The sequence below is a fragment of the Tasmannia lanceolata genome, unplaced genomic scaffold, assembly GCF_043159265.1.
Source record: "Tasmannia lanceolata isolate RefF3 unplaced genomic scaffold, GAP_Taslan_0.1 ptg000003l, whole genome shotgun sequence".
In the NCBI taxonomy this organism is placed as follows: domain Eukaryota; kingdom Viridiplantae; phylum Streptophyta; class Magnoliopsida; order Canellales; family Winteraceae; genus Tasmannia; species Tasmannia lanceolata.
Genome location: NW_027518680.1, coordinates 53984393 through 54128571, shown reverse-complemented (window position 1 = coordinate 54128571; position 144179 = coordinate 53984393). Strand labels below are relative to the sequence as shown.

Here is a 144179-nt window from a genome sequence, read left to right as displayed (position 1 = left end):
GGCTCAAATCTATGACGTCATTTTGAGAAAGTCTTCTGTCACTTCTTCATCAGCTCCATAGGATGTCTGATGTCCATCTCTCTTGAATTTTGCTCTTTGACCCGATGTCTCAAACAAATGGAGTCTTGCCTTGCACCATACCCTGGCATTCACCCGGTTTATCCTTATAGGATCAACCAAGACTACTACGAACCCCTCTAAATAGGTTTATCAATTCTTCGCGCTCCTTAGGCGATAAAGTTTTGCTAATCCATCTTTCCTGGGTTTCAGATTTCAATACCACTATCAATAGCTTCGATTTCCTCTTTGAGTGGCTATGCTAGACGCTTTTCCTCTCATTTGACAATTTTTCAGATTTTGAGGGGAATTTCGTCTGCATTCTCATTCGAGAAAGGTGTCTTCAGTTATTTAAACGTTAAATCCAAGGGTGAATCAAAGAATATCAAAGATACGAAATCAACAACTTTATTGAACTCAAAAATGTAAGCACATCAGTAACTCTTTGACGCGCCTCAATGGGCTCTACATCAGACTTAACAGCAGACTGGACATTGACTCGACAAGAAGACTGACAAACACTATATATTCTGAATTATTGATGATACGACTGGACTTACCAAATTTGACACAAGAGTTGGTATATAGTCAACAAAAGACAAACTTTGAAAACTGGACACTTCTTCATGAGCAAGAGAGTGGCACTGAAAGTTCTTGGGCAATACACCCTCCTCCATGATAAAGGTATCTACTGAGCTCGATCCTGAAGTATGAATCTCGAAAAGGGTAACCCTACAAGCCCAGGGTTAAGTGGGACAATAAAATGCTATGTTGGCAATATAGGGAAGCAATAAACTGCCTTGATCAAATGTATTTGAAAGTAGTTAGTCTTTTGGAGGAATGGTCTTTTGTTGAACACAGACTCTTGACTTGGAAGGGCACACACTAGATCAACAGTTATGAGATAAGAATTCTGAACAAATAGAAATAAGAACAATCTTGAGCATATCTGTTGGTACCTCAAGTCAAAATATCAAAAATGATGACATGATTTAAGTAAATTGGGTCTCAAAGAAATCCTCAATCAACTCCTTTAAATTTTCTTCGGGTATGACTTCTCTTCCTTCGGGTATGAAAGAGTCAAGAACGATAAACACCCTTAATCTAAATAGGTTTTGAAACCAGTATTAATCATGCACTCATGGGATAGATGGGCAAGACATAACCAATCCATTAATGATCACGGTATGATACAAGAGTACGAAGTGAAGGACGGGAAAACATAAATCAAATGGACAATCAATGGCTCATATGATAGACCATGGCCATAAGAATGACAAAAGTAGGGTCAAGGACCGGATCTAAAATCTGAATGAAAGATGAACACGCAAATAATTTTTATATACAAAGAATCTCTATAAAAAGGTAAATCCTAACCAATGGATATACAGGTGGAATGTAACCAATGGATTTACAAGTGGAATGTAACCAATGGATCAAAAGATAAACCACGGCCACGAAAGTGACAGAGAAAGAGCCACAGGCTAGGTCTAAATCTAAAAATATCGAGCGATATAGTTGATTTGAATTAGATAAGGAACCCTCATTAAATACGAAAGCCCTAAACTAATAATCAATATAAATAGGTACATATACATATATACACCCTAACCAGGGGCACCCGCCCTAAATATAATCCCGCAGAGTCAAGACACTTGACTCAAGACAGACATGTGAGTACACTAGGACTGCGTTATAGCCACATAAGGTGAGCTACAATAATCTATGGATAGGACATGGCTCCTAAATCTAGGCTCCAACATGTGTAAGTAACGCATGTTCGTCCTTATATGAATACAATATATATATATAAGCAGATGCAGATCCTAATTGGGTTTCACTTAGTCAGCCATGTACATATTATATATGTAAAATGAAAATAGAGCTCCGGACTCAATATATCGGGTACTATGCTTATGATCCATACTTAACATGTATAACAACACAAGTACGCCTAGTGTTATACATAGTATGCTTCATTGCTCATCGACTGCTGTAAACACAAGTACGCCTAGTGTTTACGGCTGCAGCACCGACGCATAGCTTGGTAATAGATACAACAATCCCAGCAGGGTAATGACATCCGATCTGGCATGCACTGTATCTATCCCATGGAGCCAATAATAATAAAAATCAAATAAGAGAAAAATAAAAAACAAAATGATGTATGTTGTGCAGTGTGTGAATCCCTTGTTTTAAACACCTATTTGGTGCCCCTGGATTCTAATCGATTAAATTCCCATTTATAATGATTTTAGCCCAAAATTCTTCAAAGTTAGTAACAAATGGCATTTTAACAGAGTTAGGCAATGTTCCAAGAAATCCCCAGCAGAGTCGCCAGCCTGTAGACCTCGATTCGAGAGAGAGGTGGGGGACGAGCCCCCAGTGGCCTGTTAGGATCATCCACGTGTGAAGGAGAGCTCTACCAAGGAACTCTCGAAACGGATGCCACCGTCATAGCATAGCACGAGTGGCGATATAAAAGGGATACCTCTCGATCCGGGAACAAGTCCGGATTCGAAACGTACCTAAACAAACTCAGAGTCGCCATCCATGGTATACGGCCATGGATCCTCAAACAAAATATGCTCTGTATACCATGGATAACCCGAGATATGTATGGGTCCGGACGAAACAGACCTGGAATAGCCTAAAAAGGGCCAACAAGCTGCTGTTGCAGAAATGACAGTTGTTTCAGAAAAACTGAAGCTTGCAAGTCGTTTTTGACATATTAAAAAGCATCTATGGAAAACTTTGCTCAATAAGACAGTTTTAAGGGATATTATAACGAACACTTTTCCAGTTGACAATTCCGATCAGAAGCAGCCCAAAAATTATTCGACACGATAATTTCTAAAAAAACTGAACAAAAACAGCATTATGGACTGAAAATTTTAAACGGGCATTACTCTCTCGTCTTTTGGCCAAATTTGGGCCGCCATATGTCGAACTGACCGGCTCGACGAGATGTACAAAATTGATATATTTGCTTTTGAAAGTTTTGAGTATTTAAGGTCGAAAAAGGGAAAATTCAGAACTGGACAGTGTAAGGATCACCATACCTAGGAGAATACACACATACACTCTCACACACACACGCACACACACACACACACACACACACACACACACACACACACACACACACACACATATATACGCATAGACACACTTACTAATGTGAACCAAATACCACATATTATCGTAGCAAACCGCTCCCAATCACACCATCTTATTTTTCCTTTTATTAACACTACAATCTGCCATGCTGAATACAATTCGAATTTAAAAGTCAATTCAATGCGGATTCAACACAAAATCAAAGACCGATTTCGCACGCCCTATTATATTCTGAGATCTATAGACCCTCACATCAGAACTATAGATCATACAACGAGCAGATCAGGTTTGCAATTCAGTACTAACAGCCCTACCCCATGCGAGATACACCGGTCCACTCAAAACTTCATCTTGTTTTTCCAAATATTGAAAGTAAGGGACCAATGACAATGGGAAATAAACAAAATAAAGGACTACAAGTCCGCGACATGGCATTAAAATAATTAATGCCTTCTGAGGTGAAACAGGGGCTGAAATGAGGGGTAATAACAGGGGCTATTATGGGGTGAAACAAGGGTTGAAATGAGGGTAATAACAGGGGCTGTTATGGGGTGAAACAGGGACAGAATCATGCCTCAAACAAGGGCAGAAATGTGCTTAAAAATGGGGGCTGATTAGAAAGCTGAACTACTAAAACAAGGAGCATATTCATGGGCTGAAATGCTAAAACAGGGAGCATATTCATGGGCTGAAATGCAAGTTGCAGGGCTGACTTATGGGGTGACCCTGTGCTAAAATGGGGTTGATGCATGGACTAGAATTTGTACCAAAGCAAAGCTGAAACATGGGCTGAATCTTGCTTGAAACAAAGGCTGCAACATGGACAAAATATGGGCAGAACCTTGTGCAGAAAAATGAGATAAATCTGTGCCAAAACAGGGCAGAACTGAGACCAAAACATGGGCTGAATTGTGCTAAAAACAGGGCTGATTCGTGGGCTGACTTCGTTACACCAAGGTGGGGGCTGTACATGTTAAAACAAAGTGGGGGCTTCTCATATAAAAAAGAAGATGGCTGCAAGAATATTGCCATGGAATCCGGTTCAGCCTTTGTGCAATCCAAATGAAAGAGCTGTACAATAAGATGAATCGGGACCGGAGTATATATACAGCCCTACAAGGACAGCCACTATATGCTTTTAAACACATAAGAATCACGGCTGCAAAGAGTAGAAAACTGCAGGACAACAGCTGGAATGGAATCAAGCTTGAAAATCTAAAACCTCCCTCCATGGAATTCTAATGCGCATCGCATGAAACATTTCGGCTTTTGTTAAAAACAGAAATTGGAGTCTAGAAAAATTTATAGCACAAGACCATTCAGACTAGCAATCCTATGCACGCAAGATTAGGCGTCTGAAACATAGGAGAATTGAAGGAGCAAAGTTTAATGATCATTACCTGAATTAGTTAAAACTAACGTTTTGAAACTTGAAAGAAGCTAATGACCTGAACTCCCTGACCTTCAACATCAACATTTCTAAGTATGCTGTTGCATTAGCATTTTTTTTTTTATATATAATAAACTATCAATTATTGCTATAGCTTTCTATGACAAATCATAGTTGTACCTCTATTTTCTCTTCACAGGTCATACAAAGAAGACATTTAATTCACAATTAGCTTGTACTCTATGAGATAATCGCAAAAAAAGCTGAAGCCTATTGACGAATGCCTCAGTTTCACTATCATTGGCTTAAAAAAATGACATTAACCTTACTAGGTGCTAATGCTTATAAAATGTAAAATAAGTGAACACCAGGCCATTAAAAGTTGATAAAATAATTGAATCTTCATTATATAATTTGTACAGAACATCTATGAACCAGAGGCCATTATCAAATCATGGATTGGATCGCAAAATTTCATTTTCACAATAAGCAATATTTCAATCATCATTAAAATGATTTGCAACAACAGGCTATAAAGATCGACAAAAATCTCCTCAAAACTCAAACATAGATCGATCAAGAAAACTAAATAGCATACAGATTTCTCCCTAAAAAAAGAAAAATTACCTGATGAAGAAATTTACCGAAGCTGCTGATGAAAAACTCAGAAATTGAAGAACACAATAAAAAAATTCAGCACTCTTTTGCTTTATTTTGAAATCAGCAGTACAAATTTCCACCAGTTCTTCTTTCGAACAATCAAATCGAATATGAGATTTTAGAGAGAAAAAATAACACAACAGGCTCTGATTTAATAAGAATCCATGGCTATAAGGTCTGATCTAGGATTTAGGCTTAGGAAGGTGAGATTTTAACTCAGGTTAGTTTTTTTTAGAAAGAAACTAAGGTTTGCTAAGGTGATTCGAGGTAATGAGGATTGGATCCAAGGTAAAGCTTGATAATAGAAGTTGTGGGAAGACAAAAAGAACAAAGGAAGAAGCAAATAATAGCCGGCAGGAGTTCCTATTCGCCGGAGAAGATGAATCAACCGGAAAATGATTGGAGAAGAGCGCAAAAGGTTAGGGTTTTAATGGGGGAAATTCTCTCCCAAGAACACAAGGAACCCTAGATCTGGAAATGAGCAAGGATCCCCAAAATGAAGCTCTCATCTGTTATTTATAGAAATTTTAGTTAATTAATTACCCCCATAAGTTTGCGAGACAACCCCCTTTTATGTTATTTCATTTGGTTTAGGTTGAGTTTGGGTGGCCCAAGTAAAATTTTTAATGAGATAAAAAAGAAGAAGATAAATTCGTGCTTCTCTAATTACCCAGGGACACCCTCCTGCAGAAAATTACCCACGCTTTATTCCCACCAGACCACCTCCTGATCATGATAATGCACACCCCTTCTGCAACTCTAAATTCACACAACACTACCTACCCCTCTCGTTTGCTATGCAAACCGTGACGGATTTTTCTGAAATTTTACAGGGACCTAAATGGGACCCTGACCTATGCTAGGACTGATTTTAGGACATCATATTCACCTATTTAAATGATTTTTTAACAAAAGCAAGGGTTTAGGGTTCGGTCAAAATGGGGTGTCTACAGATGCCCCTCTTTGGCAGAGCGTGTTTGTCGCGTGAATGCCAAAGCCGAACAGACAACTCATTTTGATCGACCCGAAAACAAAACAAAGTACTTTTTGGATTTTTCGGTTCAAAGATGTTATCTACAAAAGTAAAACAACAAAAAGACACTACAAGACTCAAAGCAAATAGGAAAGTGATCTCTCACTAACCCTTAAAAAAAAAAAAGTAACCATGACATCTCAAAGAGATAGCCTCTCTCCAATGCTCATGACTCAACTAAACAAACAAACACAAATCACAAACACTCTAAGATTTTTATATCAAGACCTTCTCAAAACAAATATAAAATCCAAACACTCAAAGAATTTTTTCATTATATGCTGCCGCATAAACTAGCTCCATGGAAATCCAAATTTGTATGGTTCTGCATAAACCAGATCCATATGAACCTCCTCTCAGATATACCAAAACAAGCATAAAAACAAACACTCAAAGGGTTTTTTTTTATATGCGATGTTGCATAAACCAACTCTTTATAAATCCAGATTCGTATGGTTCTGCAAAAACCAGATCCATATGTGTGGGACCCGATCCCGCGAGAGGGGTGGGGCGCGTGCCGCCACGCTCTCTCTTGGTCTCTCGTACCCACGCGATTGGCGTGTGCATTTTTATTATTGATTTTAATTCATCTTTTATGTGAACTTGGGATCACTAAGGCAATCCGAATTCCACACAAAAGAGACTGACAGAGTCGCCACCTAGATGTGGGATCTAGGACCCATGATTAACCAGAAATCTAGACTCGCTACCTGGTTACAAGAATGGAAGGTATGGGGATTTATCCACCACATGCACCATTCCTGCCCGATAATCGGTCTTCGATTCCAAAAGCTAACTCTTTTAAATTTATTTTAAATGGCTCATTCAACTCTCTATTAATGTGCTACCTACGGGACATGCATCCTATGATTTAATTTCAATGTGAATCATAAATGTGTATATTGATTTCTTAATTTGTCTGGATTCAATCTAAGTGAAAGTTCTCCTAAAATTCTAATTTCATGCAAAATCCTAAGTGATTTGATTAAGCATTTACAAGAAAATTAATATACAAAACACCACAATTTGTTGTGGTGCCGACTCGCGGTTGGTATGCCATCAGACATCCAAGCTGCCTATGTACCCAAGCCTCACTGCGATCAGAGTCGACGTAGTTCGGTGCACCTAAGCTAAGCTACATATGCCTAACTCAACTAAGACACCGACCTAGACGGATTTGACTGTTTCAACAGTTTTAAGAGGGGTTATTTAATTCAAGTTGAGGATTTTATTATCCTAGGATTTCATCTAAGATGCTATATGATTCTTATCTAAATGCAAGTTGTTCCTTAGACTAATGCAGGTTAGCCTACATCCTAGTTTACTAGGCTTGTCCTAGGGGAAGATTGGGTGACTAGTGTAACTAGACCTATGCCACGGTTGCTATTCATAGCAACCGTCCGTGATGAGGCTGGACTCCTAACTCTAGGACTCCCTAAAACCTAAGACTCCCTAAAACCTAGGACACGACCTGACACCAGTGTTCCTAAATTGGGCTCTAATGGTTCTTACGACGGAAACCGCGATCTAACGGTTCCGAAAGACACAAGACAAATCGATTTAAATTCTTGAGGTTAATGAATTTTAGATTTCAAGGATTTTCAGTTTCTGGACATTCAAGGATTACCAATGGTTCTAGGGTTCACCAATTTCGGCCCAGAATAGCATCCAAGGAAGGGAATCGTGCGCTCTTTCCTTGTGCAATTTAATACTTAGGTTATAGCACCTTATTGCCTGGCATATCTCAGGATTTCCGTGGACAGTAACCTCGGAGCCAACAACGTGCTATAGCTTAAATATTCAAATTGTCAAAGATCGAGTGCGATAGGGATACGATTATGGATGCGCTGGCCATTTTTCCAGGAAAATCTAAAGATCCTAAGATTTCTGTTTCAATGGATTAAGGAGTTAATATGTGACAGAGATTTAAGGTTCTTTAGAGATTTTCAGATGATTTTCAATTAATTTCGGATTTTCAACGAATTTTACCAATTTTAAACATATGAGCGATTTTACAAGTGAAACTGTTGTAAACGAATTCGAAATGAGTTGAAACTTCTATAGCAGTAAGATATGATGCAATGTAGCTTACTGAAAGATTTTTACAGATTTTTACATTAAGCCCATATTTAATTTTGATTTAACAATTAATTGATCAGATTGCAAAAATAACACAGAAACTACTAGAAAAAGAAATCTAAATTCAATGAAATTTCTACAGAAATAATATATGAGTAAATATAACATGCTGTGAGATTTTCAAGAATTTTGAAAACCATTTACTATAAGTTTCAGATTTTTTAATTTTCAGACAAGATTATGAATTAACAATACATCCCATATGAAACAAGATCGAAATCACTTGAAATTTTTACAGCAACTAGAAATATGGAATATAAAACTACTGTAAAAAGTTTGGGAATTTTATCTGTGATCTGATGTCTATAAAAATTCTCCCACAATCTGATAAGTTTCAAAGAAAGCATAAAATAATATACCAAACCAATTCCAAAAATTCTCATAAATTCATGGTAGAATTTATCAGTATTATATTATTTTCTTACAAAATGGCATTAATTTTGGAATTCGTTTAGTATATATTTTAGTTTTCTTCGTCGAAAAGATATTTTTGATGAGTTTTCTATTTTTAAAACACGATTTTCGAGAAAATTACGATTCCGGAAAACGTCCTCCAACCTTGTTCTGATGTGATGAACACAAGAAAATTTTAAAATTCCAAAAAATAGATCATCCTGAGATGGCTATTTTTTCGAATTTCGTAATTACTCAGCCAATATTTTAAATAAAATACCACTCTTCACTCAAATTCGAAAAAACCGTTGATCCAATATCTGATCCGATCCGATAGTTATTTTACTCTATTTAAGTAGAACATCGTATTAAATTTTGGGACAAAACGAATTTGAAACACTCATGCAGATCATGATTTTTAGCTCACACATTTAATATTGAATTAAATTTAATTAAAGGCTAAAACCCATGCAAAAATCCGAAAATATACCAAATAATTCTAAAAAAAACCCGAGAACAGTGTACCTACCTACGGTCGAGGTCCTTGCCGAATCTAAGAGCCGGAGAATCCGAGAAATATCGCCGACGCGTAATCCGCTCCGCTTTCTTCCCTTTCTTTCTTCTTCTTTACTTTTTTTTTTTATCTTGCTTCTCTCACGATGGATGGGGAGAGAGAGGTAGGGATGGGCTGAGAGAGAGAGAGAGAGAGAGAGAGAGAGAGAGAGAGAGAGAGAAATATAGAGATAAACTTTTTTTCTTTATTTTCTGCCGGCTCAAGAGGGTGAGAGAGAGCAGAGAGAGAACCTGAACGAGGCTCTGTTTTTCTGTTGTTGAAAACAGAGAGAGTGTGGAGAGTGGTGTAGAGGAAGAGTAGAAAGAGAGAAAACGTGAGAGGGATGGGGAGAAGGAGAAAGAAACCGAGTGGGAGAGTGGGGGTGAAACTACGATGCTCTGTTTTATCTTTTTTTCTTTTTCTTTTTTATGTGGGCTGTTGAGGGTTGGGGGTAGATGGTGAGAAGAAAGCAAAGGGATGGTGAGGGAGATAAGACAAAAACAGAGTGAGAGGTGGCTGTTGTTTGGGATGATGGGGAGAGAAAATGGAGAGCCTTTAACCAACAGAGAGAATACTCTGTTTTTTCTCTCTTCGGTGGAATAAAAAACCCAAGCTGCTGCTACACCCCCTTCTGAAGAGAATATCGTCTGCCGTGTGGAGAGAAAACTTTTAGAGAAAATTGCAGAGTTGAGAGAGATCTGTGGAACACGGAGATGGATCCGAGAGCCCCCAACCGAGACAGCCGTTCTTCCTCCTTTTCTAAAAAAAACACCCCCTCCTCTCCATTGCTGTCGTTTGAACAAAAACCGAGTGCCAGCTCTCCTCCGGCCCCCCCTTTTTCCTCCCTTTGCTCTGTTATCATCATCAAAGCTTCACCAAAGAAAGAAAGTTTCTCTCTTTTCCTTTCTTTCTTCTTTTTTAGAATCTTCCAGCCGGTCCTCCCTTTTTTTCCTTTGCTGCCCAGAGAGAATTCCCTTGTTATCCTTTTTCTTCCTTTTTTTTGTTAATACTCGAATTCCTTTCCAATTCTTTGACAGCCGTTTGGGAATGTTTCCCATATGAGAAGCAGATTTTCCTTTTTACTTTTTAATAAGTAAAGAATCTTTCTTCACTATGCGTTTCCACTAGCATGATCTAAACTGTCCATTTGATGGGACCACCCGACAATCTTAACCGCTCAAATATTGGGCTGCGATGAATTGATTGACCGTACCTTAACCTCTTCTATAAGATGATCCTAGCTATTCAATTGATGGGCCGCAACAAGAATGGGTTGGGCCCACCAACCATTTTCATGGGAAGATCTAACCCATTCAACCTGGGGGCCAAAATGTAAATCGGTCGCGCTCATTAAATCTATTCCATGGGGTGATCCAAATCGTCCAATTTATTGATCTGTAATAAAAGCAATTTGTATTCCTCAAACCCTTTTCGTAAGATGATCTCAACCGGTCCAAATGGTGGGTTGATCCAAGCCATCCAATTCACGACCTATCAAGTGAGTGACTTGGATCATCATAATGTGGGCCCCATTCCATGCTAGATGTACTCATTTTTTTCTTAAAATTTGATCTTTGAAATCCATAGCGACCTTTATAGATGACTCGAACGCTCTTTTAGCTGGGCCCACTTACTCGATCCAAATTTAATCAAAATGCATCATGCGGCCCCACCAAATGGGTCCACACTCTCTCTGGTTTGGATTCTTCTGAATGACCCCTCTCAACTCTTGGTGGGAATTTGCGAAACATGGCGGAAGTGATTGAAAAGATCGAGAAAGCATAAGGGACTGACAAGGGAATGGAAAATACTGAAAAATACCGATAACAAGAACACTAACTTCTTTGTTGATTAAAGCAGAGCAAAATGGGGTGTCTACAGATGCCCCTCTTTGGTAGAGATGACGTAGTCATCGAATACCAAAACCGAAATGACAGTGCCATTTTGCGTAGCTTTGATCGACAAGGACTCCCTAGACACAATGCAACCTAATATAATGCAAGACCTTAGATGGAACCCTAGAACTTGAACATATATCAAAATCTTTTATTATAAACCACTGGAGGACTCGATTATCGGAGGATTAGAGGCTTTAAGGACTTGAGAACTGGAGAACTGAATAATCAAACAATGGGTGGACCGGAGAATTGGAAGACTAGATGACTTGGAAGTGGAGAATTGAAGATTGGATGAACTGAAGAATTGGAAAATTGGAGAAGTAGAAAATTTAGAGACTGGATATTTACAGAGCTAAAAATTTGGAGAATTGGATGATTAAGAGACTCAATAGTCAGATAACCGGAGAATCAAAGAAGTGAGGAGTTAAGGAGCCAGTTCACTGGGAATTGTAGAACTTGATTACTGGAAAACTGGAGAGTCAAAACTTGATAATGGTGAACTGGGGATTAGATTAGATTGACATTTTGATTGATTCACTTGAGATTGGAATTTGATCACTGGATGTTAGGACTGAAAACTGGAGACTGGAATCTTAATCTAGACATCGGGAACCGGAACTCTAGAACAAAGACATACCGGATACTAGAATTAGAGTACTGAAACACTGGATTTTCGGACACTGGAATTGGATGTTGGAATTGGAGTGCCGAAATACTGGGAACAGGAATACAAGTACTGGAAAATGAAACACTGGGATATTGGTGATAGAGATATTGGACACTAGAACTATGATACTGGAATATTGGATATTGGAACTGGAGACTAGAACTGGCATAGTGACACACTGGAATACTGGAATTGAAACTGGATACAGGATACTGGAACTGGAATACTGGAATTGAAACTGAATACTGGATGTTGAAACTGGAATACTGGAATTGAAACTGAATAATGGACACTGGAACTGGAATACTAGAACACCGGATACTGGAACTGGAATATTGGAATACTGGATATTGGAACTGGAATATTGGAATACTGGAATACTGGATACTGGAATATTGGGATACTGGATACTGGAACTGGAGTACTGGATAATGGAATTGGAACTGGAATACTGGATACTGGAACTGGAAAATCAGGAATTGGTAATTGATGAACTGGTAAACTGGTTTTTTACACAAGTTTATTCGCATTTTGAATTGTTTACTGGAGATGAACAAGAAAGTCTCACAGGGCTTGAAATTTCTTAGATTACGATCTTCTTTACTGGGGATATAAACTGGGACCTCGGAATATTCGGACACTGGTACAGAGGATTCTTCTTTTGACAAGCATTCAAACAAATATTCAACTGACTGGAAGGAGATTCCGATTTTTAATGGTTCATCTTTATGAGAAACCGGCTCAACTACCATTGCATCTAAGGCTCTTCCAAGCTCAAGGTGCCTTCCTGGGGCATGATCTTCTTACGAGAACCGGGCTTTCTGATGTTTATACTCCTGAATTCTCCTGAGCTGATCTTCTTTGAAATGAAGCTGTTTGACTAGATTCTCGAGCTTTTTCAGGTACAATCGAGGGAGCTGACGAGGCTGGGCTCCTTCACCGAGACAGTTGCATCATTTGGACACAAGGACGACGATTGACTCTTTCTAAAGAGAAAACTTAGATAAAAGGCACTACTCAAAGGATTGAGGAGCTCTGAGGGAGTGAACATAGAATGACAAAGATTGACTAACTACACTGACAGACACAGTAATGCTTCTGACTTAGTTAACGCTTTATTTGGTAAGTCTATCCTTTCAAGGAATGTTTTTTTTTTTTTCAATTGGTAAACACTGGACTTTTTCCTTAAAACAGTAATGCCTCAAGGATTTAATTACGACCCCTAAGATTGCTTAGCTTCAATGCCCCCAGTTTTGAGGATGTCACTTGAATTTGCCTGAACTCCAGTTGATCTTTAGTCTTGATACCGGCTCTAGCCTTCTTATAATGATTCTCTTACCGCGACCAAGTCACCTCCTCGGGGTTTTTAACTTGGCGGACCGTGCTAGCCTTAACTTTTGCCTGAACCGTCTTTCTAGGTTTTCGATCCAGCAGGCTATCCCCTTAGCTTTTGCCTAAGCCGCCCTTTCGGGTTTTCAACTTAGCAGGGGAATGATCTTAAATTTTGCCTAGACCGCCCTTTCAGGTTTTCAGTCTAACAGATCTTCAAACTCCGTTCTTTTTTTTTTCTTCATCATCATTTTTTTTATTATTACTTATTGTGTCTCGGGACCTAGATCATTAGTTCTGAACACCAGAAGGACTTTATAGGTAGGACAGGGCTTTTCAAAGAATGGCTTAAGGTTCAACAAAGATTTCGACCGAACTTGAACAGGTTGCCTACATATCCCAAGGTAGGAATCAGGTCGTGTGTAGTTCAGGGCAGATGCCCCTAGTTTGAGGATAAATTGTTTGAAGGTTAATTGATTTTTTTTTCTTTTATTTCTGGAATGATTGACTTCTCTTCTTTTGGAACTTGTCCCTTTTTTTTTCTGAAACGATTGAATTTTATTTTTATTTTTTTTGAATCGACCGAACTCGGTTCAACCGAGTTGCCTACGTACCCCAGTATAGGGATCAGGTCTCGCGTAGTTCGGGGCGAATGCCCCTAGTCTGATGGGTTTTCAAGAAAATTTCATTCAGGCTCGAAGGGTTTGCAAACCGGTATTCTTTTGACGTTGGGTTCTGATTTTGGGATTTATTTGGCCAAAGGAGGCCTTCCGATGTTCAGATTGGGAATCGATATAGGTTACTAGAGTCCCTCTGGTACTGATTTTTTTTTCTTTTTCTTTTTTTTTTCACGGAGTTTGACGGCATTTTCCGGTAAGAGATAATGATTCTTCTTCCTTCTGGATATTGATAAGTAATTTGACCTTGAGGGTGCATACCGGTTTTTGGACATCATTTCATCCTTGAATCGGTGGCCCTTGATATTTTGATGATCGCTCTGAGATGATTGCTCTTGCACTTTTCATATTTGAATTTGATGGCTTTACATTGTCACCGGTGAAACCTGTGACCGGGGCCATTGACTGGAGATATGGAAGTTGTTTCGAATCCATGCCCCTTGTATAGCATGTGATATTCACTTCATTCTTTCTTGAACCTTCTATCTGGGTCTTTCTCCTGGCATTAATGGTAGCGCTTACTGGACCATCTCTTTATCCTCCAAATGAGTTTACCAATTCTTCACACTCTTCAGAGGGCAATGTGTTTCCAACAGACATTTACTGGATCAAAGTTTCAGTGACAATGTTTATCATTTCAATTTCCTCTTTTAGAAGCTGGGCTCGGCACTCCTTCTCTTGTTTGAGCATAGGCTGCAACTCAAGAGGAGTTTCGTCGGCATCTTCTTCCTCATTTGAGGAGGGAGTATTATTCTAATTGGTTATTAAAGTTAGAAGCACACGTTGGAATGTATAGAGAAAGCAAGTTTCATTGAATTGAAAAAAAGACCACATCTGATAAGACTTATCCTGAGCAGACTCAGAATTCACACTCTTGACTCAAAAATAAAAGTAAGAAACGACTCAACTGGACTAGAAATTTATTCAAACTTTTAGAAGACTGCACTTAATAACTGGACTTGACATCATGACTGGACTTAATTAAAATAACAAAAGGACTAAGACTGCTGCAATTGTCTGGCTTTAGAGGCTCGGCGAAAACTGAATCATCATCATAACAAGTGCCTTTTAACTTCTGGTTCTTCTCTATCACTGCAACTGAACCTGAGCTTCTCAAACCCCAAGTGCCTAAACATCATCCAGCGGCGGTACAACCTGGTTTTGTATAGGACTATCAGCAATATTTGGCGCTTGCTGAAATGGTAGCTTGCGCTCATCGATCAACTTCTGGATCACATGCCTCAGAGTTATGCACTAATCAGTACTATGCCCCGATCCTCGATAAAAATCGCAATGCTCTTCCGCTCTCCATGTCCTGGGGAGCGGATTAGGAGGTTCCTTAATGCGAGGCAAGTAGATATCGCCGGATTCCAATCCTTGCTGCAATATGACAGATGGTGGAAACAGGAGAGGGGTGAATTCTCTATTAGGCTTTTGCTGAGCTGCAATCCCTGATTGAGTATATTTGAATACCATAGAGTTCCGTGACGGGTTAGCCATTGATACATTATCAACCTCAGAGATCTTAGCTAGAGTCTGTGTCTTAACTTCTTTTGAATTGGGGTTTCCTCTATTGTAAACTCCTTGTGCCATTGCTTCCTCAATTTGCATACCAGCATTGATGAAGTGTTTAAAATCTGGATAATACTGAAGAGACATGTGATATTGGAGCTGAGAGGATATATTCTTCATAATCATCTGGACTTGCTCCTCTTCTGAGGGACGCTGCATCATTTGGGCCGCTAACCTTCTCCATCTCTTGACGAAAGTTAAGAATGACTCTTTTGAGTCTTGCTTGGTTCTCTCAAGATCCTTCCTAGTGACTTCGGTCCCATCATCATATTTGAACTGCCTGATGAATTGCTCACTGATATCCTTCCATGTCCTGTAACGAGTCTTGTCCAAGACCATGAACCATCTCCTAGCAACCTTGGTTAGGGAAATCAGGAACAATTGAGCCATTTGCTCAGAAGATAAGCCTTGAGGCTGACACATGATGGTGAACATCTGTAAATGGGTGATTGGACAACCCACACCATCATATTTGTCGAAATCTGGCATTTGAAAATTGGCAGGGAGACGGATTTCGGGAAACAGTGTAAGGTCACTTGGATTAAAACCACCCTGGTCCTGAAACTGAATGTCTTGAACTTTCCTGGTAAGAGTCTCTAATTTCTCCATAACAGACTTGTCAACCATGAACTGAGAAGGCCTACTGCGATCCTCGCTGTACTGCTCTTTTTCTAAGTCTTCTTCGGCTTTATCAGGGATATTGATGAACATGGTTGGGCAGGTGCTGCTGAAGTGGCTGCTTGGTGCGTAGGCCCTTTATCCTTGGACAACGATGGTCCCAACTTCTCAGAAAGCTGAGCCTTGATAACTCGGTTCTCTTCTTTGAGTTCTTGAAGCTGCTGGAGAATCAAGGTAAGAGTATCGGTAATAGCAGCAGGTGGAAGGCCATCTTGGTTATCTGCCATTGGTGAGGATGAGAAAGAAGGAGATGCTGGGGTTCTCAGAGAGGGTGGTGGAGAGACAGAATTCCTCTCCAATCGTGAAGAGACCCGAACCCAAGGAGCAATGGGGTTAGCTATGGTGTTTACTGCCTTGTAATATTTGAAAGACATATTTTAAAATCAGAAAGAAGTAGACGATGATGTACGCATAGACCAAGATAATGAGAAAGAAAGATGAACTTTATTGATCAATCATTAAAGCTTGAGTACAGGGTTCATTCTTTCAAAGATGAACGGATAAGATTAAACATGGAACTAAGCATTCTTTCTAGACTTCTTCTTTGGACGACAATCTTGCTCAGCTGACTCTTTTAGAGGTTTGATGATCCTGACATCCCAAGCAGATGAAACGGCTTTGACAATCTTGGGCTTGAGATCCTCAGGCGGATAAAAATGACGAAGGGGAGGTACAATAGATTGCTCCCTTCCATACTGACGCAGGATCCTGGCAGGAACATAAAAGGAGGTCTTTTTGAGACCAAAAAGGCGAACGTAGTTAGCTTCTCCAGTGTTGAAGACAGCTTCTTCGATTCCAGGGAGTTGCCAATAAATCTGATCTTCTTGGCGAGAATTTAACCATTCAACCCCAATCGTTTTTGTGATCGAAAGAAACATCATGACACCATTCACTGAAGGTGTATAATGTATGATCGAAATGGACAGGAGCTGCAATTTTTAGCTTGTGGCACAACCACCCCTGGAGTAATGCAGGACATCCTGAGAAAGAACCAACGGAGGAGCGGACATAAGAGCCTGGACTTGAGCTGGCACGAAGACGAGCCATATCATCCAATCCATTGAAGATTTCTGCAAGCATAGTAGGAATTGGATTGGCGCCACGATCCATTTGATCAACGAGGTCCAGAAGAACAGCTGACGCAAAGTGAGAAGGCTGGACAGTGAGGAACCTAACAAAGGAGCAGAATCTCAAAGCGCGCCGTCGGGCTTTTTGAATATCAACAGCACCAATGTGTCCAATAGGAGGGTAAATGTCAATCAGATGTTGCATGGACACTTCTTGGCCTTTCATGAAAGAGTTCATGGATTCATCTGGATTATTCATTAAGCGAAGAAACAAAGGACGATAATCTGGAACACAGGATGGCTTCACTAGAGGGCCATCCACAGGATATTCCAATAAGGCACACCATTCTTCAAAGGTGGGACACATTTCTTGGTTGCCAAAACGGAAGACATGATGATCGGGATCCCAACATTCTGATGCGGCATAAAGTAATCCCCAATCGAGCTTAATGGTTGCCATATAACCGAAGAGATTTTTCTCTTGCTCGCTTATGGCATAGATGTGAGATTCTCTTAATGTACCACGGATCCAATCAAGAATTGTACGAGTAGACATGGTGCCTGCAAGGCAAGAGAAGGGATAAAGAATGATCAGGATCACATGAACACGAAATTGGGATAAGTTCCTGCCAGTACAAAGAAAGTATGGATACATGATCGAATCACCTGATAGAAGATTGAAAATCGTACGATCAAGAGATGGGATGAGATAGCATAGGATTACTTTCAACGGATAGATCATGAATGACTAATCCTATGAGATATTTGGAAATGATGACATTTATATCCTAACCCCAAAGGGAAAGTTTTTAATCTTCGCACATTTTAACAGTGTTACCTGAAGGCATCAACCTTAATCCTAATCTAGCGGAGTGGAGAGAGGATCTCGACTCATGACTTTGTTTGTGTACTTAAGGACCGATCGTAGCCATTGGAAGATGGACCACGGCCTAATCTAGACACAAATGGGTAGGATGTCCTAAGCTAGGCTCACACACGTGATGTACATGTGTTCATATTCTACATGTATGTGTGGGTTAATCTAGGGGTAAGGCCAAGAGTTCCCTTAGCGCGAACCATGTTCGATATACTGTACCAGTGTCCGGCGTATCAGTACGTGAACAAGAGATCCGTTTACGCACCATAAGGTACTAGGCTAAGGGTGGAATGCTTCTCTAGCACAGAGGCACCAGGTGATGAAATCCCAGTCAACCATGCTAGATAACACTCCCGGTTCCCAAAATAGGACGTGTGTGCATGTGAGATGCAGGGTTTAGATGCAAGTGATGTAAGTGTGTGCAATAAGTTCGCGCAATCTATGATGCCTTTAGGTTTTGTTAGATTAAGTTCAAGTAAAATGTGATGAGAAGATAAAACAAGACAAACTAATCTCACAAGTATAGAGTTTTTATGAGCTAGTTAAATTAAATTCAAATGAATTAGCCTTTTGAAATGTAATGAAGTTAGGTAGTCCCCAGCATAGTCGCTAAACTGTGGGACCCGATCCCGCGAGAGGGGTGGGGCGCGTGCCGCCACGCTCTCTCTTGGTCTCTCGTACCCACGCGATTGGCGTGTGCATTTTTATTATTGATTTTAATTCATCTTTTATGCGAACTTGGGATCACTAAGGCAATCCGAATTCCACACAAAAGAGACTGACAGAGTCGCAACCTAGATGTGGGATCTAGGACCCATGATTAACCAGAAATCTAGACTCGCTACCTGGTTACAAGAATGGAAGGTATGGGGATTTATCCACCACATACACCATTCCTGCCAGATAATCGGTCTTCGATTCCAAAAGCTAACTCTTTTAAATTTATCTTAAATGGCTCATTCAACTCTCTATTAATGTGCTAACTACGGGACATGCATCCTATGCTTTAATTTCAATGTGAATCCTAAATGTGTATCTTGATTTCTTAATTTGTCTGGATTCAATCTAAGTGAAAGTTCTCTTAAAATTCTAATTTCATGAAAAATCCTAAGTGATTTGATTAAGCATTTACAAGAAAATTAATATACAAAACACCACAATTTGTTGTTGTGCCGACTCGCGGTTGGTATGCCATCAGACATCCAAGCTGCCTACGTACCCAAGCCTCACTGGGATCAGAGTCGACGTAGTTCGGTGCACCTAAGCTAAGCTACATATGCCTAACTCAACTAAGACACCGACCTAGACGGATTTGACTGTTTCAACAGTTTTAAGAGGGGTTATTTAATTCAAGTTGAGGATTTTATTATCCTAGGATTTCATCTAAGATGCTATATGATTCTTATCTAAATGCAAGTTGTTCCTTAGACTAATGCAGGTTAGCCTACATCCTAGTTTACTAGGCTTGTCCTAGGGGAAGATTGGGTGACTAGTGTAACTAGACCTATGCCACGGTTGCTATTCATAGCAACCGTCCGTGATGAGGCTGGACTCATGACTCTAGGACTCCCTAAAACCTAAGACTCCCTAAAACCTAGGACACGATCTGACACCAGTGTTCCTAAATTGGGCTCTAATGGTTCTTACGACGGAAACCGCGATCCAACGGTTCCGAAAGACACAAGACAAATCGATTTAAATTCTCGAGGTTAATGAATTTCAGATTTCAAGGATTTTCAGTTTCTGGACATTCAAGGATTACCAATGGTTCTAGGGTTCACCAATTTCGGCCCAGAATAGCATCCAAGGAAGGGAATCGTGCTGTAGACACCCCATTTTGACCAGACCCAAGTTTGCGTTGTCTGTGCGAGTCTCGTCAAATCAGTGAGTTGGGGTCCCAAATTGAACCCTGAAGCAGCTTATGGTCCCACCGAGGTCCCCGTAAAATTTCGATAAAATCCAACTTGATTTGGCAGATAGGACGAGCTGAGAGTGGGTGCGCAGTATAAATCCGAAGGGGGATGAATTATCTGCACTAAGGGGTGCCCATGTGCCATGGGATGGGGCCTACCATGTGCTCAAGGCATTTAGACAAATTTTAATGGGACTCATCATTGCCAATTTGGACATTTGTGCAAGGTATCTTGAATACGTGGTTTCCATCCACTATTGGTGAGTGGTAGATTATTAAAATGGGGGGATGATGATGATGTCTGTAATGGAATGATGATTTTTGGCAAATATGATGAAATTTGGGGGGGACAAGAGGGGGACAAAAAAATTCTCATTTTCTCCCATCATGATGACTCATGATGGGTCTTCTGATCTCTCTCGCGAAGAAAACCAGGGGGAAGAAAAAAAAAAAAAAACGACATTGGGAAGAGGGAGGGAAACCAGTAGAAAAAAACCAAAGGAAAACCAAAAAAAAAAAGAGGGGAAGGGGAGAGGGAAACCCACAGCCACTCTCCCTCTTCCTCCTCCACCACAACAACCTCCACCATTCACCACCACCACTGCCTCCACCACCCAACCTCCATTAAACCACCTCAAACCCATCACCATCCTCTCCACCACCACGGCCAGCCGGAATCCGGCGAGGCCAAACCCATCTCCAGAAAGCCGCCATCACCGGAGCCACCATCTTCCACCAAGCCATCATCCCCAACCCCATTTCTTCTCCTTTCATCCACCATCCTTTGCAGATTTCCCAAAAACCCATTTCAAACCCCATTTTCGCCCAGCCACCACCTTAGCCATCATCTCTGCAACTCCGATCGGCCTTATTTTCTTCCTCTTCCCAAATTCTTCACCATCTCCGGTCAACCCTCCCTTCGGCCAACTCCATCTCTCCCACCTCAAGGCTTCAATAGATCATCGCTGCGCCAAGGAGAAATCTCAGATCTGAAATTTCAGATCTGAGAAGTGAGAGGGAAAAGAGGATTTGCAGAGAAGCACTGAGAGAGAGAGAGAGAGAAAGAGAGGGAATCGGGTTTCTCCTTTCGCCTTCATCTTCTCCGATTGGATTTTCCGATCGGATCCGATCTTTCTCCGATCGGATTTTCCGATCGGATCCGATCCTTTTCCGGCAGCCGCGTCCTCCACCTCTTCCATCTTCTCCGGCGATTCATGCCGGAATCCAGCAACTATATCTCTCTCCGATCATCAAATCCGATCGGATCCGATCCTTTTCCGGCAGCCGCGTCCTCCATCTCTTCCATCTTCTCCGGCGATTCATGCCGGAATCCAGCAACTATATCTCTCTCCGATCATCTACATTTGATCACCTCTGCAGATCCGAGATCCGGCAACTCCTTCTTCTCCAGCCACAACTCCGGGAAGAGAGCTGAGCACTTAGAAATAGGGAGATCCACAGACAGAGAGGTTCGGGTCTCCTTCTCGAAAATCTTGTCGGTGACACTCATCTTCGTCGAGCATTACTTCTGCCATCTCGCAATTCCGATCTTCATTGTCAGCAAGGTAAATCCGCGCCACTCAGGTAAAATCTGTAACATCCCATTGTTATATTCTCTCATGTATTTCAGCTCATGTTTGGTGTGTTAGAATTCACCTTGTCACATTTGCATTGGCAGCTCATATGGATGTGAGATTTAGAATTGGATTTTAATTGTGGATTTGGATTTCTCAGATTTCAGCTCATTTTGAGTACTAGGATTTAGACTCAGATTAAATTTCTAGTTGAATTTATCATGTTTATAGTCTAATATGTGTGGGATCTGATGTTTAAATCTCATTCGGTATAGTAGTTTGGGTTTGGGTCAACATATAGAATGATTTTCCATGCTTGTGTTAACTGACATTAATCCTACCATGTTGAATAGCCCTCACACCCCTTTGATACAAACAGCCCTTGTACTCTTCTTGATATATCAACTCCCTGTTTGGCATTAAAATCAGTTCACATATCAACTTCCCTGTTCGGCACATGTCAGCACTGTTTGATACCAAAATCTGCACAAATCTACCCCTAGTTTACATTTGAATCTGCACAAGTTGTTATGCACTAAAATTTGTATATATTGGAAATATCATTGAATACATTGGAATATATTGAAGATTTAATGCTTGTCTTTTATACTAAGCCTTTGAGTCAGGTTTTGAAGACGGTGATGAATGGATTATTCAGGTGAGACTATCTTGAAACCTTATCATACTTTCTTTTATTTCATTAGGCTACCCAGCGGCTGGTCTGGGCTAATTAATTTTATAAATTGTTTAATTGAAGAAGGAAATCAGATGATTTGCACTATTCGATGTCCTTGACACGAATATCGTCTGATTTCAAGGCGGTTTGTAGAAATATTATACGTGTAGGAAATCAGATGATTACTTTGGCATCATCTGATTTCATTGGAGTCCCCGTATTGGTGGTTGTGGTTGGGCATAGAAGTGTTTGATATTATTTTTTTTTGCTTTATTAGGCTATCCAGCGGCTGGTCTGGACTAATTTATGTTGTTTATCATTTTATGATTGCTATAGGTTGTGTATTTTTTTAATTAAAAATTCTTCTTTGCTTAACACTTGTTTTATTTTTATAAGAATAGAATGGGTTTGCGATTATCTTTTTCTTCTCTCTTTGATAGACTAACACAGTCTTATAGATTTCTGTTAAATTTCTTTAGATACTAGAATCCCCTCTCATCGCGAGGGCGATGAAGGCGCTAGCCCAAGCCCATCCTTAGGGGACTTGCTCAGTCCAAGTAGCATACCCCTCCTTTGTATATAGGAGACTTGCCCAGTCTCATTCTCTTGCTTAACCTCCTCTTTGTGCGCCGGTTGGTTTTGGGAGAACATCCTACTCGGCTTGGCTTCATACCCCTACCCTTATGGGTATTGGGTCGCACATTTGTTGCACCCTAGGGCTAGGTAGCTGTCCGGCCCGGTTGGGTGTTTTACCTTTGCCAAATATGCACAGGGTCTCTTATTCCTTTTTACGTCATTTGTGTCTCGGAGACAAGCCTTGTCTCCTATAGAGAGTTTCCCCTTTATGAGGCTTACCTAGCCTCATGTTAGAATAACCCTTCCTCCTGGCGAGTCTTTGACTCATTTTTACCCCTTTCTTGGTAGTGTTTTTAGTGAGTCTCTGACTCATTTGTGCTCCTTTTTTTAGTGTGTTAGTTAGTAGTTCGCCTTTAGATTTGTTGTCATTCATCCTTGTTTGAGACTAACTCAGTATTATTAGAGCTTTGCTTGCTTGGGATCTTGGATCGTTTTCTCTCTTCTTGGGACGCTATCTTTCTTGTTGTGGTTTGTCTCTTTGAGACGCTAGTTGCTTATTCAGAGTTTCTCCTTTTGCTTTAGGGCTTTGCCCTAGTTTGTGGTTGTTCTTGCGTGTTCCTTTTAAGAGTGAATTCATCTAAAGGTCCCGAGCATTGGAAAAGCTTTAAAATCCAAAAACATGTGAAAACTTTAAAAATATCAAAAACATTTGAAAATATAAAAAACCTTAAAAAATCTGAAGTGTGAGTGTTTCTTTTAGAAGCGTAGTTTAAGAGTTCGTTTCGAACTACGTTGGCTTGATCCTCTTCCACGAGGTACGTAGTGCAGCTTGAGATTCTTATCTCAAGTCCAGCCAAACTTTGTAAATAAATGTTTTAACCCTTTTTCTTCAAAACCTTGTTTTCAACAAGATCTTCCTCTAGAGTTAGGAATTTGTCCTAGATAGAGAGTGTTAGAGTTAGGAGTTTGTCTTTTATTTGTTGTGTGCTTGTTTATGTTGTTTTAGAGTTAGGAGTTTGTCTTTTGTTGTGTGTTTGTGTTAGAGTTAGGAGTTTGTCCTAGCTAGGAGCGCCTCCGTCCGGTCAGTTGGCGATTCACATCGCCGACTGATGACTAGGTCTAGGATGCGTTAGTGATCCCATTGTTTTCCTTAGGACACACAGCCTAGTTACACATAGGTTGTAGGAACCACCTGCATTAGCCTAGGGCTAATCTGCATTTAGTTAGGGCATATAGGGTGTCCTAAAATCCACAATTCACTGGAATTTAAATAATCGTACAATAAACTTTAATAACTAGTCCGGTCTTTTAGATCGAGTCTAGGATAGGGGTCTAGGTGTCTTAGGCATCCTAGCTTAGAATAGGCGCGAAGAACTACGTTGCCTTGATTCTCGTGGAGGCGGGGATACGTAGGCTTCTTTGGATGAATACCAGACCATCCGAGGACTCGGGCTAATAATTTAGAGTCTTAGGATTTGTTGTATTGTTATTATATGTTTTGATGTGTTTTCTTATTTTCATGTACAGATCCTATACCTTTAGCTGTAGCATGCATGTGCTTGTCCACCAGAACTTAGACACCAATTAGGCATGTCACTCATAACCTAGCTATTCTTAGGCGACATATCTTTCATTTCTTTTGTGTGTGCTTCTTATTCATCTCTGAGACATGCATGATTAGCTAGACGTTATCTCGGGGATATCCGTTCCCATTTCGCATGATTTTCTCCCAAAACTCTTCAAAATTAATAATAAATGGCATGAGAGACCAGGTGCTAGCACTTGGGCGAATTGGGGGCGCCTAATCCCTTCCCCATTCGTCATCAGGCACGAACCCTATTTTATATCTCTGGTTATCCGTTGCAACAGAGCACAGCATGGGATCCAGGGCCCACTTCCTTGGATGGCGACTCTTTCTTTGTTCGAGGTGCGTCTCGAATCCGGGCTAGTCCTCGAATCGAGAGGTATCTCCCTTACATCGCCGCTCATGCTGTGAGGGGCACTCTTTCGAGAGTTCCTTGGTGGGGCTCTCCTTCACGTGGACGATCTAGAGAGACTCGCGCGGGGGCACGTCCCCTCACGCCCGTCCCGGATCGGGGTCCACACGTGCGCTCTTTCCTTGTGCAATTTAATACTTAGGTTATAGCACCTTATTGCCTGGCATATCTCAGGATTTCCATGGACAGTAACCTCGGAGCCAACAACGTGCTATAGCTTAAATATTCAAATTGTCAAAGATCGAGTGCGATAGGGATACGATTATGGATGCGCTGGCCATTTTTTCTGTTTCAATGGATTAAGGAGTTAATATGTGACAGAGATTTAAGGTTCTTTAGAGATTTTCAGATGATTTTCAATTAATTTCGGATTTTCAACGAATTTTACCAATTTTAAACATATGAGTGATTTTACAAGTGAAACTGTTGTAAACGAATTCGAAATGAGTTGAAACTTCTATAGCAGCAAGATATGATGAAATGTAGCTTACTGAAAGATTTTTACAGATTTTTACATTAAGCCCATATTTAATTTTGATTTAACAATTAATTGATCAGATTGCAAAAATAACACAGAAACTACTAGAAATAGAAATCTAAATTCAATGAAATTTCTACAGAAATACGATATGAGTAAATATAGCATATTGTGAGATTTTCATGAATTTTGGAAACCATTTACTATAAGTTTCGGATTTGTTAATTTTCAGACAAGATTATGAATTAACAATACATCCCATATGAAACAAGATCTAAATCACTTGAAATTTTTACAGCAACTAGAAATATGGAATATAAAACTACTGTAAAACTTTTGGGAATTTTATCTGTGATCTGATGTCTGTAAAAATTCTCCCACAATCTGATAAGTTTCAAAGAAAGCATAAAATAATATACCAAACCAATTCTAAAAATTCTCATAAATTCATGGTAGAATGTATCAGTATTATATTAATTTCTTACGAAATTGCATTAATTTTGGAATTCGTTTAGTATATATTTTATTTTTCTTCGTCGAAAAGATATTTTTGATGAGTTTTTTATTTTTAAAACACGATTTTCGAGAAAATTACGATTCCGGAAAACGTCCTCTAACCTTGTTCTGATGTGATGAATACAAGAAAATTTACTCGGATGCAATATCTGATCCGATCCGATAGTTATTTTACTCTATTTAAGTAGAACATCGTATTAAATTTTGGGACAAAACGAATTTGAAACACTCATGCAGATCATGATTTTTAGCTCACACATTTAATATTGAATTAAATTTAATTAAAGGCTAAAACCCATGCAAAAATCCGAAAATATACCAAATAATTCTAAAAAAAAAACCCGAGAACAGTGTACCTACCTACGGTCGAGGTCCTTGCCGAATCCAAGAGCCGGAGAATCCGAGAAATATCGCCGACGCGTAATCCGCTCCGCTTTCTTCCCTTTCTTTCTTCTTCTTCTTTACTTTGTTTTTTTTTTATCTTGCTTCTCTCACGATGGATGGGGAGAGAGAGGTAGGGATGGGCTGAGAGAGAGAGAGAGAGAGAGAGAGAGAGAGAGAGAGAGAGAGATATAGAGATAAACTTTTTTTCTTTATTTTCTGCCGGCTCAAGAGGGTGAGAGAGAGCAGAGAGAGAACCTGAACGAGGCTTTGTTTTTCTGTTGAAAACAGAGAGAGTGTGGAGAGTGGTGTAGAGGAAGAGTAGCAAGAGAGAAAACGTGAGAGGGATGGGGAGAAGGAGAAAGAAACCGAGTGGGAGAGTGGGGGTGAAACTACGATGCTCTGTTTTATCTTTTTTTCTTTTCTTTTTTTATTTGGGCTGTTGAGGGTTGGGGGTAGATGGTGAGAAGAAAGCAAAGGGATGGTGAGGGAGATAAGACAAAAACAGAGTGAGAGGTGGCTGTTGTTTGGGATGATGGGGAGAGAAAATGGAGAGCCTTTAACCAACAGAGAGAATACTCTGTTTTTTCTCTCTTCGGTGGAATAAAAAACCCAAGCTGCTGCTACACCCCCTTCTGAAGAGAATATCGTCTGCCGTGTGGAGAGAAAACTTTTAGAGAAAATTGCAGAGTTGAGAGAGATCTGTGGAACACGGAGATGGATCCGAGAGCCCCCAACTGAGACAGCCGTTCTTCCTCCTTTTCTAAAAAAAACACCCCCTCCTCTCCATTGCTGTCGTTTGAACAAAAACCGAGTGCCAGCTCTCCTCCGGCCCCCCCTTTTTCCTCCCTTTTGCTCTGTTATCATCATCAAAGCTTCACCAAAGAAAGAAAGTTTCTCTCTTTTCCTTTCTTTTTTCTTTTTTAGAATCTTCCAGCCGGTCCTCCCTTTTTTTCCTTTGCTGCCCAGAGAGAATTCCCTTGTTATCCTTTTTCTTCCTTTTTTCGTTAATACTCGAATTCCTTTCCAATTCTTTGACAGCCGTTTGGGAATGTTTCCCATACGAGAAGCATATTTTCCTTTTTACTTTTTAATAAGTAAAGAATCTTTCTTCACTATGCGTTTCCACTAGCATGATCTAAACTGTCCATTTGATGGGACCACCCGACAATCTTAACCGCTCAAATATTGGGCTGCGATGAATTGATTGACCGTACCTTAACCTCTTCTATAAGATGATCCTAGCTATTCAATTGATGGGCCGCAACAAGAATGGGTTGGGCCCACCAACCATTTTCATGGGAAGATCTAACCCGTTCAACCTGTGGGCAAAAATGTAAATCGGTCGCGCTCATTAAATCTATTCCATGGGGTGATCCAAATCATCCAATTTATTGATCTGTAATAAAAGCAATTTGTATTCCTCAAACCCTCTTCGTAAGATGATCTCAACCGGTCCAAATGGTGGGTTGATCCGAGCCATCCAATTCACGACCTATCAAGTGAGTGACTTGGATCATCATAATGTGGGCCCCATTCCATGTTAGATGTACTCATTTTTTTCTTAAAATTTGATCTTTGAAATCCATAGCGACCTTTATAGATGACTCGAACGCTCTTTTAGCTGGGCCCACTTACTCGGTCCAAATTTAATCAAAATGCATCATGCGGCCCCACCAAATGGGTCCACACTCTCTCTGGTTTGGATTCTTCTGAATGACCCCTCTCAACGCTTGGCGGGAATATGCGAAACATGGTGGAAGTGATTGAAAAGATCGAGAAAGCATAAGGGACTGACACGGGAATGGAAAACACTGAAAAAGACCGATAACAAGAACACTAACTTCTTTGTTGATTAAAGCAGAGCAAAATGGGGTGTCTACAATATGAACCTTTCACAGATATTACAAAACCAAACATCCGAAGATTTTTTTTAAAAAGTGTGGTGCTGCATAAACGAGCTCCATGCCATTTTTCAAAATAAATGTGGTGCCGCATAAACCAGCTTCATGCAATTTTTCAAAATAAATGTGGTGCCGCATGAACCAGCTTCATGCAATTTTTCAAAATAAATGCGGTGCTGTATAAACCAACTCCATGTAAAAAACCAAATTCGTATGGTTCCGCACAAACCAGATCCATATGAATCTTTCACAAATATGACAAAACCAAACAACCGAAGATTTCTTTTTCAAAAGTGCAGTGCTGCATAAACCAGCTCCATGCAATTTTTCAAAATAAATGCGGTGCTGCATAAACCAACTCCATGTTAAGAATCCAGATTCGTATGGTTCTGCACAAACCAGATCCATATGAACCTTTCACAAATATGACAAAACCAAACAACCGAAGATTTCTTTTTCAAAAGTGCGGTGCTGCATAAACCAGCTCCATGCAATTTTTCAAAATAAATGCGGTGCCACATAAACCAACTCCATGTAAAAAACCAAATTCGTATGGTTCTGCATAAATCAGTTCCATATGAACCCTTCACAGATATACCAAAACAAAACACAAAACCAAACACTCAAAGAATTTTTTTTTTTACTATCAATTAGGTCAAAGACCAGGGTGATAGCTATACAAACCATTGCTAAAAATCCATTTGTTTAGCTACTCAGATAACTCTGACTCCCCTCTTTCAAGATAGCGAATTACCCAAGATTTATATGGTGCCGCATAAACCAGCTACATGTAAATACAGATTCATATGATTCTGCATAAACCAGTTTCATATGAATCTCTTCGCAGATATGCCTGACTTCTAACCAGTTAGGTAGCGACACATTACGGATCATCCTTGATTTATATGGTGCCGCATAAACCAGCTCCATACAAGTACAATACCAAACACTCAAAGAGTTTTATTTTTATTTTTTATCATTGTATGAAAAACTTCACTAAAACAAGTATAAAACTAAACACTCAAAGAGTTTTTATTTTTTTATTTTTTTTGAAATCTAACCAAAACACGTATAAACCAAACACTCAAAGAGTCTTTACCAAAGCAAATACAAACTAAACGCTCAAAGAGTTTTTTTTTTTTTTTTTGAAATTTTACCAAAACACGTATAAACCAAACACTCAAAGAGTCTTTACCAAAGCAAGTACAAATTAAACGCTCAAAGAGTTTTTTTTTTTTTCAAAAACTAAAGAAAAAGACCAAACCACGCAATACGGACTCCAGTAATTTTCTGCTTTATTGAAAACTTCTCAAAAACGATGGAAGGAAAAAAACCAGACTCCGAAGCACAGAACCATCAGTTTCTATCCTTACTAAAAACTCAAAAGATGGAAGAAAAAGCTAACTCCGAAGCACAGAGCTGTCAATTTCTATCCTTATTAAAAACTCAAAAGATGGAAGAAATGGCAAACTCCAAAGTACGGAACTGTCAATTTCTATCCTTATTAAAAAAAATTCAAAATGATGAAAGAAAAGCTAGACTCCGAAGCACGGAGCTATCAATTTCTATCCATATTAAAAACTGTAAAGTGATTGAAAAATTTAACAACTTTGATTGATTTCAACTAATGGATTAGTTATCTCTTGTCGAGAGTAACTAAGAGTGCATGATCTTTGCTGAAAGCAAAACTCAAATAGATTGATGAGATTTTTGGGTAATGACTCTCTTTAACATGTGAGAAGCATTTTGCTGAGGTTTGAAGACTATAGGAGTAGGTTCTAGACTCCGCTGGGAATTGAAGTTTCTGAAACTTTGACTCCAAAATAGACAATTTAATCAAAGAATTCAACTCAAAGAGTGTGTTCAAGCTTCTCTCGTTTCTATTTGGTAAGAATAGATATCCCAATTATCATTGTTTAATATCTTTTAGGACGCAAGTCATAAAAGATGCCCCTAGTATGATGTGCTTCAATGATAAGAGTCTTAAGAAAGCAGAACCAAGGTAAGTAGGAAAATTTAAATTTGCATGGGTTCTTTCTTTGATATAGTGGTAAAACCATCTCCACAAAGGTTGAATGTAAGCATTCTTCCTTTTGCTCAATGTTTCAGGCTTTGATGTCTCTGACAAGTTTGAACAAAATGTGACTTGCCTCTTCCTTGATTCATAAACCAGGATCTATTTTGAATTTTCTTCGCATTTCAGAAGGTATACACCCGCTTTTTCCAGTGCCATACACTATGGACTTTAGAAGAAAATGAATATCAATGAAAAATAGAATTCTAAGGACTCAACAAAGAAGATGCAGATTATTCAAGGGACTTGACTCACTTTCGATTCACCCTTAGATCTGATGTGTTATTTTGTTATGGTAAGGCTAGCCACCCTTAAAATAATTCGAAAACCATGTCAAGAGGCACTAATTTCCTCCATCAGGATTTCCGTCATGGTTATTACCCCATTCGGATTGCTTAGTCTTAATGCCCCTAGTTTAAAAAGGTGTCAAAGTAAGTCCTGTTGACCCTACTCGGATTCCAAGATCCTGCCCTGTGTAGTGATTGTTTCTCCATCTTTTCGATTTCACTCTTCCCAAGAAGTCACAACTATTGTTCTTCCATGTTTTCGGTCTAACAGACCACTTGTCTCAACTCTTGCTTGCACTACTCGCACTCGAATTTTGGAATTCTTCATAACTGAGGAACTCTTCCTTTATCTCATCAGCTCACTATTTATGGAAAATCCCTGCCTCTGACTAGATTGCCTTATTGAGTTTTCAATCTATCAGACCGCTACCCTCACTTTGCATAAGCCAACTCCTTTGGTTGTAGACTTAGCAAGAAAGTGGTTCTCACTTTTCTCTAGGCCGCCCTTTCGAGTTTTCAACCGAGTGGGTCTTCAAACTCGCATTCTTTTCTTTTCTTTCTGTTTTTTTTCATTCGCCTTGAACCTTTGCTTGTTTCACCAGAAGGACTTTCTAGGTGGGCTTGGGTTCAAAAGGGTTAGATATCAAAAGTTCAAACGATTTGGACCGAATCTGGTCTTGCCAGACTACCTACGTACCCCAAAAGTGGAGGATCAGATCCGCGTATTTCGCTTTGGGGTTTATTAAAGAATGGTTTAGCTTTTAGCTTCAAATTTTGTAAGGGAATAATTGACATTTATTCTAAAGGTTGACCGAACCTGAATAAATCAGGCTACCTATGTACCCCTGAAGAGATGGGGATCAGGTCATAACGTAGTTCAAACTCATAAAAAAAATGCCCCTGGTTTATAATGTGGTTAGAAAAAAAATGGTTTGATTTGAATTTTTGGCCCAAAAGGTTTACAAACGAATTTTTAAACTTTAGGATTTTGGCTATAAAGGCTCAAACGTCCAAGGATGACCACCTGGTGTTTTGTCGTAAAAGCTCTTTTGCTTAAGGTTCAAAGACTTTGAATATTTTTATCGAGAAGTCTGGCAGTTTTCTGGCAAGACTTTAACCACGGTGCTCCATTCTCTTCTCGAGATCTTGAATTCATGCTCAAGATTCTTCAACTTTCATTTGTCTCCAAATAGTAAAGACGATTCTCATATGCGATCTATCTCATTGACTCCATCATCTGAGTCTTTGATATTCTAAAAGAATTGTCATATGGACACATTCCCTTCTCTTTGTCTTTCTCTCATATTCTAAACATTAAAAATGTCTTTTTTTCTTGAAATATTCCACCTCAGAATCATAATGAAAATACACAGCCCAATTGTTCTTTTAGGGCTCAAATCTATGACTTCATTTTGAGAAAGTCTTCTGTCACTTCTTCATCAGCTCCATAGGATGTCTGATGTCCATCTCTCTTGAATTTTGCTCTTTGACCCGATGTCTCAAACAAATGGAGTCTTGCTTTGCACCATACCCTGGCATTCACCCGGTTTATCCTTATAGGATCAAGCAAGACTACTACGAACCCCTCTAAATAGGTTTATCAATTCTTCGCGCTCCTTGGGAGATAAAGTTTTACCAATCCATCTTTCCTGGGTTTCGGATTTCAATACCACTATCAATAGCTTCGATTTCCTTTTCGAGTGGCTATGCTAGACGCTCTTCCTCTCATTTGACAATTTTTCAGATTTTGAGGGGAATTTCGTCTGCATTCTCATTCGAGAAAGGTGTCTTCAGTTATTTAAACGTTAAATCCAAGGGTGAATCAAAGAATATCAAAGATACGAAATCAACAACTTTATTGAACTGAAAAATGTAAGTACATCAGTAACTCTTTGACGCGCCTCAATGGGCTCTACATCAGACTTAACAGTAGACTGGACATTGATTCGACAAGAAGACTGACAAACACTATATATTCTGAATTATTGATGACACGACTGAACTTACCAAATTTGACACAAGAGTTGGTATATACTCAACAAAAGACTCTTGACTTGGAAGCGCACACACTAGATCAACAGTCATGAGATAAGAATTCTGAACAAATAGAAATAAGAACAATCTTGAGCATATCTGTTGGTACCTCAAGTCAAAATGTCAAAACTGATGACATAATTTAAGTAAACTGGGTTTTAAAGAAATCCTCAATCAACTCCTTTAAATTTTCTTCGGGTATGACTTCTCTTCTTTCGGGTATGAAAGAGTCAAGAACGATAAACACCCTTAATCTAAATAGGTTTTGAAACCAGCATTAATCATGCACTCATGGGATAGATGGGCAAGATATAGCCAATCCACTAATGATCTCGGTATGATACAAGAGTACGAAGTGAAGGACGGGAAAACATAAATCAAATGGACAATCAATGGCTCATATGATAGACCATGGCCATAAGAATGACAAAAGTAGGGTCAAGGACCGGATCTAAAATCTGAATGAAAGATGAACACGCAAATAATTTTTATGTACAAAGAATCTTTATAAAAAGATAAATCCTAACCAATGGATATACAGGTGGAATGCAACCAATGGATTTACAAGTGGAATGTAACCAATGGATGAAAAGATAAACCACGGCCACGAAAGTGACAGAGAAAGAGCCTCAGGCTAGGTCTAAATCTGAAAATATCGAGCGATATAATTGATTTGAATTAGATAAGGAACCCTCATTAAATACGAAAGCCCTAAACTAATAATCAATATAAATAGGTACATATACATATATACACCCTAACCAGGGGCACCAGCCCTAAATATAATCCCGCAGAGTCAAGACACTTGACTCATGACAGACATGTGAGTACACTAGGACTGCGTTGTAGCCACATAAGGTGAGCTACAATAATCTATGGATAGGACATGGCTCCTAAATCTAGGCTCCAACATGTGTAAGTAACGCATGTTCGTTCTTATATGAATACAATATATATATATATATATATATATATATATATATATATATATATATATATATATATATATAAGCATACGCAGATCCTAATTGGGTTTCACTAAGTCAGCAAATATATTCATGTACATAATATACGTAAAATGAAAATAGAGCTCCGGACTCAATATATCGGGTATTATGCTTATGATCCATACTTAACATGTATAACACAAGTACGCCTAGTGTTATACATAGTATGCTTCATTGCTCATCGACTGTTGTAAACACAAGTACGCATAGTATTTACGGCTGCAGCACCGGCGCATAGCTTGGTAATAGATAAAACAATCCCAGCAGGGTAATGACATCCCATCTGGCATGTACTGTATCTATCCCATGGAGCCAATAATAATAAAAATCAAATAAGAGAAAAATAAAAAACAAAATGATGTATGTTGTGCAGTGTGTGAATCCCTTGTTTTAAACACCTATTTGGTGCCCCTGGATTCTAATCGATTAAATTCCCATTTATAATGATTTTAGCCCAAAATTCTTCAAAGTTAGTAACAAATGGCATTTTAACAGAGTTAGGCAATGTTCCAAGAAATCTCCAGCAGAGTCGCCAGCCTGTGGACCTCGATCAGAGAGAGAGCTAGAGGACGAGCCCCCAACGGTCTCTTAGGATCATCCACGTGTGAAGGAGAGCTCTACCAAAGAACTCTCGAAACGGATGCCACCGTCATAGCATAGCACGAGTGGCGATATAAAAGGGATACCTCTCGATTCGGGAACAAGTCCTGATTCGAAACGTACATAAACAAACTCAGAGTCGCCATCCATGGTATACGGCCATGGTTCCTCAAACAAAATATGCTCTGTATACCATGGATAACCCGAGATATGTATGGGTCCGGACGAAACAGACCTGGAATAGCCTAAAAAGGGCCAACAAGCTGCTGTTGCAGAAATGACAGTTGTTTCAGAAAAACTGAAGCTTGCAAGTCGTTTTTGACATATTAAAAAGCATCTATGAAAAAATTTGCTCAATAAGACAGTATTAAGGGATACTATAACGAACACTTTTTCAGTTGACAGTTTTGAACAATTCCGATCAGAAGCAGCCCAAAAATTATTCGACACGATAATTTCTAAAAAAACTTGAACAAAAACAACATTATGGACTGAAAATTTTAAACGGGCATTACTCTCTCGTCTTTTGGCCAAATTTGGGCCGCCATATGTCGAACTGACCGGCTCGACGAGATCTACAAAATTGATATATTTGCTTTTGAAAGTTTTGAGTATTTAACGTCGAAAAAGGGGAAATTCAGAACTGGACAGTGTAAGGATCACCATACCTAGGAGAATACACACATACACTCTCACACACACACGCACACACACACACACACACACACACACACACACACACACACACACACATGTATACGCATAGACACACTTACTAATGTGAACCAAATACCACATATTATCGGAGCAAACTGCTCCCAATCACACCATCTTATTTTTCCTTTTATTAACACTACAATCTGTCATGCTCAATACAATTCGAATTTAAAAGTCAATTCAATGCGGATTCAACACAAAATCAAAGACCGATTTCGCACGCCCTATTATATTCTGAGATCTATAGACCCTCACATCAAAACTATAGATCATACAACGAGCAGATCAGGTTTGCAATTCAGTACTAACAGCCCTACCCCATGCGAGATACACCGGTCTACTCAAAACTTCATCTTGTTTTTCCAAATATTGAAAGTAAGGGACCAATGACAATGGGAAATAAACAAAATAAAGGACCACAAGTCCGCGACATGGCATTAAAACAATTAATGCCTTCTGGGGTGAAACAGGGGCTGAAATGAGGGTAATAACAGGGGTTGTTATGGGGTGAAACAGGGGCTGAAATGAGGGTAATAACAGGGGCTGTTATGGGGTGAAACAGGGGCTGTTATGGGGTGAAACGGGGACAGAATCGTGCCTCAAACAAGGGCAGAAATCTGCTTAAAAATGGGGGCTGATTAGAGGGCTGAACTACTAAAACAAGGAGCATATTCATGGGCTGAAATGCTAAAACAGGGAGCATATTCATGGGCTGAAATGCAAGTTGCAGGGCTGACTTATGGGGTGACCCTGTGCTAAAATGGGGTTGATGCATGGACTAGAATTTGTACCAAAGCAAAGCTGAAACATGGGCTGAATCTTGCGTGAAACAAAGGCTGCAACATGGACAAAATATGGGCAGAACCTTGTGCAGAACCTTGTGCAGAAAAATGAGATAAATCTGAGCCAAAACAGGGCAGAACTGAGACCAAAGCATGGGCTGAATTGTGTTAAAAACAGGGCTGATTCGTGGGCTGACTTCGTTACACCAAGGTGGGGGCTGTACATGTTAAAACAAAGTGGGGGCTTCTCATATCAAAAAGAAGATGGCTGCAAGAATATTGCCATGTAATCCGGTTCAGCCTTTGTGCAATCCAAATGAAAGAGCTGTACAATAAGATGAATTGGGACCGGAGCATATATACAGCCCTACAAGGACAGCCACTATATGCTTTTAAACACATAAGAATCACGGCTGCAAAGAGTAGAAAACTGCAGGACAGCAGCTGGAATGGAATCAAGCTTGAAAATCTAAAACCTCCCTCCATGGAATTCTAATGCGCATCGCATGAAACATTTGGGCTTTTGTTAAAAACAGAAATTGGAGTCTAGAAAAATTTATAGCACAAGACCATTCAGACTAGCAATCCTATGCACGCAAGATTAGGCGTCTGAAACATAGGAGAATTGAAGGAGCAAAGTTTAATGATCATTACCTGAATTAGTTAAAACTAACGTTTTGAAACTTGAAAGAAGCTACTGACCTGAACTCCCTGACCTTCAACATCAACATTTCTAAGTATGCTGTTGCATTAGCATCTTTTTTTTTATAATAAACTATCAATTATTGCTATAGCTTTCTATGACAAATCATAGTTGTACCTCTATTTTCTCTTCACAGGTCATACAAAGAAGACATTTAATTCACAATTAGCTTGTACTCTATGAGATAATCACAAAAAAAGCTGAAGCCTATTGACGAATGCCTCAAATGCATTTAAAAGTTTCACTATCATTGGCTTAAAAAAAATGACATTAACCTTACTAGGTGCTAATGCTTATAAAATGTAAAATAAGTGAACACCAGGCCATTAAAAGTTGATAAAATAATTGAATCTTCATTATATAATTTGTACAGAACATCTATGAACCAGAGGCCATTATCAAATCATGGATTGGATCGCAAAATTTCATTTTCACAATAAGCAATATTTCAATCATCATTAAAATGATTTGCAACAACAGGCTATAAAGATCGACAAAAATCTCCTCAAAACTCAAACATAGATCGATCAAGAAAACTAAATAGCATATAGATTTCTCCCTAAAAAAAGAAAAATTACCTGATGAAGAAATTTACCGAAGCTGCTGATGAAAAACTCAGAAATTGAAGAACACAATAAAAAAATTCAGCACTCTTTTGCTTTATTTTGAAATCAGCAGTACAAATTTCCACCAGTTCTTCTTTCGAACAATCAAATCGAATATGAGATTTTAGAGAGAAGAAATAACACAACAGGCTCTGATTTAATAAGAATCCATGGCTATAAGGTCTGATCTAGGATTTAGGCTTAGGAAGGTGAGATTTTAACTCAGGTTAGTTTTTTTTAGAAAGAAACTAAGGTTTGCTAAGGTGATTCGAGGTAATGAGGATTGTATCCAAGGTAAAGCTTGATAATAGAAGTTGTGGTAAGACAAAAAGAACAAAGGAAGAAGCAAATAATAGCCGGCAAGAGTTCCTATTCGCCGGAGAAGATGAATCAACCGGAAAATGACCGGAGATGAGCAAGGATCCCCAAAATGAAGCTCTCATCTGTTATTTATAGAAATTTTAGTTAATTAATTACCCCCATAAGTTTGCGAGACAACCCCCTTTTATGTTATTTCATTTGGTTTAGGTTGAGTTTGGGTGGCCCAAGTAAATTTTTTAATGAGATAAAAAAGAAGAAGATAAATTCGTGCTTCTCTAGTTACCCAAGGACACCCTCCTGCAGCAAATTACCCACGCTTTATTCCCACCAGGCCACCTCCTGATCATAATAATGCACACCCCTTCTGCAACTCTAAATTCACACAACACTACCTACCCCTCTCGTTTGATATGCAAACCGTGACGGATTTTTCTGAAATTTTAGAGGGACCTAAATGGGACCCTGACCTATGCTAGGACTGATTTTGGGACATCATATTCACCTATTTAAATGATTTTTTAACAAAAGCAAGAGTTTAGGGTTCGGTCAAAATGGGGTGTCTACAGATGCCCCTCTTTGGCAGAGCATGTTTGTCGCGTGAATACCAAAGCCGAACAGAAAATCTCTACCAAAACCCATGCATAGAGTGGGTCCACCATTTTAAACGTTATGATTTGATGGGGTGGGCACCATTTTACACTTCATGTTTTGGAAGGTGGGGCCCACCATCTCCCCCCAACCCATGATAAGGTGGAGCCCTCAATTTGCAGTTTTGCACCTCATTTTGGCGCAGCAGGTCCACTATTTACACCTTATGTTTTAATGGATGGGACCCACTATTTTACCCCGTGTGTATCGGATGAGCCAAGAATGCTAGTGATTTACTAAATTCCAAACGCCCCAATAGGATCTCTTTTTGCTTTGAAAATTCCAACAATACCCAAGATCTTGTGATGTGCGTGCGGGTAATCTAGTAATTTTCAAAATTTACTATGGCCCACTCCATAGGATGATTGAAACCGTTCATTTGTTGGGCGACAATGTAAATAGCTTGCACCCTGCAAGTCATCTACATAGGATAATCCAACTAAAAAAATGGGTGAATATATCACTTCCCTTCAACAAATAACAACTAAAAAGAACTTATTACACAGCTATAGAGAAAATAAATAAATAAAAGATGCCTTTTGACAAATGACAACAGCCAAAAAAAAAAACATCAATTCAAGGAGGCAAATATTGTTTTATCCATGAGAGAGACTTCAATTTTTTCAAACGTCAACGTAATTGTTAGGGTGAAGATGGAATTATATAATACAATTTCTAAAAAAATTTATACCAAGTATGTAGAGAGTTGACTCAGAGATATTATTGCACCCCTTTTGCAACTACAAATTTCAAAACTAATATCAGACATCCAAACTAGCACAGTTATTTCCCTCCAGTCCATGGAAATCCACTCCCCATCCTTTCCTCTTCTCCTCACTTTCCTCCTCTTCTCGTTTATAGTGACCAAGGTACCAAAGAAGATTAAGACCCAAGACCCAACCCCAAAATTGCCCCCCAGGGCCATGGAATCTACCCATCATTGCTAGCTTACACCACTTGCTAGGCTCACTACCACATCACTCCCTTACGGACTTAGCTAACACGCATGGACACCTTATGCACCTCAAATTTGGCTAGATCTCAGCTGTAGTAATCTCCTCTCCTGAAGTTGCCAAAGAGATCATGAAGACATATGATCTCAACTTCTCAACAAGACCCGATCTCCATGTTACGCAGATCGGATATATATATATATATATATATATATATATATATATATATATATAGAGAGAGAGAGAGAGAGAGAGAGAGAGAGAGAGAGAGAGAGTAAAGAGTTTCTGCGCTCGAGTGCAGGTAAGCTTATATGCGTTCGAATGCAAAAACAGGGGTGGGCCTACATTGTTGGGGGGATCCAAAGCGTTCATTAATTTGGAATTGAAGGCCCTTTCATGGATAGGGTGTTCACCAAAAATCAGCTCCATTGGATCATCTTAGGGTGATGGGCAGATTAGTGGACAAACAATATCTGTCCATTTGTGAGTGAGATGGACAGATACTGTTTGTCTACAAATCTGCCCCCTTTTCACCCCACAAATGGAAGAGTTAGGTTGATCGAATGGAGCTGATTTTTTGTACACACCCCTATACATGATGGGGGACCCCACAAGAATTTGTCGATATTTCCAATTGAATCTTCTTGTTAATGGATGCTCCATCTGAATAAATCACTATTTCTTTCCTCCAAACCGCTAGTCGAAGGTTTGGACCAATCGCTATTCATCACCATCTTGCCCGCTTCCAACTTATGACTGGCTAATATATAAGTGTTGACCTAAGTCCCTTGGGGCTCAGCTCCCGAACCGTACATGCGCTGCCTCGTACAACTCTTCCTAAGAACTTGAAGCTCCTTCCTCGTTCATCTCCGATTCCAATAATTCATCCTGCTCCTCAGGGTCATCCTGAAATGTCTGAGGAGAACAGTGAGGGATCGCATGAAGATCATCGTCCTCGGTGACTCCGGGCCCAAGACCGCGTCGTTTCTGCTTCAGCTAATAGTCTGGTACCTCTTGAGGAAGGAGCTCACTGTGCTGTTGTGCGACGACAACCTGCTGTTAGGCAGCCCTCGCAGAGTTGCGTTAATCATGTTCGTTCGAACCGACTTCGAGGGTTGCCCCCTGCTTATGAAGAGGAGGAGGTGACTTCAGTGCCAGCAGATCAATTCGCAGAGCTTCAGAGACAGATTCAAGAGGTTAGGCAAGAACTCAAAAAGCCATATGCTAATGATATTTTAGACGAATAGGAAAGGGAGTCCTCTTCCCCTTTCACATTGCATATTATGAGGGCTTCGGTTGACCCAACATGGACCTAGCGAGGTTCGGGTATTATGATGGTACCACCGATCCGTTAGAGTTTTTACAAACTTTCAAGAGAATAATGTTGCTTCGTAGTGCATTTGATGGTTTCATGTGTAAGGCATTCGCTTCTTTGCTTAGGAAAAGTGCTAGTGACTGGTATTTGCGCTTAAAGTCTGATTCAATGAGTTCTTTTCATGAGTTCGGTCGACAATTTACTACACTATTTGCCAATAATCGGTATTGCCACGACCCAGCAGATGCACTCCTTGCCCTTCGTTAAGGGAAGAATGAAACTTTGAAAGATTTCATGGTTAGGTTTAATGCTGAGCTATCCCAAATAGTCAAGATTGATGTCAAAATGACGGTATTTGAAAATGCACCTCACCCTCAAACCACCTCGAGATTTTCAGGAGCTTGCGTCTAAAGCTAACAAGCTCATCCGAGCAGAAGATGCTTGCGGCCGGGATCGAAATAAGGACCAAGCAGGTCCTAGTGAAAGAAAAAGAGAAGAGCCCAAATCATCGAGCAGATTCAGGGCCAAAGACAGGTCAGCCAACCGGAATACCGTTCCCGTCTTTGAAAGACTTGGATATACCCCTTTGAAAGTCCCCTTATCTGATGTCCTTTTTGAGATAAGAGATCAAGGTATGTTAATCCCTCCGAAGAAAATGAAGACAGATTCCAAAAAGCATCCGATTGGAAAGTACTGTGATTTCCATTCGGATCATGGTCATGATATAGATGATTGTTACCACCTTAGGTTACAAATTGAAAAGTTGGTCGGGGAAGGCCAATTGAGTCATTACATAAAAAATCCCCTTAAGATTGAACTGTCTCATCCCCGTTCGGAAATACATCACAGTTCCCGAAGCTGGCATCGTTCTTGAAGCATGCATCGTTCATGAAGTCGCCATAACACCTCCAGGCACCATCGATCTCCTCGGAAGAACCGTGAGGATAAACCTCGTCACCATATGCCCGACTCCTGATCAAGTCCGTCGAAGGTCATATAAATCCCTCCTAACTAACCCCAGTTAAGTACCACACATTGTCAATGACTTTTGGCACGTTTTTTTAATTTTTATCAGTAAGCTGGGGTTAGGCAGGACCCCTACCAGAATTCATTGATAAAAACGAAATTTACATAGCTAGGGGAGCTCAAACGCCAACAAAAAGGGAACGCACTCCCAACATGACAAAACCCATAAAAGATACAACAATACCATAGTCCAGAGATGAGCTAAACTATGGGAGCAATGACTAAAGCAAGATGCTTTTCGGGTACGATCCATAGAGGGGCAGCCAACAATATGATTTACATTGGCACTCCCCAATAAAGGGAATTTCAACATTAAAACTTCAACCAAAGAGATTGAAAGATCCAAACCGAGAACCAATCACTCGGCCTCGAATGAGATATTTATCAACATCAGATTACAATTTCTGGTATTCCTTGCCTTCTGCGTCATTTTTCAATATTTCAGAGAGAGGAACTGGAATATTATCGAGAGGGATATCCTCTCCTTTGCACGGGCAGTCCCGTTTCGAGAGATAATCAACTGCAGAGTTGGCTTCTCTCCAGATATGGGATATTTTCCACTGAATGCCATCAAGATAAGCTTTTGCTGTGTCAAATTTAGTGATTGATCGCCAAGGAGTCTGGGATTTCTCGTTGAAAACATCAACGGCAAAGGAGGAATCTGCCTCGATCCATAGATGTCTGATTCCCAGTCTTGATGCAGCAGCTACACCCTCACAGATGGCACGGATCTCTAGTATATAGATTTCTTCCTTTAAAACATTCATAGAGAAGAAGCAAGCTACCTCCCCGAAATGATTTCTGATGAGACCCCCTATTCCGCCTCCTTCGTTGGACAATGAAGCATCCGTGTTAAGTTTGAGTTCCCCCAGGACCGGCAGATTCCATTTACAAATTTTGGCAGAAAGTGGATGTATGTTGTGCTTGTAGTTAAAATTTACTGATATCTGAAATTTCCGTGAATCCGGTGAATCCCAGAAGCTTAAGAATCTCATTTTGTCTTAAATATTACTAAGAATGTCACTCAGGATCATAGATTTATGAGATTTCTTGTCCTCGAAAATTCGCTGGTTTCTTTCTCTCCATAGCCTATGAATTGCAGCAGCAAAAGCTAATTTTACTGCAGTGGAGTTCTGAGATTTTCCTTTCCAGTTGTTTCGGATCCATTCTTCTTCAGCCGACAGGGATCTTTTGATAGCTCTTCTAGTACCACACTGCCAGAGTATCTGACTTCCAGACCCATGCAGAGTAGCCACATCTAAAGAATAAGTGATCTATGGTTTCTTTACCGGAGTGACACAGAACACACTCATCATTAATAATTCTGTTTTGGAACAGGGGGTGATCTCTTGTGAGCAGTTTCAGCTGGATAGCTTTCCAAGCAGTTAGTGCCTGCTTTAGAATGAAACCCGGAAACCATATAGAGTTTTCCCAGCCAACCCTTGAATTCACTTTTCTAACCACGTTCCAAGCACTTTTAACTGAGAAGATACCATCAACTGTTGGCTTCCGAATAAGTCTGTTGTAGTGACTTATGTGAAATAGTGCTTTTAGTAGAATCTCTTTTTCGGTCCTTAGAGAAGGCTTGTTGACGAGAGGATGCCACTCCTCATTTTTGTGAATTTCATCCAGAGTATTGATTGAGGACAGGGAGTATTCTACTGGTTTTGACATTAGATTGTCCATGATCCCATCAGGATGCCAAGGTTGGAACCAAAAATCAATATTATCTTCCTTGCCAACCAGGTAACATATATTTTGTCGAAGGAGATCCCGGGCTTTTAGGATGCTGTGGAAAGCCCATGAAGGACGGCTTGGAAAGCTCATGGACCATATGTTTTCTTTCTTTATATATTTTTCCTTGAGCATGAAGAGCAGAGTTTATGTCTCTGATACTGCAGTGCAGATGCCCAACCCCCCTTCAACTCTAGGCCTGCATATGATCTCCCATCCCACAGTGTAAATTTTCTTCTTGTTCTCACTGCCAGCCCAGATGAAATCCCTGCAGAGCCTTTCTACTTTTGTCCATGGTTAGGGGTGTGCATTATTTGGGTAAAACCGAATAACCGAACCGACCGAACCGAAATTGTAATTTTCGGTTCGGTTTTTTTTATATTCGGTTTCGGTTTCGGTTGTTGGTCGAAAGAAATTTCGGTTTTCGGTTACGGTTTCGGTTAGTTCTAACAAAAATTTCGGTTAACCCGAAAACCGAACTTTGTGTTCGTTTATCACATATTTACCATTTTACATCTTTCTTTTACTTTGGAGTTGGGACAAGTGGACAACCCACAACTATATTTATCTCTTTTTTTTAACTTGGTAGTTGGGACAACCCACAGCACAATCGAGCAATGAATTGATATTTTAATGGGAAAAGACCTGACGTGACATAAAGAAAGGTTATTTTACCTTTTGCTATTCTCAAGAAGGAAAATAACACAAAGAAAGCTGTTCAAATATTAAATGCTCTCTGCAAGTCTGCAACATATCTTAAAAAATATTAAATGCTCTCTGCAAGTTACTACCCTTGTGGGTTGGCGTTCGTATGGCGGTGCTGTTTAATACAGAACGCACGTGACAGAAGAATTTTCAAGACGCTTTTCTATGGATTATATTAGAGCCGTTTGTGGCAAAGAAAGCGTTTTGACTAGTGATATAAACTGTCCGATCAAGTTTGTGGGGCCTGACGGAAAGATCAAGATCATGTTTCTCACTCGCGTCTCATATAAGAGCTTCTCACAGTATCATTCAGTTTCTACTTTCTAGATCTTGTGGTTGAGTTGTAGTTCACCCGGCCACATAAACTTTCCCTCTTCACTGTTTTATCTCTCATTGTCCTCTTCCTTATGAAAACCAGCTAGGGAAGGGTAGAATGGGAGAACGGGCCCGGCTCTGACGAAGGTGCCACTATTCGCACGCCTCCCACCCGAGGATGCCAGAAGTCCTGCCGACGAAGCTTTGGTTTTCCGGTGAGTCCAGACCATCGTCCATGAAGGCAACTCTGGAGAGAAACCACCACAAAGATGACACCCCTATTTCCAGTGAGTTTCTCTAACCTGTATTTCTTACCCAAATCAGTCGTCTACAACCTATTTCCTCCGCATCTACTTCCATTTTAAAATCCAAAATTTTACACTCATATAATTCGGTTATAACCGAACAACCGAATTCATTTTTCGGTTTCGGTACTTCAAGTTCGGTTATCAAATAATTCGGTTCGGTTTCGGTTTTCTTTTTTCAGTAATCGAAATATTTCGGTTCGGTTATTTTCGGTGAATTCGGTTCGGTTTAAACCGAATGAACAGCCCTATCCATGGTACTCTTTGGGATGTTGAAAGATGATGACCAGAAAATTTGGTAAGCTTGTATTACAGACTTCACTAGTTCAACTCTTCCAGCCGCCGATAAAAAGCTTGTATTACAGACTTCACTAGTTCGGCATGTGTCATAACATAAGGTATTGTCTATTTTCATAAAACCGATGTCCGTTTTGCTAAGAAGCCCTCTTACATTTATATAGTTTAAAATATCTAGGGGCCGTGCCCATAGCAACCAAGACTTTTCATTTATTTGATTTCTATTGGGGCATGTTCTGCAACCAATATAAAAATGGTTTCCACCTATTTTGTAGGCGCATGAATGAGAAAAGTAGGAAAATCCTAAAAATCTTGTTCGGGCTCTACGGCCCAGTAGAGTTCGTTTCCATTTTTCACATTTTTGAGAGACCGGATGATGAGATTCTGCAGAGCGACTCCGAGTGAGCTTCTGCAGATTCTCATTAGTCCATTTCTACCAGAACCTTACAGCGAGAATGAGAAGCTATGCCGAACACGCCCTAAAAATTTTGGACTTTCTCATTCCAAACTCACTTTTCTGGAATACATTATCCAACATTTTATTAGATGGCAGCTGCCACATGCTTTCATCATGGATGATGAAAATATTGTTTGAAAAACACTTCTAAAATGGATTTCCATTCTGAGAATAAAGAAGAAATTGAAATGACCTAAGATTTAGCCATTTTCGTAGTTTTTTTTTTTGTGTTTGGTGGAGAATCGGGCTCTGGTGATGAGAGTGAAAATGCTAGCTGTCCTCATATTGTTTTATGAGAGAGAGAGAGACTTTCAATTATCCATTATTCAAATATGAGCTCTTGTTGGGGTGATGCAGGGGTTATATAATACAATTTCTAAACTCTTTTTATACCGCACGCAGGGCACAGCTATATATAGAAACAGTATAGTTGACTTAAAGACTTTATTGCTCCCTGTGGATTCTATCCGCATTCAAAGCAATAGAAACTCTTTGCAACTACATATTTCAAGCCTAATATCATATATCAAAACACACCCATCCCTCCTTTCCGCATCCAATCCATGGAAATCCACTTCCCCTCCTTTCCTCTTCTCTTCACTTTCCTTCTCTTCTTGTTCATGGTGATGAAGGTTGGAAAAAAGTTTAAGACCCAAAACCCAACCCCAAAATTGCCTCCAGGGCCATGGAACCTACCCATCATAGGTAGTTTGCACCACTTGCTAGGCTCACTACCACATCACTCCCTTAGAGATTTAGCCAACAAGTATGGACCCATAATGCACCTCAAATTTGGTCAAATTTCCACTGTAGTAATCTCCTTCCCCGGACACTACAAGAAAAAGGACATTTAGCGACGTTCACGAGCATCGGTAAAACGTCGTAAAAACATCGGTAAACGTAACACCGACGGTTTGTCATAGCGTCGGTAATGCTACCATGACTAAACCCTTTTACCGACGGTTCTAATAAACCATCGCTGTATGATGTTATACCGACGGTTTTAAACGTCGGTAAAAAAGGGGTGAAAGAGCCGGAAAAAAGGACATTCACCGATGGTTTTCAACAGCGTCGGTAAAGATGATATACACCGGCGTTCTCTTTAAACTAGGACTTTCTCTTTAAACTAGGACTTTCTCTTTAAACTATACCGACGTTCATTGGAACCGTCGGTGTAGATGATATACACCGGCGTTCTCGACCGTCGGTAAAAGATGTAGAGGCGTTTTCTTTTTATTATTCACCGACGGTTTTATGACCGCCGGTGATTAGCATTTTTTTTTTGGAAATAAAGCAGCACAGTGAATATGAACCTGTATAAAACATGTACCACCATAAGAAAGTAACATATATATACACATATTGGCATCCAAACGATAGAAAAAAAAGCATCCAAAGTCATCAAACCACCATTTCCATTTAAATTAAACCCAAGAAGGTCCTCCAAACAAAAATCATCAAACCAACTATCTCCATCTCCATCTAAAATCAACCCATATACCAACAACTTCTTCCTCAGTGTGACATCCAACAGTACTAAAAAAAGACTATTTAAAGGACATTAAATGACATTATAATGGCATCCATCGTTTCAAATACAATGACAAGAAACAAAATTATATAACATCTCCAGAGATCTTTTACACGGTTCTATAACATTTTTTAAACAAGCATCAATGTTATGAAACGTACTATAATATTTTGCTCTACAGCATCATAAATCCCGTCTTTCTTGCGGTGAAGATGAATGAACATGTCACCTCGACTTATGCCCATGTTGAGGTCCTACACCATAAAAATGCAATGCACCTGATGAAATCAATGTAGCTAAAGAGGACTTGAATGTATCAACCTCGGTCTTTTCCTCAGGACTTAAGCTCAGTTGACAAAAGGAATGTAACAAAAACAAGAAATAAAAAACCAAAACAATATTATACTGAAATGAACCATAATATAACGCCTTTGATTAACTGAATTCTAGAAACTTTGATAACCTTGATGAAAGCTCTATTGACATTTTGGACCCAGTCAGCATTAGCGTTGGGCCCCCAACGGAACTAGCTGCAGAGAGATCATTGTTGTCTATGGCTTGGCCAATTTGCTGAGCTTCTAAACAAGCTCTTGAAGATATCCTGTGATAGCATCAGAAAGACGAGTTCATCAATGAATGAAATGGACATAGCAGATCAGTTATAGAAGTAATGATACAGACCATTCGACACTAATAAAAAACTGAGAAGTTATCCAGGTCACAGGGGTGTGTTTGCACACAGAGATGTTTGAACTTTCTCCAGAGAATGCTTCTTTTAACACTTAAAATTACATCATATTGAAAACTGATAGGGTAACGAGAATAGTGAAAGCATAAATTCCACATAGCACTCTCTCATGGTCGCATTAAATGATAGCAAGGAAAACTTTGAAGCGAAGAAGAGAGGTAGTTCTTTAATGGATAATATAGAAATGAAAAGAATCTGAGATTCATGATATACTAGCTTTATATAAATCTTTTTAGAAACATTAAGTAAATAGGCAAACCAAAAAGGAATTATTTTCAACATTTTCAACTTGTTTCTCAAATATATAATGTGCGTGCATGTGTGTGTGCGCGCGCGCATGAGAATTGTGGTAATGACCCCTATAATGTGAAGTAGCAAATGCTAAGAGGTGCCAATTGAACTACCCTAAAGCAACTGTAACCTTCAACCAACAATGAGAAAGACAAGGGAGAGAAGAGTCACCTTGCAAAGCCCTCAAAGCACTTGTTGCACACCCTGGATTTGTGAAGTTAACAAAGCAAAGAACAAGCGCATCTCCACCATGCTGCAGAATAGTTAAAAACCATAAATGCAAAAGTAACGGGATACACTTGAAAGAAACAAATAACCTTAGCTTTTGAAAGAAACAAATGACCTTAGCTACCATTCAAAAAAAAAAAAAACAGAGCAAAAGACCTTAGCTGGGCAATAATGGCCAAAAGCTTAAGCTGTTGGAGAAAGGCGTTATTTAACTTTTATAATTTCATGAAGAGTCAGATCAAGCGAGCAAGGATGCTCTTTGACGAAGCTGAGAAGGGTGTGTTGGAGCTCAATTAAGCTAGCAAATGGCCGGCATGGACTAAGACTTAAGTGTCTACTTACTGAATAGATAACATATCTGTCATTCACATAATAAGTAATGGTAAAGCTAATCAGATTGCAAAAGCAAGTAAATATTGGTGTCTTGCTATGTTTGTGCTCGAATATGAAATGGGCATGTTTCACTGTTTCAAAACTCTCTGCTTTAATCATTCAATCGCCAAAGTCTACTCCATTTTACCTTGGTCAGGTGCTTGTCTGAATCCCATTTTGCCATACCAAGTCAATCAAAACTTCTTTGACTCACCCATTCTATGACTACACCAATTATTGACTCCTATTAGTCGATCAAGAACTTAGCTGTATCAAGCCGGGTGGACTAGGATTAGCCTTGGACACATTTTGGAGCAAAGCCTATACTCTGCTTCTATAGGGGGCAAAGCCATCACAGACTGCAACTTTGATAGTTAACTCACTATGCCATGGAGCAAAGACAAAACACAACTTGTGGTTGATCTCCAACCACCAGATCCTTGATATCAAATTTCCTAGCCAACTAAGCATTCAACTTTACTATCATCTTTGTAAGCAACTTCAAAGTCTTGCTTTCATCGACATTCACTGACTAGCATTCACAAAATCAGTTCCCTTCTAATAAAAGCTAAGTTCATGCTCTTCTTTGACATGTGAATGAGCTGTCACATAATCTTGTAGCCAAATTGGAGATCAATTGCTCTCTTTTATGTCGGTCATGATCAGTGTAAGCATTGTTTCAAAACGCGGAGGCAGGTCAAAACGTGGCCAAAGTAAATCCTAGTCGACTCGACACTAGGCGGTTGAGTTATAAATACTACAACTACAAAAAATAGATAACACGAGTTTCAACTATTACTTATTTTGCTTATTATATATATATATTTTAGAATTATAAATATTTATTTGGATTATTTACTAATGTTAATAAATATTAAACATCATTTCCTGATCACACTGCTTCACTGTGTTGGAGTTATGGGATACAAATAAGGCACAAAACAATACGAACCATAAATACAATAAACTGATGTCATACACATTTGTATGTAAGGTGTAGATACAATAGCTAAACAAACTCGCATAACTAGAGCTGCATTTTGACATCATTGTTGGACAAAACTTCCTCATCATGGCAGAGATTTTGGCACAAAGCTCATAATATATTAATCAACTCAGGGCATGTAAACAATAACAAATGCACAAGTAGGCTCTAGAGAATGTCTAGTAACCTTTTCTTAAGAGTTAAGAGAATGTCTAGTAAAATACTATAATTGTGTTATGAACCAGAATTACAATGAATTGATGCACTGTAAAAAGAAATTAATAGACTGATTAACTATAGCTTTGAAGAGGGAAACGATCCAATACCGAAAGATGTCAGATTTCTTCTGAATCGAAGGAACTAGACTGATCTTCTGAACCCTTACCGGACTTGTAAACTTTCACCGGCGTTCCCAATTTGCACCCAATTCTAATGAGCCCAACGGAATGAGATAAATAAAAGATATTCAATGGTTCATTAAATTGAACTAACCCTATTCAATTTTTACTCATAGGGACCTTCAATTTATGATAATATCCCTCTTAATTAACCATAACCATATCATTTTCCTATAAATTGTGGAAATAAATTTTTTTTCCAAACAGGGCCTTATTTTCAAAGGAAAGACAAACAAATCCAAACCAGACAAGAACAGGGAGCATTTCCTCAGCACAAGAAAATTTCGTCAATTGAGATTATAATTCAGTACGAGAACACAAACCCCAAAACTTTCCTTAGTTCATATTCTGTGGCTAAAAAAGCATGGCTACATCTTTTGAAGAACTGAGGTAGGACCATTTCTTAGTGCACTTGGCTAAAATTCCTATTCTAGGATTACATAATTGTGTAACTACTGGTCATGATTATGTACATTGATAGCAATATGCAAAAATTTGTAATCATAATAGGATTTCAAGTGCCATTCAAAAAAGTAAATAATGGGAGCTCAAGTAGAAACTGCTTATGAAGTGCTTCGCAAATAACTCACAGCCGCCAAATAAGATGTGAAGGTAATTTCTTTGCAATAAGGGTTTGCAATTATTTTTAAAAAAAAATTTAAATATATATGAACTCCACAAGTCACCATTCAAAAAAAAATGAACTCCACAAGTTAGAATAATCAATACCAGGAACTCCAATTTAAGATCCATCAGGACCTGCACCCCTGGAGTCATTGCCAGATTCATCTCGCTTTCTATGTCCTGTTTCACTATTCCAGTCACCCCAACACATAACAAGAATAAACAAATAAGCAAGTATCTGTATTCATCAATGCAGACCTGGGTAGGAAGTTGTTGGTTTCGAGCTTGGACTTGCTGAAGAGTCCCTGACATTCCCCCAGCTGTCCCATGTAACACTTGACTGAAATTGAAAAAATGCACTCAATGGCTAGGCAATTATGCATCTAAAATAGTTGAAGACCATTGTAACATCAATCCAACGATAAAAGAAAAAGAACAGTCAAAACGCCTTGCTTTTAAATGTGTCAATACATTGACATGAATAATTTGTACAATTACGGTTTGATCCTAAGCTACACATACGAACTATGGAGGGGATGGAAACGTTTGGTTTCGGTTTCGGAGGGGATGGAAATGGAAACATTTTGGTCGTTTTGTGTCGGTTTCGGTGGAAATTTAAAGACCAATTTTGTTGAGAATTGACTTTACATCTATTTGACCTGTTGAGTCCAACAGTTGCATATAAGGCTCCTGATAAATTAGCAAAATGATGTGCATCTAATCGACTCAGAACGAAGCAGCCGAGTACTTGGATGACTCGGCTTAGTACTCGGTTGACGTGATCATAATTAACTCAAAAGAGTCAATGGAGTTTTGATTGTATTTATAGGCCAAAATACTCACCTGGACAAGACCAGGGTAAAAGGCAGCCAACTCCAGGAAGTCCATGATGATGCAGGGGAGTTTCGAAACAATGAATGAAGCATATGCAGACATCTTTGTTCATATACATACATACAAAATGTATGTATTGGTGTGCCGATTTAGGGCTCTATTTGTGGAAATGCAGGGGATTTAGGATGATTTGAAGTGTGGAATTAGGTTTATAAAAAAGCTTCAAGTTAAAAAATTCAGAAATGCAATTAAAAATCAGAGACAAATAAAAGATTGTTTCAACTAATTCTGGCTGAACTAATTCAAATGCTTATCAAGATAAAAAATTCAGGAACACACATCTCAAAATTCAAGCGAAAACTTAAATTAAATAAAAGAAAGAATAGTGTAAGAGAATAACCTTCCATCCATGTATCGATTGAGTTGTTCTTGCAGATTACAGGGAAAAGCCTCCAGAGCCAACGAAAGGGGCCTGGATCTAATGGCCATTTGCATACAATGATTTTAGAATCCGGATTTTAGGATTCTAATTAGAATTCTATTTACAGGGAAAAGCCTCCAGCTCCAAATCCTTATCTTCACATACAAGAACCTGTTCAGCTTCCCCCAAATTCACAACCATAGAATTCAACACTTTCTCCCAAAATCCTACTCCGATCCTTCCCCACAGCTTGAGGCTCTCCGATCAAGGAGTGGAGGTGGTGATGTTTCCGGAGTAGAGAAGATCTCGCCGGATTTGACGGGGTTGCCAGAGAGTGGCTGGATCTAACGGAGAAGATGAATAACAATGATGATGGTGATAGGAAAATGGGTTTGCAAGGATGGCAGTTTGGAGGATAAGGTGGAATTAGGGTTTTGATGGGTGACCGGACGGTCGAGATGGTGGAGGTGATGGCCCTGGGTTGAGGCCGGAGAGGGTTTTTGTGCACACGGGAGAGAAAAAAATATCGATGGAATGTGTTTTGTGCCCTAATAGAGTTAAAATATCGAGGGTTTTGTATTAAAGAACCACCGACGTTTGATATAAAATGCCGGTGAATATTATATCCAGGGACGTTCTCCCCAACGTCGCTGAATTCCAAGATGCAAAAAATTAATTAACGACGTTTCAATACAAAACGTCAGTAATATATCTACTTTAGTGACGCTCAGTGAACGTCGGTGTATATCTATTTGGGCGGTACAACTTAGTGGCGTGAGAATATCATTTCACCATCGTTTTATTTAGTAAACGTTGGTGTATATACAATATTAGCGACGTTTTTTAAGAACGCCGGTAAGTGAACGTCGGTAATAACCCTTTTTCTTGTAGTGGGACTTGCTAAAGAGATCATGAAGACCCATGATCTCAACTTCTCCACAAGACCTGATCTCCTTGTCGCACAGATCACAACGTACGGATGTAAGGACGTAGTCTTTTGTCCCTACGGTGCTTACTGGAGACAACTCCGAAAGATTTGCATTTTGGAACTATTAAGTGCCAAGCGGGTTCAATCGTATCACATAGTGAGGGAAGAAGAGGTATCAAATCTCATCCGATCCATAGCGTCGGCAAATGAACCGACAATTAACCTAACCAAGATGCTTATGTCATTAACCAACAACATAACATCAAGGGCCACCTTTAGTAGTTACAAGTGTGGGGATCAAGAAAGATTCATATCCGCGCTCAAGGAAGCATTGGAATTCGCAGTGGGATTCAATGTTGCCGATTTGTTTCCGTCGCTAAAATTTTTAGTGTGATTAGCGGAACAAAGTTTAGATTACAGAGGATTTTTCGGAAGTTTGATGGAATCTTGGAGGACATCATCAAACAACACAGAGAGAAGAAGCTGATGAAGAGTGATGAGGAGGAACATGAAGAGGAGGATTTGGTTGATGTTCTTCTAAGACTTCAAGAGCATGGAGACTTTGAATTTCCTCTCACAACCAACAATATAAAAGCAGTCATCTTGGTATGTATGTTTTCTACTTGACTAGGTAGTGATGTTTCATAGGACTGAACCTTGGAAAATTTTGTTGTTTTTGTTCTCTTGGGTTTTTTCCTCCTTTTTTTTCATTTAGAAATTGAAAATGTTGGAGGCAATTGGAAAGAAAGGAAAACATGGAAATTTAAAATAAATATATAAATACATTTAGGGCATAAGCGCTATGAAATGTAAACATAAACTTAAAGAAACAAAGATACATGCAGACATATAAGAGATAAAAAGGAAAAATAAGAAGTAGAGATAAAAACTTAACTCAAGAACCCTGTAAAAGATTGAAAAGAAAATAAATGCAAAAAATAGAAAAAAAGAAAAAAAATAAAGGAAAGAAATTCTCAAAAAAAGATCAGAACCTTTGTTATATATAATAATTTTAATCATTCTATAAAGATTTGTTTGGTTGTTTGAAATTAGCGTATTTATTCCCTTTACAGGACATGTTTGCGGCGGGGACGGAGACTTCATCAACTGTCATAGTATGGGCAATGGCACAGCTAATGAGAAACCCAAGAAAAATGGAGAAAGCACAAGAAGAGTTGAGAAAGGTTCTCAAAGGAAAGGAGAAGATATTATAGAGTGACATTGGTGAATTAACCTACTTAAAACTTGTTATCAAGGAGACTATGAGGTTGTGCCCTCCTCTTCCATTGTTACTTCCTAGAGAATCAATGGAGAAGTGTGAGATCAATGGATATGAGATACCCAAGAAGACAAGGGTTCTTGTCAATTCATGGGCACTATCAAGAGATCCAAGATATTGGGAAAACCCTGAAGTGTTTGAGCCAGAAAGGTTTTCTCGTAATTCTATCGATTTCAAGGGGCAAGACTTCGAATTTATTCCATTTGGGGCAGGAAGGAGAGGTTGCCCTGGTATGTTGTTTGGACTAGCTACCATTGAGTTCGCCCTTTCCAACCTTCTCTACCACTTTGATTGGAAACTTCCACATGGGATGAAGGCAGAGAATTTGGACATGAGAGAGGCCTTCGGCATAACTCTAGCAAGAAGAACTAGCCTAAACTTAGTTGCAACACCTCATTTCCCCATCGTCCATTTAGTTTAGCATGCTTGTTAAGGAGGGATAAAGGAGTTTAATGTGTAATTTTCATGTACTTATGGGTAGTTTAAGTGAATTGAAAGCATGAAATGAAAAAGAATGATTCCAACAAAATTGAAGTTCTTGATAAGGCCTCTCTCATTTCCAATTGAGCTCAGCACGCTTCCCTTTTTTTGTTTGTTGCGTACGTGTCGTCACGATGGAGGACCCGTGCCCATTTTGCTAGGAACCTTCATTTAAAATTAAGAGCCGCTATTCTTGCGAAGCCAATTATGAATTTAATTAATGTTCAAAAGGAAACGAAAGAGATCCCTGGTCTTCTTATATTATATTTAAGGATTTGCTAGGCAATTTTGCAAAAAGCCATTTCACAACTCACTTTTTCAGGAGAGAACAGCCAATTCAGATGAATTAATTAAGAAAAATCTGCTTCTAGGTGTTTGTTCTCTCCTGAAACTTTTTACAAAAGGGCAATGATAAATTCGCACCCTCTGTAGGATATTTCGCACCCTGTAACGTGAATTGACGTTAAAAAGCATTGAAGTCTGCCACATACCCCCTTTAAAGGGGTGCGAATTATCCTGCAGGGTGCGAATTTATCATCGCCCTTTACAAAATTGCCTAGCAAATCCCCTATTTTTATGAGTTTAAGAACCGAACGAAATAATATATAACTGGGAAAAATGAAATTTCTAAGGGCATGTTTGGCTACCATGAATTTTTTTCCTGAAATATTAGCTTTCCCAATGGTGACAGACAGTGGAAAAGGGATATATGAGTAGCTCACCTTTAAGTCTCTCCTTCTCCGATCCGATCCACGCCTCTCTCCCCACTTGACTAGAGAAAATAATTTATCATAAAAGAAATTCATGTTTGCCAAACATGGTCTAAGGGTTCGGTTGGATTGCCAGAATCAGGTGCTAGAATCGCCATCCTATTCCGATTCCATCGGATTCTGACTTTTGTTTAAAAAAATGAACCGAATCAAGGGAGGCAGAAATGAGACCAAGGCGGAATTAAAGAGGAAAATGCCGGAATCTGTTTCTCACCCGAAGAAGTGGTATTCGGATACCGCTTAGTAATTTTTTGAATTAATTTTAATTTTTGATTTTTCTATTCCTTTTCCAGTAAAATTGGATTTGGATACCGATTTTGGATTTTGATTCCTTATTGTGCCAATCCAATTGATGCTAAAAAGGAAACATGTTATGAATTATGTAGTTGTTGCCAGAGCAACAACTTCTTATATTAAAGAAATAAGAGAATAGACAATAAAATAAGTAAAGAACTACTAAGAAGGAGAATTCTTATCAACCAAGAGAAAGCAAGAAAGGGAATCCTATGACTTAATTAATGAGAACAAAATAAAAATGCCTTTTGACAAAGGAATATGTTATATTCGCATCTTTTTTCCTCGGGACCGTCTCCGTGTAAAAGAGTAGTCATAAATACACTACAGGTGGCTGTCCCAAGTTAAAAAAAAATGGGTGAATTTATCACACCTAAGGAGAAAATAAAGAAATAAAAGATGCCTTTCGACAAATGACAACAGCTAAAAAAAAATACATCAATTCAAGGATATGATCGGCAACTTAAGAAGCAACGCACAAGCTTTCAAAGGAGGCAAATATTGTTTTATCCATGAGAGAGACTTCAATTTTTCAAACGTCCACGTAATTGTTAGGGTGATGTTGGAATTATATAATACAATTTCTAAAATCTGCCACAAATCTGCCCATTTTTGCCCTCCACTTTTGGAGGGGTTAGGATGATGCAATGAAGCTGATTTTTGGTACACACTATATCTATGATGGGGCCTTGCAAATGAATGGTTTGGATCACCACAAAAAATGTGGGACCCATGTGTTTGGGCCCTCAAGCTCATATAAGCTATATGACCTTCAAGCTCACAATCATTTTCCTCTCTTTATATATATAGAGAATTTATATGATGGGTGACCGTGAAAACACGTGAAGTCTAAAAAAGTAGGTACGACCCACTTTTTTTGATGATCCAAACCGTTCATCTGTTTGGGCACAACGTAAATAGGTTGTACGTTGTGCCCCAAAAATCAGTTCCATAGGATGATCCTAACCCTCCGATCCGAACTGATATGAATATGGAGATTTCCAAAAATCATTTATGGAATCTTGTAGAGGAAAAAGGAATAATTTTTTTTAATTCTCGATTTTTCTCCTTCATTCTCTCTCATATTCTTTTACCATTTAGCCCCTAAATAATTCAAATTTATATGGTTTTTAATGACCATAGGCTATCTATTATTCCTCTACCACGTAACCACGCGTCTCATCTGCCTCTCGCTCTCTTTCCCTTTGATGCCTTCTAGAGGTAAGTTTCTAACAGACTGTTTGATGGAAAGAGTAGTTTCACCCTTGATAGATGAGGGTGAAGGACATCCTTGTTCAACAAGTCCTGGCTAAGGTGTTGAAGGGAAAGGATACGAAGACAGAGAAGATGAAGGATACTGATTGTGGTAGATTGTATTGTCTGGTTGGGGACACAATGACTAGCGTTCATAAGATCTCGATGGCTAGTTGGAAGCAAAGTGGTGACGTGTGCACGCATAGGGTCTCTAGCACAGTTAGTGTAGAGATGAGTTTCCAGATTGCAGACGATGGTGAGTAGGTGATGGTACCCGCCATGCGGATGATGGATCGAGATCCCTCTTTATGGTTGATTGGGTGAGTCAGCGGTTGGCAACTACACATGTACATTGGCCGTGTTGATTGAGTGAGGTGGAGTCAGAACTTGGATGATTCGAGGGTATGTAGCTGGCACTTCAGAAGACCAATGGTGGTTTGCGGCGACAACAGATCGACGACGACATCAACGGAAAATCTTCATTTGGCTGGGAAACAAGCCAAGGTGGAGATTGTTGGTAAAGTTACCTTGTTTCTTACCACCTCTAGTTACCTAATATAATTAGGTTTTCTAATTGTGGTCGGAAGGCAGAACATGAAAGTATGTTTTTTTAGATGTTGTAAAACGTATGATATGAAAAGCTAGAGGGAGGGTTTTTCTCTTGGGAGTGGGAGGTTCTTTGTCTGGTGGCTGCAAAAGGAGGCAAGAGAGAGAAAGAAGATAAGGGAGAGAGATAGAGAGGAAGAAGAGAGTTTCTTCTCAGGTTTTCTCTTGGGATTTTTCTCGGGGTTCTCTTGTTCACAGTCTTGGTTGAGAAGACAAGGAAAGGGTTTTGGTTCGCGGGTTAGCGGGTTAATCTCGTTGTAATAGTTATAATTTTGTTTTCTCATAGTGAAGATCGCGTTCTCACCCGTGGATGTAGACATTTTGGCCGAATCACGTAAAATCCAGGTGTTCATCTTGTGGCTTGTGTTTATCTTTTAACTTTTCCGTTTATTTGTATATGATCGGATTGGGATGGGATTTGCCCAGCAGATTTTCTCAACAAAAATCTTAGGGTCATGTTTTTTTTTTTTTCTTGTATTTTATCTATTTTTCCTCAGGCCAATCAAATTGATTTGGAAAATCATGTTAGATGGGTAAGGTTAGCGTTGCGTGTTTAGACGCGGGACTGGGTTAGGGTTGACCCTCTTCGACTCAAGGCTCGGTTTGGTTCGGGTTAGGGCTGGGGTAATGCTACCTCGGGTTGCACTGGGGTTGGCCTCAAACCGATCTAATACGGCTTGAGTTGCACCCCTACTATTGGGGTACCCTTACGACTAGTTTTTTGTTGCATTACTTAAAATATAGAAGCATACATGAACTGTGTGTGCGCGCACGCGCATGTGAAAAAAATGTTCAAATTTTGTTCAACAGTAAAGATTATCTGCCCATTCGTCACGACTATTTGATCGAAGGCAAATGAACACAATCCTACATATAAGAAACTTACATGGTCTCCAAACATTGTGTAGTTGATATACCCTATTGTTCATAAAGCAAAATGTAGAATTTTGAAAATGAAAGATGTAAATTGTCTTAATAATATCTGCTCTACCTCCCTACTAGTTTTTTACCTATTCAAAGAGTACCGATGTTTGTGTGGAATATTTCCTGATGTTAATGAACAAGACATCTCTTTGTTGACACTATCTTCCCTCTGTTTGTGTGTGTGAAACTCTCAAGATGTAGAAAATATTGATAAGAATCATTTACATGTCTCTATCACATAACTTGAAAGCATGAATCACATGAACTGTACAAATCAAACTTCTTTATTCTTCCTTAAAAAAGCACGCTAAATTCAAAACCCATCTGGAAAATGAGGGGTTGCGATTAAGTTTAGGTTAGCTTTTCTTGCCAGAGTTATGCCAAAGTTCTCACTCATGTCCAAATCCCCTGCTTTCATCTTATGAGGGAGTTTCCAATCAAAGAAATAGAGAAGGTTGGCAAGGGCTAACTCAGTAGAAGCTAGTCCAAAATAAATACCAGGACAAGCCCTCCTTCCTGCCCCAAATGGGATAAATTCAAAGTCCTGCCCCTTGAAATCAATAGAATTACGAGAAAACCTCTCTGGCTCAAACTCTTCAGGGTTCTCCCAATGTCTTGGATCTCTTGCTATTGCCCATGAATTAACAAGAACCCTAGTCTTCTTGGGTATCTCATATCCATTGATTTCACATCTCTCATTTGATTCTCTAGGAACTAGCAATGGAAGAGGAGGGCACAGCCTCATAATCTCCTTGATAACTAGTTTTAAGTAGCTCAATTAATCAATTTCACTCTCTGCTATCTTGTCCTTTCCTTTGAAAACCTGTCTTATCTCTGCCTGTGCTTTCTCGATCACTCTAGGGTTTCTCATTAGCTCTACCATTGCCCATTCCATGATAGTTGATGAGGTCTCAGTCCCCGCTGCGAACATGTCATGTAAAGAGAATAAATACATTGATTTCACACAACCAACCGATGCTTTATTGGCTGTATCAGTGATTAAAATCCTAATACAAAGAAAGACGGATTTCTCACCACCGGAAAATCCTCTCCTCAAATAGTGAAACCAAAGTTAGTTTACACTAGCCCAAAATCAACAACCAAAGTAGAAGAAGAACAATGCCAAAAAAGATGTGCTTCAATATATGATAGAAAGAACAACACTACAAGATCAAGAACAATAAAAAAGAAGAAAGCTTCAAGAGAAAAGCTTGCACACAAGAGAGCTTCAATGAAGCTTCAATGGAGGTCTAGGTAGTGGAGAATCTCTATCAAGTTAAGTTAATGAGAATTAGGCTTGGTCAAGGAAAGTAAAGAGAAAATAGCTTAGGTAAATGGTAGTGGATATGAGAAAGTGGTGTCATTAATGCTTAGAGAAGTGGTGGGTTTGGAGTTCCAAGTAAGGGTTTGAATTTGAAATAGGTAGGTAGTGGGAAAAGATGGAGCAAACATGTGTGGCTCACACATGTGCAAACTAGGCCAACAAAAAACCAAAACGCCCATGGACACAAAATACATATTTCTCTTCACTACATCACTAAAATAAAAATAAAAATAAAGCTACCCAAAAAATACACTTTAAAATTTAACAGGAATTAACTAAAGTTTTTTGAGAACGTGATGGTTTTAGTTTTTATCTCTAGTCTTATCCTTTTCAATTTGTTTTGTGATTGAGTTTCGAGTTCAGTTTTTATTTCTACTTCTCATGACAACAACAACAAAAAGTTCTAAGATTGTTATTGGGTTTCAAGTTCAGTTTTTATTTCTAATTTCACTTGCCCTATCTGTTAGGAAACATACATACCAAGATGACTGCTTTTATGTTGTCGGCAATGAGAGGAAACTTCAGGTGAGGAGATTACAATTGTAGAGACCTGGCTAAGCTTAAGGTGCAAAAGAGGTCCATGATTCTTGGCTAAGTCCCTAAGGGCATGATGTGGTTGTGAGCCTAGCAAGTGGTGCATGCTACCTATGATGGGTAGCTTCGATGGCCCTGGAGGCAATTTTGGAATTGGGTTTTTAGTTTTGAATCTCTTTCTCACTTTCATCAACATGAACATTAAGAGAAGGAATGTGAGGAGCAGAGAAAAGGATGGTAAGTGGACTTCCAAGGGTGAGAGGAGAGAAGTTGCAGTGCATTTTGATGTCTTTGTTATTGGACTCGTAGTTATTTTGATGCCAAGAGTTTATCTTTTTATGTTTACTGATAGATGTTGGGGTTCAAAGAGCATATCCCCACTGCTGCATCCTGCTAGTACTTTACTACAAATATACATTCTTAATTAGTATATTTTATTAAGGGAAGTGATATCAGCACAACCATGTTTTAATAATTGAACAGACCCAGCTTGTCTTTTTCTGTTTTAATTGTCTTCTGAGAGGTTTTCTGGAACTGTATTAACCTTTTGCCTACTCTTTAAATACTAGAAGATAAGATGCGTAAGTGAAAATATCAAAACATGGTTGTGCTGGTATGATTTCCCTTTATTAAAGGTAGTTTTAATTAGCGTTTTAGAACTCAGATTCTGGATGAGAACTCGGAACTAATCGAAGGGAGCCAACTTTGGCGAGTCTTTGATTGACCCAGTCAATTTTTATTAACTTGGGTGAGGAGTTATGATTGAATTGGTAGGAAAAAAAACTCAAAACTCGGGCGAACTCGGCCAAGATAAGAGGGAGTCGACTCGGACAAGTTGATGAATTACGTGGGGAGTTTTTAAACATTGGTTTTAATATAACACATTGATATTCAAAATATTAGACTGTTCTATGTTGTGTTTTTGATAGTATAAAAAAATTCAGTAGTATTCCCATATGATACAAACATTCATTCATGGTTGGACATCATTTTTTTTTCTTGCCCAGATTAGCAAGGAATCTATTAAAGAGAAAAGCTAGAATACAAAAAAAAGGGATCAATGTAGAAGAGCCAAAAAACAGAGAAACAACACGATTAAAGAAGAGGCAATGGGGAAGGAGAAATGACCAAGGAGAGAGATCATAAAAAAAATGATATTTAGGCACTTTGTTTATATCTTCAGTGTTTTTTTTTGGCGTTTTGCGGGGATTTGAGCTTGCTTCTTTATCTTCTTAGGCATGTCTCCTAACATAAAGTTTTGTCTATTTTTACAAAACTGATGTCCGTTTTGCTAAGAAGCCCTCTTACATTTATATAGTTTAAAATACCTAGGGGCCATGCCCATAGCAACCCAAGACTTCTCATTTATTTGATTTCTATTGGGGCATGTTCTGCAGCCATTATAAAAATGGTTTCCACCTATTTTGTAGGTGCATGAATGAGAAAATCCTGAAAATCCTGAAAATCTTGTTCGGGCTGTACGGCCCAGTAGAGTTGAGCTTCTGCAGATTCTCATCAGTCCGTTTCTACCCGAACCTTACAGTGAGATTGAGAAGCTACGCCGAACACGCCCTAAATTTTTTGGAGTTTCTCATTCCAAACTCACTTTTCTGGAATACATTATCCAACATTTCATCATGGATGATTAAAATATTGTTTGAAAAACACTTCTAAAATGGATTTTCATTCTGAGAATAAAGAAGAAATTGAAATGACCTAAGATTTAGCCATTTTCATAGTGCTTTTGGTGTTTGGTGGGGAATCGGGCTCTGGTGATGAGAGTGAAAATGACCCAACGATTTGGCCATTTTCCTTGCTTTCTTGGGCATGTGCCATTTTTGAGGAATCCATTTTTCTACAAATGCTAGCTGTCCTCTATTGTTTTATTCGTGAGAGAGAGAGAGAGAGAGAGAGAGAGAGAGAGAGAGAGAGAGAGACTTTCAATTATCCATTATTCAAATATGGGCTCTTGTTGGGGTGATGCAGGAGTTATATAATACAATATCTAATCTCTTTTTATACCGCACGCAGGGCACACCTCTAGAGTACAACTACATATTTCAAGCCTAATATCATATATCAAAACACACCCATACCTCCTTCCCTCATCCAATCCATGGAAATCCACTTTCCCTCCTTTCCTCTTCTCTTCACTTTCCTTCTCTCTTGTTCATGGTGATGAAGGTTGGAAAAAAGTTTAAGACCCAAAACCCAACCCCAAAATTGCCTCCAGGGCCATGGAACCTACCCATCATAGGTAGTTTGCACCACTTGCTAGGCTCACTACCACATCACTCTCTTAGAGACTTAGCCAACAAACATGGACCCCTAATGCACCTCAAATTTGGTCAAATCTCCACTGTAGTAATCTCCTCCCCCGAACTTGCTAAAGAGATCATGAAGACCCATGATCTCAACTTCTCCACAAGACCTGATCTCCTCGTCGCACAGATCATATCGTACGGATGTAAGGACATAGTCTTTTGTCCCTACGGCGCTTACTGGAGACAACTCCGAAAGATTTGCATTTTGGAACTACTAAGTTCCAAGCGGGTTCAATCGTATCACAAAGTGAGGGAAGAAGAGGTATCAAATCTCATCCGATCCATAATGTCGGCAAATGAACCGACAATTAACCTAACCAAGATGCTTATGTCATTAACCAACAACATAACATCAAGGGCCACCTTTAGCAGTTACAAGTGTGGGGATCAAGAAAGATTCATATCCGCAGTCAAGGAAGTATTGGAATTCGCAGTGGGATTCAATGTTGCCGATTTGTTTCCGTCGCTAAAATTTTTAAGTGTGATTAGCGGAACAAAGTTTAGATTACAGAGGATTTTTCGGAAGTTTGATGGGATCTTGGAGGACATCATCAAACAACACAGAGAGGAGAAGAAGCTGATGAAGAGTGATGAGGAGGTACATGAAGAGGAGGATTTGGTTGATGTTCTTCTAAGACTTCAAGAGCATGGAGACTTTGAATTTCCTCTCACAACCAACAATATAAAAGCAGTCATCCTGGTATGTATTTTTTTGTAATTGACTAGGCAATGTGTTGTTTCAAATGATTGAAGCTTGGAATTTTTTGTTGCTATTGTTGTCTTGTATTATTGCTTTTGCTTCTTATATTGAAATGTTAGAGGAAATAGTAAATAAAGGAAAACATGGAAATTAAAAATAAATATAAAAATACATTTAGGGCATAAAAACCTATGAATTGCAAAAATACATTTAAAGAGACAAAGATGCATGCAAAAATATAAGAAATAAAAAGAAAAAGTAGAGATAAAAAATAAACTAGAGAAGCCAATAAAAATTTGAAAAAAAAAAGAAAAAAAAAGAAAAGAGAAAAAAAAAGCGAAGTGATATATTCTCCCCCTTTTCTTCCCGGGCCACCTTCCTCTAGTGTACTACGACTACTCTTTTTTTACTACAAGGTGGTGAATATAGTATTTCCCAAAGATTAATGTCAACACACTCTAAAAAAGTTCAGTATATAATGGTTTTAATCATTCTATAAAGATTTATTCGGTTCTTTGAAATAAGTGTATCTATTCCCTTTACAGGACATGTTCGGGGCGGGGACTGAGACTTCATCAACTGTCATGGTATGGGCTATGGCACAGCTAGTGAGAAACCCAAGAAAAATGGAGAAAGCACAAGAAGAGGTGAGAAAGGTTCTCAAAGGAAAGGAGAAGATACTAGAGAGTGACATTGGTGAATTAAGCTACTTAAAACTTGTTATCAAGGAGACTATGAGGTTGTGCCCTCCTCTTCCATTGCTAGTTCCTAGAGAATCAATGGATAAGTGTGAGATCAATGGATATGAGATACCCAAGAAGACAAGGGTTCTTGTCAATTCATGGGCACTATCAAGAGATCCAAGATATTGGGAGAACCCTGAAGAGTTTGAGCCGGAGAGGTTTTCTCGTAATTCTATCGATTTCAAGGGGCATGACTTTGAATTTATCCCATTTGGGGCTGGAAGGAGGGGTTGCCCTGGTATGTTGTTTGGACTCGCTACCATTGAGTTAGCCCTTGCCAACCTACTCTATTTTTTTGATTGGAAACTCCCACATGGAATGAGAGCAGAGAATTTGGACATGAGGGAAGCCTTTAGCTTAACTCTGGCAAGAAAAACTAGCCTAAGCTTAGTTGCAATACCTCATTGCCCCATTGTCAATTGAGTTTAGCATGCTTATTAAGGAGGAATAAAGGTGTTTAGTGTGTAAGGTGTTTAGTGTGTAAATCTCATTTACTTATGAGTAGTTTATGTGAATTGAAAGCATGCAATGAAAATGAATGATTGTAACAAAATTGAAATTCATGATAAGGACATGAAAATGATTCTTAAGTTTATCTTCTATATATTGAGCACACACATACACACATACACACATACACATGTTGGATAGAATGGAAGATACAGTCGATATATAGAAGTACGTCTTGTTCATTAACATCCTGGAAACATTCATGTGTTTATGTGAAGAAGCAAACTATACTCCAATTTGAAGAAGCTAAAATACCAGCAAATTACATTTTATTTTGACAATTTACATCTTCCATGTTCAAAATCTTATGATTGCTTGAGGAACAATCAGGTAAATCAACTATACAATATGTGGGTGTGAAAAGAACAATTACTCCAAAAGCTTAAGCTGTTATAATTAATCATTTACACTTCAACACTCTCTTCACATGAGGACGTCCCTCTTATTTTGGGTTCCCGTACAGTGGCACATGTGACAAATATCGAGTTGTTAGGTTTTGAACCCAGTACCTGGTGATGGGGTGTAAAAATTCCAGCCTCTCACAGGCCGCCACCTGTCCAGGAGTAGGTGAACTCCAGCCTCTCACAGGCCGCCACCTGTCCAGGAGTAGGTGAACTCCAACCTCTCACAGGCCGCCACCTGTCCAGGAGTAGGTGAACTCCAGCCTCTCACAGGCCGCCACCTGTCCTGGAGTAGGTGAATTCTAGCCTCTCACAGGCCGCCACCTGTCCAGGACACCTGTCCTGGACACCTCACCAGATTTTCCCCTATAAATAGGGGATCAAAGCTCAAACCAACGGGACTCAGCCCTCATAGCTGGACTCATTCTCAACCACCTCACTCCTCGTTCACTCCGGTCCCTCAGGACTCAGCTCCCCTAGTCATCCACCTCAGCTCTTACGTCACCGCTGTACCTGTTACCGATTTTAACTGATGGGGTGTAAAAATCCCAGCCTCTCACAGGCCGCCACCTGTCCAGGAGTAGGTGAACTCCAGCCTCTCACAGGCCGCCACCTGTCCAGGAGTAGGTGAACTCCAGCCTCTCACAGGCCGCCACCTGTCCAGGAGTAGGTGAACTCCAACCTCTCACAGGCCGCCACCTGTCCTGGAGTAGGTGAATTCTAGCCTCTCACAGGCCGCCACCTGTCCAGGACACCTGTCCTGGACACCTCACCAGATTTTCCCCTATAAATAGGGGATCAAAGCTCAAACCAACGGGTAATACAAAAAATGGGTAATGCAAAAAACCCTCTTCTCCACCCAAAACTCTTAGACTTCTCCCCTTCACTCCTGTCCATACTGACTTGAGTGTCGAAGGGCCTGTCCGGAGTAAAACCCGGGTCGGTCTTCTGACCTTGCTTGCCTTGTGCAGGACTCAGCCCTCATAGCTGGACTCATTCTCAACCACCTCACTCCTCGTTCACTCCGGTCCCTCAGGACTCAGTTCCCCTAGTCATCCACCTCAGCTCTTACGTCACTGCTGTACCTGTTACCGATTTTAGGTCTAACAGATTGGCGCCATCCGTGGGACCCCAGAACTAAAAGCTGTCCTTACACATCCCACTCACAAAAATGGCAGGACGCAAGAGTACGCGGATGCCTACTGCGCGGGCGCGGACTACCCAAACCGCGCTACCCCGCAGGACCCGGAGCGAGCGAATTGCATCACTAGTAGTAGCAGCTTCTGCTACAGCAGAGCAGAGCCCGGCTCGCTCAGAACATCTGAATCCCTTGCCCACCCCGGAGCAAGTTCAAGCTCTATTTCAGCAGATGACAGCCCTCGTTGGGCAGTACCAGCAACTACTTTAAGTGCCCCCTCAACCTCCTCCAGAGGCCCCGCGACCTGGCCAGGAAAGGCCAGGTGTCCGCAGGGGAGAGTCATCACACCATGGGGAGGGCCGAACTCATCATTCCACCAGACAAATCCCTCACCCCACGACGAGGCATGCCCAAACAGAGCCTCATCACCGTGAAAGGTTGCGGTCCCGCTCCGCACAGAGTCGCCGAGCTCATGAAGATCGTGCGCCACCAGCGAAATGTCGACCTCGTCGTAGGAGTCGGGAGAGCCAATCCGGCTCCGCGGCGAGCCAGTCTGTGGAAAGGATCAGGTCCTTGGACCACAGGACGGATCCGCTACTACAGAGAATGGAGGAGACGGATCATCGGATAGAAGAACTGGCGAAGGACCAGAGCCGGCCCGTACCCAGGGCGTTCTCAAGCAGGACGCCGTTCACCGATGATGTTTTGGGTGCCCCAGCACCCAGAGGGTTTAAAATGCCCGCCGTCCCTCAGTATGACGGCACTACAGACCCCGTGGACCACTTGGAGACATTCAGAACAATGATGCTCCTCCACGGAGCTTCCGATGGCTTTCTTTGCAGAGCATTCCCAACGACGTTAACTGGCGCGGCAAGAGACTGGTATTCCAGGATCAAACCGAACTCCATCAGCAATTTTGATGATTTTGGAGAGGATCTTGTCCGCCACTTCATGAGCAGCCGCAGGCCAAGGAAAACAACAGCTTCCCTGATGGCCTTGCGACAGGACGACAACGAGCCTCTGAAGGTGTTCGTCCGCCGATTCAATAGGGAGGCACTTCAAGTGCCAAATCTAGATCCCTTAGCAGCAATGAATGCGCTCCTCGCAGGCGCCAGGTCTAATGATTTCCGTCGAGCGGTGGCTCGACAAAATCCGCACTCACTAGCGGATCTTATGGCCGGGGCAGAAGAGTACATAACGGTGGAAGAAACACTGGCAGCTCTTAATTCAAATCGGAGGATAACCTCTGAAGAGAAGAATCTCCCTAAGCAACGCAGGGAGGATAAACCTCCCAGGAGAGATAAGTCTTCGCCTCCTCAGAGAAGAGAAGAAAACTTCACGCCTCTCAACACCTCCAGAAAGCACATACTGGCGGCGATCAGCGAAGAGGAGTTCGTGAAGTGGCCTGCTAGAATGATCTCCAAGGGAAATAGGAGAGATCCTTCAAAGTACTGTCGGTTCCACAAGGACCACGGCCACGACACAGATGATTGTTGGCAACTCAAGGAGGAAATTGAGCAACTCATCAGCCGCGGCTATTTGAAAAAGTATATCCGAACTGACAGCCGCAACCAAGAGCGCAGAGGAAAGAGCCCCCAGGGCCGCAGCCCTCAGGGATCACAGCAGCCCCCTGCTCGGGACAAAACCCCTCAGCCGGCCAATACGCAGCCTGAGGCACCCCGATCTCAGCCAAGGGGGGTCATCGATACAATTATGGGTGGGCCTGCCGCTGGGGGTACCTCCTCTACCGCTCGCAAAGCATATGCAAGGCGAGTTAACGCCGTGCACACAACCAGCAAAAAGACGAGAACAGAGAATGAGATCTCCTTCTCAGATGCAGATCTGGATAACCTTATCCTGCCCCACGACGATGCACTGGTTTTAACCATGCTCGTTGCCAACTGGGAGGTGAAGAAAATCCTCGTAGGCAATGGGAGTTCAGCGGACATTCTATACTACCACACCTTTGAGAAAATGATGATAGGCGACGACCGTCTGAAGCCGGCGAACTCAGATTTATTTGGCTTCTCCGGAGAGGTCGTGAAAGTAGTAGGGCAGATCGAGCTCCCTGTTCTTGTCGGAGACCCACCTTGTCAAGATTTCGCCATGGTCAACTTTCTGGTAGTAAGGGCCACTTCGGTCTATAATGCTATCTTGGGACGGCCTGGCCAGAACCTGATCCGTGCAGTAGCCTCGGCCTACCACCAAAAAATGAAGTTCATAACCCCCAATGGTGTGGGGGAAGTTCGAGGAGATCAACCTCAATCCAGAGAGTGCTACGCAATGGCACTCAAAGCAAAAATGCAGTGGAATCACTGCCAATTGAACTGCTCGATGTAAGGGACGAGCTCAGAGGGACTCAACCTGCCGAAGACCTCCTCTCCATCCCACTGTGTCCGGAGGACATTGAGAAAGTCGCTCTGATCGGTTCCTCCCTCAGCAGCAGCATTCAGCACCAGCTCACCAATTTTCTCCAGGACAATGCAGATGTCTTTGCATGGGTTCCTGCCGATATGCCCGGCATTGATCCAGAGATCAGCACACACAGGCTTGGTGTTGATTCAACCTGTAAACCGGTGAAGCAGAAGAGACGACATTTCGCTTTCGAAAGGCAGCCGTCTCCCAACCGACGAAAGTCGGGAAACTCTCCCCGACTTGGGAAGGGCCATATCGAGTGAAAGAAGTTATCCGGCTAGGAAGCTACAAGCTAGAGACACTGGAGGAGCACTTATTACTTCACGCATGGAACTCCAAAAATCTCAGGAATTATTATCAATAGCCAAAACTATTCGACGTAAAAAGGTGACTTTGTAAATTTGTAAATTTGTTGTTATAAATAAATAATCTTTTTTGCAGACTTTGTTTCACTCTTAGTCACTGGAAACCCAGTTCACAAAACTCGGGTACTCATTGGAAACCCAGTTCACAAAACTCGGGTACTCATTGGAAACCCAGTTCATAAAACTCGGGTGCTCATTGGAAACCCAGTTCTTAAACTTGGGTACTCACTGGAAACCCAGTTCTTAAACTTGGGTACTCACTGGAAACCCAGTTCACAAAACTTGGGTACTCACTGGAAACCCAGTTCTTAAACTTGGGTACTCACTGGAAACCCAGTTCTTAAACTTGGGTACTCTCTGGAAACCCAGTTCACAAAACTTGGGTACTCTCTGGAAACCCAGTTCTTAAACTTGGGTACTCACTGGAAACCCAGTTCACAAAACTTGGGTACTCTCTGGAAACCCACTTCTTAAACTTGGGTACTTGCTGGAAACCCAGTTCTTAAACTTGGGTGTTTGTATCTGGAAACCCAGTTCCCAAACTTGGGTACTCACTGGAAAGCCGGTTCGTCAAAATTTGGTTATCAACAGCCTTGGTCCCAGGTTATCAAAAACTAAAGGGCAAGCCGAGCAAGTCACTCAGTTAACAGTTAAAGCTTACTAGAGACAGAAAACAGAAGAGGACAAGTATGATTTCATTACTCAGAGTGTCGGGCCTCGAGGGCCATTACAAAATTAACCTCAAAAGGCTGTCAAAAAATTCCAGGGTCTCAAGGACCATTCCAAAATGAAAACAGAAAAATACTAAGCGTCTGGAAGAGAGGTGATGTCAGCAGGAGCATCTGGCTCCTCATCAGTAATCTTTGGCCTGGCAGGGAGAGTCATATTCTGCATTACTAAGTTTGGATTGCAGGCCTGGAGCTCCTGGAGGCAGTCGTAGTATCTGAGACTATAAGCCTCACTTGATAGGCTGAAGAGCTCGGCCTCTTTTTCCTCAACAGCCGCCTTCACTGCGACATTCTGCCTCTCCTTGGCTCTTTCTCTCTGGGCGCTCATAGCCTCGGCAGCCTTATCCAGCTTCTGCTTCTCCGAGGCCAGATCCTCCATCAACAACTTCTTCTCCTCCTGTACTCGCCCGATGCTCGTTTGAAGCTCCTGGACCTCAGTGGCCAACTTTCCGTTCACCTCTTCAGATGCGGTGATGGCTTCGGAGAACTTCTTACTCTTCTCCTTGAGATCATTGTAGTAGAGCAAGATCTGCAGAAAGAAACAGGGAAACAGGCATCGGTATGGTCAAAGAAAGAAATGGGCAGAAAGTTAGCAAACTGATCACCTCTTCCTTACCTGGTAAGCTGAGGATAACACAGCCTCCTCTCCTGTAGCTGGCGGCTCGCGAAGGACCTGTTGCTTGTCCTTCCGCAGCAGACACTTGCTCATGATTTCTGCTGCTACTCGGCTCTCGCCTAGGGCAGTGTCATCCTTCAGAACGGCTCAATTGGGTCGAAAGACGTTCTCACTAAGTCCCGTAGGAGGACAAGCTCCAGAACCGGTTCCAGTAGAAGCACCACCGGACTTAGAAGAGCCACCGCCCTGGGCAAAGGGGCCTATTAGCTTCACCGTAGTCTTGGCCCTCTGAGATGGGGGTGGAGGAGTGCCCTGTGATGGGGCCGGACTCCCCAACACAGTCGCCTTTCTCTTCTGGCGCTCCTGTTGTGCCTGTGCGGCACCCTCCTGTGCCCGTGGCTGGGCTCCCTGTCTTATCTTCTCAACGATCGATTGTTTCTTCATTTCTGCAAGACAAGCGAGCAGTCAGAAGCAAGCATATAAAAGTAAACATATTCTAAAGACAAGTCTAGCTACATACGTTCTGGAGTCGCGGCACTCACGCCCAGTCCAACTAGCACCTCCTCTCCTGAGAACTCTGCACAGCGGATAAGGCCTGATTGCTCGATCTCCTTCCGCATCAAGGCGAAAGTCTCTCTGTCCTCACTCTCGAGGAGCGGCTTTCGACTTAATTTGGAAGTGTCCGGAGTGTCCCACACCAGAGGGACATGCCAGGGCTCACTGGCCTCCTTATCCTCGACGTAGAAGAACCTATTCTTCCATGAATGTATTGACGAGGGGATGCCGGTAATGATTTTTTGCTCAGGGCGCTGGCTAATGTAGATCCAGCCCCCTTCCTTATGCCTCTTCAAATGTGCACAAGCACGGAATAGCGACAAGCTCACGCTCCTCTCTAACCGGTCGTGGACGAGATACAAGAACCCAGTCAGTAGTCTCCATGAGTTCGGAGCTACTTGAGCTGGGGCCAGTCCGTAGTATCGAAGCATCGCAGTAAAAAATGGGTGCAAAGGAAATTGGAGTCCCGCCCTCAGAGACTCCTCGTAAATACAGAGATCCTGGCTCTCGTTGCAGGCTCTGTCTCCTTCTATAGCTGCCCTCAGTTCAAATCTTGGGGGCACACAGTACTTATCCCTAATGTCCCCCAGCATGGACCTGGTGAGATAGTTCTCCTCGACTAGAGCTCGCAGGTTGTATTTTGGGTTGGCATCCATCCGCGCTCTAGCGAGCACCTCCACCGCCCGGCCAGGAAGGAATGTTGTAGACGCCTCAGCAACGTCACTTTCAACACTCCCCTCTGCTCGGGAGAGACTACCAGTGGGGAGTGGAGTGGCGTTCAAGTCTAAAAACACCTCGTCCCTGTCCCCTCCGTCGTCGCTATCTACAAGATCTATCCTAGCGGACGTCCTAGCCATTACAGGCTCCTCCGGCGGCCTAAATTCTGAACTACTGCTAGTGGAGGACTCCGTATCGGACTCGGAACTCGAATTACTATCAGACATGCAGTAAAGAGAAGGGCTGAGAGGAATACCGGTGAGTGGAGCTCGTCAAGTCCTTGCTAACTCCCACTGCGAACTGCGAACTGCGAACTGAGAACTGAGAAGTCGAAGCTCCTAGAGCAAGAAGAATAGAAGAAAAGATGAAAAGTGAAAAGTAAAAAATGAAAGGGGGTAAACCTCCTTTTATAACTTTTCAGAGACGGTGGGGCAATAAATGCGACGCACGCATCTCAACGACACTCGAATGGCGCCACGTGTCCCATATTTATGATGGACACATTCTCCCACTCAAAAATATGATCAAGCACGCGCGTGTTCCTACGCGCATGAAAATTCACATCTCCACTCCGCACTCTGTGCTCCGTACTCCGTGCTCCGCACTCCGCACTCCGTGCTCCGCACTCCGCACTCCGTACTGGATCTTTTAAAGCCGAACTGGATATAACGCGTTTCAACAAAACGGTAAAAATCAGTCCGGTCCGAACCGGACTGGCCGCAAGACGACAAAAATCAGTCCGGTAAAAGCCGAACTGGATATAACACGTTTCAACAAAATGACAAAAATCAGTCCGGTCCGAACCGGACTGGCCGCAAGATGACAAAAATCAGTCCGGTAAAAGCCGAATTGGATATAACGCGTTTCAGCAAAACGACAAAAATCAGTCCGGTCCGAACCGGACTGGCCGCAAGACGACAAAAATCAGTCCGGTCCGAACCGGACTGGCCGCAAGACGACAAAAATCAGTCCGGTAAAAGCCGAACTCCGGACTCCGATCTCCCAACTCCGAACTCCGGACTGGATTTCCGAACTCAACTTCCAGCCGGACTCCGGACTGGATTTCCGAACTCAACTTCCAGCCGGACTACGGACTGGATTTCCGGACTCAACTTCCAGCCGGACTCCGGACTGGATTTCCGCACTCAACTTCCAGCCGGACTCCGGACTGGATTTCCGGACTCAACTTCCAGCCGAACTCGGGACTGGATTTCCGGACTAAACTTCCAGCCGGACTCCGGACTGGATTTCAGGACTCAACTTCCAGCCGAACTCCGGACTGGATTTCCGGACTCAACTTCCAGCCGGACTCCGGACAATATCTCTGAACTCAACTTCCAGCCGGACTCCGGACTGGATTTCCGGACTCAACTTCCAGCCGAACTCCGGACTGGATTTCCGGACTCAACTTCCAGCCGGACTCCGGATTGGATTTTCGGACTCAACTTCCAGCCAAACTCCGGACTGGATTTCTGGACTCAACTTCCAGCCGGACACCGGACTGGATCTCCGAACTCAACTTCCAGCCGGACTCCGGACTGGATCTCCGAACTCAACTTCCAGCCGGACTCCGGACTGGATTTCCGGACTGAACTTCCAGCCGGACTCCGGACTCAACTTCCAGCCGGACTCCGGACTGGACTTCCGAACTCAACTTCCAGCCGGACTCCGGACTGGATTTCCGGACTGGATTCCCCGATTCACTCCCAGACAATGCCTACCCATTCAGAGAAACGATTGATCACACTTTCCCAAGTCCCTCAATGACTTGGAAAACTGGGGGGCAACTGATGGGGTGTAAAAATCTCAGCCTCTCACAGGCCGCCACCTGTCCAGGAGTAGGTGAACTCCAGCCTCTCACAGGCCGCCACCTGTCAAGGAGTAGGTGAACTCCAGCCTCTCACAGGCCGCCACCTGTCCAGGAGTAGGTGAACTCCAGCCTCTCACAGGCCGCCACCTGTCCAGGAGTAGGTGAACTCCAGCCTCTCACAGGCCGCCACCTGTCCTGGAGTAGGTGAATTCTAGCCTCTCACAGGCCGCCACCTGTCCAGGACACCTGTCCTGGACACCTCACCAGATTTTCCCCTATAAATAGGGGATCAAAGCTCAAACCAACGGGACTCAGCCCTTATAGCTGGACTCATTCTCAACCACCTCACTCCTCGTTCACTCCGGTCCCTCAGGACTCAGCTCCCCTAGTCATCCACCTCAGCTCTTACGTCACTGCTGTACCTGTTACCGATTTTAACTGATGGGGTGTAAAAATCCCAGCCTCTCACTGGCCGCCACCTGTCCAGGAATAGGTGAACTCCAGCCTCTCACAGGCCGCCACCTGTCCAGGAGTAGGTGAACTCCAGCCTCTCACAGGCCACCACCTGTCCTGGAGTAGGTGAATTCTAGCCTCTCACAGGCCGCCACCTGTCCAGGACACCTGTCCTGGACACCTCACCAGATTTTCCCCTATAAATAGGGGATCAAAGCTCAAACCAACGGGTAATACAAAAAATGGGTAATGCAAAAAACCCTCTTCTCCACCCAAAACTCTTAGACTTCTCCCCTTCACTCCTGTCCATACTGACTTGAGTGTCGAAGGGCCTGTCCGGAGTAAAACCCGGGTCGGTCTTCTGACCTTGCTTGCCTTGTGCAGGACTCAGCCTTCATAGCTGGACTCAGTCTCAACCACCTCACTCCTCGTTCACTCCGGTCCCTCAGGACTCAGCTCCCCTAGTCATCCACCTCAGCTCTTACGTCACTGCTGTACCTGTTACCGATTTTAGGTCTAACACCTGGTGTGAGTCAAATACTCTAATACCACGTGAAACAACCAATTACTCCAAAAGCTTAAGCTGTTAGTTGGTGCCTTTTAATCATTTACACTTTAACAATGGGCAATGTGAAGCAGGACCTTGATCAAAAGTCAATGACAAGATATGAAAAGATTCACTTAAGTCTGAGCTAAATAATTTGTGGGTGTTTAGAGGATTCAAAACCAAGTATCCATGGTTGGAGAGAACTCACAAGGGGCATCATAGAGCCGCTACTCTTGTCAAGCCTGTGTATTTAATTAATGTCCAAAAGGAAACGATAGAGATCCCTGGTCTTCTTATATAATATTTAGGGATTTGCTAGGCAATATCGCAAAAAATCATTTCGCGGCTCACTTTTTCAGGAGAGAACAGACACTTCTCAGATGAATTAAATGATAAGACAAAATCTGCTGCTAGGTGGCTGCTCTCTCCCAAAAAAGTGAGCCGCGAAATGACTTTTTATAAAATTGCTTAGGAAATCCCTTATATTTATAAGAGTTTAAGAAACAAATGAAGTGATAACTAAGAAAAAGGAAATTCCTAGGCTCTGTTTGGCTGCAGGTAATTACCTCCTCGACTAATGGTATAAGGAGTCAATAGGGAGGATACTGGTGTTTGGTTGCCAATTGTAGAGTAGTGGGAGGGGGTGTTATTACAAATATAGAAAGAGAAGAGAGAGAGAGAGAGAGGGAACAGTGATGCAACTCCGATTCATGTGAGAGACAAGCTAGATCATCCAACGGCTTTAAGAAGATCATCCCTCATTCGAGCACAACATAAGGCCCAAGCCCAACTTGAATCCACAAAGCATAAAGGCCAGCTCCAGCCCAAGATCATGGGCACGCTAATTCAGGCCTAACCCAGTTGCATTTTCGTCATAATGAACTTGGTCAATTTTGATGCACGATTTTGGACCTCTAGATGGACGAATCAGAGAAAATTCTTAACGAAGAAGTTGTAGGTCTTTGAATTATCTTTCCAATGGATATTTATGATCTTAATTTGGCGAAGTGGTGGAAGAGTTGTGGCTATTTTGGTAGACTGTGTTTGCTAGCTTTGACTAGTTAATGTGTTTAGAGTTCCTAAGCTATTAATAATGTATGTGGGTCCCTAAACTAGTTAGTGGACTATTTTGAACGAATTTTCTCATGTATTTCTCTATTTGAAGAGTATCAAACATATGTAATAGAGTTTTAGTGAATATTGAATGAAAATTTGCTTATTGCATTTTCCCTTGAACCTTGAAGAGTTCATCCTTGAAACCTAGAAGAGTTTCACTCCTTCCTTGAAGAGTAGGAGCTTTCCTCTATTGTTTACATCCTTGAAGAGTTTCAAACCATCAATCTAGAAGAATTGATGTTATCCACCTTGCTTGGCAACCTAGAAGAGTAGCTATTGAAGTTGCTACATTTACCCAGATTTTAGTCTTTGCTGGACCACCCACTTCCATCTTGTTTTCGAGTGCCTTACAGTATTTTTCTGAGAAAACGTTCTTCATCAAAGTTCTAGATCATTGAGTCCTTGAATTTTGGCTTTGGAATCAAGTCATTCCGACCTATATTGAGGGAGATACGCTCATTTTACCAAGCTTGCGTGTTTTCTTGTATCCGAATTCTTGAGCAATTGAGTGTTTGTTTGTCACTCTCCCGATCCTTAGTCCAAGAAGCCAAGGAGAGGCTTGCATCATTTTGGTATCAGATCTTTGGAGGAGAGGACAATGCCTCCAAAACAAGCCCGACGATGAGGTGGTAGAACAATCACCTTGGATGAAGTACACACACTTGCTGAAAATTTGCAGCAGCATATGCAATAACAAATCAATGATTTGACTCGAGAAGTTGAACGTCTTCGTGCTGAAGCAAACAATCCTCCACCCCATTCCAGATCTGGAAGAACCAATGGTGATTCTTCTTCTTCAGAAAGTGTTCAATCTTTGCGACAAGGAAGGCGCCCCCAACTCTACACACAAGGTGTTCGAGAACCGGATTGGGAAAAGGAAGTCAAGAGAGACATTCCAGAATTTCTAGGAACTGATTCCCCTGATGAAATCATTGATTGGTTAACCCTTCTGAATGAAGTTTTTGAGTATAGAAATGTCCCGGAAGAGCGTCGTGTTGGCATCATTGCCATGCGATTCCGAGGCAAGGCCATAGCTTGGTGGAGAAGTGAGAAGCAAACCCGCCACTCTGCCGGCAAAGATCCTATCATTCGATGGAGAAGATGGAGGATAAGATATGCAAGTACTTCCTTCCCAAAGGTTATAAGAGAGATCTGTACCAACGGTACCAAAATTTGAGGCAAGGAACGCGAACGGTAGACCAATACACCAATGAATTCAATGAGTTGGTAATTCAACAATATTCAAGACCCGGAGGAGGTGCTCGTGAACAAGTATTTGGGAGGCCTTCAACTTCTTATCCAAGAAGCCCTTGATGTTCTTGACATCTGGGATTTGGGAGATGCACACCAAAGAGCTCTCAAGGTGGAGCGTTCGCGCTCTCGGAAGCAACAGTCCACATCTTTCATAAACCAAACAGTTCAAGGCTCGGTTGGCACCACCAAAGCCGGGAACACAAGTGCACACCCCACTAGCATCGACAAAGCCCCTACTCAGCCTAAGGTTTCTAATCAGCCCCCTTCTACCGGTCAAAGCCCTACAACCGGTATACGTTGCTATTCATGTGGTGAGATAGGACATCATGCTAGCAATTGTTGGAAGCTACAAGCAGGTAAAGCATTACTTGTGAAAAATGAATCTGATGATCCGGATGAGGAAGATGCTGATATTGGCCCAAAGTATGATGAAAGTAACTCATTTGATGAGCAAGCGCTTAATGCCGATACCGGTGAGTTTCTTATGATGCGGAAAATTTTTCTTACTCCAAAACAAGAAGCTGGAAAATTTCCACCAATCTATAATGAATATTCAGAAGATGGATATCTAATCTTTCCTAAATTTTCCAATGGTGAGTCATTGACTTCTGATGGTGGCGAAAAGATCAACGATTCACTTAAAGAAATGATTGAGATGTCATACGGAATATTGAACGAAGAACTCATAAAAAATGTATTGGACAACACGTGACATGCTTCTTGGGGTCTGTGCTCATTTTCTTGGGGGGGGGGGGGGGCGTGAGGAGACCCTGATCTCTAATGGTGAAGAGGATGTGGGAAAGAGGGACCTTCAATGGAGTGTTTCCCAAGCTTTCGAAGACTGGAATTGGGTTTCTGTTCGTCGGTCTCTCATCAGTCCGCACATTTCCTGGCCCCCTTAAGTCTTCCCTTTTCTTCTCCGCGGGACCTGTCTGGCTTCGTTCTCGGCCACAAGCTTCCTTCGCTCTAATGAGCTTGTTGGTTTCGGATTCTAGCTCTTGCAGGTCCCGTGGTGGTTTGAGAGTGAGATGTACCTTAAGGTTTTGATTTGTGGTGGTGGTTTAAGGTTGCCACTGCTATCTAGATATCAATGTTGGCCAGTTGTGACAGTTCATCGTTAAATCTAAGCATGAAATCCCTTAGGGTTTCGTTTCTTCCTTGTCAGAGAGCCAAGAGAGCATCAGCCGGGTCATGGCGAAGGCGGTTGTTGGCAAACCGTGTCGTGAACTTCCTCCAACGGGTGAACTAATGGAGATTGAAGAGTTAGGTGGGTGGAAACATATTACATCTATTTCTTCATCCATTTATACTGATCCATTTTTATTCGATCCGACATTGAAGCCTATAGCATATATTCATAAATTCAAGCATATTCAAGAAGGAGAAGGATTCTATTTTTCTCTTTGGAATTATTCAATAACATTTGATCCTCAAGAGTTTAAGATGATTAACATTCTTCGGTACTTCAAAACTCGAGTACGAGTATTCTTGAACAAGGAAATTTTGGAAAACCTCAAGATCATGTGGATGGTCAATAACTTAACACCTTATGTGAGAAATTCAACCAATGATGAAGACTCGAATTCAGAGACAAATTCTTTCAAACAAGGGGGGGATGATGCGACCCCGATTCATGTGAGAGACAAGCTAGACCATCCAACGGCTTTAAGAAGATCATCCCTCATTCGAGCACAACATAAGGCCCAAGCCCAACTTGAATCCACAAAGCATAAAGGCCAGCTCCAACCCAAGATCATGGGCACGCCAATTTAGGCCTGACCCAGTTGCATTTTCGTCATAATGAACTTGATCAATTTTGATTCACGTTTTTGAACCTCTAGATGGACGAATCAGAGACAATGCTTAACGAAGAAGTTGTAGGTCTTTGAATTATCTTTCCAACGGATATTCATGGTCTTAATTTGACCAGGCGGTTGAAGAGTTATGGTTATTTTGGTAGACTGTGTTTGCTAGCTTTGACTAGTTAATGTATTTAGAGTTCCTAAGCTATTAATGATGTATGTGAGTCCCTAAACTAGTTAGTGAACTAGTTTGAACTAATTTTCTCATGTATTTCTCTATTTGTAGAGTATCAAACATATGTAATAGAGTTTTTAGTGAATATTGAATGAAAATTTGCTTATTGCATTTTCCCTTGAACCTTGAAGAGTTCATCATTGAAACCTAGAAGAGTTTCACTCCTTCCTTGAAGAGTAGGAGCTTTCCCTTATTGTTTGCATCCTTGAAGACTTGCAACCATCAATCTAGAAGAGTTGATGTCACCTATATTCCTTGGCAACCTAAAAGAGTAGCCATTGAAGTTATCTTTCTCTATTTTGCCCCACTCTATTTTCAGAATTCTGTCAATTCACATTTATCCACTTCAAGTAATTTTTCGAGCACCTTCTGATGATAATCTGAGAAATTTTTTTTCAGCACAGTTGTATATCTGTGAGTCTTTGAAATTTTGGCTTTGGAATCAAATCATTCCGATCTATATTGAGGGAGATACGCTCATTTTACCGAGCTTGCGCAAATCTGTTTTCTTGTATCTGAATCTTGAGCAATTGAGTGTTTGTTTATCACTCTCCCAATCCTTAGTCCAAGAAGCCAAGGAGAGACTTGCATCAAACAGAGTGAAAGGGAGAAAGAGGAAAAACATCGTTCTCCAAGCCAAATTCCACCTTTTTTGAGAAATTTGGCTTGGAAGGTATTAAGAGGGGACATGGATGCCAAATCATCAGACATGCAATAATTACCCATCAAACTTGTCCGGTAGTCTCCAGGGATATTGATGCTACAATGGCAACCAAACAAGAGATTAATTGTCCTAACGTGGCACCCAAATGCGTAGCTAAACCCCTAAACGATCCTAGATTTTGTGCAACCAAACACACCAAAGGAAACATGTTATAATTATGTAGTTTTTGCTAGAACAACTACTTTTTCTTTTATTGGCAAAGAATTATATTAATAAAGAATGAACAACAACTACTTATATTAAAGAAATAAGACACTAACTAATAAAAATTGAGTAAAAAACTTGTAAGAAGGAAACTTCTTATAACCAATAAGAAAGTAACAAAGGAATACCTATGACGCAACCAAGGGGAAAAAAGTAAAAGATTCCTCTTGACAAATGAGAACAACTATAAAAAGAACCTATTACACAATTAAGGAGAAAAAAGAAGAAGGAAATGATACCCTCCCCTTCACGCCCACTCCCCCTCCCCCTCCCCCACGCCCCGAAATGGATAAAATCCCCCCTTAACGGTTTCTGTAAGAATGGTTCACTGCTTGAGGATAGATTCATTCCTTTAACGTTTTTCTTTGCCTTTAAAACTTAACGGATAACGGGGTGGGGTGTTCTCACACCCAATTCTTATTGTAAAGGGAATAATATATATATTATTTCGATAGACATTCTGTGGAGTAACAGAAGAAGCGATTTAGGACTAGAAAATTATATGAACATGGTGCAAGGAGAGGTAATTGTTAAAAGGAATTGGATTATAGTCTAGGAAGCTATGATTCCTAGAATGAACATGGTTTTTAAGTTTAGTTATTCTAAAGATTGTGAATTTGTTAAATTTCCTATATGTATAATTTACAAGAGTTTGTATAGTATATATTGTGTCATACAAAATTTACAAGGATATCAAGAGATCTCTTTTTTACCCCTCTGGTAAACAATGATAACTAAAAAAAAAAAAAAACGCTAAGGACGTGTTTGGCAGCCATTTATTTTTTCCCACTGAATATTAGTTTATGGAGCGTGGGAGATGAAGAAACTTGAGATCGCATGACTGAGGAGAGGGAGTGAAGCGGCTTGAGAGCAAGAAAAATTAAATTATATTTTGATAGGAATTTTCTTTTCCATGCTTTTCAGCCTTTTCTCAACTCCTCCTCACTCCTAACTTCTCTAGTGTCTCCTTCTCCCACCCTTTGTAGCCCTCTCTAACTACTTGATAAACTAAGATTCCATGGAAAAAAATTTCATGGACAAAGATTAATGAAAGATACATGATTAGGAAGCATCTTGATATAGGGCTAATGAGTTAGGGCTAGCTAACTTTGGAGGATTTCATGATAGTGACGTGTGTGCAAATACTTCCAATTAGACATTCCGAGAGCAAATGGTTCATTTATGCTTCACCATAGATATACTGAAGCAACAAAGCAGAATGAAAATATTTATTAAATTCAGTAATGCATGATTAACTTTGAACTTTACTGATATGATCCTAACTACAAGAAAAGGATGAAAAACATGTTTTAATGGTCTAATTTGAGGTTGAAAACCTCCTAGAGTTGTTAAAAAGAAACATCATTTTTTTTATATTTCTCAAAACCAAAATTACAAGTTATATTCTTCTAAAGAAGTGAATGAATGGGTCATGCACATTTCTCCTTAGGTAGCATCACATTATGGGTCATGCTCATATAGATTATGTGGTAGGGATATATGACCATCCAGTTCTTTGCAGACCTAGAATGCTCCTGATTGGGGTTAAGAATGGACATCTCGTACATGCGCACAAACAGCACTGATCCTGCCTCCATACACCCACTGGGGTGGCCTATCTCGGTCACCAGGGTGGTTGACCCTTAAGCAGGTGGAATGGGTGAGATGATTGGATCACGCACTCAACAAATCACTTTACATAATAACCTATGGACAAGGATTTGGATAAGGTCATTTTGTTAGACAACACCCTTGGATATATCCTTAGACTTGAGGGGTCGTTTTGGTCTGTGGGCGAGCCTTATGGCTTTGGTCTCTCAAACGTAGTCCCCACTTGTGATTGGCATTGGGTAGCACTGGGTCATTGGGTAAACCCATGGGATCAATAGTGATGCCCAACATGAAATCCTCCACCTCTCTCGTAGAGGAAAGTCATTTATAGTTTTAATCTCAAGTGGCCCTTTAAATAATGACTGGTCAGTCGGTTTGATAATTATTTATCGAAGATTTTCTGAAAAGCATTTGTTATTTTCAGAAGGAATTTACAAATGCATTTGCGAGCTCAAGTTGATAGATCGAAAGGTATAATACTGAATGGGCTCAGGGGGTGATTGATGTCCACCCTCGTAGGACCCAACTTGGCAAATGTAGGATTGGAGGAAGGATATGTGCATTGGATGGGCTTAGGGTATTTAGATCTAATGGTCTTCCTCATGGTAATGTCCTAGTGGGGGCCACTTGCCTAATGCGATCGTAGTTGTACTATATTGCCTGAGATCACAGAGGGCCCATGGTGGGCTCTGCAGGAATGACCATTGGGATCCATGCGACGATCTCACTCACAACTCGCAAGAACCTTATGGATTGTTGGACAATCTGGGTTTCAGATTTAATCGTATGTTTAGAATCAATTAGATCCACTGAATGTAATACATGGAGGAGGCGCACATACATGGGGTGCATACAATTGTTTTATTAGAAGAGATACACAAATTATGACATGTAGATGTTTTAATTAACATGTGCACAATTTATGCTTAATTCCTATTGGTTAGGAGTTAAGTTGAGTCCTATTAGCTGAGGATTAAGTGATTTAATTGTGCATGTGCACAATTAATACTTAAATCCTATTGGATAGGAGTTAAGTGAAATCTTATTGGCTCAACACTCAAATGTGGTTTTTTAACTGTGGTTGTAATATAGGGAAATGCTATCAACGCTCAAATGTTTTGATATTTCCACTCAAGTTTCTTGTCTTTTAGTATTTAAAGAGATTGTGAGAAATTTTGGGAACCATAATATGTTGGAAGGGTTTTCACCCTCGGGCAAAATCGCTACGCGCAGCGGAACTAGAAATCGCATAGAATAAATATTTTCTTGTCGATTTCGCCCGTTAACCAAGGAATAAGGGTGTCAATTTTGGCTCGGGCTCGGAAGCTCGCTCGAACTCGGCTCAAAAAAAGCTCGGCTCGAGCTCGGCTTGAATCCTTAACGAGCCGAGCCGAGCCGGCTTGCCAGGGTCGTTAAGCTTAACGAGCCGAGCCCGATTTAGGCCAGGCTCGGCTCGGCTCGGCTCGTTAAGGCTTGTTAAGAATTTAATATATTTATATATATATTATATATTAATATATACACTAAAAGGGTTATCCAGGAGTGAAAGGGGGAGGCAAAATATGTCACTTCATTTTTGGAACCCCATTTGTTACTTGGACCACCCCCCTTAGTGTAAAAAAAGTAGTCAAATTACACTAGATAGGGCTGTCCAGGGAAGATGAGGGGTGTGAACTTAATATAACCCGAGCTCGGTAAGGCTCGTGAGCCTGACCGAGCCGAGCCGAGCCGAGCCTGGTTCGAGCCCGAGCCGAGCTTTTGAGCTTAACGAGCCGAGCTGAGCCTGGCCAAGCTCGGCTCGGCTCGTTTACACCCCTACCCAGGAACCTAGGGGTCTAGATGATCTGGTGGTGATTCAAATAAAAATATATATAAGACATAAAATACCTTTTTGTTTTTCTTAGTTTAAAACTCATTTTAATATAACCTTTTTTTAATCTTGGTGTTTGTTCTATTAGTAATGATCATTTCATTTCTAGAATTTAGTGTTTGAGTTAATTTCTTACAATCGATTTTCTCTCTTTTTAGCCTTTAATTTCATATCATTTCTCTGCTACCAAAAGAGAGTTAACTCTTTCTATTTTTTTTTACCAATTATACTCAGGTCTCTGCCATAGTATCAAACAATTTGTGAGTTTAATTTTATGCAAAAAAATTAAGTGAAGCAGACTTGGCGTTTGGATTTTTTATGATTTTATTTTATTGAGGGTTTTTGGATACTGAGAGAATTTAGTATGTTTCGGATGAGTGGATAATTGGATGATGTTTATGAGTTTTTATTCAATCTTCCTGTCCAATCATTCTCAATTCCTAATGTTTGAGATTTTAGTCAGGGTTAGGGGATGTAGTTGAGGGTATTGCCATATGGATGTGTGTTGGCTACGGGAGTTGGAGAGTATTTCAGAGAATAGTTTTGCATCATTTTTGGGGGGTACTGCCATATGGATATGTGTTGTTGCTATGCTGCGTTAAATCGACCTTAGGGGTGCAACTCAGGTCAATTTTTTGGTAATTCTGGTTGAGTTCTTACCATTAAATCGGCAAGGGTTCAGATTGATTCCAATTCAATTTTTTACTAAAAGCACAACTCGACCAACCCAAGTTTCACCCCTAATCGACCTGTGACACAGTAACTGGAATGCTATATGAAAATGGGGCATTCTTTTTAGGGTCATCTGCTGTTGTTTGGTCTATTGAATTCAAAAGAATAAAATGTTGATACATTTTCAAGGCCATGTGCCAAACTTAAATAACTGGTCACACTTTCATAGTTCCACATCATTTTACTTATACTACTGATTACCCTATAAATTCACTTTTTTTTCAGATAGTGAGATGTTTCTTATGAAATGCTGTCACAATCTTATTATGCAGTACCAAATGAATGCGCTTATACCAGAGGCTTACCAGCTAGAAAGAGAAGATAGACAGATGAGGGTCTTTCACAACTCATTTTGTAAAAGGCAAGGTGACCGCTGTAGTCTGACATAATTCTTTAGAAGGCCCTATGTAGTCATCTAATCTAATATAAGAAAGAGGAAGGGGGGTTTACTGTTCACCGCTGAGGTGGCAGCCCTCCCTTCCCCTCTTGAATCTCCGTGGCAATTTTTTTCCAATGTGGCATTCAGAAATCAAAAATAAAAAAAATCTATTTCTAACGTGTCCATTGCCATCCCGAAACGTCTCGGTTCTAACGTGTCCATTCCCATCCCAAAACATCTTGTAAATGGAACACTTTACATATGAAACGTCTCAACGAGTCTACGCGGTAATTATTTTCCAACGTGGAATTGAAAAAATTTCCATTTTCTCCTTTCCTTAAACCTTCCAAAAACACCATAAATTATCCAACACTACATCTTCCAAAACAAACGAAATAATTAAATTCAGTACCAAAAAAAGAAGGATATCTTCAATTAGTTTCCAAATCGTTTCGGAGTCTAAAGATTTGCTACGTTATAAGAACAGTCCTTGTTTGGAAAGTCTCCTTGGCAACTCAATCTCTAGGTATTCCTTTTTTAACTATTTACCGAAATTAATGATAAATTCACGCACCTGTAGAATAATTACCATCCCTTTTAACGTGAGGTTTGGCTGCCTACAATTTGTGGTGGCAAAAATGGACGTGTAAAAACCAATATTTCATTGACTGCTTAGTTATTATGCCTAACCATTCTTCTTGTTAAAATTGAATACGAGGAGCGTGGTTTGAGCAGTATGTTTCTATCTAATTTTCTTCTCAAGGATTAATGAAACATGGAAAACATGGTGAATTTTTGTCCTCGGGTAGAGTTTGTGCACTACTTGTTTCTCCTATGAAGTTTGCTAATAAAGTCAAAGCCACAAATACACCAATCATCTAGCTGAAACTATGCTCCAGACCTATCTCGTATGCTTGTTACTTCATGCGAGTGAGGATTTTACTCTAAGGAAACATGTTCTACTTATGTGGCAATCCAATTTTGATTCCTTATTGTGGCAATCCCAATACTGCCAAAAAGGAATGATCTAATTATGCAGTTGTTGCTAGAACAACAACTACTTCTCTTAAAAAAAAAAGAAGAGACTAGCTATTAAAATAAGCGGGAGAGACCTTCAATTTCTCAATGGTCGGTTCTTGTCAGGGTGATGTAGGAATTATATAATACAATCACTAATATCTTTTTATACCCAACGTAGGGCACACCTTTAGAGAGAGTTGACTCAGACATTGTTGCACCCCTATGGTTAGAATCCACATACAAAGCTAGAGAAACTCTTAGCAACTATAAATTTCAAGCCTAATACCAGACATCAAAACAAACACACCTATTTCCCTCCAATCCATGGAAATCCACTTCCCCTCCTTTCCTCTTTTCCTTACTCTCCTCCTCTTCTTGTTCACGGTGATGAAGGTAGGAAAGAAGATTAAGACCCAAAACTCAACCCCAAAATTGCCCCCCGGGCCATGGAATCTACCCATCATTGGTAGCTTGCACCACTTGCTAGGCTCACTACCACATCACTCCCTTAGGGACTTAGCCAACAAGCATGGACCCCTTATGCACCTCAAATTTGGCCAGATCTCTACTGTAGTAATCTCCTCTCCTGAAGTTGCCAAAGAGATCATGAAGACCCATGATCTCAACTTTTCAACAAGACCCGATCTCCTCGTTGCGCGGATCACATCTTACGGATGTTCGGACATAGCTTTTTCCCCGTATGGCGCCTACTGGAGACAACTCCGAAAGATATGCATTTTGGAACTCTTAAGTGCTAAGCGTGTTCAATCTTATCTCCAACTGAGGGAAGAAGAGGTGTCAAATCTCATTCGATCCATAGCATCGGCAAATGACCCTACACTTAACATAACCAAGATGCTAATCTCATTGTCCAACAACATAACATCTAGGGCCTGCTTCAGTAACAAGTGTGGGGATCAAGAAAGATTCTTATCGGCTGTCAAGGAATCATTGGAATTCGCGGCGGGTTTCAACGTGGCTGATTTGTTTCCATCATTAAAAATTTTAAGTGTGGTCAGCGGAACAAAGTTTAGATTAGAGAGGATTCATCGGACGTACGATGGGATCTTGGATGACATCATCAAAGAACACAGAGAGAAGAAGATGATGAAGTTTGATGAGGTGGAACATGAAGAGGAGGACTTGGTTGATGTTCTTCTAAGACTTCAAGAGCATGGAAACTTTGAATTTCCTCTCACAGCCAACAATATAAAAGCAGTCATCCTGGTATGTATGTTTTCTACTTGACTAGGTAGTGATGTTTCATAGGACTGAACCTTGGAAAATTTTGTTGTTTTTGTTCTCTTGGGTTTTTTTCTCCTTTTTTTTTTTCATTTAGAAATTGAAAATGTTGGAGGCAATTGGAAAGAAAGGAAAACATGGAAAATTAAAATAAATATATAAATACATTTAGGGCATAAGCACTATGAAATGTAAACATAAACTTAAAGAAACAAAGGTGCGTGCAGACATATAAGAGATAAAAAGGAAAAATAAAAAGTAGAGATAAAAACTTAACTCAAGAACCCTGTAAAAGATTGAAAAGAAAATAAATGAAAAAAATATAAAAAAAGAAAAAAAATAAAGGAAAGAAATTCTCAAAAAAAGTTCAGAACTCCTTTGTTATATATAATAATTTTAATCATTCTATAAAGATTTGTTTGGTTGTTTGAAATTAGTGTATTTATTCCCTTTACAGGACATGTTTGCGGCGGGGACTGAGACTTCATCAACTGTCATGGTATGGGCAATGGCACAGCTAATGAGAAACCCAAGAAAAATGGAGAAAGCACAAGAAGAGGTGAGAAAGGTTCTCAAAGGAAAGGAGAAGATATTAGAGAGTGACATTGGTGAATTAACCTACTTAAAACTTGTTATCAAGGAGACTATGAGGTTGTGCCCTCCTCTTCCATTGTTAGTTCCTAGAGAATCAATGGAGAAGTGTGAGATCAATGGATATGAGATACCCAAGAAGACAAGGGTTCTTGTCAATTCATGGGCACTATCAAGAGATCCAAGATATTGGGAAAACCCTGAAGTGTTTGAGCCAGAAAGGTTTTCTCGTAATTCTATCGATTTCAAGGGGCAAGACTTCGAATTTATCCCATTTGGGGCAGGAAGGAGAGGTTGCCCTGGTATGTTGTTTGGACTAGCTACCATTGAGTTAGCCCTTTCCAACCTTCTCTACCACTTTGATTGGAAACTTCCACATGGGATGAAGGCAGAGAATTTGGACATGAGAGAGGCCTTCGGCATAACTCTAGGAGAAAATAAAGAAATAAAAAAAATGGGTGAATTTATCACACCTAAGGAGAAAATAAAGAAATAAAAGATGCCTTTCGACAAATGACAATAGCTAAAAAAAAATACATCAATTCAAGGATATGATCGGCAACTTTAGAAGCAACGCACAAGCTTTCAAAGGAGGCAAATATTGTTTTATCCATGAGAGAGACTTCAATTTTTCAAACGTCCACGTAATTGTTAGGGTGATGTTGGAATTATATAATACAATTTCTAAAATCTGCCACAAATCTGCTCATTTTTGCCCTCCACTTTTGGAGGGGTTAGGATGATGCAATGAAGCTGATTTTTGGTACACACCCTATCTATGATGGGGCCTTGCAAATGAATGGTTTGGATCACCACAAAAAATGTGGGACCAATGTGTTTGGGCCCTCAAGCTCATATAAGCTATATGAGCTTCAAGCTCACAATCATTTTCCTCTCTCTATATATATAGAGAATTTATATGATGGGTGACCGTGAAAACACGTGAAGTCTAAAAAAGTAGGTACGACCCACTTTTTTTGATGATCCAAACCGTTCATCTGTTTGGGCACAACGTAAATAGGTTGTACGTTGTGCCCCAAAAATCAGTTCCATAGGATGATCCTAACCCTCCGATCTGAACTGATATGAATATGAAGATTTCCAAAAATCATTTATGGAATCTTGTAGAGGAAAAAGGAATAATTTTTTTTAATTCTCGATTTTTCTCCTTCATTCTCTCTCATATTCTTTTACCATTTAGCCCCTAAATAATTCAAATTTATATGGTTTTTAATGACCATAGGCTATCTATTATTCCTCTACCACGTAACCACGCGTCTCATCTCCCTCTCGCTCTCTTTCCCTTTGATGCCTTCTAGAGGTAAGTTTCTAACAGACTGTTTGATGGAAAGAGTAGTTTCACCCTTGGTAGATGAGGGTGAAGGACATCGTTGTTCAACAAGGCTTGGCTAAGGCGTTGAAGGGAAAGGATACGAAGACAGAGAAGATGAAGGATACCGATTGTGGTAGATTGTATTGTCTGGTTGGGGACACAATGACTAGCGTTCATAAGATCTCGATGGCTAGTTGGAAGCAAAGTGGTGACGTGTGCACGCATAGGGTCTCTAGCACAGTTAGTGTAGAGATGAGTTTCCAGATTGCAGACGATGGTGAGTAGGTGATGGTACCCGCCATGCGGATGATGGATCGAGACCCCTCTTTATGGTTGATTGGGTGAGTCAGCGGTTGGCAGCTACACATGTACATTGGCCGTGTTGATTGAGTGAGGTGGAGTCAGAATTTGGATGATTCGAGGGTATGTAGCTGGCACTTCAGAAGGCCAATGGTGGTTTGCGGCGACAACAGATCGACGACGACATCAACGGAAAATCTTCAGTTGGCTGGGAAACAAGCGAAGGTGGAGATTGTTGGTAAAGTTACCTTGTTTCTTACCACCTCTAGTTACCTAATATAATTAGGTTTTCTAATTGTGGTCGGAAGGCAGAACATGAAAGTATGTTTTTTTAGATTTTGTAAAACGTATGATATGAAAAGCTAGAGGGAGGGTTTTTCTCTTGGGGATGGGAGGTTCTTTGTCTGGTGGCTGCAAAAGGAGGCAAGAGAGAGAAAGAAGTTAAGAGAGAGAGATAGAGAAGAAGAAGAGAGTTTCTTCTCGGGGTTTTCTTCTCAGGTTTTCTCTTGGGATTTTTCTCGGGGTTCTCCTGTTCACAGTCTTGGTTGAGAAGACAAGGAAAGGGTTTTGGTTCACGGGTTAATCTCGTTGTAATAGTTATAATTTTGTTTTCTCATAGTGAAGATCGTGTTCTCACCCGTGGATGTAGACATTTTGGCCGAATCACATAAAATCCAGGTGTTCATCTTGTGGCTTGTGTTTATCTTTTTACTTTTCCGTTTATTTGTATATGATCGGATTGGGATGGGATTTGCCCAGCAGATTTTCTCAACAAAAATCTTAGGGTCATGGTTTTTTTTTTTTTTTTTTTTTTTTTTGTATTTTATCTATTTTTCCTCTGGCCAATCAAATTGATTTGGGAAATCATGTTAGATGGGTAGGGTTAACGTTGCGTGTTTAGACGCGGGACTGGGTTAGGGTTGACCCTCTTCGACTCAAGGCTCGGTTTGGTTCGGGTTAGGGCTGGGGTAATGCTACCTCGGGTTGCACTGGGGTTGGCCTCAAACCGATCTAATACGGCTTGAGTTGCACCCCTACTATTGGGGCACCCTTACGACTAGTTTTTTGTTGCATTACTTAAAATATAGAAGCATGCGCATGCGAAAAAAGTGTTCAAATTTTGTTCAACAGTAAAGATTATCTGCCCATTCGTCACGACTATTTGATCGAAGGCAAATGAACACAATCCTACATATAAGAAACTTACATGGTCTCCAAACATTGTGTAGTTGATATACCCTATTGTTCATAAAGCAAAATGTAGAATTTTGAAAATGAAAGATGTAAATTGTCTTAATAATATCTGCTTTACCTCCCTACTAGTTTTTTACCTATTCAAAGAGTACTGATGTTTGTGTGGAATATTTCCTGATGTTAATGAACAAGACATCTCTTTGTTGACACTATCTTCCCTCTGTTTGTGTGTGTGAAACTCTCAAGATGTAGAAAATATTGATAAGAAACATTTACATGTCTCTATCACATAACTTGAAAGCATGAATCACATGAACTGTACAAATCAAACTTCTTTATTCTTCCTTAAAAAAGCACACTAAATTCAAAACCCATCTGGAAAATGAGGGGTTGCGATTAAGTTTAGGTTAGCTTTTCTTGCCAGAGTTATGCCAAAGTTCTCACTCATGTCCAAATCCCCTGCTTTCATCCCATGAGGGAGTTTCCAATCAAAGAAATAGAGAAGGTTGGCAAGGGCTAACTCAGTAGAAGCTAGTCCAAAATAAATACCAGGACAAGCCCTCCTTTCTGCCCCAAATGGGATAAATTCAAAGTTCTGCCCCTTGAAATCAATAGAATTACGAGAAAACCTCTCTGGCTCAAACTCTTCAGGGTTCTCCCAATGTCTTGGATCTCTTGCTATTGCCCATGAATTAACAAGAACCCTAGTCTTCTTGGGTATCTCATATCCATTGATTTCACATCTCTCATTTGATTCTCTAGGAACTAGCAATGGAAGAGGAGGGCACAGCCTCATAATCTCCTTGATAACTAGTTTTAAGTAGCTCAACTAATCAATTTCACTCTCTGCTATCTTGTCCTTTCCTTTGAAAACCTGTCTTATCTCTGCTTGTGCTTTCTCGATCACTCTAGGGTTTCTCATTAGCTCTACCATTGCCCATTCAATGATAGTTGATGAGGTCTCAGTCCCTGCTGCGAACATGTCCTGTAAAGAGAATAAATACATTGATTTCACACAACCAACCGATGCTTTATTGGCTGTATCAGTGATTAAAATCCTAATACAAAGAAAGACGGATTTCTCACCACCGAAAAATCCTCTCCTCAAATAGTGAAACCAAAGTTAGTTTACACTAGCCCAAAATCAACAACCAAAGTAGAAGAAGAACAATGCCAAAAAAGATGTGCTTCAATATATGATAGAAAGAACAACACTACAAGATCAAGAACAATAAAAAAGAAGAAAGCTTCAAGAGGAAAGCTTGCACACAAGAGAGCTTCAATGAAGCTTCAATGGAGGTCTAGGTAGTGGAGAATCTCTACCAAAGTGAAGTTAATGAGAATTAGGCTTGGTCAAGGAAAGTAAAGAGAAAATAGCTAAGGTAAGTGGTAGTGGATATGGGAAAGTGGTGTCATTAATCTTTAGAGAAGTGGTGGGTTTGGAGTTCCAAGTAAGGGTTTGAATTTGAAATAGGTAGGTAGTGGGAAAAGATGGAGCAAACATGTGTGGCTCACACATGTGCAAGCTAGGCCAACAAAAGACCAAAACGCCCATGGACACAAAATACATATTTCTCCTCACTACATCACTAAAATAAAAATAAAAATAAAGCTACCCAAAAAATACACTTTAAAATTTAACAGGAATTAACTAAAGTTTTTTGAGAACGTGATGGTTTTAGTTTTTATCTCTAGTCTTATCCTTTTCAATTTGTTTTGTGATTGAGTTTCGAGTTCAATTTTTATTTCTACTTCTCATGACAACAACAACAAAAAGTTCTAAGGTTGTTATTGGGTTTCAAGTTCAGTTTTTATTTCTAATTTCACTTGCCCTATCTGTTAGGAAACATACATACCAAGATGACTGCTTTTATGTTGTCGGCTACACTACAACAAAACTGTACTTTCCCTACCGACCCGTTATTATTCAGTAGGGAAAAGTTCAGTCTTTCCCTACGGATTTAAATTCTGTAGGGAATATAATAGTATCCCTACGGCTATTTATTTAGCGGTAGGTGTAGAACTTTTAACTACGGAATTTGTAGTATTCCGTAGGGAAATCTCGATATATACGCCTACGGTTTGTTTCCCTACTGAAATTAGTACTTTACCGTAGGCAGAATTGGTCTTTTACCGACGGATAATCCAAGCATACCGTAGGGATTAATTTTATTTATATCCCTACTGATTTTCTCACTTGAGGCGCGCTCGGGAAGGCGGAAAACACAAATTCCGAACTCATTTTCCAGTAACGCCCCTGTTTATTTTTAAAAATGGCAAAATTACCCCCAAGAGGGTAAACACGCCCTAGCCTTGAAGTTATCGATTTTTTATCTTCCCTCTCTCCCGTCACAACCGGCCGTAACCCTAACCCACAAGTAGCCTCTTCTGGTTTTGGCAAGGAAACCCTAATCCTAACCCATAAGTAGCTTCTTCTGGCTTGGTTTTGTGGGAGAAGAAGGGAGAAGGAGAAGAGGAAGAAAAAGAGAGTTTGAAGTGTAAAATCAGCCATCCATTTCCACCCATCCTCTCTCCCTCATCTGTTTTCTTAGGGTTTATAAATAGACCCTCTTGATCACCACCCCCATCTTAGCCATCCATTTCCACCTCCATTCCTTCCATCCAAAAGAAGAAAGGTGTTCTCTAATTTTCTTACGGTTTAGAGAAGAGCAAAACAGCAGAGGCACTTTTAGGGTTTGAAAGAAGAAGAAAAGAGGAAGGGATCTAATTTCCCTCTCATTAAAAAGGCGAAATTTGATGTGCGAAATCATCTAGAAGAGAAGAAGGATTCGAGGGTTTCTGAAAGGTAACTTTCTTATTTCTATGCCTGACATTGCTGATTCGAATGAAAACTTGCTGATTTTTTTTTTTAAGTAGTGGAAAACTTGCTTTATAGAATAAAAACTCACTTAAAACCCCCACAAGACACACTTATGTTAGAAAACATGGCACTCGTAATGGGTTACTCTTGACTGTGTTGAGGTTCAGCTTGATTATTTTGAGATTTTGAATATATTCAAGAACTGATGGTTGACTTGAAACTCTGATATTTTGATTTCTGTATTCAACCTGGGACAATGAAAGGCTTGTATAGATTTTTTTCCTGTGCTCGATTCAGTTAAACTCTAGAAAAATTGTAGCGGTGGGTCCCGGTGCTCGTGATAGAAGTGGAAATCTTATTCTTGTTGCTTTCAAAGAAGGAGACTCTGTTCTTTTGCCTGAATATTGAGGGACTGAAGCAAAGTTGGGCGAGTAAGTTCCTTTTTGTCTTCTTCTTCTTCATAAGGTCTTGAACAAATATTTGGTGTTGGACTTGGAGGATTATTCATAAAGCTTGCAATCTTTGACTAGTAGATTCCTCTCTATCTAATATTATTCATTTGCTAGTTACATCAATTGAATGGTTACTGCTACCTGTAGACAAGGCTTGCAATTTTCTAACTGATATAGGTTTTTTCTTATCAAAACTTTTTTCTATTGCTCCTTGTGTTTGAAAACATTTGTTTCTCGACAAGTTGTCTCACAATCATCATAATTTTGATTTGCTCCGTGATGGCCGACTCTTTCGGTTTACTTCTTATGGCACTCATATATAGCAACCGTAGGCACATCCGTTGGCACTTCTAGGTTTCAAAAAGAGTGAAGAAATACCGTGATTCCTATATGAATCAGTTTCACCACATTGAGATCCTTTGTAAATACTCTCCATCCAAATTGCAAGCCAATCCAAATCCCAACAGTGAGGAACAGTCCCAGAACCACACTCAACTGCAAAATAGAACATACTTAGTATTTTCAGAAAATATAAGGACAAAAAATTTCTGATCAATTGCGAATAATTAACACAGAAAATAATTACCTAAATAATAAAACAGAGAGACAGAGATTGTGTAGAACTATTTCTGTTTGAAAAGCACTATACCTGCAGAACTCGTGATACGGTAGCCATTGCCTTTTCATAATCTTTTCTAGCGAAAGTACTAGCAAGTATTGCCTACAAAGAACCTAAATGTGTTAAACTTGGATAGGAATGTTCCAATTTTATGCTAGCTAAATTGGGTTACTCCATAACAAGTTTTGACTTTGAAAGTTCGGGATCTCCTAAAATAACTGATTGAGAAACATCTCCTAAATTCCCTGACACAGAAAGATTCCAAGAATTCCTTGTAATCCTGTATCCATCTACGGATTGGCAGTTCTGTAATCCTCAATGTTGTCTCGTCAACTTCCTCAATGATCCCAGTGATGGTGTAAGATTCCTTTGTTGTCGATTTCTCAATTGTTCCCTGATTTGTGTCAAAACATTCTACTGTTTAACATTACTGAAGAAATTAGTCGAGGATAAGGGAGGGTGACCTTGAATCCTTTGTACCATGGATACATGGGCTGCACTGGCTCGCCATTTAACAACCTTTTCAAATTTGCAACAATATCTCATGGGTTGTAATTCGGAATGTAGGAGCTCCAACCAGTTCCAGATTGTAAAGGAGGGTATGTGGAAGACTTTAACGCTTTTTCAGGTCCCAAGGGTTTGAATTATCCTAAGGGGGTGCGAATTTATCATTTCCCAAGAAAAAAATGGAAATATAAATCAATAAAAAACCCCAATCTTTTTTCTCTTTTTCACTAACTTCATTGATAGCCCCATTCAAAGAAGGCTACTGATATTCGCACTGCCATGTTTTTATAATTGCATTAACTTATCTTGTCTTTTATTATTGGGTTTTGTTAATGAGAGGGCACTCTTTTAGGTGCTTTGGAAAAGAAATTTTGCAATCATTTTTCACGTTGTTTGACACTTTTACAAATGTTTTTTTGAATTTTCTATCAAAAAGATGTGTAAAATTTCTTTTCCAAAGCACCGTAGGGCAGTCTTAACAAAACCCTTTATTATTTTAACAGTTGTCAAACTTAATTACAGTTCCCAAAGAATCTTTTTTTTAATAGGTAAGCTGGGTTTCCAACCTCTAAACTCATGGTTGAGATACAAATCCTCAACCACTAGGCTACAAGTTTACCCCCTTGTTCCCATGTGGGTTCAATAGATTGTCCATCTTCATTCAAATAGTCGAGAAGCATATCATCATCTTTGGGGAACAAAAATCTTGAACAAAAATCTTAGAATAAATAGTCAAAGTTATTTATGTCTCAATTTATGATCATAGTTATTTAATTCATGAACAGATTTCAGGACCATTAGAAGGTATAGGAAATGGACAAGAGCTGGTTGAATAAACAAAGGTATAACACGAATCATAGGCCTAGTAAAATTTCCAAATCTCGTTCAATTTTAATCGGTATAATTTTAATAGTTAATGTAAGAGTTACTGGATTGTGTAGGAATTCAGCCGAATACGTACAGGGGCTAAAAGATTTTCTCGAATACGCTTTCAAGAATAAGTGTTTTGATGGAAAGATCTTGTGCCCATGTGAGAAATGTGCATGCACGTGCTGGGTGAATGCTAAAGAGGCGAAGGTGCATTTGATAAGCGATGGAATGATGAAGAATTATACTTGTTGGGTTTATCATGGAGAACAGTCATCACATTATACCTCTATTAACCCGAATAGCATGGGTGTGGAAGAGGAAGTGAATGATGACATGCATGAGATGCTGAACGATATGCAGGAAGCTGTGCAAGGGATTGATCCAACAAATGAAGATGGAGGGGAGGGGGGTGCTGATGAAGCAGCTCATTCATTTTACAATTTGTTAAGGGATGCTGAACAAGAGTTGTACCCTGGTTGTAAGATGTTTACGAAATTATCTTTTATAGTTGAGTTGTTTCACATAAAATGCCTATGTGGATGGACTAATAAATCATTCAACATGCTACTTGAGCTGTTAAAGCGTGCTTTTCCTGAGGGTGTATTGTTGCCGAAGAACATGTATGAAACGAAGAAAATCATTCGGGAGTTAGGACTCCATTACGACATGATTGATGCATGTCCGAATGACTGTATGTTATATTGGAGGGAGACTACCAATCTTAGCTCATGTTCCAAATGTGGTACCTCAAGATGGAAAACGACTGAGAACAACACAGTTAATGAGGGAACAAACTCATGCAAGAAAGATAAAAAAATTCCTGCAAAAGTTCTTCGCCATTTCCCTTTGAAAGGTAGGCTTCAAATGCTATTCATGTCATCAAAAACATCCTCTTACATGAGATGGCATCACGAGGGAAGGAAGGATGACAGTGTATTACGACATCCTGCCGATTCCCCTGCATGGCAAGATTTTGACGTTCAACACGAAGGTTTTAGTTTGGAGCCTCGCAATGTTCGTCTTGGCTTAGCAAGCGATGGGTTTAATCCATTCCGGAGCATGAACATTACACATAGCACATGGCCCGTCATTCTTATTCCATACAATTTGCCGCCATGGATGTGTATGAAGCAACCTTATATGATGATGTCTTTGCTCATCCCTGGCCCACATTCACCTGGTAATGCAATTGATGTGTACTTGCAACCATTGATTGAGGAGCTTAAGGAACTTTGGGTGGATGGAGTAGATACTTATGACCACTCACGAAAGGAAACCTTTAGAATGCGTGCAGCACTTTTATGGACTATTAGTGATTTTCCCGCATATGCTATGTTGTCAGGCTGGAGCACTAAAGGGGAAAAGGCTTGTCCTTGTTGCAATGTTGACACGCGTTCTCAGTGGTTAGCTCATGGGAAGAAGTTTTGCTACATGGGCCACCGACGATTTCTTCCGGAAGATCATAAATTTCGATCTAACAGAATTCAGTTCAATGGTAAACAAGAATGGGAATCTCCCCCTAGAAGACTGTATGGGTCTGATGTGTTGAAGCAGCTACAGGGCTTAACATTCACATTAGGGAAGGGTCAGAAGAGGAAGAGACAAGAGAAATCACCGAGGAAGAAAAAATTACCAAAGAAGAAAGGTTCGCTAGGGAATGAAAATTCACCGAAGAAGAAAAAATTACCTAAGTTTAAAAATTTACTTGGGACAAAGAAATGGGTGAAGAAAAATTCACCGTGGAAGAAAAAAAGTATCTTCTTTGAGTTACCATATTGGAAAACTCTTCTTTTGCCTCACAATCTCGATGTAATGCATATTGAGAGGAATGTCGGTGACAAAGTGGTTGGTACATTATTGAATATTACAGGAAAAACAAAGGATACCGAAGAAGCTCGCCTCGACCTAGAAAAGATGCATCTAAGGCCAAGAGATAGCTTCGTGATGACTAGGAAACAAAAGAAAGTTTTCTGCCAAGTGTTAAAGCGAGTGAAGGTTCCAGATGGGTATGCTGCAAATATTTCAAGATGTGTGAATCTTGAGTCATTGAAGATTTCAGGATTAAAGAGCCACGATTTTCATGTCTTGATGCAACAATTACTCCTGTTAGCTATACGGACAACGTTACCCAAGAAAGTCAGTTCGGTCCTTATTGATTTATGTAATTTCTTTAGGGATTTATGTTCTAAAGTTGGCACGGGAGAACAGTTTGAGAGGCTAACGTCTCAGATTGCCGTGACGCTTTGTTGTCTCGAGACTATATTTCCACCTGGCTTTTTTGATATTATGGTGCACCTGCCCATACATTTAGCATACGAAGCGAAAATAGCTGGCCCCATACACTATCGTTGGATGTACCCCATTGAGAGGTAAATACTTAACATTCAAATTAGTTATTGTTGTAATTGTACTGTTCAATCTACTAATGCAGACATAAGAATATAATGTGTCTTCACAGGTACCTCTTCACATTAAAGTCATATGTGCGCAATAGAAGTCGTCCCGAGGGATCTATTGCGGAAGGGTACCTAGCTAACGAATGCCTCACCTTTTGCTCAAGGTATTTGCAGAGTGTTGAGACACGTTTTAACCGACCATTGAGGAATGACGATAATAGGGCACATGCTCTCGAAGAAGAAGTGTGGGGTGTGTTTAAACACACGAGTCGTTTGTTTGGTGGTCCTGTCATTGATGATCTCGATGAAGCCACATTGATACTAGCACATAGATATGTGTTAAACAACTGCAATGAAATCGATGAATACCGTCTGTGAGTTATTTTTTTAGCTTAAGAAACTAATTTATGTTGCAATACATATTATATCACCTTTGAAGCTTAAACGCCCTTGCAATTCATTTGTAGTGCACATCTTGATGCCATTCGGGATCAACATCCTCGTGATCAACATTGGGACATAGAACGCATTCACAATGCAGAATTCCCAGAATGGCTTAAAGGCTACGTGAGTAAATAATATAACACTCCCATTGCAGTCAAATGCTTTGTGCACCTCATTAATTCTTATCAACTTGAAATCTTATGTTAAATAGGTTCGGAAGTTACGCGATGAGGGAAATGATCCAGTGTCAGAAAATCTTCGGTGGGTGGCACGTGGGCCATCACAAAGGGTAAAGAAGTACAGTGGCTGTCTCATAAATGGTTTTCGTTTTCATACAAAGGCGCTCGAGAGGAAAAGGAAGACGCAAAATAGCGGCGTAGTCGTGGTTGCGAAAACCCCAAGCTATGCAAGTAGAAAAGATAAAAACCCCATTCATGAAGACAAGAGTTACTACGGTGTTTTGACCGAGATTATTGAATTGGACTATTATGGAAGCAGGAAGGCGCTGCTATTCAAATGCGAATGGGCTGACTATCATGCTGATAGAGGGATCAAGAAGGATCCCTTAGGATTCACACTTGTGAACCTAAACCATTGTCGCAAAGATGATCCTTTCGTGTTAGCGTCTCAAGTAGAGCAAGTCTTCTATGTAGAAGATCCCACAGATAAACATTGGCATGTGGTTAGGAAGACGACGCCTAGAGACTTCTTTGATACACCAGAGGAAGACTATAGAGATGATTTTGAGCCTGTAGATGAGAGCGATGCGCCTTGTACTGATAATCTTATAGATATTTGGGAAACGTCGGAGTGAAGAATGGGACATACACTATCACTATGATTATATCTTTTTTCGTAATGAAGATACTTCATTTTTGCATTTATATGCTTCTAATTTTCTTTGTATCTTTTTTTTGTAATGAAGATACCTCATTTTTGCATTCATAAAGCTTTAATGCTAATAAAGTTAGGCCAAATCACATGTGTATATTGTAGGCTTGTAGCAGTTTTCTTGCTTCCATGGGGAAAAGGTATATGTGCTCTCATCAGTGCTATATTATTCTTTTATTTTATTCCAGTCAATTCCATGTTTGCTGAATTGGGTCTTAGTCTTACCATGAAAGAAGAAATAAGCATTTGGGAATTTGGGATGTATATTTAATTTAAATTCCTTCGCATCCTTGTGTTTTTTTGCTATGCATTTAACATTAACTTAATATGACAGACCCTGAAAAGAGCAAGGGGATTAAATATGTCGCAAACTCCTGTAAGGATACTGATATTTGCACACCTCTCTTTATTTTAAACTTCTACGATTAGCTGTTCCAAACTTCCAATACGCAAGAACCTTCATCTAGTAGTCATAGACTCGTAGAGAACAAGTCTGAAGCAAAGAGAAGGGTGCCAACACCAAAACAATAGGAAGAAGATATGGTTATCTTTGAATTATCTACCGCAGTAGATTTTGATTTTCAACAACTGTTTTTTCAGTTCTTAATAAAATCTTTTTGGCCTTAAGGTTGACAAGACCCTTAAATTAATAAGTAAAAGGAGCCCTTCTTTGCAAATCCGAGGGCAACTGGTCTAGGCACAAGTCCTGGCTTGAAGTCTTATCAGAGACTTTGGCCAACGTTGCGCCAGATTGCAGTCTACTTTCATAATAGCTTACAAAAAGAAATACCACAAAAAAGGACACAGAAAAGAAGAGAGGGAAGAAATTTTCAACTGCATGTGTTGAACAGGAGTGCCGAACATAAAATAAAACCCTCTGGGAAACGCTAAGAAGTATACAAAGTTGAAATACTTGCATGCTATTTAAAAAGGGTGTCTTTTGGAAGGAAAATGTCAAAGTAGAGGCCAGTAATTAATTATTACGGAGCCAATTCTAAGACACTGTTTTACTCTCTCTCGCTCTCTTTATACACTTGTATACATATATACCATTTTATTTACATGCCTAAGTAGAGGTTAAATGAATATATGCATTGCTATGGATGGTATAGTTGGCAGCTTTTGGAGATGGAGATACAAAAAAGCTAGATGGCTTTTAGGTTGGATTGAAAGCGTAGGGCTTTTGGGGGGCTTTTGGAGGACCTCTTCCATCTCCTTCAGTGAGACCCTCAATGACAGAAGATATCATCATTGCTAAAAACCAGATTATTCACTGGCATGGCCCACCATGATATCATCATTGTAATGAAGATACTTCATTTTTGCATTTATATGCTTCTAATTTTCTTTGTATCTTTTTTTTGTAATGAAGATACCTCATTTTTGCATTCATAAAGCTTTAATGCTAATAAAGTTAGGCCAAATCACATGTGTATATTGTAGGCTTGTAGCAGTTTTCTTGCTTCCATGGGGAAAAGGTATATGTGCTCTCATCAGTGCTATATTATTCTTTTATTTTATTCTAGTCAATTCCATGTTTGCTGAATTGGGTCTTAGTCTTACCATGAAAGAAGAAATAAGCATTTGGGAATTTGGGATGTATATTTAATTTAAATTCCTTCGCATCCTTGTGTTTTTTTGCTATGCATTTAACATTAACTTAATATGACAGACCGTGAAAAGAGCAAGGGGATTAAATATGTCGCAAGCTCGAGAAGAGGGGGTCACCCAACCTCTTTCACCCCACGCAATGGACGTACATCAACATGCATCCCAAGCCCAAGAGGAGGGGACCTCATCAAACAAAAAGAAAAAGAATCCTAGGGGACGTACAAAATTGGATCACCTATATAAGATGGAAGGTCGCTTACCTGTCAACCTAAACAAATTCAAACAAGTGGTTGGTAAAAATGCATGCAAATGTGGTAAGTTTCTGGGTGTAATTGCTAAGATTGGTTCTATACTACCAATCAATGTGTTTTCGTGGAAGAATATGCCCGAATCAAATAGGGAGGATGCTTGGAGTACACTGCTGGTATATATTAGGAAAAAGAGCTTATTATCTTTGTGTGGTTAATATATTATTTTATCATATGTTTTAACTACAATGTAACTACTTTTAATTTAAACATATATATGCAGGAGAAGTTTGATGTACCTATAGATGGAAAAGACTGGGTGATGATCCAGTTAAATGAGAAATGGAAGTACTTCAAATACACACTAAGGAAAAAGTACTTCGATAAAAGCAGTGAGGAAGTTATTTTTCCACCTAAACTCGATGGTATTGTCGAGTCTCAATATATCGCTTTGTGGAACTATTGGAAAACAGATGACTTTCAGGTATTTATTTACTTCTCAATTAGTAAACTATTCTTGGAAGGGTGATCTTCTCAACAAATTATTTTATGAACTCAATATTGCAGACAAAAAGCACCGCAAATATTGCAAATCGCAATTCCTCTTGGATACCACACACCGCAGGTTCCAAGGCATTCACTATTATAATCGAGGAAGAGGTAACTTTTTTATTTGATGTAAAATTTGTTGAATTTGTTTTATCTTAATTAATAAATATTCTTTGCTCTTTTATGATGTTGATAGGAGGAGACGACAAAAACCACATTACCACGAGATGAATTATGGATCAAGACACGTACAAGCAAAGATGGGAAACTCGTGACTGATTCGTCTGAAGATGTTGTAGTATGTTTATAATGTGCTCCCCAATTTCTTAATTAGTTTATTGATATCATAAATTTGTACACTAAAAATATTTGCATATTGGCATTATTTTTACACTTAAAAGTTGGTTAACTTTATTTCTTCCCTTTTTGATAATATGCTCTTCACATATTATTTGGATTGTTAATGTAGAAAAAGATACGTGAGCTTCAAGGAACACAACCTATGGATATCTCTCAGGGTAGCACGGCTTGCAATGGCGACATCCTCTCCCAAGCTATGGGTCCAGATACACATGGTCGTGTGCGATGTTTAGGGAAAGGGCCAACCCCATCAACTCTATGGGGCAAAAAATCCCATCGTGAAACGACTAAGTCCAAAAACGAGGTAATATTACAAAATAAAGTAGCCAATTTGGAAGAGGAGCTGAGGCAAGTGAAAGAGATACTCATTCAAAATGTAAGAACATAACCTTAGTCTCTCTCTCTCTCTGTCTCTTTGTCTCTCTCTCTCTCTCTCTCTCTCTCTGTACTAGATTCTTGATTTTTCTTAATTGCTACTTTTATATGGGATCTCGGGGTTCAGAACTTGTGATCAATGTGATTTATTTACAAATTCAATGAATTTTACCTATACATGTACGATTTATCACCAATTTTTTTGTTTATGAATACATCCATGTATGATTCATTTTTATTAATTAATGGCAGGCCATTATCGGACGCAACGTTGATTTGCCGAATCAAGTGCACTCTTCGGTTGCAAGTCGTGTTGATCAACCCGATGCTCATGTTGCCCAATCTTATATAGTTCCTCCTGTTGCTCCTCATACAAATCCACTGGCTCTTCCCACTAGTCTTCCTCCTATTGCTCCTACTAATACTCCTATTGATGTTCCTACCATTCCTTTTTCTAAAGCTCCTCGTACCGCTCCAGTTGTTGGTCAGGTCACTCGTGCTTCACCTCGGGCTAAGGCTCGTAATAACAAGGTATTTACATTTTTTTAGTGAGTACATGATAGTTTCTAAGGTTGGATGACTGATGTTCATATCTATTTGACCACCAAATTTGCAACTTAATTGTTTTCAGACTCATGAATGCATTCCATGTAAGTTGAAGAATAGTGAAGGCAAATTTGTGGCAAAAGGGTTCTTTAAAAATGAAGATCCCACCTTAATTATAGGAGGAAAAAAATTGGGAGAGGGATGGTGTGTAGTAACTATTAATGGAGGCATATCTCGAGAAGCGAAGTTGCCAAGACCAACTGGAAAGATGCAAGTCATCGCGGATGCCTTAGGAAGTAACGTTGCTTGGCCTCGTGCATATGTAAGTGTACAATTAATTTATATATATTTATATGTTTATATGTTTTGTCTTTAGGTTAAATACTAGAGTTAACAACTTATAGCTTGTAGTTACAATGTTATTTGATTGTCCTTGATTTTTGTCATTCTCTGTAGTTGATATATGGATTCACTAGCTAGCATCCTCTACAAGGCAATGAAGAAGACTTCCCATGAAAACAGCCTATTGAGATCATTTTAGTGGGCTAGCTAATTGAAAATTCCATTTAGAGTTGGAACTATTTTCTGCTAAATCTTGTAATATGTGCTCTAGCAACACTAAAAGTGTCCCTACAGCAAGATAGGACAATTCCAAAATGCTAATTGACAATTCAGCATCTATAGAGCACAGATATATAGAAACATCAACTGTAGTGGATCATACTGTGGACATTGGTGTCCTGCAAACTACTAATTGCTAGTTTTTTTTTTTGAATCATTAATTTTTATATATATATTAATTTATATGTTTTATGTTTGTAGGTTAAATTGTTGAATGGAAAATGAAGATGGAGTTCGAGGAGAGGATGACGTTGATGTTATTTTGTAGTTGATGAATTTCAAACAATGTTTAATTTTGTCAAGTCTAGCTAGTTGAGGGAGCAATTTGAAGACATTTGCTATTTTGTAGTTTTGTATTTTGAACAATGTGGAAGATAATTTCAACGACATTGAAAATTGTGGTTTTAAAGATCATCAATTAAAGCAGTGAACTTTTTATAATTGTGTATAATGTTGTGGATGATTATATGCAATTTTGATGTAATCTATTGTGTGTGGAATATAAAAGTACAGGTATAACAGATCACAGGTGGAATTATATTGGTGCACTTTAGAAAAAAGAATATCCCTACAGTTTTTATGACATTCTGTATGGATAAGCACATTTTCCCTACGGATTGTTGTGAAACTCCGTAGGGACAAGTCTATCCCTATCGAATTTAAAATAATAACAGTAGGGAAAAGCTTATTTCCAAAAGAGATTATTTGAAACTTCTGTAGGGAAAGTTGGCTTATCCCTACGGATTTCATATTAAATACAGTAGGCAAATGTAGATTTCCCTATGGAATAAATTGGCATATCCCTACGGAGTTTGTTTGGAATTCTGTAGGGATATATATTTTTTCCCTACGGGAAAATTGGATTAACCTTACTAAAAATTTGATTTTCCCTACCGAAAAATGGAATTTCCCTACAGAAAAAGTGTATTATCCCTACGGACAAATATGTAGGGAAAATAGGGCATTTCCCTACTGTGGTCATTAATGCCCGTAGGGACAAATCTACGTTAGTCCCTACGGAGTAATCCATAGGCAACAGTTCTATAGCCCTACGGATTATGACATCCGTAGGCAAAAGTCTTTCCCTACCCCTGATAAGGCTACAGAAGCTGCGCACCAAGAATTCCGTAGGTAAAAGCCTTTCCCTACAGATTTGGGTAGTTGTCCCTACGGATTTTGCCGTAGGGAAATCCCTGTTTTGTTGTAGTGTATGAGAGGAAACTTCAGGTGAGGAGATTACAATTGTAGAGACCTGGCTAAGCTTAAGGTGCAAAAGAGGTCCATGATTCTTGGCTAAGTCCCTAAGGGCATGATGTGGTTGTGAGCCTAGCAAGTGGTGCATGCTACCTATGATGGGTAGCTTCGATGGCCATGGAGGCAATTTTGGAATTGGGTTTTTAGTTTTGAATCTCTTTCTCACTTTCATCAACATGAACATTAAGAGAAGGAATGTGAGGAGCAGAAGAAAGGATGGTAAGTGGACTTCCATGGGTGAGAGGAGAGAAGTTGCAGTGCATTTTGATGTCTTTGTTATTGGACTCGTAGTTATTTTGATGCCAAGAGTTTATCTTTTTATGTTTACTGATAGATGTTGGGGTTCAAAGAGCATATCCCCACTGCTGCATCCTGCTAGTACTTTACTACAAATATACATTCTTAGTATATTTTATTAAGGGAAGTGATATCAGCACAACCATGTTTTAATAATTGAACAGACCCAGCTTGTCTTTTTCTGTTTTAATTTTCTTCTGAGAGGTTTTCTGGAACTTTATTAACCTTTTGCCTACTCTTTAAATACTAGAAGATAAGATGCGTAAGTGAAAATATCAAAACATGGTTGTGCTGGTATGATTTCCCTTTATTAAAGGTAGTTTTAATTAGCGTTTTAGAACTCAGATTCTGGATGAGAACTCGGAACTAATCGAAGGGAGCCGACTTTGGCGAGTCTTTGATTGACCCAGTCAATTTTTATTAACTTGGGCGAGGAGTTATGATTGAATTGGTAGGAAAAAAAACTCAAAACTCGGGCGAACTCGGCCAAGATAAGAGGGAGTCGACTCGGACAAGTTGATGAATTACGTGGGGAGTTTTTAAACATTGGTTTTAATATAACACATTGATATTCAAAATATTAGACTGTTCTATGTTGTGTTTATGATAGTATAAAAAAATTCAGTAGTATTCCCATATGATACAAACATTCATTCATGGTTGGACATCATTTTTTTTTTCTTGCCCAAATTAGCAAGGAATCTATTAAAGAGAAAAGCTAGAATACAAAAAAAAGGGATCAATGTAGAAGAGCCAAAAAACAGAGAAACAACACGATTAAAGAAGAGGCAATGGGGAAAGAGAAATGACCAAGGAGAGAGATCATAAAAAAATGATATTTAGGTACTTTGTTTATATCTTCAGCGATGAGTGGGCGGATTTTCTTATGAATTCAAAGAAGACCTTGAGGCTCCACCAGTGTTGATTTTTTTAATGGATCCATTAGTGTTGATTATTAGCCAATTGCGAGGAAGAGGTTTCCAATTTACTTGGATGATCTTTGGGTTTGTCAAGTGATTTGTGAAACTTAGTTCAAATTCACTGAAAATTGTAGACAATTTCATCTTTCTCATACTACATATTCCAAAGGATTCAATATATTGAAAATTAAGTAACCATTCGAATTTTTTTAGAAGAAAAATCTTGAGGATAACTTGTGCTTCCGGACTTTGAGATTTTTTTATATTGGAGTCTAAGAGTGTTTCTTTTTTGGCAAGAAAGCCATTCGAAATTTACACCCATCTGTATATGAAAAAAAGAAAGAAAAAGATGAGCCTCAAATTTGTTTTGCGCCCATTTTATATTGAAAGAACATAGCCTCAAAGAATACTTTGGGGGGCTTCCATATAAAGATGGCCATAAAACCATAAAAGTCAGGATGTTTGTTTCAAAATCTTTCATAGGTTTATGAAAAAGATTACCATTAGAGGCCGAAGCTAGAGCCATTCTTTGTTTTATGAAGCATTGGTAAGGCCCACTAAGCATTCATACATCATCGCTTGGGCTTAAAGTAAAGCAAGTGGCCCATGAAAACTCTTGGCATTATTATGGAAATCAAATACCTTTTTGTGCCAAATTTGCTCCTAAAAGTTCCGACAAAGGCCGGAACGAATGAGCAAGCAGACAAGATGGCAGTAGGCAGCAAAGTCACTTTGTTACTGAATTACCATTAAGAATCACATATTTGTTGGTACATCACATTCATGCATTAAATTACAAAATAACAACTTCAAACTGTCCTCACCTGACTCTCTAGGCAAAAGAATCTTGAGAAGAATCATGAATGAAAATTGATAATGAATTTGATTACAATAAAATTTCCTCAATAAGAAATGAATTAGAATTTATCAGTTTAATATGTATTGTCAAAAATTTGTGATAGATGTTCACAGAGGATAATAACTGATTCATGTTACTGAAGATGTTGAAGTTGTCGCTTGGAACATGAGCCATGGAATTGGGGAACGAAAGCCAATAGATCATGATAGAACGCTGCTTAATGGAAAGGTGTTCCTCGATGGGCAAGTACTCATGGGCTGGATTTAGATACTGATCCTCATGGGAATGAGTCACTATGGACTAAAGTTGCAATGGGCATGAGTCAGCCTCGATGGGTGAGTAACCTTGGGCCAGGCCAATTTCATATACCGATTCTTGTGGAAACTAGATTTATTCATTCATGCATGCACCACTAGAGTTAACCAGAAAAAGTGGGGTTGCCACGAGCAACTCCACAATCTACAAAACTAGTGAATCAAAGTAGGGAAAGCTTGGGTTTTCATCCTGGCAACTCCATTTCACGACTCACTTTTGAAGGAGGAAACAACCCACTTTTTTTAGCACATTTAGGGGCCGTTTGGATTCGCAGATTTTAGAATCTAGGATTTCCTCAAAATCGTAGATGGGAGACGAGAGAAGAAGGAAACCAGCCGTTGTTTTCTGATTTCTCACTTAAAATCCAATATTCTAAAGAAAAACGAAATGGACTGTCTCCTTCTTCTCTTGTCACCCATCCAGGATTTTGAGGAAATCCAAGATTCTAAAATCCACGTATCCAAATGGCCCCTTAGTGTAGCAACACCAGGTTTCTAGTTACTTAATATTATAGACAGATTTTAAATAGCATAGAAGCTTAAAAGAGAGTGATTTACATTTCGGAAGACACTTCCAAAATACGATTTCGTTTCAAAAATAAAGACGAAAGTGAAATGAAATTGACCAACCATTTGGTCATGTTGATCCAGGGAGTGTGGAGTAACAACACCAAGATAGAGATCAACACAAGCAGCAACTAAAATAATCTCGTGGTGGTTTGCAATCTATGCCACGGTTTGGAGAAAAACTCCAATATAACACGTGAAAGGAGCCAATCTCCTTCACCCACACAAAAGAGCCAATACTCTTTTCACAAGTGATGTCCCAAAAATAAACTTTATTCAATCTATATCTTTCTTTCCTCATACCATTACATTATATAGAGAGCCAAAACCTAAGAATAACAACCCTAAATGCTTGCCTAACCATTATTCTCAATCTTCTAACTAAAGCAACATAAATAAAAAGTAGAAACATAACTAAAATATTCCTAAAATAGTAATCCCGTAATACACCTATATCATATTCGTAAAATGCCCATAGACAAATCACGTCTAAATCGCGTAATCTTGGGCTCTTTAAATAGGTTATCAAAAAACCTTTCTTAAAACACCAAAATCAGGCCAAAAGAACAAGAATTGATGCCCAAAAAAATACTACAAATAAAATGACGAAAATAAAAAATAAAAATAAAAGTCTTGTTCAATGCCACGCGTTCTACATCAAATTTTCGTTGTTTTTTTTTGGCGTTTTGCGGGGATTTGAGCTTGCTTCCTTATCTTCTTAGGCATGTCTCCTAACATAAAGTTTTGTCTATTTTTACAAAACTGATGTCCGTTTTGCTAAGAAGCCCTCTTACATTTATATAGTTTAAAATACCTAGGGGCCATGCCCATAGCAACCCAAGACTTCTCATTTATTTGATTTCTATTGGGGCATGTTCTGCAGCCATTATAAAAATGGTTTCCACCTATTTTGTAGGTGCATGAATGAGAAAATCCTGAAAATCTTGTTCGGGCTGTACGGCCTAGTAGAGTTGAGCTTCTGCAGATTCTCATCAGTTCGTTTCTACCAGAACCTTACAGTGAGATTGAGAAGCTACGCCGAACACGCCCTAAATTTTTTGGAGTTTCTCATTCCAAACTCACTTTTCTGGAATACATTATCCAACATTTCATCATGGATGATTAAAATATTGTTTGAAAAACACTTCTAAAATGGATTTTCATTCTAAGAATAAAGAAGAAATTGAAATGACCTAAGATTTAGCCATTTTCATAGTGCTTTTGGTGTTTGGTGGGGAATCGGGCTCTGGTGATGAGAGTGAAAATGACCCAACGATTTGGCCATTTTCCTTGCTTTCTTGTGCATGTGCCATTTTTGAGGAATCCATTTTTCTACAAATGCTAGCTGTCCTCTATTGTTTTATTCGTGAGAGAGAGAGAGAGAGAGAGAGAGAGAGACTTTCAATTATTCATTATTCAAATATGGGCTCTTGTTGGGGTGATGCAGCAGTTATATAATACAATATCTAATCTCTTTTTATACCGCACGCAGGGCACACCTCTAGAGTACAGTTATTTCAAGCCTAATATCATATATCAAAACACACCCATACCTCCTTCCCTCATCCAATCCATGGAAATCCACTTTCCCTCCTTTCCTCTTCTCCTCACTTTCCTTCTCTTCTTGTTCATGGTGATGAAGGTTGGAAAAAAGTTTAAGACCCAAAACCCAACCCCAAAATTGCCTCCAGGGCCATGGAACCTACCCATCATAGGTAGTTTGCACCACTTGCTAGGCTCACTACCACATCACTCTCTTAGAGACTTAGCCAACAAACATGGACCCCTAATGCACCTCAAATTTGGTCAAATCTCCACTGTAGTAATCTCCTCCCCCGAACTTGCTAAAGAGATCATGAAGACCCATGATCTCAACTTCTCCACAAGACCTAATCTCCTCGTTGCACAGATCATATCGTACGGATGTAAGGACATAGTCTTTTGTCCCTACGGCGCTTACTGGAGACAACTCCGAAAGATTTGCATTTTGGAACTATTAAGTTCCAAGCGGGTTCAATCGTATCACAAAGCGAGGGAAGAAGAGGTATCAAATCTCATCCGATCCATAATGTCGGCAAATGAACCGACAATTAACCTAACCAAGATGCTTATGTCATTAACCAACAACATAACATCAAGGGCCACCTTTAGCAGTTACAAGTGTGGGGATCAAGAAAGATTCATATCCGCAGTCAAGGAAGTATTGGAATTCGCAGTGGGATTCAATGTTGCCGATTTGTTTCCGTCGCTAAAATTTTTAAGTGTGATTAGCGGAACAAAGTTTAGATTACAGAGGATTTTTCGGAAGATTGATGGGATCTTGGAGGACATCATCAAACAACACAGAGAGGAGAAGAAGCTGATGAAGAGTGATGAGGAGGTACATGAAGAGGAGGATTTGGTTGATGTTCTTCTAAGACTTCAAGAGCATGGAGACTTTGAATTTCCTCTCACAACCAACAATATAAAAGCAGTCATCCTGGTATGTATTTTTTTGTAATTGACTAGGCAATGTGTTGTTTCAAATGATTGAAGCTTGGAAGTTTTTGTTGCTATTGTTGTCTTGTATTATTGCTTTTGCTTCTTATATTGAAATGTTAGAGGAAATAGTAAATAAAGGAAAACATGGAAATTAAAAATAAATATAAAAATACATTTAGGGCATAAAAACCTATGAATTGCAAAAATACATTTAAAGAGACAAAGATGCATGCAAAAATATAAGAAATAAAAAGAAAAAGTAGAGATAAAAAATAAACTAGAGAAGCCAATAAAAATTTGAAAAAAAAAAGAAAAAAAAAGAAAAGAGAAAAAAAAAGCGAAGTGATATATTCTCCCCCTTTTCTTCCCGGGCCACCTTCCTCTAGTGTACTACGACTACTCTTTTTTTACTACAAGATGGTGAATATAGTATTTCCCAAAGATTAATGTCAACACACTCTAAAAAAGTTCAGTATATAATGGTTTTAATCATTCTATAAAGATTTATTCGGTTCTTTGAAATAAGTGTATCTATTCCCTTTACAGGACATGTTCGGGGCGGGGACTGAGACTTCATCAACTGTCATGGTATGGGCTATGGCACAGCTAGTGAGAAACCCAAGAAAAATGGAGAAAGCACAAGAAGAGGTGAGAAAGGTTCTCAAAGGAAAGGAGAAGATACTAGAGAGTGACATTGGTGAATTAAGCTACTTAAAACTTGTTATCAAGGAGACTATGAGGTTGTGCCCTCCTCTTCCATTGCTAGTTCCTAGAGAATCAATGGATAAGTGTGAGATCAATGGATATGAGATACCCAAGAAGACAAGGGTTCTTGTCAATTCATGGGCACTATCAAGAGATCCAAGATATTGGGAGAACCCTGAAGAGTTTGAGCCGGAGAGGTTTTCTCGTAATTCTATCGATTTCAAGGGGCATGACTTTGAATTTATCCCATTTGGGGCAGGAAGGAGGGGTTGCCCTGGTATGTTGTTTGGACTCGCTACCATTGAGTTAGCCCTTGCCAACCTACTCTATTTTTTTGATTGGAAACTCCCACATGGAATGAAAGCAGAGAATTTGGACATGAGGGAAGCCTTTAGCTTAACTCTGGCAAGAAAAACTAGCCTAAGCTTAGTTGCAATACTTCATTGCCCCATTGTCCATTGAGTTTAGCATGCTTATTAAGGAGGAATAAAGGTGTTTAGTGTGTAAATCTCATTTACTTATGAGTAGTTTATGTGAATTGAAAGCATGCAATGAAAATGAATGATTGTAACAAAATTGAAATTCATGATAAGGACATGAAAATGATTCTTAAGTTTATCTTCTATATATTGAGCACACACATACACACATACACACATACACATGTTGGATAGAATGGAAGATACAGTCGATATATAGAAGTACGTCTTGTTCATTAACATCCTGGAAACATTCATGTGTTTATGTGAAGAAGCAAACTATACTCCAATTTGAAGAAGCTAAAATACCAGCAAATTACATTTTATTTTGACAATTTACATCTTCCATGTTCAAAATCTTATGATTGCTTGAGGAACAATCAGGTAAATCAACTATACAATATGTGGGTGTGAAAAGAACAATTACTCCAAAAGCTTAAGCTGTTATAATTAATCATTTACACTTCAACACTCTCTTCACATGAGGACGTCCCTCTTATTTTGGGTTCCCGTACAGTGGCACATGTGGCAAATATCGAGTTGTTGGGTTTTGAACCCAGTACCTGGTGTGAGCCAAATACTCTAATACCACGTGAAACAACCAATTACTCCAAAAGCTTAAGCTGTTAGTTGGTGCCTTTTAATCATTTACACTTTAACAATGGGCAATGTGAAGCAGGAACTTGATCAAAAGTCAACGACAAGATATGAAAAGATTCACTTAAGTCTGAGCTAAATAATTTGTGGGTGTTTAGAGGATTCAAAACCAAGTATCCATGGTTGGAGAGAACTCACAAGGGGCATCATAGGGCCGCTACTCTTGTCAAGCCTGTGTATTTAATTAATGTCCAAAAGGAAACGATAGAGATCCCTGGTCTTCTTATATAATATTTAGGGATTTGCTAGGCAATATTGCAAAAAATCATTTTGCGGCTCACTTTTTCAGGAGAGAGCAGACACTTCTCAGATGAATTAAATGATAAGACAAAATCTGCTGCTAGGTGGTTGTTCTCTCCCAAAAAAGTGAGCCGCGAAATGACTTTTTATAAAATTGCTTAGGAAATCCCTTATATTTATAAGAGTTTAAGAAACAAATGAAGTGATAACTAAGAAAAAGGAAATTCCTAGGCTCTGTTTGGCTGCAGGTAATTACCTCGTCGACTAATGGTATAAGGAGTCAATAGGGAGGATACTGGTGTTTGGTTGCCAATTGTAGAGTAGTGGGAGGGGGTGTTATTACAAATATAGAAAGAGAAGAGAGAGAGAGAGAGAGGGAACAGTGATGCAGCCCCGATTCATGTGAGAGACAAGCTAGATCATCCAACGGCTTTAAGAAGATCATCCCTCATTCGAGCACAACATAAGGCCCAAGCCCAACTTGAATCCACAAAGCATAAAGGCCAGCTCCAGCCCAAGATCATGGGCACGCTAATTCAGGCCTAACCCAGTTGCATTTTCGTCATAATGAACTTGGTCAATTTTGATGCACGATTTTGGACCTCTAGATGGACGAATCAGAGAAAATTCTTAACAAAGAAGTTGTAGGTCTTTGAATTATCTTTCCAATGGATATTTATGGTCTTAATTTGACCAAGTGGTGGAAGAGTTATGTCTATTTTGGTAGACTGTGTTTGCTAGCTTTGACTAGTTAATGTGTTTAGAGTTCCTAAGCTATTAATAATGTATGTGGGTCCCTAAACTAGTTAGTGGACTATTTTGAACGAATTTTCTCATGTATTCCTCTATTTGAAGAGTATCAAACATATGTAATAGAGTTTTTAGTGAATATTGAATGAAAATTTGCTTATTGCATTTTCCCTTGAACCTTGAAGAGTTCATCCTTGAAACCTAGAAGAGTTTCACTCCTTCCTTGAAGAGTAGGAGCTTTCCTCTATTGTTTACATCCTTGAAGAGTTTCAAACCATCAATCTAGAAGAATTGATGTTATCCACCTTCCTTGGCAACCTAGAAGAGTAGCTATTGAAGTTGCTACATTTACCCAGATTTTAGTCTTTGCTGGACCACCCATTTTCATCTTGTTTTCGAGTGCCTTACAGTATTTTTCTGAGAAAACGTTCTTCATCAAAGTTCTAGATCATTGAGTCCTTGAATTTTGGCTTTGGAATCAAGTCATTCCGACCTATATTGAGGGAGATACGCTCATTTTACCGAGCTTGCGTGTTTTCTTGTATCAGAATTCTTGAGCAATTGAGTGTTTGTTTGTCACTCTCCGATCCTTAGTCCAAGAAGCCAAGGAGAGGCTTGCATCATTTTGGTATCAGAGCTTTGGAGGAGAGGACAATGCCTCCAAAACAAGCCTGACGACGAGGTGGTAGAACAATCACCTTGGATGAAGTACACACACTTGCTGAAAATTTGCAGCAGCATATGCAATAACAAATCAATGATTTGACTCGAGAAGTTGAATGTCTTCGTGCTGAAGCAAACAATCCTCCACCCCATTTCAGATCTGGAAGAACCAATGGTGATTCTTCTTCTTCAGAAAGTGTTCAATCTTTGCGACAAGGAAGGCGCCCCCAACTCCACACACAAGGTGTTCGAGAACCGGACAAGGATTTGGATAAGGTCATTTTGTTAAACAACACCCTTGGATATATCCTTAGACTTGAGGGGTCGTTTTGGTCTGTGGGCGAGCCTTATGGCTTTGGTCTCTCAAACGAAGTCCCCACTTGTGATTGGCATTGAGTAGCACTGGGTCATCGGGTAAACCCATGGGATCAATAGTGATGCCCAACATGAAATCCTCCACCTCTCTCGTAGAGGAAAGTCATTTATAGTTTTAATCTCAAGTGGCCCTTTAAATAATGACTGGCCAGTCGGTTTGATAATTATTTATCGAAGATTTTTTGAAAAGCATTTGTTATTTTCAGAAGGAATTTACAAATGCATTTGCGAGCTCAAGTTGATAGATCGAAAGGTATAATACTGAATGGGCTCAGGGGGTGATTGATGTCCACCCTCGTAGGACCCAACTTGGCAAATGTAGGATTGGAGGAAGGATATGTGCATTGGATGGGCTTAGGGTATTTAGATCTAATGGTCTTCCTCATGGTAATGTCCTAGTGGGGGCCACTTGCCTAATGCGATCGTAGTAGTACTATATTGCCTGAGATCGCAGAGGGCCCATGGTGGGCTCTGCAGGAATGACCATTGGGATCCATGCGACGATCTCACTCACAACTCGCAAGAACCTTATGGATTGTTGGACATTCCGGGTTTCAGATTTAATCGTATGTTTAGAATCAATTAGATCCACTGTATGTAATACATGGAGGAGGCGCACATACATGGGGTGCATACAATTGTTTTATTAGAAGAGATACACAAATTATGACATGTAGATGTTTTAATTAACATGTGCACAATTTATGCTTAATTCCTATTGGTTAGGAGTTAAGTTGAATCCTATTAGCTGAGGATTAAGTGATTTAATTGTGAAATCTTATTGGTTCAACACTCAAATGTGGTTTTTTAACTGTGGTTGTAATATAGGGAAATGCTATCAACGCTCAAATGTTTTGATATTTCCACTCAAGTTTCTTGTCTTTTAGTATTTAAAGAGATTGTGAGAAATTTTGGGAACCATAATATGTTGGAAGGGTTTTCACCCTCGGGCGAAATCGCTACGCGCAGCAGAACTAGAAATCGCATAGAATAAATATTTTCTTGTCGATTTCGCCCGTTAACCAAGGAATAAGGGTGTCAATTTTGGCTCGGGCTCGGAAGCTCGCTCGAGCTCGGCTCGAATCCTTAACGAGCCGAGCCGAGCCGGCTTGCCAGGCTCGTTAAGCTTAACGAGCCGAGCCCGATTTAGGCCAGACTCGGCTCGGCTCGGCTCGTTAAGGCTTGTTAAGAATTTAATATATTTAAAATATATATTATATATTAATATATACACTAAAAGGGTTATCCAGGAGTGAAAGGGGGAGGCAAAATATGTCACTTCATTTTTGGAACCCCATTTGTTACTTGGACCACCCCCCATAGTGTAAAAAAAGTAGTCAAATTACACTAGATAGGGCTGTCCAGGGAAGATGAGGGGTGTGAACTTAATATAACCCGAGCTCGGTAAGGCTCGCGAGCCTGGCCGAGCCTGGTCGAGCCTGACCGAGCCGAGCCGAGCCGAGCTTTTGAGCTTAACGAGCCGAGCCGAGCCTGGCCAAGCTCGGCTCGGCTCGTTTACACCCCTACCCAGGAACCTAGGTGTCTAGATGATCTGGTGGTGATTCAAATAAAAATATATATAAGACATAAAATACCTTTTTGTTTTTCTTAGTTTAAAACTCATTTTAATATAACCTTTTTTTAATCTTGGTGTTTGTTCTATTAGTAATGATCATTTCATTTCTAGAATTTAGTGTTTGAGTTAATTTCTTACAGTCGATTTTCTCTCTTTTTAGCCTTTAATTTCATATCATTTCTCTGCTACCAAAAGAGAGTTAACTCTTTCTATTTTTTTTTACCAATTATACTCAGGTCTCTACCATAGTATCAAACAATTTGTAAGTTTAATTTGATGCAAAGAAATTAAGTGAAGCAGACTTGGAGTTTGGATTTTTTATGATTTTATTTTATTGAGGGTTTTTGGACACTGAGAGAATTTAGTATGTTTCGGATGAGTGGTTAATTGGATGATGTTTATGAGTTTTTATTTAATCTTCCTGTCCAATCATTCTCAATTCCTAATGTTTGAGATTATAGTCAGGGTTAAGGGATGTAGTTGAGGGTCTTGCCATGTGTTGGCTACGGGAGTTGGAGAGTATTTCAGAGAATAGTTTTGCGGCATTTTTGGGGTACTGCCATACCGATATGTGTTGTTGCTATGCTGCGTTAAATCGACCTTAGGGGTGCAACTCAGGTCAATTTTTTGGTAATTCAGGTTGAGCTCTTACCATTAAATCGGCAAGGGTTCAGATTGATTCCAATTCAATTTTTTACAAAAAGCACAACTCGACCAACCCAAGTTTCACCCCTAATCGACCTGTGACACAGTAACTGGAATGCTATATGAATATGGGGCATTCTTTTTAGGGTCATCTGCTGTTGTTTGGTCTATTGAATTCAAAAGAATAAAATGTTGATACATTTTCAAGGCCATGTGCCAAACTCAAATAACTGGTCACACTTTCATAGTTCCACATCATTTTACTTATACTACTGATTACCCTATAAATTCACTTTTTTATCAGATAGTGAGATGTTTCTTATGAAATGCTGTCACAATCTTATTATGCAGTACCAAATGAATGCGCTTATACCAGAGGCTTACCAGCTAGAAAGAGAAGATAGACAGATGAGGGTCTTTCACAACTCATTTTGTAAAAGGCAAGGTGACCGCTGTAGTCTGACATAATTCTTTAGAAGGCCCTATGTAGTCATCTAATCTAATATAAGAAAGAGGAAGGGGGGTTTACTGTTCACCGCTGAGGTGGCAGCCCTCCCTTCCCCTCTTGAATCTCCGTGGCAATTTTTTTCCAATGTGGCATTCAGAAATCAAAAATAAAAAAAATCTATTTCTAACGTGTCCATTCCCATCCCAAAACATCTTGTAAATGGAACACTTTATATATGAAACGTCTCAACGAGTCTATGCGGTAATTATTTTCCAACGTGGAATTGAAAAAATTTCCATTTTCTCCTTTCCTTAAACCTTCCAAAAACACCATAAATTATCCAACACTACATCTTCCAAAACAAACGAAATAATTAAATTCAGTACCAAAAAAAGAAGGATATCTTCAATTAGTTTCCAAATCGTTTCGGAGTCTAAAGATTTGCTACGTTATAAGAACAGTCCTTGTTTGGAAAGTCTCCTTGGCAACTCAATCTCTAGGTATTCCTTTTTTAACTATTTACCGAAATTAATGATCAATTCACGCACCTGTAGAATAATTACCATCCCTTTTAACGTGAGGTTTGGCTGCCTACAATTTGTGGTGGCAAAAATGGACGTGTAAAAACCAATATTTCATTGACTGCTTAGTTATTATGCCTAACCATTCTTCTTGTTAAAATTGAATACGAGGAGCGTGGTTTGAGCAGTATGTTTCTATCTAATTTTCTTCTAAAGGATTAATGAAACATGGAAAACATGGTATATTTTTGTCCTCGGGTAGAGTTTGTGCACTACTTGTTTCTCCTTTGAAGTTTGCTAATAAAGTCAAAGCCACAAATACACCAATCATCTAGCTGAAACTATGCTCCAGACCTATCTCGTATGCTTGTTACTTCATGCGAGTGAGGATTTTACTCTAAGGAAACATGTTCTAATTATGTGGCAATCCAATTTTGATTCCTTATTGTGGCAATCCCAATACTGCCAAAAAGGAATGATCTAATTATGCAGTTGTTGCTAGAACAACAACTACTTCTCTTAAAAAAATAAATAAGAGACTAGCGATTAAAATAAGCGGGAGAGACCTTCAATTTCTCAATGGTCGGTTCTTGTCAGGGTGATGTAGGAATTATATAATACAATCACTAATATCTTTTTATACCCAACGTAGGGCACACCTTTAGAGAGAGTTGACTCAGACATTGTTGCACCCCTATGGTTAGAATCCACATACAAAGCTAGAGAAACTCTTAGCAACTATAAATTTCAAGCCTAATACCAGACATCAAAACAAACACACCTATTTCCCTCCAATCCATGGAAATCCACTTCCCCTCCTTTCCTCTTTTCCTTACTCTCCTCCTCTTCTTGTTCACGGTGATGAAGGTAGGAAAGAAGATTAAGACCCAAAACTCAAGCCCAAAATTGCCCCCCGGGCCATGGAATCTACCCATCATTGGTAGCTTGCACCACTTGCTAGGCTCACTACCACATCACTCCCTTAGGGACTTAGCCAACAAGCATGGACCCCTTATGCACCTCAAATTTGGCCAGATCTCTACTGTAGTAATCTCCTCTCCTGAAGTTGCCAAAGAGATCATGAAGACCCATGATCTCAACTTTTCAACAAGACCCGATCTCCTCGTTGCGCGGATCACATCTTACGGATGTTCGGACATAGCTTTTTCCCCGTATGGCGCCTACTGGAGACAACTCCGAAAGATATGCATTTTGGAACTCTTAAGTGCTAAGCATGTTCAATCTTATCACCAAGTGAGGGAAGAAGAGGTGTCAAATCTCATTCGATCCATAGCATCGGCAAATGACCCTACACTTAACATAACCAAGATGCTAATCTCATTGTCCAACAACATAACATCTAGGGCCTGCTTCAGTAACAAGTGTGGGGATCAAGAAAGATTCTTATCGGCTGTCAAGGAATCATTCGAATTCGCGGCGGGTTTCAACGTGGCTGATTTGTTTCCATCATTAAAAATTTTAAATGTGGTCAGCGGAACAAAGTTTAGATTAGAGAGGATTCATCGGAAGTACGATGGGATCTTGGATGACATCATCAAAGAACACAGAGAGAAGAAGATGATGAAGTTTGATGAGGTGGAACATGAAGAGGAGGACTTGGTTGATGTTCTTCTAAGACTTCAAGAGCATGGAAACTTTGAATTTCCTCTCACAACCAACAATATAAAAGCAGTCATCCTGGTATGTATGTTTTCTACTTGACTAGGTAGTGATGTTTCATAGGACTGAACCTTGGAAAATTTTGTTGTTTTTGTTCTCTTGGGTTTTTTTCTCCGTTTTTTTTCATTTAGAAATTGAAAATGTTAGAAAGGAAAACATGGAAATTTAAAATAAATATATAAATACATTTAGGGCATAAGCGCTATGAAATGTAAACATAAACTTAAAGAAACAAAGATGCATGCAGACATATAAGAGATAAAAAGGAAAAATAAAAAGTAGAGATAAAAACTTAACTCAAAAACCCTGTAAAAGATTGAAAAGAAAATAAATGAAAAAAATATAAAAAAAGTAAAAAAATAAAGGAAAGAAATTCTCAAAAAAAGTTCAGAACTCCTTTGTTATATATAATAATTTTAATCATTCTATAAAGATTTGTTTGGTTGTTTGAAATTAGTGTATTTATTCCCTTTACAGGACATGTTTGCGGCGGGGACTGAGACTTCATCAACTGTCATAGTATGGGCAATGGCACAGCTAATGAGAAACCCAAGAAAAATGGAGAAAGCACAAGAAGAGGTGAGAAAGGTTCTCAAAGGAAAGGAGAAGATATTAGAGAGTGACATCGGTGAATTAACCTACTTAAAACTTGTTATCAAGGAGACTATGAGGTTGTGCCCTCCTCTTCCATTGTTAGTTCCTAGAGAATCAATGGAGAAGTGTGAGATCAATGGATATGAGATACCCAAGAAGACAAGGGTTCTTGTCAATTCATGGGCACTATCAAGAGATCCAAGATATTGGGAAAACCCTGAAGTGTTTGAGCCAGAAAGGTTTTCTCGTAATTCTATCGATTTCAAGGGGCAAGACTTCGAATTTATCCCATTTGGGGCAGGAAGGAGAGGTTGCCCTGGTATGTTGTTTGGACTAGCTACCATTGAGTTAGCCCTTTCCAACCTTCTCTACCACTTTGATTGGAAACTTCCACATGGGATGAAGGCAGAGAATTTGGACATGAGAGAGGCCTTCGGCATAACTCTAGCGAGAAGAACTAGCCTAAACTTAGTTGCAACACCTCATTTCCCCATCGTCCATTTAGTTTAGCATGCTTGTTAAGGAGGAATAAAGGAGTTTAATGTGTAATTCTCATGGACTTATGGGTAGTTTAAGTGAATTGAAAGCATGCAATGAAAAAGAATGATTCCAACAAAATTGAAGTTCTTGATAAGGCCTCTCTCATTTCCAATTGAGTTTAGCACGCTTCCCTTTTTTGTTGCGTGCGTGTCACGATGGAGGACCCGTGCCCATTTTGCTAGGAACCTTCATTTAAAATTAAGAACCACTATTCTTGCGAAGCCAATTATGAATTTAATTAATGTTGAAAAGGAAACGAAAGAGATCCCTGGTCTTCTTATATTATATAGTGGGACAACCCGCGAAAAAAACTAATGATATAATCAGATGAAGAAATGCTACACCAATCAAATGCAATTTTATTAAAGATTTATGCTCGAAAGATAATAAAATTTAATGATCGAAAGATATAGGTATAGGTACAATATGAATTTTTCAATTGGGTAGAGTTATGTAAGAGAAACTCACAAACATTAATCCAACAAAGGATATGATGTATCCAATTTACTTCTGAAAGGAACAGCATAGTATAGGACAAATTTAAAAAGAATGTCTTACCCTTTTAAAAAAAAAGGGTCTTAAATATAATTTCTACGTTGATTGTTGTTACAATATAGAAGATTTGAGAATGCTTTCTCATAAAACTCCGTAAAACTACATAAAAATTTAAATTATGACTGCTCTTCGAATCATGTCCAATCCTAAGACAGCCAAGAAGAATCTATTTATAGTTGTATTAGAAGAATAAAAAATCATCCAACCATGCAATAATTTCGAATTTTTGCCTCACTATTGAAAGACAGAGAAATGAATTTTTTTATTATATCATATGAAATAAGTAATCATATAGATTTTTGCTCGGCAGTGACATTTTTTTTGGACAGACACAGATTTATAATGAATAAAGAATCAAATAATTAATGAGTAAATATTTTGTTAACTAATAATAATTTTTTGATTTTTATGAAAACTATGAAATTTGATAATAAAAATAAATAAATCTGAAATTTGATCCATAATTGCATCCACAGGGCAAATGAAAAGAAAAAATGGTAATCAGAAAATAGCAAGTAAGAAATAACAAAGATCCTTATAATCACAAAGAACTCTAAGTAATAAAGTGAAAAGACACCGCTAGCAAAAATATAGTTTTAGGGCATGTCTAGCAGTCATAAAAGAAGGAGAAATGATGATCTTGAGTTGCAAGAAGGAAGAAATGCACCTTCAAATGAGCAGCCACCTTAACAGCTTCTGTACAAACAAAAGAGAAAGAAAAAAAAAATTTAAGAAACATGAGGACCAGATGCACAGAGCGTAAGAAGAAATTAAGTTATAATAAATGACTTAGAAAAAAATGCATTTAAAAAATAATTCAACCAAATGAGAGAGAGAACTTACAGAGAGGTGGAAAGAAAGATAACTTCAGCACCTGCCAAAGACATTGTTATATAATTTTTTTCAGTCTCTACACAAAGAAAATCTCTTAAACTCCCTCCCAAGAAAATAGCCAATTCAAGAAACCAAAGCTGGAAAATGATTGGGCAGTCATCTCTTATCATCGTAAAAATGAATGATATTTACAACCCCTCAAACAAATATAGAACTCCTTAAAAAAAAAAAAAAAAAAAAAAAAACCAAAATGGAGTAAGAAATCATTACCAACAAAAGGAAAAAATAATTCATGAGCATAGTAACATGGTTTTTTCTTCTTCTTTGAATGGCAATAAGTCAGATTGCATTTCCATTCTTAAAATTTGGCAATATTCTAGGAAAGGAAAAAAATTAGATAAGATGCTTAATATGGTTGGGAAGTGCCTATTTTAAGTGACACTACTATATTTTTAATACTAATTATATAGAAATAAAAATAGTTATTAGAACCTTTTGGTGATTACATGGTTTCAAATAGGGGTGCAAGTTTGGCCCTGTCAGCCCTGACCCGCCCTGAGCCCGAACAGGGTCAGGGCTAGATTTTCCAACCCTGAGGAAGGGTCAGGGTTCATTTTTTTAGACCCTGACTCAGGTCGGGTCCGGTTCTGGGTTAATGCCTCGGGTACCCCGACCCTAAGTTTTCTATTATAGAATTGAACCATCTATGCATGTTTCTTTTGCTAATGTTTTCTATTATCTTGGATTGATGTTTCTTTAGATTATTATTATTAATTTTGTCTCTGTTGCCCATCATGTTGTTGAATTCATATTGTCTTATTTTGTTCCCTTTCTCTGTTTATTGATCATTTTGTTTTATATGATAAGTGGTTGCTTTATTTTTGGCACTCTTAACAAGTTAACAGGTATTTGCACTAGGGTCAATTAGGGCCGGCCCGGCCCGGCCCAATCAGGGCGGGCCAGGGCCAGCACTGAGCCCTAGGGCCGGCCATGGGTTGAGGTTCTTTGGCCCTGACTCAGGGTCAGGCGGGTTAGGGCCGAGATAATGGGATCCAGGGTTAGGCTAGGGTTTTGAAAAACCTGACCCAACCTGACCCTGTTGCAGCCCTAGTTTCAAATCTATGAAACTATGATAAAATAGAAGGCTTGGGACAAATGGACAGTGTGAATTTCTTTTTCCAGAATTGGAAATGATATTTCCAGGCCCACCTTTTAGGAAAAAAAAAATCTCATATACAGTTGAATGTTAAATATTTTATTTTAGAAAAAAAAAAAAGAACCAAATTGAAGAAGGATACGAAAATCCTAACCCTAACCGTGGGAAAAAATAATGAACCAGCAGACATCAAGAAAATTCACACCGGATCAAGAAATACAGTTTCCGGGTGAAATATATTTAAAAAGAAAGGGAAAAGGGCAAGAGAAAAACCATAGGGAAGAGAAATATGAAAGAAAATACAGAGAGAGAGGATAGGTAGATTATCTTCTACTTGGTAGAGTATGGGAAAGTTTTATCTTCTAATTTCTTAGAGTTTGGTGGGATAGGTTTTTCAGGAGAAGGCGGGAAGATAAAAAGTAATAGAAGAAAGGAAAAAGAAGAGTAACGTTTTGAAAAGTCATCAGATAACTTACCATCCAAACACCTCTTTCCTCGCCAAATTACATCTTGAAGCAAAAAATAAGGCATCTCATTCAAAACCTATGAAAGAAAGGCATAAGCCAATAGCAGATCAAATTAAATCCACGCATTTCAGTAAAATCTCCAAAATAATATAACCATAACATACATTATTCTAAAATGCAATAGATGGTCGATATATCTTGATTTGTAGCCGCAACACCATATGGAATCCCTAACTGAGATGCATGCGTTTGTAAAGTTGCTATGAATTTGGGATGGTAAACGGCTTTGATGAGATTAATTGTGTCATTTCCAAAATTTTCGAATTTTATTAGTAAACCCCCCCTTCCTCTTTATTATATATAGATTTAAGGATTTGCTCGGCAATTTTGCAAAAAGCCATTTCACAAGTTACAACTCACTTTTTCAGGAGAGAACAGCCAATTCAGACGAATTAATTAAGAAAAATCTGCTTCTAGGTGTTTGTTCTCTCCTGAAACTTTTTACAAAAGGGCAATAATAAATTCGCACCCTCTGTAGGATATTTCACACCGCTGTAACGTGAATTGACGTTAAAAAGCATTGAAGTCTACCACATACCCCCTTTAAAGGGGTGTGAATTATCCTACAGGGGTACGAATTTATCATCGCCCTTTACAAATTTGCCTAGCAAATCCCCTATTTTTATGAGTTTAAGAACCAAACGAAATAATATATAACTGGGAAAAATGAAATTTCTAAGGGCATGTTTGGCTACATGAATTTTTTTTCCTGATATATTAGCTTTCCCAATGGTGACAGACAGTGGAAAAGGGATATATGAGTAGCTCACCTTTAAGTCTCTCCTTCTCCGATCCGATCCACGCCTCTCTCCCCACTTGACTAGAGAGGATTTTTCGGAAGTTTGATGGGATCTTGGAGGACATCATCAAACAACACAGAGAGAAGAAGCTGATGAAGAGTGATGAGGAGGTACATGAAGAGGAGGATTTGGTTGATGTTCTTCTAAGACTTCAAGAGCATGGAGACTTTGAATTTCCTCTCACAACCAACAATATAAAAGCAGTCATCCTGGTATGTATTTTTTTGTAATTGACTAGGCAATGTGTTATTTCAAAGGATTGAACCTTGGAAATTTTTGTTGCTATTGTCGTCTTGTATTACTGCTTTTGTTTCTTATATTGAAATGTTAGAGGAAATAGTAAATAAAGGAAAAAAAAAGAAGTGAAGTGATATATTCTCCCCCTTTTCTTCCCTGGGCCATCTTCCTCTAGTGTACTACGACTACTCTTGTACACTATAAGGTGGTGAATATAGTATTTCTCAAAAATTAAAGTCAACACACTCTAAAAAAGTTCAGTATATGATGGTTTTAATCATTCTATAAAGATTTGTTCCGTTCTTTGAAATAACTGTATCTATTCCCTTTACAGGACATGTTCGGGGCGGGGACTGAGACTTCATCAACTGTCATGGTATGGGCTATGGCACAGCTAATGAGAAACCCAAGAAAAATGGAGAAAGCACAAGAAGAGGTGAGAAAGTTTCGAAGAGGAAAGGAGAAGATACTAGAGAGTGACATTGGTGAATTAAGCTACTTAAAACTTGTTATCAATGAGACTATGAGGTTGTGCCCTCCTCTTCCATTGTTAGTTCCTAGAGAATCAATGGAGAAGTGTGAGATCAATGGATATGAGATACCCAAGAAGACAAGGGTTCTTGTCAATTCATGGGCACTATCAAGAGATCCAAGATATTGGGAAAACCCTGAAATGTTTGAGCCAGAAAGGTTTTCTCGTAATTCTATCGATTTCAAGGGGCAAGACTTCGAATTTATCCCATTTGGGGCAGGAAGGAGAGGTTGCCCTGGTATGTTGTTTCGACTAGCTACCATTGAGTTAGCCCTTTCCAACCTTCTCTACCACTTTCATTGGAAACTTCCACATGGGATGAAGGCAGAGAATTTGGACATGAGAGAGGCTTTCGGCTTAACTTCAGCAAGAAGAACTAGCCTAAACTTAGTTGCAACACCTCATTTCCCCATCGTCCATTTAGTTTAGCATGCTTGTTAAGGAGGAATAAAGGAGTTTAATTTGTAATGTTCATGTACTTATGGGTAGTTTAAGTGAATTGAAAGCATGAAATGAAAGAGAATGATTCCAACAAAATTGAAGTTCTTGATAAGGCCTCTCTCATTTCCAATTGAGCTCAGCACGCTTCCCTTTTTTTGTTTGTTGCGTATGTCGTCACGATGGAGGACCCGTGCCCATTTTGCTAGGAACCTTCATTTAAAATTAAGAGCCGCTATTCTTGCGAAGCCAATTATGAATTTAATTAATGTTGAAAAGGAAACGAAAGAGATCCCGGGTCTTCTTATATTATATTTAAGGATTTGCTAGGCAATTTTGCAAAAAGCCATTTCACAACTCACTTTTTCAGGAGAGAACAGCCAATTCAGATGAATTAATTAAGAAATATCTGCTTCTAGGTGTTTGTTCTCTCCTGAAACTTTTTACAAAAGGGCAATGATAAATTCGCACCCTCTGTAGGATATTTCGCACCCCTGTAACGTGATTTGACGTTAAAAAGCATTGAAGTCTGCCACATACCCCCTTTAAAGGGGTGCGAATTATCCTGCAGGATGCGAATTTATCATCGCCCTTTACAAAATTGCCTAGCAAATCCCCTATTTTTATGAGTTTAAGAACCAAACGAAATAATATATAACTGGGAAAAATGAAATTTCTAAGGGCATGTTTGGCTACCATGAATTTTTTTCCTGAAATATTAGCTTTCCCAATGGTGACAGACAGTGGAAAAGGGATATATGAGTAGCTCACCTTTAAGTCTCTCCGATCCGATCCGATCCGATCCACACCTCTCTCCCCACTTGACTTGAGAAATAATTTATCATAAAAGAAATTCATGTTTCCCAAACATGGTCTAAGGGTTCGGTTGGATTGCCGGAATCAGGGGCTAGAATCGCCATCCTATTCTGATTCCATCGGATTCTGACTTTTGTTTAAAAAAATGAACCGAATCAAGGGAGGCGGAAATGAGACCGAGGCGGAATTAAAGAGGAAAATGCCGGAATCTGTTTCTTACCCCAAGAAGTGGTATTCGGATACCGCTTAGTAGTTTTTTTAATTAAATTTTAATTTTTAATTTTTCTATTCCATTTCCAGTAAAATTGGAATTGGATACCGATTTTGATTCCTTATTGTGTGCCAATCCAATCGATGCTAAAAAGGAAACATGTTATGAATTATGTAGTTGAACAACTTCTTATATTAAAGAAATAAGAGACTAGACAATAAAATAAGTAAAGAACTACTAAGAAGGAGAATTCTTATCAACCAAGAGAAAGCAAGAAAGGGAAGCCTATGACTTAATTAATGAGAACAAAATAAAAATGCCTTTTGACAAAGGAATATGACATATTCGCATCTTTTTTCCTTGGACTGTCTCCGATCTAGTGTAAAAGAGTAGTCATAAATACACTAGAGGTAGCTGTCCCAAGTTAAAAAAATGGGTGAATGTATCACTTCCCTTCAACAAATAACAACTAAAAAGAACTTATTACACAGCTAACCAGAAAAATAAATAAATAAAAGATGCCTTTTGACAAGAAGCAACGCACAAGCTTTCAACGGAGGCAAATATTGTTTTATCCATGAGAGAGACTTCAATTTTTCAAACGTCGACGAAATTGTTAGGGTGATGATGGAATTATATAATACAATTTCTAAAAAAAAATTATACCAACTATGTAGAGAGTTGACTCAGAGATATTATTGCACCCCTTTTGCAGCTACAAATTTCAAGACTAATATCAGACATCCAAACTAACACAGTTATTTCCCTCCATTCCATGGAAATCCACTCCCCCTCCTTTCCTCTTCTCCTCACTTTCCTCCTCTTCAAGGTACCAAAGAAGATTAAGACCCAAAACCCAACCCCAAAATTGCCCCAGGGCCATGGAATCTATCCATCATTGCTAGCTTGCACCACTTGCTAGGCTCACTACCACATCACTCCCTTAGGGACTTAGCCAACAAGCATGGACCCCTTATGCACCTCAAATTTGGCTAGATCTCTGCTGTAGTAATCTCTTCTCCTGAACTTGCCAAAGAGATCATGAAGACATATGATCTCAACTTCTCAACAAGAACCGATCTCCATGTTACGCAGATCGGATATATATATATATATATATATATATATATATATATATATATATATATATATATATATATATATAGAGAGAGAGAGAGAGAGAGAGAGAGGAAAGTGTCTCTAGTCTCTCCCCTAGATAAGCTTATCTACTCCTCCCTTTAAAAAAACACAGTGGGCCCACGCTGTTTGGATGATCCAAAGCATTCATTTGATAGGTCCTAACATAGATAGGGTGTGCCCAAAAAATCAGCACCAAAGGGTCATCCTAGAACTTCGTTTTGTGGTGCCTTGTGGTACCCAGAATGGACACATATAAACGTCCACGTTTATATGCGTCCATTTTGGACACGGTGTGCCCAACAAAATGAAGTTCTAGGATGACCCTTTGGTGCTGATTTTTTGGGCACACCCTATCTATGTTAGGACCTATCAAATGAATGCTTTGGATCATCCAAACAACATGGGCCCACTGTGTTTTTTTAAAGGGAGGAGTAGATAAGCTTATCTAGGGGAGAGACTAGAGACACTTTCCTCATATATATATATATATATATATATATATATATATATATATATATATATATATATATATATATATATATAGAGAGAGAGAGAGAGAGAGAGAGTAAAGGGTTTCTGCTCTCGAGCGCAGGTAACCTTATCTGTGCTCGAGTGCAAAAACAGGGGTGGGCCCACATTGTTGGGGGATCCAAAGCATTCATTTGGAATTGAAGGCCCTTTCATGGATAGGGTGTCCACCAAAAATCAGCTCCATTGGATCATCAACCAGCCATGATATGCAGAATATATCGATGGTCTAGATCAACCAATCTTAAATTAAAAATTTCAGTTGTGGGACCCCCCAATGTTTACTGGGACACCTTGCCGTGTAAAAGAGGGAGCAACAAAAACAGATTTTGATTGGAAGACCCAACCTGTTCATATATTTAATCAGGTCTGCAGCTAGAAGTTGAGGGTCATTTTCACAAGGAAATTTCTTTAAAAAAAAATAGTTCTAGTTATATTCTGTATATAATTATTTCATATGTGTATAGTATTATTTTGCGGTTTTTAAATTTGATTTGAATGAAAAAAAATTATAGTGCTAGTAACTACTAATAAATGAAATGGGTCCCAAAAATGGGTTCCCACTTCATCGTGGCAGCTAGCAGGGCAGGCATTGCTTGGCTCCCGAATGGGTCTGCTTCCAGTGAGTGTGTGCCCCCCATAAGCTATAAGGGCGAGCCTTACGTGATAGGGGCGAATTCTTGCATCGTTTCATAAAACCACTTAACAATTCAACATTTCCACCCCATGGTTAATGTGGATTAGTCTTATGAATGTACGATAGGCAAGGCATTTAGGACTATTAGTTCCACCTTGACAAAATTGGGTGTCTACAGGGTGGGAAGTGTTGGGTATATAATATAACCCATATATGTTCTAATATAAGCCCAATAAGATAATCGACCGGTGTAGTGGGCCTATTTGGGCTAGAGCCCACTAACCTATTAAAACCCTAGTGTATATCTATATATAGGGGCTGGAGGCAACAAACTTGGTATTCCAAATTAGATACCTTGGGTGTAATGCTTCAAGCAACCTCTTGCTTGACCTAATTACTCTAACAATCTTGAAGCATTTAGAAAAACCCTAGCCGTTTTTCTCTATAGCTCTTCTCCTCCAAATCGTTTTAACGTAGGTTTCTGCATCTTTACCAAGCCCTCTCTTCTAGAATCGTTTGGGTTTCTGCAATTGTTTTTGAAAACCCTCTTTTATCACAATCGGTTTGGACGTGGGTTCAAAACTGTTTGGACACTTGCTTCTTTTTCTCTAACTGGGAATCAGCCCCTTGCTCTCGAACTTGGGGGTTTCACATCACAGAGGAGGTTTGGCTCCATTCACCTGCATCACAGAGGAGGTTTGGCTCCATTACACCTGCATCACAGCTTGATTTAATCAAGAGGATTTTGCAACTATCTCACTCTGAAATACATATTGGGTTGAAACCCTAAAACCCGTGGCAGTTGAATCTTGTTGGGGTCGATTTGCATTGGGGAACCCGAGTGGAAGTAGGGTTATGTCACGGCAATTGAAAATTCCGAGTCTCGCCACCAACAAAACGTGTATCGTGTGTGGTGGGGTAGGGAGTTGATTTTGGGTGTGGGTTTCTTTCCCACAAAATTTGGCCGTGGATTTCATCCCTCCCCTCCACACCCTCCACCGAATCAACTGAGTATCGGTTTCTTTCAATAGAAACAAAAGGGGCAAATCTTTGTGGGTTTGATTGAGGCAAGCGTAACTCTTTCTTCCCACAAGTATATCCACCGACCATACCTTCTCTGCAAATCCTAGAGAAATCACACCGGAGTTCGCCGGAGCAACTCTATTTTCGCCGGGAGATCGTCGGACCAGATTTTTTGCTGGAAGAGAGTGGAATCTGTAGGTGGTCTTCACTTCAAAATTCCTCTAAAATCTGAACCAGTTTGCCGCGATTCGGTTCACGAGAATTTCGTGATTCGGCTTTCGTGGTTGGATTTGGCTCGTGTAGCTCGGGTTGGATTCGGTTCATATTTCAACTTGGATTCGATTCTCGCGATTCGCCAATCAGGTGCACTCTTTCCAATTTTTATTTCCTCTAAAATATACGATGGAAAAGAATTCTATACCTTTTGAGATGGTCAAACTTCAATCCTTTGGTGGGTCTGAGTTTAACTCTTGGAAGCGAAAGACTCAATTCGGTCTAAAATATATGAATTGTTTTTACACCGTTTTGAGTACCTTTGCTGAGACGGATGAAGAAGTTGATGAATCTCAATGGCTTAGAGATGAGGATTTCTGCAAAGACTACTTGTTGAATTGTCTTTCAGATCGTCTTGCAGAAACCTATAGTAAATATAACACTGCTAAAGCAATATGGGACAACTTAGATGCTCAATTCAAGAAGGAGGAGGAATTGTCCAAGACCCATCTGGTTGACAAATTCATGGATTTCAAGTTTCAAGAAGACAAGAAAATCACTCCTCAAGTTACTGATCTAGAGAATTTGAGATCTAAGTTGCATAATAAAAAAATAGTTGTCTGTGATTCATTTCTTGTGGGTGTAATTATATACAAGTTACCATCTGCATGGCACTCTTTCAAAACCGAGATGTATCGGAAAAAGGTGCAAGTGGGACTGGATGATCTCAAACGATTCATTCGAATCGAAGATGAGAATCGAGCTAGGAATAACTTGGAGATGGTTAGACAGCAACAATCTGCTGCTAACGTGGTAACAAATCTCAAGAAATTTCCTCGGAAATCCAAGTCACCTAAAAGTGAACATCCCAAGTTGGAGGCCAAAAAGATTATCTTTCAGAAAAAGAAGGGCAAGTGCCACAACTGTGGGAAATGGGGTCACTTTGCTGCAGAGTGTAAACAACCTAAGAAGGCTAAATCTGACACACCACAAAAGGAAGCTCATATGATGGTGGGAAGTGCTGCGCCTAAGAGTTTTATTGCCATGCTAGGCAATGGTAAGGCCAGTACTTCTTCAGCCTGGTGGTTAGATACAGGAGCCACCTGCCATGTTTGCAACTCGAAGAAACTTCTTACGGATGTTGTTGGCGTGAAAGAGACCGTTACAGTAGCTAGTGGAGCTGAGGCAGAGGTGACTCACACTGGAACTGCGAACCTGGTCCTTTCTTCAGGTAAAACACTAACTTTAAAAAATGTTAAAGTAGTTCCTGCTATTCAAAAGAATTTAATTTATATTAGTCTTTTAGACAATGCTGGCATGTGTTCATCTTTTTTTGGGTGGTAGAGTAACTTTAACTGTTAACTCTTATTATTTTGGTTGTGCTTTCTTACTCGATGGTATGTATAGATTGGGTTTAGCAAATGAAACCGTTAGTCAGGTTAGTTCCACTTTGATTGATCCTAAGTTGTTACACACTAGATTGGGACATGTGAACTATAGAAAAATTGTCACACTTGCTATAACTCATACTATACCTTTAGATACATCGATTCGATTTGACAGATGTGAAGTGTGTGCACAAACCAAGATCACTAGAAAACTTTTTCGTTCGGTTTCTAGGAGCACACAACTTTTTGAGTTAATACATTCTGACCTCTGTGACTTTAAAAGTTTCACTACTCGGGGTGGTCGGAAGTATTTAATCATTTTTATAGACGATTTTTCTAGATATTGTCATATTTATCTCCTAAAATCGAAAGATGAAGTTTTTGATAAATTTAAAAATTTCAAGAATCTTGTTGAAAATCAATTGAACTTGAAAATTAAGCGATTTATGAGTGATAGAGGAGGAGAATACACTTTGACAGAGTTCAAGGGATTCTGTGCCTCTCAGGGCATAATACTTGAAACTACTGCTCCTTACTCACCTCAATCTAATGGCATAGCTGAACGTAAGAACCGGACGTAAACTGAAATGTTAAACTCTATGTTATTGACCGCTAGCATGCCTACTAGCTATTGGGGAGAAGCAGCTTTAACTGCAAATCACATCCTGAATAGAGTACCACACTCTAAGTTGACCACTACTCCTTATGAGTTATGGCATAAACATCCTTGTAGATATGACACTCTTAAGACTTGGGGCTGTATTGCTTATGTGAGGATACAAGACCTTAGGAGACCTAAGGTAGGACCTAGAACAAACACTTGTGTTTATCTAGGTGGTGCAGAAGATAGTGCTGCTGATCGGTTTTTGGATCTATCTACCAATTTGGTTATAGAATCTAGAGATGCAGTATTCTTTGAGAATAAATTTCTCAGAGATCATGGTTTGAACCTACCTGGCGATACTGAGATGGTTACAGAATCGCATGTAGAGTTTGAACAGAATATTTCTGACACCTGTCCTACACTGATTTCTACATCAGAACCTTTAAGAGTTTCTACAAGAGATAGAGTACCCAAGAACTTTGGTGAGGACTTTGTGACCTACCATGTAGAGATTGATCCGTCAACCTATAAGGAAGCGATGAGATCTAGGGACTCTTTGTTGTGGGCAGAAGCCATTGATGATGAAATGAGCTCTCTGTTACAAAATCAAACTTGGCGCTAGTCGATTTGCCAAAAGGGGCTAAGACTGTGGGTTGTAAGTGGATTTTGAAGAAGAAACTTAATCCTGACGGATCCATAGCTCGGTATAAAGCACGTTTAGTAGCTAAGGGCTATACTCAAGTCAGTGGGATAGACTACTTTGATGTTTACTCACCGGTCTGTCATTTGGCAACGATAAGAATTCTTCTTACTTTGGCTTCTATTGAGAAGTATGTTGTGCATCAAATGGATGTAAAAACGGCTTTCCTTAATGGAGACCTCACAGAGGAAATCTACATGAACCAACCTGAAGGGTTTGTCATGGAGGGTTTCGAGAACAAAGTTTGTAAGTTACACAAATCTTTGTATGGTCTTAAACAAGCACCTAAATTGTGGCATCAAAAATTTGACAAGGTAGTAAAGAGCTTTGGTTTTCAGACCAGTTACTCAGATAAATGCCTTTAGTTTCGTTCAGTGTCGAATAAGGTTGCGATTATTTGCTTGTATGTAGACGATATGTTGATTCTTGGTTCCGATCTCTCTGTAGTGAGTGACGTAAAAACCACTTTGGCTCAAGAATTCGACATGAAAGATCTTGGTATGGTTGACACCATTCTTGGTATGAAAGTAAGTTTTGAAAGGCAAGGGATTACTCTTAGCCAAGCCCATTATATTGAAAAACTACTTTCTACTTAGGGATACAGTGAGTGTAAACCGATTGAGACACCATTTGATTATACCAAGAAGCTGATCTCTAATGAAGGAGACAGTGTGAATCAGTTAGATTATTCTAAACTGATTGGTAGTCTCATGTATGCTATGAGTTGCACTAGGCCAGACATAGCCTTTACAGTTGGCATGCTGAGTCGTTTCACTAGTAATCCTGGCCATGAGCACTGGGATGCCTTTATGAGGCTGATGAGATACCTTAAGGGTACTCAAGGATATGCTCTATGTTATAATGGCCATCCTCCTATCCTGGAAGGGTATTCTGATGCATCATGGGGCTCAGAATTAGGAGACAATAAATCTACCAGTGGTTATGTTTTTACACTGGGTGGAGCCGCTGTTGCATGGAAGTCAAAGAGACACACTTGTATTGCTCTGTCATCTATGGAATCGGAACTTTATGCTTTAGCTTCTACAGGAGATGAAGCAGAGTGGATAAGAGATCTAATCCTGGAGATTCCATTGACCCATTTAAAGATTAACTCTTTAAGTTTGTTCTGTGATAATCAAGCTACAATTACGATTGTGAAAAACTCACTCTTTAATGGTAAGAGGAGACATGTCAGGCTGAAACATGCCACGCTGAATTATCTTCTAGAACAAGGTATTATCACTTTGGTTGATGTGAGATCGAAAGATAATATGGCCGATGCTCTTACGAAGGGACTGAACAAAGATTGAATATTCATAACTGTGAGGGAGATGGGGTTAAAGACTGTGTAGACGTGTCTTAACCTACATTCATATTATTTTGAATTTTTCGAATCTTCCTATCTTGGCCAAGATAAGCACTTGATATGTTTCAATGATGTTTACAGATGTCTTTATGTCATTCCACATTTGATGACATGTCCTTCTTGGGAAAGGTTGTTTCATTCCAAACTTGATGATACAACTTAACTCAATTTGGATATGATGCCTGTAACATTCCAATGGAAACATGGAATGGTTCTTTGTAAAAGAAACTGTTTAGGTCTTGTTCTTGATTGAAACTTGACATTGATGCTTATTGATATTGATATTTATTTTTTCAGCCATTATGAAATTGTACTAAGTTCTTCTGGTAGAACTAGATACTTTTAGTAAAATATACAAATGATTGGATTCATTTTAATGAAATTCATATTTGGTAATTTACAGGAATTGACGAAAATGGAGGAGATTGCCTCAATTTGGATCTTGATGAGGATGACTTACTTGATGAGTGAATCCTTATAGAGCAGTGTGAACTATTATTTTCTTTTCAGTTGATTAAATAGTTCACCTACATGTGAAACTGCTTATGTTTGATTTTAGATTATTTTTAAAACTCTTGGATATTCTTTAAAGTATTTTTGTTTTCAGTTGGATTACAAATCTTTATTGATATGGTGATATGGATGATTCAATAATTTTGTTTGGACATCACATTAACTATCTATTGGATTGTGCTATATGTAGAACATATGAGGAGATTGTTGGGTATATAATATAACCCATATATGTTCTAATATAAGCCCAATAAGATAATGGACCGGTGTAGTGGGCCTATTTGGGCTAGAGCCCACTAACCTATTAAAACCCTAGTGTATCTCTATATATAGGGGCTGGAGGCAACAAACTTGGTATTCCAAATTAGATACCTTGGGTGTAATGCTTTAAGCAACCTCTTGCTTGATCTAATTACTCTAACAGGAAGAACTCGACTCCATCGAGTAAAATCTGCTATATGTTGAAATACGACCTATCAAAGAAGTCAGTACGACATCTAGCTATGAACACAAACTCCCTCTCCAACAAACTACTATCAACGAAACGCCGAGCAAATCTACAATGGCAAGGTTCTGACAAAGTTACCTCTCATCAAAGTAATGTCATCATGAGAGCTCCCATGTTAGATATAAAGCCTCTGTTCTGTGGGTCTGTAGCTGCTTGATCCTAGTCGTAGCTAGAGCACAACCACTGCAACACCTCTTGGCATACCTCTTTAACATGATAAACAAGATCATAGGCCTTAGTGCTATAGTAATAGGGGTAGGGTAGAGAGATATAGTCCAAAAGGTGGTGAATGGAAAAACCCGAAAACGATCCTCAAAGAGCCTGTATTAGGGCACTCATCGATGGAACTAGGAGCAGAGCCAGGAATTTGCTCTAGGGGCAGAGAATGTGTTACGTGTCATGAAGTCTGGTCTTTTGAATAAATTAGATGGATTAGGACTATCTAGATATTAGTTAGTTTGTACTTATCTATTGCTATTGTAGTTTCTTTTTTATTGGTCATTGGAGTTTTAATTAGATTAGGATGCTATTTTATTGGTGTTGGAGTTTTAGTTGGTATAGGACTCTAAATGGTATTGGATCGATGATCATGTAAAAATCTATTTAAAGCTATTGAATGAAGAAGGGAAAGGCAAGCAAAAATTATCCCAGAAATTGTATATTGCGAACAAAGGAGGACGACCCTTCCTCGAAATGGGTCAAGAGGCCGATCTTCCCTCTAAGAAGATCAATCCGTTGCGAACCAGATCGTGTTCGTAACAAAGTGGTATCAAAGCCGTCAATCCTGCGCCATGGGTAGTGAGGTTTGGTATTCCTTGTGCGACGATTTTTGCAAGATTTTTTTAGAATTTATGGAAGAACAACGACAATTTTCGGAAGGCCTGATCAAAATCAGCACGCTTATCAAGGAAATGCAAGAAGAAAGAAAGCTAAATTTGAAAAATGTGCAAACTGATGCAGGTGAAGGTGATTTAGTTGAACGCTATGCCAAGGTTCATCTTGATTTTGTCGATCCATTCGATCATTCCATTTCTTCGATGCGCCGTTATGAAAAATCCTATTTCTTTTCCAATCTGATCACAAGAGATTTTGAAGGTGGAGTTCAAATGATCGCGACCGTCCTTTTTGAAGATGGAAGTCCAACATTACCTATGTGTGTGGACCCCGATCCGAGAGAGAGGTGGGGGATGAGCCCCCAGCGGCCTCTTAGGATCATTCACGTGTGAAGGAGAGCTCTACCAAGGAACTCTCGAAACGGATGCCACCGTCATAGCATAGCACGAGTGGCGATATAAAAGGGATACCTCTCGATTCGGGAACAAGTCCGGATTCGAAACGTACCTAAACAAACTCAGAGTCGCCATCCATGGTATACGGCCATGGATCCTCAAACAAAATATGCTCTATATACCATGGATAACCAGAGATATGTATGGGTCCGGACGAAACAGACCTGGAATAGCCTAAAAAGGGCCAACAAGCTGCTGTTGCAGAAATGACAGTTGTTTCAGAAAAACTGAAGCTTGCAAGTCGTTTTTGACATATTAAAAAGCATCTATGGAAAAATTTGCTCAATAAGACAATTTTAAGGGATATTATAACGAACACTTTTCCAGTTGACAGTTTTGAACAATTCCGATCAGAAGCAGCCCAAAAATTATTCGACACGATAATTGCTAAAACAACTTGAACAAAAACAGCATTATGGACTGAAAATTTTAAACGGGCATTACTCTCTCGTCTTTTGGCCAAATTTGGGCAGCCATATGTCGAACAGACCGGCTCGACGAGATCTACAAAATTGATATATTTTCTTTTGAAAGTTTTAAGCATTTAAGGTCGAAAAAGGGAAAATTCAGAACTGGACAGTGTAAGGATTACCATACCTAGGAGAATACACACATACACACACACACTCTCTCTCTCTCTCTCTCTCTCTCTCTCTCTCTCTCTCTCACACACACACACACACACACACACACACATATGTACGCATAGACACACTTACTAATGTGAACCAAATACCACATATTATCGGAGCAAACCGCTCCCAATCACACCATCTTATTTTTCCTTTTATTAACACTACAATCTGTCATGCTCAATACAATTCGAATTTAAAAGTCAATTCAATGCGGATTCAACACAAAATCAAAGACCGATTTCGCACGCCCTATTATATTCTGAGATCTATAGACCCTCACATCAAAACTATGGATCATACAACGAGCAGATCAAGTTTGTAATTCAGTACTAACAGCCCTACCCCATGTGAGATACACCGGTCTACTCAAAACTTCATCTTGTTTTTCCAAATATTGAAAGTAAGGGACCAATGACAATGGGAAATAAACAAAATAAAGGACTACAAGTCCGCGACATGGCATTAAAATAATTAATGCCTTCTGGGGTGAAACAGGGGCTGAAATGAGGGTAATAACAGGGGCTGTTATGGGGTGAAACAGGGACAGAATCGTGCCTCAAACAAGGGCAGAAATGTGCTTAAAAATGGGGGCTGATTAGAGGGCTGAACTGCTAAAACAAGGAGCATATTCATGGGCTGAAATGCTAAAATAGGGAGCATATTCATGGGCTGAATTGCAAGTTGCAGGGCTGACTTATGGGGTGACCCTGTGCTAAAATGGGGTTGATGCGTGGACTAGAATTTGTACCAAAGCAAAGCTGAAACATGGGCTGAATCTTGCGTGAAACAAAGGCTGCAACATGGACAAAATATGGGCAGAACCTTGTGCAGAAAAATGAGATAAATCTGTGCCAAAACAGGGCAGAACAGAGACCAAAACATGGGCTGAATTGTGCTAAAAACAGGGTTGATTCGTGGGCTGACTTTGTTACACCAAGGTGGGGGCTTCTCATATAAAAAAGAAGATTGCTGCAACAATATTGCCATGGAATCCGGTTCAGCCTTTGTGCAATCCAAATGAAAGAGCTGTACAATAAGATGAATCGGGACCGGAGTATATATATAGCCCTACAAGGACAGCCACTATATGCTTTTAAACACATAAGAATCACGGCTGCAAAGAGTAGAAGACTGCAGGACAGCAGCTGGAATGGAATCAAGCTTGAAAATCTAAAACCTCCTTCCATGGAATTCTAATGCGCATCGCATGAAACATTTGGGCTTTTGTTAAAAACAGAAATTGGAGTCGAGAAAAATATATAGCACAAGACCATTCAGACTAGCAATCCTATGCACACAAGATTAGGCGTCTGAAACATAGGAGAATTGAAGGAGCAAAGTTTAATGATCATTACCTGAATTAGTTAAAACTAACGTTTTGAAACTTGAAAGAAGCTACTGACCTGAACTCCCTGACCTTCAACATCAACATTTCTAAGTATGCTGTTGCATTAGCATCTTTTTTTTTTAATATTAAACTATCAATTATTGCTATAGCTTTCTATGACAAATCATAGTTGTACCTCTATTTTCTCTTCACATGTCATACAAAGAAGACATTTAATTCACAATTAGCTTGTACTCTATGAGATAATCACAAAAAAAGCTGAAGCCTATTGACGAATGCCTCAAATGCATTTAAAAGTTTCACTATCATAGGCTTAAAAAAATGACATTAACCTTACTAGGTGCTAATGCTTATAAAATGTAAAATAAGTGAACACCAGGCCATTAAAAGTTGATTAAATAATTGAATCTTCATTATATAATTTGTACAGAACATCTATGAACCAGAGGCCATTATCAAATCATGGATTGGATCGCAAAATTTCATTTTCACAATAAGCAATATTTCAATCATCATTAAAATGATTTGCAACAACAGGCTATAAAGATCGACAAAAATCTCCTCAAAACTCAAACATAGATCGATCAAGAAAACTAAATAGCATACAGATTTCTCCCTAAAAAAAGAAAAATTACCTGATGAAGAAATTTACCGAAGCTGCTGATGAAAAACTCAGAAATTGAAGAACACAATAAAAAAATTCAGCACTCTTTTGCTTTATTTTGAAATCAGCAGTACAAATTTCCACCAGTTCTTCTTTCGAACAATCAAATCGAATATGAGATTTTAGAGAGAAGAAATAACACAACAGGCTCTGATTTAATAAGAATCCATGGCTATAAGGTCTGATCTAGGATTTAGGCTTAGGAAGGTAAGATTTTAACTCGGGTTAGTTTTTTTTAGAAAGAAACTAAGGTTTGCTAAGGTGATTCGAGGTAATGAGGATTGGATCCAAGGTAAAGCTTGATAATAGAAGTTGTGGTAAGACAAAAAGAACAAAGGAAGAAGCAAATAATAGCCGTCAGGAGTTCCTATTCGCCGGAGAAGATGAATCAACCGGAAAATGACTGGAGAAGAGCGCAAAAGGTTAGGGTTTTAATGGGGGAAATTCTCTCTCAAGAACACAAGGAACCCTAGATCTGGAAATGAGCAAGGATCCCCAAAATGAAGCTCTCATCTGTTATTTATAGAAATTTTAGTTAATTAATTACCCCCATAAGTTTGCGAGACAACCCCCTTTTATGTTATTTCATTTGGTTTAGGTTGAGTTTGGGTGGCCCAAGTAAAATTTTTAATGAGATAAAAAAGAAGAAGATAAATTCGTGCTTCTCTAGTTACCCAGGGACACCCTCCTGCAGCAAATTACCCACGCTTTATTCCCACCAGGCCACCTCCTGATCATGATAATGCACACCCCTTCTGCAACTCTAAATTCACACAACACTACCTACCCCTCTCGTTTGCTATGCAAACCGTGACGGATTTTTCTGAAATTTTAGAGGGACCTAAATGGGACCCTGACCTATGCTAGGACTGATTTTGGGACATCATATACATCTATTTAAATGATTTTTTAACAAAAGCAAAGGTTTAGGGTTCGGTCAAAATGGGGTGTCTACAGATGCCTCTCTTTGGCAGAGCGTGTTTGTCGCGTGAATTCCAAAGCCGAACAGACAACTCATTTTGATCGACCCGAAAACAAAACAAAGTAATTTTTGGATTTTTCGGTTCAAAGATGTTATCTACAAAAGTAAAACAACAAAAAGACACTACAAGACTCAAAGCAAATAGGGAAGTGATCTCTCACTAACCCTTAAAAAAAAAGTAACCATGACATCTCAAAGAGATGGCCTCTCTCCAACGCTCATGACTCAACTAAACAAACAAACACAAATCACAAACACTCTAAGATTTTTATATCAAGACCTTCTCAAAACAAATAGAAAATCCAAACACTCAAAGAATATTTTCATTATATGCTGCCGCATAAACTAGCTCCATGGAAATCCAAATTTGTTTGGTTCTGCATAAACCAGATCCATATGAACCTCCTCTCAGATATACCAAAACAAGCATTAAAACAAGCACTCAAAGGGTTTTTTTTTTATATGCGATGCTGCATAAACAGGCTCTTTATAAATCCAGATTCGTATGGTTCTGCAAAAATCAGATCCATATGAACCTTTCACAGATATTACAAAACTAAACATCCAAAGATTTTTTTTTGAAAGTGTAGTGCTGTATAAATGAGCTCCATGCCATTTTTCAAAATAAATGTGGTGCCGCATAAACCAGCTTCATGCAATTTTTCGAAATAAATGTGGTGCCGCATAAACCAGCTTCATGCAATTTTTCAAAATAAATGCGGTGCTGTATAAACCAACTCCATGTAAAAAACCAAATTCGTATGGTTCCGCACAAACCAGATCCATATGAATCTTTCACAAATATGACAAAATCAAACAACCGAAGATTTCTTTTTCAAAAGTGCGGTGCTGCATAAACCAGCTCCATGCAATTTTTCAAAATAAATGCGGTGCTGCATAAACCAACTCCATGTAAAAATTCCAGATTCGTATGGTTCTGCACAAACCAGATCCATATGAACCTTTCACAAATATGACAAAACCAAACAACTGAAGATTTCTTTTTCAAAAGTGCGGTGCTGCATAAACCAGCTCAATGCAATTTTTCAAAATAAATGCGGTGCTGCATAAACCAACTCCATGTAAAAAACCAAATTCGTATGGTTCTGCATAAATCAGTTCCATATGAACCCTTCACAGATATACCAAAACAAAACACAAAACCAAACACTCAAATAATTTTTTTTTTACTATCAATTAGGTCAAAGACCAGGATGATAGCTATACAAACCATTGCTGAAAATCCATTTGTTTAGCTACTCGGATAACTCGGACTCCTCTCTTTCAAGACAGCGAATCACCCAAGATTTATATGGTGCCGCATAAACCAGTTCCATGTAAATCCAGATTCATATGATTCTGCATAAACCAGTTTCAAATGAATCTGTTCGCAGATATGCCTAACCAGTTAGGTAGCGATACATTACGGATCATCCTTGATTTATATGGTGCCGCATAAACCAGCTCCATACAAGTACAATACCAAACACTCAAAGAGTTTTTTTTTTTATCCTTGTATGAAAAACTTCAACAAAATAAGTATAAAACTAAACACTCAAAGAGTTTTTATTTTTTTTGAAATCTTACCAAAACACGTATAAACCAAACACTCAAAGAGTCTTTACCAAAGCAAATACAAACTAAACGCTCAAAAGAGTTTGTTTTTTTTTTTTTTTTAAATTTTTTTTTTACCAAAACACGTATAAACCAAACACTCAAAGAGTCTTTACCAAAGCAAGTACAAACTAAACGCTCAAAGTGTTTTTTTTTTCAAAAACTAAAGAAAAAGACCAAATCACACAATACGGACTCCAGTAATTTTCTGCTTTATTGAAAACTTCTCAAAAACGATGGAAGGAAAAAAACCAGACTCCGAAGCACAGAACCATCAGTTTCTATCCTTACTAAAAACTCAAAAGATGGAAGGAAAAGCTAACTCCGAAGCACATAGCTGTCAATTTCTATCCTTATTAAAAACTCAAAAGATGGAAGAAATGGCAAACTCCAAAGTACGGAACTGTCAATTTCTATCCTTATTAAAAAAAATTCAAAATGATGAAAGAAAAGCTAGACTCCGAAGCACGGAGCTATCAATTTCTATCCATATTAAAAACTGTAAAGTGATTGAAAAATTTAACAACTTTGATTGATTTCAACTAATGGATTAGTTATCTCTTGTCGAGAGTAACTAAGAGTGCATGAAAAAGGCTAGAAAAATAGCTCTGAGGAAGTACTATAACTTGAATCAGTATCTCAAATAGGGCGATATGATCTTTGCTGAAAGCAAAACTCAAATAGATTGATGAGATTTTTAGGTAATGACTCTCTTTAACATGTGAGAAGCATTTTGCTGAGGTTTGAAGACTATAGGAGTAGGTTCTAGACTCCGCTGGGAATTGAAGTTTCTGAAACTTTGACTCCAAAATAGACAATTTAATCAAAGAATTCAACTCAAAGAGTGTGTTCAAGCTTCTCTCGTTTCTATTTGGTAAGAATAGATATCCCAATTATCATTGTTTAATATCTTTTAGGACGCAACTCATAAAAGATGCCCCTAGTATGATGTGCTTCCATGATAAGAGTCTTAAGAAAGTAGAACCAAGGTAAGTAGAACCAAGGTAAGTAGGAAAATTTAAATTTGCATGGGTTCTTTCTTTGATATAGTGGTAAAACCATCTCCACAAAGGTTGAATGTAAGCATTCTTCCTTTTGCTCAATGTTTCATGCTTTGATGTCTCTGACAAGTTTGAACAAAATGTGACTTGCCTCTTCCTTGATTCATAAACGAGGATCTATTTTGAATTTTCTTCGCATTTCAGAAGGTATACACCCGCTTTTTCCAGTGCCATACACTATGGACTTTAGAAGAAAATGAATATCAATGAAAAACAGAATTCTAAGGACTCAACAAAGAAGATGCAGATTATTCAAGGGACTTGACTCACTTTCGATTCACCCTTAGATATGATGTGTTATTTTGTTATGGTAAGGCTAGCCACCCTTAAAATAATTTCGAAAACCATGTCAAGAGGCACTAATTTCTTCCATCAGGATTTCCGTCATGGTTATTACCCCCTTCGGATTGCTTAGTCTTAGTGCCCCTAGTTTAAAAAGGTGTCAAAGTAAGTCCTGTTGACCCTACTCGGATTCCAAGATCCTGCCCTGTGTAGTGATTGTTTCTCCATCTTTTCGATTTCACTCTTCCCAAGAAGTCACAACTATTGTTCTTCCATGTTTTCGGTCTAACAGACCACTTGTCTCAACTCTTGCTTGCACTACTCGCACTCGAATTTTGGAATTCTTCATAACTGAGGAACTCTTCCTTTATCTCATCAGCTCACTATTTATGGAAAATCCTTGCCTCTGACTAGATTGCCTTATTGAGTTTTCAATCTATCAGACCGCTACCCTCACTTTGCATAAGCCAACTCCTTTGGTTGTAGACTTAGCAAGAAAATGGTTCTCACTTTTCTCTAGGCCGCCCTTTCGGGTTTTCAACCGAGCGGGTCTTCAAACTCTCATTCTTTTTTTTTCTTTATGTTTTTTTTTTCATTCGCCTTGAACCTTTGCTTGTTTCACCAGAAGGACTTTCTAGGTGGGCTTGGGTTCAAAAGGGTTAGATATTAAAAGTTCAAACGATTTGGACCGAATCTGGTCTTGCCAGACTACCTACGTATCCCAAAAGTGGAGGATCAGATCCGCGTAGTTCGCTTTGGGGTTTATTAAAGAATGGTTTAGCTTTTAGCTTCAAATTTTGTAAGGAAATAATTGACATTTATTCTAAAGATTGACCGAACCTGAATAAATCAGGTTACCTATGTACCCCTGAAGAGATGGGGATCAGGTCATAACGTAGTTCAATGTCATAAAAAAAATGCCTCTGGTTTATAATGTGGTTAGAAAAAAAAAATGGTTTCATTTGAATTTTTGGCCCAAAGGGTTTACAAACGAATTTTTAAACGTTAGGATTTTGGCTATAAAGGCTCAAACGTACAAGGATGACCACCTGGTGTTTTGGCGTAAAAGCTCTTTTGCTTAAGGTTCAAAGACTTTGAATATTTTTATCGAGAAGTCTGGCAGTTTTCTGGCAAGACTTTAACCACGGTGCTCCATTCTCTTCTCGAGATCTTGAATTCATGCTCAAGATTCTTCAACTTTCATTTGTCTCCAAATAGTAAAGACGATTCTCATATGCGATCTATCTCATTGACTCCATCATCTGGGTCTTTGATATTCTAAAAGAATTGTCATATGGACACATTCCCTTCTCTTTGTCTTTCTCACATATTCTAAACATTAAAAATGTCTTTTTTTCTTGAAATATTCCACCTCAGAATCATAATGAAAATACACAGCCCAATTGTTCTTTTAGGGCTCAAATCTATGACTTCATTTTGAGAAAGTCTTCTGTCACTTCTTCATCAGCTCCATAGGATGTCTGATGTCCATCTCTCTTGAATTTTGCTCTTTGACCCGATGTCTCAAACAAATGGAGTCTTGCTTTGCACCATACCCTGGCATTCACCCGGTTTATCCTTATAGGATCAAGCAAGACTACTACGAACCCCTCTAAATAGGTTTATCAATTCTTCGCGCTCCTTAGGAGATAAAGTTTTGCCAATCCATCTTTCCTGGGTTTCGGATTTCAATACCACTATCAATAGCTTCGATTTCCTCTTTGAGTGGCTATGCTAGACGCTCTTCCTCTCATTTGACAATTTTTCAGATTTTGAGGGGAATTTCGTCTGCATTCTCATTCGAGAAAGGTGTCTTCAGTTATTTAAACATTAAATCCAAGGGTGAATCAAAGAATATCAAAGATATGAAATCAACAACTTTATTGAACTCAAAAATGTAAGCACATCAGTAACTCTTTGACGCGCCTCAATGGGCTCTACATCAGACTTAACAGCAGACTGGACATTGACTCGACAAGAAGACTGACAAACACTATATATTTTGAATTATTGATGACACGACTGGACTTACCAAATTTGACACAAGAGTTGGTATATACTCAACAAAAGACAAACTTTGAAAACTGGACAATTCTTCATGAGCAAGAGAGTGGCACTGAAAGTTCTTGGGCAATACACCCTCCTCCATGATAAAGGTATCTACTGAGCTTGATCCTGAAGTATGAATCTCGGAAAGGGTAACCCTACAAGCCCAGGGTTAAGTGGGACAATAAAATGGT

The 144179-nt window shown here is 39.4% G+C and overlaps 5 protein-coding genes and 7 pseudogenes across 7 annotated transcripts; 8 read left to right on the top strand and 4 right to left on the bottom strand.

The window, feature by feature from the left end:
- Positions 1-41591: 41591 nt before the first annotated feature.
- Positions 41592-42191, bottom strand: LOC143869932 (uncharacterized). Its single transcript, XM_077376475.1, has one exon. The coding sequence runs from the start codon at positions 42189-42191 to the stop codon at positions 41592-41594; it is 600 nt and encodes a 199-aa protein (XP_077232590.1).
- A 3381-nt stretch (positions 42192-45572) lies between these two features.
- On the top strand, positions 45573-54076 carry LOC143869931 (desmethyl-deoxy-podophyllotoxin synthase pseudogene; annotated as a pseudogene).
- LOC143863336 (uncharacterized) lies at positions 46408-52056 on the bottom strand. Of its 2 annotated transcripts, XR_013240867.1 has the most exons (6): positions 51421-52054; positions 50445-50526; positions 50292-50366; positions 47751-47832; positions 47004-47141; positions 46408-46794 (listed from the first exon to the last, which is right to left on the bottom strand). XR_013240867.1 is itself a non-coding variant. In XM_077374024.1 (5 exons), the coding sequence occupies exons 1-5, from the start codon at positions 51513-51515 to the stop codon at positions 47119-47121; spliced, it is 357 nt and encodes a 118-aa protein (XP_077230139.1). In that variant the 5' UTR covers positions 51516-52056; the 3' UTR covers positions 46408-47118. The 2 variants fall into 2 exon arrangements, 1 of the variants encoding a protein (XP_077230139.1); XM_077374024.1 differs by having other exon boundaries at positions 46408-47141; positions 51421-52056.
- A 4142-nt stretch (positions 54077-58218) lies between the features above and the next one.
- LOC143869929 (premnaspirodiene oxygenase pseudogene) lies at positions 58219-60252 on the bottom strand (annotated as a pseudogene).
- A 1698-nt stretch (positions 60253-61950) lies between these two features.
- LOC143863329 (desmethyl-deoxy-podophyllotoxin synthase-like) lies at positions 61951-64177 on the top strand (annotated as a pseudogene).
- A 20950-nt stretch (positions 64178-85127) lies between these two features.
- LOC143863323 (desmethyl-deoxy-podophyllotoxin synthase-like) lies at positions 85128-87372 on the top strand. The gene is made up of 2 exons (XM_077374013.1): positions 85128-86030; positions 86503-87372. Exons 1-2 carry the CDS (start codon positions 85128-85130, stop codon positions 87130-87132), a joined length of 1533 nt encoding a protein of 510 aa, XP_077230128.1. The 3' UTR covers positions 87133-87372.
- Positions 87373-89827: 2455 nt separating this feature from the next.
- Positions 89828-94517, bottom strand: LOC143869928 (desmethyl-deoxy-podophyllotoxin synthase-like; annotated as a pseudogene).
- On the top strand, positions 91426-103208 carry LOC143855903 (uncharacterized). 2 transcript variants are annotated; one of them, XM_077365957.1, is made up of 9 exons: positions 91426-92715; positions 100136-100498; positions 100606-100806; positions 100890-100982; positions 101068-101169; positions 101341-101607; positions 101859-102137; positions 102238-102474; positions 102975-103208. In XM_077365957.1, exons 2-9 carry the CDS (start codon positions 100163-100165, stop codon positions 102996-102998), a joined length of 1539 nt encoding a protein of 512 aa, XP_077222072.1. In that variant the 5' UTR covers positions 91426-92715; positions 100136-100162; the 3' UTR covers positions 102999-103208. The 2 variants fall into 2 exon arrangements, with proteins under 2 accessions (XP_077222072.1, XP_077222077.1); XM_077365962.1 differs by lacking the exon at positions 91426-92715 and having other exon boundaries at positions 96867-100498.
- On the top strand, positions 94676-98386 carry LOC143869927 (uncharacterized). Its single transcript, XM_077376474.1, has 5 exons — positions 94676-94704; positions 94804-97101; positions 97191-97502; positions 97596-97695; positions 97784-98386. The coding sequence occupies exons 1-5, from the start codon at positions 94676-94678 to the stop codon at positions 98384-98386; spliced, it is 3342 nt and encodes a 1113-aa protein (XP_077232589.1).
- Positions 103209-108557: 5349 nt separating the features above from the next.
- LOC143869926 (desmethyl-deoxy-podophyllotoxin synthase pseudogene) lies at positions 108558-110632 on the top strand (annotated as a pseudogene).
- A 6690-nt stretch (positions 110633-117322) lies between these two features.
- On the top strand, positions 117323-119308 carry LOC143869925 (desmethyl-deoxy-podophyllotoxin synthase pseudogene; annotated as a pseudogene).
- A 3994-nt stretch (positions 119309-123302) lies between these two features.
- LOC143869924 (premnaspirodiene oxygenase pseudogene) lies at positions 123303-124504 on the top strand (annotated as a pseudogene).
- The last annotated feature ends 19675 nt before the right edge of the window (positions 124505-144179 follow it).

Coding starts and splice junctions, on each gene's coding strand:
- LOC143869932 (XM_077376475.1), bottom strand. CDS start 42,191: ATGAGATTCTTAAGCTTCTGGGATTCACCGGATTCACGGAAATTTCAG.
- LOC143863336 (XM_077374024.1), bottom strand. CDS start 51,515: ATGCAAATGGCCATTAGATCCAGGCCCCTTTCGTTGGCTCTGGAGGCT. Junction 50,527..51,420: donor AATCGATACATGGATGGAAG/GTTATTCTCTTA, acceptor TTTCAATTTCAG/TCAAGTGTTACATGGGACAG. Junction 50,367..50,444: donor ACCAACAACTTCCTACCCAG/GTCTGCATTGAT, acceptor ATAGTGAAACAG/GACATAGAAAGCGAGATGAA.
- LOC143863323 (XM_077374013.1), top strand. CDS start 85,128: ATGGAAATCCACTTCCCCTCCTTTCCTCTTTTCCTTACTCTCCTCCTC. Junction 86,031..86,502: donor ATATAAAAGCAGTCATCCTG/GTATGTATGTTT, acceptor TTCCCTTTACAG/GACATGTTTGCGGCGGGGAC.
- LOC143869927 (XM_077376474.1), top strand. CDS start 94,676: ATGGACAAGAGCTGGTTGAATAAACAAAG. Junction 94,705..94,803: donor AGCTGGTTGAATAAACAAAG/GTATAACACGAA, acceptor TGGATTGTGTAG/GAATTCAGCCGAATACGTAC. Junction 97,696..97,783: donor CAGAATGGCTTAAAGGCTAC/GTGAGTAAATAA, acceptor TATGTTAAATAG/GTTCGGAAGTTACGCGATGA.
- LOC143855903 (XM_077365957.1), top strand. CDS start 100,163: ATGTCGCAAGCTCGAGAAGAGGGGGTCACCCAACCTCTTTCACCCCAC. Junction 100,983..101,067: donor CTATTATAATCGAGGAAGAG/GTAACTTTTTTA, acceptor TGATGTTGATAG/GAGGAGACGACAAAAACCAC. Junction 102,138..102,237: donor CTAAGGCTCGTAATAACAAG/GTATTTACATTT, acceptor AATTGTTTTCAG/ACTCATGAATGCATTCCATG.